The sequence below is a fragment of the Lepidochelys kempii genome, chromosome 2 (genome assembly GCF_965140285.1).
Source record: "Lepidochelys kempii isolate rLepKem1 chromosome 2, rLepKem1.hap1, whole genome shotgun sequence".
In the NCBI taxonomy this organism is placed as follows: Eukaryota; Metazoa; Chordata; order Testudines; family Cheloniidae; genus Lepidochelys; species Lepidochelys kempii.
Window position 1 is genome coordinate 79,575,511 of NC_136381.1, and position 144,179 is coordinate 79,719,689.

At 41.4% G+C, this 144,179-nt stretch overlaps 1 protein-coding gene across 1 annotated transcript; it reads left to right on the forward strand.

Annotated features, from left to right (window-relative positions):
- The first annotated feature begins 4,625 nt into the window (after positions 1 to 4,625).
- On the forward strand, positions 4,626 to 118,567 carry CHST9 (carbohydrate sulfotransferase 9). The gene is made up of 4 exons (XM_073329421.2): positions 4,626 to 4,770; positions 11,562 to 11,776; positions 102,750 to 102,787; positions 117,071 to 118,567. The coding sequence occupies exons 2-4, from the start codon at positions 11,656 to 11,658 to the stop codon at positions 118,166 to 118,168; spliced, it is 1,257 nt and encodes a 418-aa protein (XP_073185522.1). The 5' UTR covers positions 4,626 to 4,770; positions 11,562 to 11,655; the 3' UTR covers positions 118,169 to 118,567.
- Positions 118,568 to 144,179: the final 25,612 nt, after the last annotated feature.

Genomic DNA, 144,179 nt, shown 5'->3' on the forward strand with positions numbered 1-144,179 from the left:
TTCTGCTGCCGTGTTTGCAAAGTCAGATCGGGGGGGTAGTGCCTGGGAACAGGAAAGAGAAAGTGACCACACAGACGCAGGGGAAACTGCTAGCTCCCAACTAGGGGAGCGCCTTCCTAGGGGCTTCCGCGGGTGATTACCTGGCGCGGTGGCCACGTGAGTGAGGAACTGTGTAATGATTTCTAGGCTTTCAGCCACACTAGCTGTAGCTCTGTGGGTTAATTCGCAACGTGTCCCCTGCAGCAGTGGGGTTAGTCGGCCCGTAGGAGTGGAGCACTAGGGGCGGGAAGGCGGCGAGTGCCCCGCACGTGGAGCTGGGGGAAGGCGGGCCGGGGGCGCGGCGCGGGGCGGGGCTGCCCCCTGTCCGGCGAGGGGGCGATGGTTCCGCCTTCCCCCGGCAGCTCTGCGGGTGGCCGGCCAGAGGCGGGCCTGACTCGGCGCGCGGGGGCTCCAGCCTCCGCTGCCCCGGGAGCTCTCGCTGCAGAGGGAGGCTGGGGAGTTTCCGCTGGGACCCGAGCTCCGGCCGGCGGAGAGCCCGTGACCTCCGGGCGGCTCGCCGCTCGCCTTGCGGTAAGGGCCCCCCCGCCGCAGGAGGCGGGTACGGGGGCTGCTGGCTGCGTCTGCCCGGGGAGGGAGCGAGAGACACTTTCGCAGCTCAGGTGACTGTGTCTCTGTGCGGGTATCCATGAAACGCGCTCGGTTCTTCCCCACCGGGCTGCCTAAACCTGGGCTCTGCTCGCAGCCAAATTACCCCGTCTCTGCCTCCTGCCGCTGGCTCGCCATGGGGCCAGCGTGTGCCCGGAGCTCTGGGTCGGCTCGGACGCGGTTCCGATCTCTCTTTCTCCCCCACAGAAAACCTCTCTCGATCTCTCCAGAGCCAGGGTGGTTCTGTCTGTGGTACCAAAGGATGCGGGGCTGAAATGTCAGCGCTCCTATAATGCAAAGTCAGTCCCTTTGCAAGGCTGGAATGAGGGTTTCTTGTCGAGGTTTAAACTAACTTTTTCTTCCTCCTTGTCTTAAAAGTTCATTCACATCCGTTTATTTTAAATCTCTTTGTGGTGTTGGCTTTCACGAGCTGCCCTTGAACTTCTAGGTCCTGATCCAAAGCTCACTTGAGGTCACTGGGGAGAAACTTCCACTGACTTCAGTGGGTTTTTGGATGAGCTGTATAGTAACTTATTTTAGTGTGTTCCTCTTTTATCGGTGAATGAAGGCATGCAGAGAGTACCTCAGAAACGAGACAATTGATCAAAGTCTTGATGTGAACTTACTACTTAATCATTCAAGGAGCCAGAAGGTATTTTCACATAACCGGTGTTGTATAATACTATAGATCACTTGGCCGCTTTTGAGTTCAGTTTTGTTCAGTGTATGCAAATGATGTATATCCTTGTCATTTTAAATGTAACTAATTTTTTATTATGTATTTTAGTGGCACTCAAGTGGCAACTCAGCAATGAAAAACGCTTCAAAAAAATCTTCACAGGAATAAAAGAGGAAACGAGCTCTTTTAGTGAGTTTGAGGTAGGGGAGAGAAGGAGGACAGAAGGAAAACTTGTTGTTTTGGGGGGTTTTTAGGGACATCAATGTGTTATGGACAAATTATGTCATTAAGAAGTTAAAGGAACTCTGTAGCTAGGTTACTTTATTCTGTGACAAGTGAGCTAAGTGAAAAGGTACAAACCTCCTACCTTTCCACTGATGGACTTTTATTTTAGGGGGGGCAATATTGTTGCACAGCAGAAACTTAGAATTCAGGACATGGATTCAAAAATGAAAGGTAGTGTTACCTGTACAGTTTTTTGGGTAGCAGAGTGAGTGAGTGGGGCAAAAAGCAAGTCATCTTGGCATTCTAATACCACTTTGATTCACTGCAATCAATAAACAAGAACCCCTATTTGAATGTAGAGAAATTATGAAAAGATTTTGCTTTTTGTCTGTCTAGTTATAGGCACAAACACCAATCCTGCAAATGTTTGAACATGTTTTTGACTTCATGCATGGTAATCCCATTGCCTAAAATTAAGCATTTGTATAAGTATTTGCAGGATTGGAGCCTCAGGTGTTTTTAAGCAAGCCTGTGTCTTTATTACTGCTCTACCTCCCATGTTCCCTCCCATTGTTTATTACGCTTCCTTGTGTCTTGCCATAAATTTAACTGTAAGATCTTCAAGGCAGAGATTAAGCTGTTTTATAATTATTTACAGCATCTACCCAATTCCCCCAATCATGATTGAAGAAGGAAGTACAGCTTTCTATGCTTATCACTGCCCTTCTTCCTTTACATAGTCCCTGTAGAGGAAAAATAAAAATCTCACGAAATGAGACAAATAATTTTCTCTCCTGAAGTGATTTTTGTTTGTTTACTGCTTAATTAATACGAAGGCCTTCTATATGAAGCATTTAAGGGGTAGGTGCCATAATAAACTGAGACTGCAAAATCATATCCCAAAGACAGGGTAAATAGGAGCACATGGTTTACCTTCTGTATACCATTCATCCTATACAATATATGGTGTGGTTTAAAGTGCATTAATAACAAGGCATAATTGCTATAACAGTATTAAGGTTTACATTGTAATAAGGGGAAGTGAAATAGAAAAATGCTAAATACATGAGCAAGTGGGCTGAGCTGAGCTTGCTCTGGTAATGTTTGTATTTAGAATTTCCTGAGTGTTCTTGAAGCCTTAATATTTTTCAAGCTGTAGGGATTGGAGGGGTTTTGTGTGTGTGTGTGGTTTTTTTGTTTTGTTTTTTAGCTCTACTCTTTGAAGTGACTTGGAATTGAAGATCCATTTTTGTTTCAAATTCCACATCAAATGTGGAACTTTACAACTAAAGATTTTTTTCCCCTTCATCCTGAGCTCGATGAACGTTATGTTGGCTTCCTTACTCACAATATAATATTGCCGGTAATAAGGGTTCTGAAAGCCAAATGATGCCTTCAGTTACATTTGGGTATGGCTGTATTACAACTGGTCTAGCAATTTGAAGAACTGTTGAGATGTCTGCTTTCCTCTCCATCCCCTCATACTTCTCTCTCCACTGGGTTCCCGTGCAATCAAAATGGCTGCCAGGTACCTGTTCTATTTGACTGCCTATTAGTTCAATGCCTCTAATTAGCAGTTGTGGGCCCCCCCTCCCCAAAAAATCCTGATCTTAGAGAGAAATGTATGCCTGCAACTGAATTGATACCTTGGAGCTAAAGAGACTCCACAGAACACAAAAAGGAGAATGAGCATGGAAGGTGAGAAACTTAAGCCTAAATCATCCAATATGTCAAAGAAATCCTCTAAATTCCACACTTTTATATTCCAGGAGAAGTAAGTGATACAAGTCCAATGGCTGAATGTTGAACCAGAAATAAGGTGCAAATTTCGAACAATGAGGGTAATTAACACCAAGTGTCATGGTGGATTCTCTATCATTGGAAACTTTAAAATCAAGATTGGCTCTTTTAGAAAGAAATGCTCTTATTGAACTTGAAGCAGTAACTAATTCAGGGCATTACTTTATGTATTTATACATATTTATGTAATACTTTTATACATGAGGCCAGACTAGATGATGATCTATGAACCCCTTAACATTTGAATCCTTAAGCCGGAACCTTTTTTATTTTTATTTTTTATTTTTTAAAAGCCCAGTCTACAGTAGGGAAACTTTCTAAAACTCTTCCGCCATTGCTAACATTGATTGAAGGCATTGTCAGTTAAACTCTGTCTTGGTGGGACAACTTGGTAAGAATTTTTGGAAAATTTCTCTAGCATACTTAGAGCTGCACAGTTCAGATCGGAAAGTTTTATTTCAAATGTATTCCATTTGTCCTTATACTGAACATTTAGTTCTCAGCCTTCTTTCACCTGAGCCCCCAAACTAGACATGATTTCTTGCTGGAGCCCACCCATCTCACAGTCCTCTGACTGCAAAGGGTTGTAAGTTAGATACAGGCATGAGCATTGATTGGCTGAGTGTGCTGAGGCTGCAGGGAGAATGGTGAATAGGTTGTACTTGGAGTGAGGTGTGGATGGATGTCTTATTTGGTAAGCATAGGTTTGTTTCCCCCCACCCACCCCTTCCAACCAAACAGTCAGCAGTAAGGCTGCACCACTTCAGATGGAAGCTGTGGCATTAGCTCATGTACTAGAGATTTTCAGTCTTGCAACTTGCACAGTGTTTTGGGTTTTTTTTTTTTTAAATCAGGTATCCTGTTTTGCTTACCCACCGCGCACTATGTCCACATGCAGCACTTGCTGCAAACTTTGCAGTGTCTGTGGGCTATTGCATCTATCCCAGAGTGCTCAGCTACGTTCCAGGAGCAGGAAAATGGCGATGGTGAATAGTGCACATGTTCACAATTTTGATTTGTTCCAATGACTGATAAGAATTGCTCTGTCCAGTATGAGGAACCACATGTGTTATGAAGGGCTAGGGCTATGACAGAGTGTCAGCACCTTCCTCCCACCTGTGTTCCTGGAAGTCTGGCGTACGACCTTTTTGAGTTTCCATAGTTGAAAAGGTGAGGAGCTGGATTTTTCTTTGTCCTTTTAATTGCTTCGGTAACTTTTTATGTTTCTTGTTGCTGAACTAATAACTTTTTAACTCCTTGTTTCTAGGATACAGAGAAGGAAATAGGCTGGAAACATCCATCCATGGAGCCCAGAAAGTTCTCTCAGCATGCCACAGCACTACAATGGAGTCACTAAGACACACACTGTTCTTTGGGGAAGGCTAGGGAAAAATGAGCGTGTGCTGGAGGACTGTGGAGAGGTAAGTGGCTTCATCTATGGTATGAGGGGTTGTGATAGCTCTACTATGTATCTTTCAAGTAATGACCCTGTTCTGTTTTCTGTTTATAGGTGTGTGTGAGGAACCACTGAGGTAGTGGGTTGACATCTGTGGCAATGACCAGTAAAATAAATGCACAGGAGGGGATTGTCTCAGTGTCTGTGTCCACCTCTCTAACAGTTAATCTTGGTCCTTTTCTGTCTTTCAGGAGAATACCAAGGAGAAAGGGGATGGGAGGAGACAGTGTTGCCAAACTTCTATAGTTTACTATTTAAGTTTCTTTTACTCTGTGTTGACTTTGATTTTTGGGGTTGTGATGTGGCAGTTATAGGGAGGTGTGAAAGTAGGAGTTACTCAGCTCCTCTGTGCTCTGGCTACCACCAGATTTTCATGTGGACTTGCATGCTAGGAATCAAAAATCAAAAAAGTGATATGAGTGTCAGATATCTCTAGTGCAGACAGAACTGGGAAGTGTCATGTAGCTCCAGGACAAGAGTTTTGCTTGTGGGGAAGGGAAAGGGTGAGGACTGAAAGAAGTGGGATTACTTAGAAGTTGTGGCAGAGGCATCAGGAGCTGCTTTTCCTCATTTCTGCTGGGTCCTGGTGCCCAGAGTATTTTACCAGGTGATGCTTATCTTGCAATGGGATGTACCTCTCTGGATTACACCTAAAATCTGAAGGGAGGAAAAATAAAATGACTGTATGTTAATGGTGTGGGAGGTTTCTTAAATATGACGATGTTACCAAATACTATAGCTCTTAAAAGAACTTGAAATATTAAAAGTTAATGAGTATGGCTCACTAAAATTTCTAAGCTCTCATTTCAAGCTCAGTAACTAAAAACTTGTTGCTGATTAGCCCTGGAGTTGAGTGCTGAAAACTGATATGTGCACTTCTGTTCTTCTAGCTTTCTTTATCACTTATAGATCAGAACAACATGTGGTAATGTATCCCAGGCTTCTAATGTCTAAACCTTTTGGTATGAATCTTATTATGGAATTCCTCTATAACTGCCTGGATTGAAGTCAGTGGGGCAGATTGTGACCCTGTTGATCTGTGCGGGAGGGGTTCACCACCACTGGGCGAGTGCTGCACTTGAGGAGTGGTGGTATGGAAATACCAGAAGGGCCATAACAACCCACTCTGGCTCCCCAAAAGGGTGCTGGGATGGCATCCTGGAGCATTCCGGCAGGATTTGAGCACCATTAGCCAGACTTGGCTCATCCCACCTTTGCGGAAAAGCAGGGCTTGAGGACTCCCATGGTGCTCTCTCACCTATTTCCCCCTCTGCCTTTTTTTTGGATCTTGTGGAGCCCCCACCTTTATATCCAAGGGTTTGTGCTTGGAGAGCCAGACTGGACTGAGGGAAAAGTGGAGTTGGCTGAGGGAGAAAGGGACGCAAGTCTCTCTCAGTTGCATTAACATTACCCTATAGCCCCCACTCCCAAGATTGCCTGGAGTAGTTGAGGTCAGGGGGAGTCCCTGATAGTATAGTTCCACTGGAGCCACACGGTCAAGGAATTATGGATAGAAGATGACCCGGGGTTACAGCTAGAATGGGGACACAGGCAGCTCTACTGAGGTTAGGGCAAGCTTTGTCATAGGGGAGGAGCAACCCTCCAATCCCCTCCACAAGGAGTGGGGACTAATCTCTGAGGTAATCCTTCCAGAGCGTCCCTTTTTGTGGCGGGGGAGAGAGTTGTTCCCCTCCTGCAGTTTTTAATGCCAAAGGGGACAATCTGTCACAATGTTGCTGTGGCTGCTTAAAATGTTCTGCAGTAGATTTGTAGACCCAGAGGCTTTATTTTAACTATCTCTCTGATTTTTCATATATAGATTACAAATCATTGAGTTAACTAAATTGCACTAATTATTCAGGCTAGGCAGTTTTAAAATTGTATAATGAAGCTGTACGGCTCTGTTCAATGTGCACATAATAGTCTGAGCTGTGCTGTCTGAAGTGAAACTTGGCCTAAACATGAACACACACAATTTAAAACAACGCATGTAGTGAGCGCTCAGTAAAGAGATAATTGTGCTGACTTTAATTGATACTGTTCTTGTCAGATGGGTATATTCCTAACACACCGTGACTAATGCTAATTTGTGTAATTTCCCTCCCCGGACCCAGCTTTCTTCCACAAATAAAAAATATATGGGAGTGCATCTTGAGATTTCTCTAAAGAAAACACTGTGGAATTCACAACCTCAAAGCAGAAATTGTGCCAAGAGCAAGCTGTTTGCTTTTTTTGCTAATGGACTACCTTAATCTGGTATCCTCAGAAGTAATACTAGGTATCTTCCTACATGCTTGAACTGTGTCACTGAAAGGGGCTGAACTGGCAGCACAAGACATTGGAGGCACACTTTCACCTAAGGCGCCTAATAAAGTCTCTCTTGTAGACCCCAAATATTGCATTAATTCCCGAGTGGTTTGATTACAGCCACTCCCATATGATCAGAGAAAAAGAGACTGGAAGGAGAAGCAAGAAAACTGCACATGTTTAGTTATGTGTGAGAGAAATTCCCATTCAGTGCATGTATTCAGGTTGTTTATCTTTATTGTAGTAAGACACACAAAGCTATGCATCCTAAATAACTTTTCCAAAAAAGCTCAGGGTTTGGTAACTGCTAGAGAACATTTCTTACCATTATACATTCAGACTTTCTGAGCATCAAACAATGTTACTTGTTTTGTTCTGAGTTCTTATCCAAACTAATATCAGTGTTATGCAAATAACACAGCTTTCTATGGGTGATTGAATTAATTTTCTCCTTATAACCAGAAAGGGATCCAAACTCTTTATGAAGCAGGAATGCTTCTATCTGTTTGTTAGAGCTAATCCTATGGATCTGAATACAGCACATTCGTTTTAGTAACTAAAGTTCAGGTACAGGGAGTGGCAACAATAAGTAGGCTTGTTCTGGGTCTCCCTCCCTCCACCCCAAAGAGCCTGAAGAGTTGAGAACACTAGGAGCACCATGGGGAAAGGGGTTGAATGGAAAGAGCCTCCTAGTTAAAAGAATGGAGGAGTTGGATCCCACCTCCCCCACCATTCTAGAAGCAGTTCACACTAAAAACATGCTGCATATAAAGGAGGGAGCACTGGTTTCTCCTTCCACCAGTTTCAGACTACTAATATCCAGGCAGTGTACCATATCTGTAGCTGGAAGTGGAAATAGCTTCCACAGCGGGAGATGACAGCTCTGCATGTTAGTTAACCAGAAAGGAATACTATGAAATAAAGCTACTTAATTGGCTTCCTACAGAGTTCCATGTCTGAACTAGTTGTTTCATGCCATATACAAAAAAAATCAGCCAGAGTATAAGTTCAAAATGGTGTCTGTCACACTTGTGTCTAGGCATCTACGTTCTTCATAGGTATAATGCATAAAATGGCAAATATGACATTGAGATATAGCTTAAATTTAAGCTAACAGGTTTGGAAGCAGTTTTCATTGTACTTTACGAAGGATTGTATTTTAATTAGGGCTGTCAAGTGATTAAAAATTAATCACGATTAATTCTGCGGTTAATCACACTGTTAATAGAATACCACTTATTTAAATATTTTTGGATGTGTTCTACATTTTCAAATATATTGATTTCAATTAGAACACACTACAAAGTGTCCAGTACTCAGTTTATATTTATTTTTTGATTACAAATATTTGCACTGTAAAAAACAAAAGAAATAGTATATTTCAATTCACCTAATATAAATACTGTAGCACAATCTCTTTATAATGAAAGTTGAACTTACAAATGTAGAATTATGTACAAAAAATTACCGCATTCAAAAATAAAACAATGTAAAACTTTAGAACCTACAAGTCCACTCGGTCCTACTTCAGCCAATCGCTCAGATAAACGAGTTTGGTTACAATTTGCAGGAGATAATGCTGCCCAGGTCTTTTTACAATGTCACCTGAAAGTGAGAACGGGTGTTCGCATTGCACTGTTGTAGCTGGCATCGCAAGATATTTACATGCCAGATGCGCTATAGATTCATATGTCCCTTCATGCTTCAACCACCATTCCAGAATACATGTGTCCATGCTGATGCCAGGTTCTGCTTGATAATGATCCAAAGCAGAGCGGACCAACCCTTGTTCATTTTCATCATCTGAGTCAGATGCCACCAACAGAAGGCTGATTTTCTTTTTTGGTAGTTGGGGGTTCTGTAGTTTCTGCATTGGAGTGTTGCTGTTTTAAGACTTCTGAATGCATTCTCCACACCTCGTCCCTCTCAGATTTTGGAAGGCACTTGAGATTCTTAAACCTTGGTCGAGTGCTGTACCTATCTTTAGAAATCTCACATTAGTACCTTTTTTGTGTTTTGTCAAATATGCTGTGAAAGTGTTCTTAAAATGAACATGTGCTGGGTCATCATGCGAGACTGCTATAACATGAAATATATGCCAGAATGTGGGTAAAACAGAACTGGAGACATACAATTCTCCCCCAAGGAGTTCAGTCACTAATTTAATTAACGCATTATTTTTTAACAAGCAACAGCAGCATGGAAGCATGTCCTCTAGAATGGTGGCCGAAGCATGAAGGGGCACATGAATGTTTAGCATATCTGGCACGTAAATACCTTGCAACGCTGGCTACAAAAGTGTTATGGAAATGCCTGTTCTCACTTTCAGGTGATATTGTAAATAAGAAGCAGTCAGCAGTGTCTTCCGTAAATGTAAACAAACTTGTTTGTCTTAGCAATTGGCTGAACAAGAAATAGGACTGAGTAGACTTGTAGGCGCTAAAGTTTTACATTGTTTTGTTTTTGAGCGCAGTTATGTAACCAAAGAAATCTACATTTGTAAGTTACGCTTTCATGATTATGAGATTGCACTACAGTACTTGTATGGGGTGAATTGAAAAATACTATTTCTTTATCATTTTTACAGTGCAAATATTTGTAATAAAAAATAATTTAAAGTGAGCACTGTACTCTTTGTATTCTGTGTTGTAATAGAAATCAATATATTTGAAAATGTAGAAAACATCCAAAAATATTTAATAAATTTCAGTTGGTATTCTATTGTTTAACAGTGCGGTCAATCATGATTAATTTTTTTAATCGCAGTTAACTCACGCAAATAACTCAAAAATTAACTTTGATTAATTGACAGCCCTAATTTTAATGGCACAGAATTTAAAGGAAAAATATATTTGACATTGTATTTTCAAGTTCTGAACATTACTTTACATTTAGAATTTAACATGAGCTTCCTATAAACAATAGGTATATCCATACTAAAATGTGCCAGGTGAAAGATTAAGCTTTCATACAAAGTAAAGTCAAAGTTTATATGTCTGCAAGCACTGAGTTATTGAAATAGGTTCATATTTTCTCTTTCTTTTTGTGAAACACATGAAGCTCTGGATTTCTCTGGACAGCATATATAATGCTTTTGTCATGCAAGTATAACTTGTTAAATACCTGCTACTTTTTTGTTTCCACAAACATGCACACACTAGGAATAGACTTATTCCTTTAACAGAGTTCTCATTTAAAACACTTCTTCAGTTGGTTACTCGTGTCATCTGAAAGCTTAAGTTTTCATTATAGTTTTGATTTAGTCTGCTAAAAGTGTCTTTTATCAGATATTCATTTACAAGGGCTTCATTGTACTGAATTTCAGAATATTTTTATTTGCGCTGCAATCTAATTTAACATGTACTTCTACATTGTACTCCATTGCTTTCAGAATCCAGCACATCCTAATGCACTTTAAGAAGCTTTACATTTATATTGTACAAAACCTTTTGTACCTTACTTTTATGAACTCTTAACGTCAGCTTTTCAGTGGTAGGTGCTAGTTGCTAAAGGAACAATTTCCTTCTCCTGTGGCTCTGTGCCATACAAGAAATAAGATTTTTTCAGCCAAGCTTTGGGCTTGATTCTGCTACCAGGGAAGTCGGTGGCAAGACTCAGGCTTTTAGCCTCTTTCTCTTCTCCCTCCCCCATATATTCGTAATGATTGCAAAGTGGCCAGATTCAAAATTCCATTAGTTCTCGTCACTTCAGGCTGGGTTATATAATCTGATATAGGTTCTTACTGGTTTAGAGAAGGCTACATTTGACCTCAAATAACTGAATGATGGAGGGTGAAATCCCTGCTGTGATGTGGGGGGCCAGTGAAAGACCTTGTATATCAGTTACTAATAAACTCCAGGTAGGGGCTGCAATGGGGGACTGTGGGCACACCAGCTGTGCAAGGGTGAGTCTATCCCTTACTTGCTGTGGAAAGGGTCCTCACACTTGCTTTATGTAGTCTATAAAAGACTGGAATGGAGCAAGAAGAGGAGCTACAATATTCTCAACTGCATGGATTTAGTAACCCAACATTCTCCACAACTGGTATGGAGGAGCTATGTCCTTTAGTTTTATAGCTAAGAGGATGAAATGACATTGTGGGGAGCTGTGTGTCAGCCTCTGGTCTTGGCTTCAGGTTTTGGGGTTGATTTCCTCCCTCTCCCTTGGCTCTCCATATTGCACATTCACAGAGCATGAACACTCTGGCTTTATGTAATGGATTTTTGCCTTCACTCCAAAAAAAAAAAAAAAAAGATTTGTCTTTGAGATTCATTCGGGAAGTGTGAGTATTATGGAAAAATTGTTAGGACTATGGACATAAACTCAAGTGTTGCCAGTGCCCCTTGCTTAGTAGCTTACATAACCATTATGCTTTATATTTACACAGGTTCTCCTGAAGAAAAGCCACTTAAGAGACATAGTTAGTTCTTATGTGCTTTTTTATTTCAGGTTGCTGTCTCAAAGGAAAGGATGCTAAAGATGATACAGCTAAATTAAGAACCTATTGGAAAGTGAATCATGCACCTTTCTGAAAGGAGCTGAAATGCAGCCCTCTGACAGGGTCATGAACCTGAGACAAGTCTTTGTGACTATATTGATGTTTGGAGTAGCAGGTCTACTCCTCTTCATGTACCTGCAGGCCTGGATTGAAGAACATCATACAGGTAAAATAGCTTTCTTAACTGTATTGCCTCCATAGCTTTAAGTTGCTGCTTTAAGCTAAAAGAATGATTTGTTGAGAGGGTGTGGTGTGGATTTTTTATGGGAAGGGAGGGCAGCGGAATTGGGACCGTAACACTTTATACTACGATGCAGCAATCAGCATACATATCAAGGAATTGCCCCATGCTATGACTTGCATTTATCAAGCATCTTTGCTGCTACCTAAGGCCTTGTCTACACTACGGGGGTAAGTCAACCTACGTTACGCAACTCCGGCTATGTGAATAATGTAGCTGGAGTCAACGTAGCTTAGGTCAATTTACTGCAGTATCTACACCACGCTGCATCAACGGGAGAAACTCTCTCCCATTGATTTACCTTATTCCTCTCATTCTGGTACTGGAATCGACAGGAGAGTGATCTGCAGTCCATTTAGCGAGTATTCACTAGACCCACCAAATCAACACCCGGTGCATTGATCGCCACAGCATCGATCCCAGTAAGTGTGGACATGCCCTAAGTGTTCTGCATGAATAAACACAAATGCAGGCAGTGTTCCACTATGGCAGGAGTGCCACTGTTGTACTAACTCATCATACAGCCGTAAAACAGTTTTTGGTTTTCTCTGAGTTTCATCTGAGTGACACGTTGTCTTGCGAAGAGAAGGTTTTAAGTCCTCCCTTCCCTTCTCTCCCCTCAACCCTGAGCCCTCCCGCCCCCAATTTAAAAAGCAACTCTTTTTATTCCAAACACCTGTATCTCCTTTACAGCACCTCCCTGCTGTTTACTGTCCCTGATTATGATCTCTCTTCTAAAAATTTGGTCACTTAAATGTTGCTACTAAGTAAAACAATTTGAAACATTTGTGAACATACAGTGCAATTTGAGATTACTTTAATATGGATATTGAATTTACTCTTCAACTGGATTTCTTACTTTATTGTCTGTATACCTGTGGCTTTTTGGCAATGAACTAGCTTGGAGTTTTGGGAGGTTCCAAGTTGACAACTATCAAAAAGATTTTGTGTGCTTCTTTAATCATATCAGTAGCAGCGTGCTGCTAGTAAGACAGCTAGAGGTTCTTAGTCTGAAAATGACTGTGTTTTTTTGTTTTGTTTAAAAAAAATGTAAAGCATGCTTTGTGCACACTTTGGAACTGTCACGCTAAGAGCCTTTAGGGACAAATGTTTTTGCTGTAGGCGGAACTGGTTTTAGCCTTTGCAGTGCCCTGCTCAAAATGTACAAGTGTCATGTCTGCATGCAGCTGCTATGTGACTGAAAACTGGCTAGGTTTGAGTTTAGAAGATTATCTGCTCCTACAGCACTGAGCATTCAGTTTCCTGGTATATCTTAATTGAAGCCTGGTACATTGCTGGAGCATCTGCTAAACTTCACATTATTGCTAATATAAATGTTCTACTCCGGTTTCAAAGGCTCTCCTAGCTGTGGTGTTACATGCCTCCTAACCAGACCTGGATTTTTGTAGGGAAGCAGAAAACTACATGTTCATTAGCACTCTGTCCCCTGATAGGTTACAGGTTAGATATTTACTTCCACTCTAATAATTTTTTTTCCTCATTAGAATACACTCTTTGCTATCTCTCCTCTTTCTCCAAGTGCTCATGTATGCTCACACCGGACATAACTCCATGTTCTTCTATGGCTTGATTTCACTCGCTCACCAGCCCCTCACATCTTTCATTTTTCAATAGTGCTACAACTCCCACATTTGCCTTATGAATGTCCTCTTGACTTGGTCTTCCCCAAGCATCTCTGTGTCCACTCTGATTTAGCTTTTCACACTTGTTCTGTCACTCTCACCTCTCAGGAAACCCAGTTTAGAAAGTAACTCACTAATCTCAAATCCTTCCTGAGCCATCTGTTGATTCAGTGATCTCAGCTTCCAACTCTACCATGTACTCTACTCTTCTGTCCTCTGCTCCTCTCTCCCACTGCTCTGTGCACCTGGAATCATCTTTTTGCTCTTTCAGTTCATGCTCCCTGTCCTTGTGTACAGCAAGGAAAGGGGAAGAATAGTAGCTAAAGGGGTCTCAGAAGCAGCTTCTTTCAGGAGCCATCTCCTCTGGTTTGCCAGAAGGGACTGTCTGATGGGACTGAGCAGGTGCATCATACTGTCTTCAGTAAGAGAGGATGAAGGCCTCCCAGAGGGTGAGGGTAAGTATGCCCCCTACACTTATCTTAGATTACTAGAGCACTGTTGCCTGGTGTGCTGGATTGAACTGAGCAGAGAGCTGTATGGGGGAGCACAACACTAGTGTGCTGAGGCATCAGTGCCTGAGGGCTTCCCTGCATGGCTACTGGCCTTACCTGGGCAGAACTTCCATTGAAGCCAACATGTATACAACAGTCTTGAAGTGTGGCCTTTTATGTGATGTCAGTGTGAGTTTTGCCTGAGTAAGGATTACTGGGTTTCGCCCATTCTCCATGCCATCTGATGTACTTCAGAGAAAACATCAAGTATTGTGGCATGAATTGAAATGTAGTAGCTATTTCTTAATGTTGTTCTTTAAATTTAAAGACCCTGTGAATAATAGCTGAGCTGTGTGGCTGAGGGACAGGTGCCCTTATGCCTGGGCCGCTTCCTACCTTGGCTTTTGTTCCTCCGTCAATGCCACTGGTCTGTTTCTGGATTCCTTCTGGAGTTCTCTGTGCTCCGAAAGGTCTTCCTTTATTAGTGGCAGTCCATCGTTCCTGGTCTCCATGGGGTAAAGGACTTATGGCCGCTCAGCAGTGGGGCCTGATCTCTGCCACATAGAGCCCCAGCAGCTTCTCTGCAGGAGCTTGCTGTTCAGGACTTTGTGCACCCAGACTGAGCTGAGCTGCTCCATTTTGAGCCCCACCTCCAATGTGAGCATGCCAAGCGGCTGTGGCTGGGCAGGGCCTTCTGGGCCCAGAGCTATTCTTTAACCCTCAGTTCACCAGGGTGTATGAGCACTATACCATCGCACTCTTGCACATCAGCCCTGCAAAGTTACCACACCAGCATTCCAAAACATACAGTTAGGATCCTTAATTCCAAAATTTCTCCTCTTAGTTGATGTCTGGCTCCTGACATGAATTAATGTGGCTTAGTCAGTAAGTACAGCTGGCTGAAGACTACAAAATAATTCGTGAATAGATGCTGTAAGTTTGGCAGCTTGGTTTCATTGTTTTTTTAATAGGGTTATATTGCTCATTGTTGGCAAGTATTCCAATGGTGGTTGGTGGTCATGAAAACATACATGAATGCTGAATTTCCTTGGACTTCAGAACGAATGATTCATCTGGAAAGTTATGCCATATGCCCACTCCCGGAGCACCACTGGTTCCTGAGGATGGAAAAGTCCACTTATTCATCCCTCCTTGGTGGCTTTGTAGCTCACCTGAGACGAATCTGGGCTCTCTATATGCTTCTCTCCTTCCCTTCTAGAGCATCAGAGAAGCTGTGTCCCCTCCTGCTGCAGTCAGACTCCCTGCAGTTAACTTTCTTCTCCACAACTCCCGCTCTGTCTGGGCTCAGCAATAAAGCTGATCAAAAAAATTCTGCCAAAACATTTTTATAAGAATTTGCCAATTTGTCAAAATCAAAATGTTTCACCAAGATGGTTCAACTTCCACAAAATTCCAGAACCGAGGCAGGGTTCCATCACAAGAGTGCCTGGTTTCCTGCAAGCTCGCTCACCCAGCAGCACACCAAATGGACTGCCTAGGACCTGGGGCTTGATTCCCTTTTATGGAGACTTCTGAAATTTTTGGTTTCTCATTCAAAATCTGAACAAAACCAGATTTCAAAATATTGATTTCCTCTGCAGAATAGAACATCTTTTTCTGCCTAGCTTTACCCATCACTCATGCCTGGGCAGTCTCAATCTTATGCAGGCTACCCAGGGCATGTCAGTCAGGCTCCTTGTTCCTATAGAGTGTTCATGGTTCAGCCACATTAATAGGCAGATCCTTAAGGACTGGAGAAACCTGTTCTCATCTGGAACCTCCAGATAGCAGGGGGATACATACCTAAAGGATTAGATTTAGTATTTCTCATTTGTTAAGCTTTTATTAAAAGACAATCTAATCAGGGAGCAGAAACAGTATCATGTGACTTAGATGACCAATCACACACCATGAACTGCCAAAGCAAATAATTCATGAATAAGCCTGTCATAACCATAAGGGTAGCCTAAAATTCCTCCTTACCTGTAAGGGGTTAAGAAGCTCAAATAACCTGGTTGGCACCAGACCAAAGGAACCAATGGGGACAAAAGATACTTTCAAATCTTGCGGGGGGGAGGGGAGAAAGGCTTTTGTTTGTGCTCTTTGTTTACGTGGTTGTTCTCTCTTGGGACTGAGAGAGCCCAGACAGAAATCCATCTTCTCCAACCCATCCTAATCCAAGTCTCCAATATTGCAATCAGTATAAGTAAGCTAGGCAAGGCGGATTAATTTATCTTTTGTTTTATGTGAATTTTCTCTGTGTTAAGAGGGAGGTTTATTCATGTTTTCTGTAACTTTAAGGTTTTGCCCAGAGAGGGATCCTCTGTGTTTTGAATCTGAATACCCTGTAAAGTATTTTCCATCCTGATTTTACGGAGATGATTTTTATCTTTCTTTTTCCTCAGGAACACCCTCTAAGAACTGCTCCATTTGCATTTAGAAGGGTAATCTTCTGGAGATTTAACACTTGCTCCTGATATCCAGGCACCCCAATGTTTCACAATGTGGTAGGCATGTCAGGTAAATGACACGTCTGGTTTCCACCTTAGGGCTCTGAACTGCCGACGGGAATGCTCGGGTGTTAGCCCCAATCTGACTCTCGCCTGGGTTTTAAAAAGTTCATAACTGTTCATGTGTTCCTTAGGCATTTCAGCCGCCACCTCTGCTAAAGGTCCACTGAGCTGTGGTCTCAACTCTACCATGTATTGGTCTGTAGAGATGCTATACCCAAGGCAGGCCCTTTCGAAGTTTTCTAAGAAGGCCTCAGTATCATTATCTGCCTTGTCGGTGGGGAACTTTCTGGGATTGGAAGCGGTACCTGGAGAAGGATTGCTAGGGTTGGTTGGTATATTCTGCTGAGCCCTTGCCTTCTCCATCTCCAGTGCATGCTTCCTCTCTTTTCCCCTCTCCTCCATTTCTTTTTCTTTTGCCTCCATAGCTCTCTCGTGGGCAGCCTCTTCTGCACTAATTTCTAATTGTCTAAGTTCCATCCGTTTGTTATGGTCGTTTTCTTTCTCTTTTGCTTCCAGTCTAGCCAGCTCTAGTTTAGTAGCTGCTTCACTGGTACTCATATTCCTGCTTTCTTGTGCTTAACTCTAGCTATACTCTAGAGTTAGGGGAAAAAAAAAAAAAACTTGTGAATTTCCCTGCAGGAGGTTAACTACCCTGCCTTTAGGTAGAGAAAACTCCAGCTCAGAAAAGAAAAATCCCTCTGTAAAAACACCTCTTTTTCCAGGTAAAGAGTCAGAAAACCCTCTAGCTGCTCTCAGCTTAAAAAAAACCAAAACCTCTTCAGCCTGTGCTTTTGGTTCAAAATGATCCCACAGCTGCCACCATGTCCAGGTTCCTTCCACACCCTGAACTCTACGGTACAGATGTGGGGACCTGCATGAAAGCCCCCTAAGCTCATTTCTACCAGCTTAGGTTAAAACCTGATACGCTGCCACCACCAAGCGATTTAACAAAGAATCAGGGAAGAGACCACTTGGAGACGTCTTGGAGACAAAATATCCCCCCCAAGCCTTACACACCTCCTTTCCTGGGGAGGCTTGAGACTAATATCCTAACCAATTGGTTACAAAATGATCAAAGACGCTAACCCCTGGGTCTTGGAACAATGGAAAAATCAGTCAGGTTCTTAAAAGAAGGATTTTATTTAAAAAAAAAAAAAAGGTAAAAATCATCTCTGTAAAATCAGGGTGGAAAATACTTTACAGGGTATTCGGATTCAAAACACGGAGGATCCCCCTCTGGGCAAAACCTTAAAGTTACAGAAAACAGGAATAAACTTCCCCCTTAACACAGGGAAAATTCACATAAAACAAAAGATAAACTAATCCGCCTTGCCTGGTTTACCTATACAGATTGCAATATTGGAGACTTGGATTAGGATGGGTTGGAGAAGATGGATTTCTGTCTGGGCTCTCTCAGTCCCAAGAGAGAACAACCATGTAAACAAAGAGCACAAACAAAAGCCTTCCCTCCCTCCCCCCCCTAATCTGAAAGTATCTTTTGTCCCCATTGGTTCCTTTGGTCAGGTGCCAACCAGGTTATTAGAGCTTCTTAATCCCTTACAGGTAAGGAGGAATTTTACGCTACCCTTATGGTTATGACAAAGCCTTTGTGTGAAATTTGTTCAAATATACTAGTCTGTGACTACCTAATATAATTGTAGAAACCAGGATCAGTGTGCAAAAAGGGCCAACTTAGCAATAGACATTTTCAGTGAATAATTTAACCAGATCCTTTTTAGTAAGCTTGAAATACTTCTCTAATAGGAGTCTTGGGTAGCTTATAGGGATCATTTTTTGTCTGTCTATCTTACAAACTCAGCAGTAGCAAAACAGTAATGCAGTAGTCAACCATTCTTTAGTTACTGGTTTGAAATGCTCCATTTCTACTGAGGCTGCCCTTCTGGGAATATTCAGTATTTATCCCTGTTGTCAAAATACCCACTGTGCATAATTTTTATCGAACCAGTAATGGCTTGAGGCAGAAAGAGAGGATTTAAAGGGATCAGTAAATGCTGTTTTGAGGGAGGTTATAGTGCTATTGGAAAATCTCCCAGAGAGAACAGGATATAAGTGGATGAATTTCACTATATAGATCAAAACAGAGTTGGCTTTTTCTCTATTAAATGTATGTATGCTGAAGGGAGGCTGTACAGTACTTTTCTACTCCTGTATTTGGCAAATATCTGTATCAAGGGTAGAGTTTGATACTTTGCATTGTAACAGTCTTAAGAGTAAAGATATAGGAAATGCCATACTGGATCAGACCTAATGAACTTAGAGTCTTATCCTATCTCCAGCAGCAGCCAGGACCAGATATTTCAGAAAAAAAGTGTAAAAATCCCCATAATGAAGCAGAACAACCGTGTCCCTTGTGGGGGAAATTGCGTCTGCACTCCAAGCATCTATTGGGTGGCCACTATCCTGAAACCTTTCTTCTAACTTTGTTTAACCTTATGGTAACTGGGCATGCATTATCTATATAAATATGTAGTCCTCTTAGAGCCTACTATGCTATTTTCCTCATATTGTGGCGGAGTTCCACAGTTTGGTTGTGTTCTAAATGATTGATTTTAATTTCCTTGGATGTCCCCGTGTTCTTGCTGTGTAAGAGAAGGTAATCTGGGTGCCTTGGTGGCTTTCTCAATGCCATTTATACAATATGTGTTTAAATATGACAAGTGAAATGGAAGTGGGGTGTCCTAAGCACCTGTATTATAGCTTCAGTTCTTACTATTCTGGATAGTTATCCATTCATGTGAAGTTGAAAATAGCTAATACATGACAAGAGGTGGGATATAATCTTTAAATATACTGTAGAAGCATCGGGCACATGATTTCATTTGTTCAGAATGAACTGAACAGATGTTTTTGAAATAGGCACCTACAGCTTTACTGCTATAATGGGATGGGATTTAACTGAATTGTTTTTCATAACCTTCTCCCGCCCCCCGGATGATTGTCTGCCAGTTTCATTGTCCTCAACGTAACCTCTTTGCCAGAGTTGAATCTGGAGAATATAGTGTGACATCTTCAAATTAGTGTGACATCTTCAAATCACTTTCCTGTTTTTCATACCCTCGAAGCAAAAAAGTGGATGGGGTCTAGAAATCAAAGCAGTCAAATTTGCTATACTGTTTTGTGTGAAGCTCTTGGTGGGTGATCTAAAAAGGACTATCTATTAATGGACTGCACTGCTGATTGTACAATAGGCCAATATAATGTGTACTGATTAATTTCTTTATAATGCCGAGTCAAAAAGGGAACTTTATTATTGGCAGCCAGTGTAGTATCAATCCCCCGTAATGGCCCAGGTTTGGCTTTTATAACAATTCTTAGTTTAATAGATGTATGATTCCAGGTAATGCTTTTCTTAGAGATTGACAAGTCAGGCGAGGAAACCTGCCTTGTTTCCTGACAGCTTGCCTGCCAGGTGGGCTACTGCAGAGCCTGGAGGCTCTGGAAACCCCAGCTGGAGCCTAAACTCCTAGGGCTGCCAAGAATCCTGCACAAGGTGGGGAACCTAGAAACCTGGAGAGCCTCTGCTCCAGCTGGTATTGCCAGGTGCCTGGCTCTGAGTCTAAGGCAGCCTGCCAGGGGCGTGATGGGTGAGCTTTCAAGAAATCAGGCAGGTTTCCACTGGACAATTGGATGAAACTGACAATTCCAGCAGAACATGTAGATTGTCAAATTGGTATTTTCCAGTTTAAAAAAAAAAGTTGAAAAATTTCCAGGCAGCTCTCTTTTATAACATTACATTAGTCTTATTGCAGACCTAGCATTTCATTTCATTTGGGGAATATTGAAGAGAGTCCATTGTCTGACTTTTGATGATCATTTGGTCACATCGGAATTGAGCTACTTATTATATTGGTATATTAATGGAGGAAGAATGGTCCAGTGCTTTGGGACCCAAGTTCAATTCACAGCTCTGTTTCAGGCTTCCTGTGTGAAAGTAGGCAAGCCACCAGCCTTAACAGGAATAATAGTGCTTCCTTACCTCATAGGGTTGTTGAGGTGTTTTAACATACTATGATGATGGGGTGATTGGGAGGGCATATATACCTAGAATAGATCAATATTGCTATACAAACAGCATATGATTTAGTTGGAACTATTCAGGACCAATTCTTGGGTTGCAAAGTGTTCAAGGAAGAAAACTGTCTCTACGTTGGGTAATTTTTTTTAACTAAAGAAAAGAAGAAACTCTGAAGATGATGTAACAGAAAAAGCAAGACAGGCAATCATTTAGTCTTTATTATAGTACTTAAGCACATGGGGACAAACTATTTTCTACAGTTTTACTGTGTTTATGTGGAAAACTTCCCACAACTTTTAATTGGGGTTCAATGCAACCTATTCATGGTCTTATATTTTAATTTGAGGCTAGCATAGCTGAAAAGTACATTTCACATCAGAAGGTACCTTTTTTTCCTGCTCTGCTACTTCCAGTTTTGACCCCTGGATGTATTTGTGACGTGAATGTTACCAAAATACGGAGTAAACTAGTACCATGTATTAGTGTGGCTTCTGAGTCTTTGAAATCTTCTGCCAGTCAAGTCTGGTTTAGTAGTCGAATCAATATAATACAAAAAAATCTTTCGTCTTTTTGTGAAATCTTCACAATTAATTTATTTAGGGTAGTGATTTTTATGACTTCTGTAGGACAGTGAATTTGAGACACTACTATATGTACACTGTGGAAGAAACTGTACTCTGTTACACTTGTGCAGCCAGTGGAACTAAATAGGGTTGAATGTATGTAATGAAGAGCAGAATTTGACCATTTGGTTTAGGTGATGATTAATGGAAGACGTGGCTAAATCCCTCACTGCTTGGAAAATCTCAACCTGTATGTGTATCCCATACAAGGTATTAGCAGTGTTATGTAGCAGCACTCCTTCCAATCAAATTCCCTACTGCAGGGCTTCTCCTGGAGACCAAATCCGTAAGTATCATTGTCCTCTTACACAATGTGCATCTGTATCTTCTGACAAGTATTGCATAATGAGTGACAAATTTTATAACAAGACTTTGGCCTTGTCTTCACTACAGAGTTTTGTCAACAAAAGGCAGCTTTTATAGACAAAACAGTGAATGCGTACACATTGCAATGTGACTTTCTTTGGCAAAAATGCCGTGTTTCGCTGATAAAATAAAACCACCCTGATGAGAGAGACACAAGACTTTCTGCACAAAATTTTTGTTGAGTGCCAGTGTAGACACCGTGCGTGATTTTATCGCTCTACTTGGCCTCCAGGAAGTGTCTTGTAATGCCCAATCTGACCACTCTAGTCAGCAATTTGAACTCCACTGCCCTACAGCCAGGTAAACAACCATGCTCCCCTCCCCCTTAGAAGCCCTGGGAATTTTTGAAATTCCATTTCCTGTTGGCTCAGCATGGAGAGGTCTCATCACATCTTCCCAGGTGACCGTGGCAGGTTATCACAGCAAACGCTCTCCTGCTTGGACCACTGCGGAGCTGCTGGGTCTGATCAGTATATGGGGAGAGGAGGCTGTGCAGTTCCAACTGTGTTTGAGCTGTAGGAATTTTTATATCTACGGGCAGATCTGTTGAGGTTCATGCGAAAAGGACTATGATCTGGACACGCAGCAGTGCAGAGCAAAGATAAAGGAGCTGAGGCAGGCCTACCATAAGGCGAGGGAGGCAAACCGTCACTCTGGTGCTGCACCTAAGACTTGCTGGTTCTCCAAGGAAGTGGACGCTATCCTTGGTGGTGACACCACCTCCACTGCCAAGAGCCCTCTGGATACTTCAGCGGGCCTGGAGGAGGTGGAAAGAGGACCTAACCCAGAGGACAAAGTCATTGATGAAGAGGTGGAGTTAGACAACAATGATGAGCTCCCGGTGGGGCAGGCAACCAGGAACTGTTCTCCACTCCGGAGGTGTCTAGCCAGTCTCAGCAGTTGCTGTCCAGCGAGCAAGAAGCAGGAAAGGAGATGCCTGGTAAGTGGCTGTGGTTTGTGTAGTGCGGAGGTGGGTTCAGGGTATAGAAATGTACAAGGCTGGCTATTTCTGTATGCTACACATTTGCCCGTGCATCTAATCATTACGGAGGAATAGGGTGTTGATGCATGCTGAGATATTTGGGGAATCCTCCAGAGCAGGGGTGGCCAATCTGAGCCTGAGAAGGAGCCAGAATTTACCAATGTACATTGCCAAAGAGCCAGAGTAATATGTCAGCAGCCCACCATCAGCTCCCGCACCATGCTCCCCGCACCCCCCGCCCACTGGCAGTCCCTTCGATCAGTGCCTCCTGCTCCCTCCCCCACCTCCTTATCAGCTGTTTTGTGGTGTGCAGGAGGCTCTGGAGGAAAAGGAGGAAGAACGAGGGCTCTGCAGGCTCAGGGGAGGGGGCAGGAAGGGGTGGGGTAGAGTGGGGGCAGGGCCTGTGGCAGAGACGGGAGTTGAGCAGCGAGCAGACCCTGGCACATTGGAAAGTTGGCGCCTGTAGCTCCAGCCTTGGAGTCAGTGCCTATACAAGGAGCCTCTTCTAACTTCTGAAGAGCCACAGGTTGGCCACCCCAGTCCAGAGAGATCTCTAGGAAAGTTTCCTGGAGGTACTCAGCAATCCTGTGCCAAAGGTTCCTTGGCAGAGCTGCTTTGTTCCTTTCCCCATTGTCGGAAACTTTCCCACCCCATTCAGCAATCACTTGTGCAGGGACCAAAGCAGCACACAGGTGAGCAGCATAGGGACCAGGGTGGAAGCCATAAGTGTGTAGTAGATGTACCCTCACTTCCCTACTTACCCTCAGCAATGAGATCTGCTATAATGATCCCTGCCTGTGGAAAAGTGTGGGAGAATTTTAGAATTTTTTCCCTAGTCAGCTGCACCACAACCCTTGCAGAGTGCTCTTTTTCCCCATGTAGAGCACCATGCCCAACCAACATTCATCATGCTTTGGGTGTTTGTCAAGATGTGTGCTTTCCAAGGGTCAATGAGAAAGTGATTGTTATGTTGCAAAAGGTGTATTTTACTGAAATGTTTCAGTGCATTGTTCCTTGTGCTTTGGAAGATGTGGCCTTCAGGAACACCCCCCCCACACACACACACTCGCCAAATGTCTCTGCCAGATAAGAAAGCGTCCAAAACGGAGCAAAGAAGATATGTTCCGGGAGGTACTGCATCTCTCCAATGCACAGAAAAGGGAACTCAAGGAGGGAAGCAAAAAGGCAGGACAGAAAAGAAAATCAGAAGTTTGTGAAGGACACCACTGAGCAGATGATTAAAGTAATGGAGGACCAAACACAGATGCTGAAGTCCTTAATAATGCTGCAGACTGAGTAGATGCATGCCCACCCTCCCTGCAGCACATTGAAAACTCTTTTATATGCGCGTCCCCCCGCCCCTCAAAAAAAATTAAAAAAACAAATGAAAACCTTCTGCCTGCCCAGTCCTTTCCGGTTTCCGGGTCTTCTCAGTTTCCCCTTCATTCCCTCTTTTCAGAATGATAGCTGGACATACACACAGCTCTGAAAGTCTGCCCTTCCATGGTACCTCCTTTCCTACCAAGTGCGCCTGTGAGAGTGTGTGTGTGTGTGTGTGGTGTTGCTTTATTAAACAAGAAAATGTTTTGAACAATAACTCATCTTTGTTTCCTACAAATTGAGATAACAGGCACTTTCTAATACATACACAGGCAGTGTAATCATTTGCTTACTGGAATCTAAGGCCCTAAATGTCATCATTGCTTCCTAGGAAAACTACATGTAATGTAACATTACAGCACCAATCACAGAGATATACATTATTGGTTCTCATTTTCAAAGTGTTGCCTCAAAGTCTCCCTGGGCCCCTCTGATAGCCCTGGTATCTGGCTGCTCAAAATCAGCAGCCAAGTGGTCTGCCTCAATATTCCACCCCTGAGCAAACCTTTCACCCTTAGCTTCACAAAGACTATGCAATGTACAACATGTGTCTATGACCATGGGAATATTATTCTCATTGAGGTCTAACGTGCCACAAAGACATCGCCAGTGCACCTTTAATCTGCCAAAGGCATATTCCATGGTTATCTGGCACCTACTCAGCCTGCTAAACCGCTCCTTACTGCTGTCCAGGTTTCCTGTGTAAGGTTTCATAAGCTATGGCTGTAAGGCATACACCCAGGTCTCCCAGGATTACTATGGGTATTTAAACATCCCCCGCAGTAATCTTCTGATCCAGGAAAAAAGTCCCCGCTTGTAGCTTAAGAACATAAGAATGGCTATCCTGGGTCAGACCAAAGGTCTGTCTAGCCCATTGTCCTGTCTTCCGACCATGGCCAATGCCAGGTGTCCCAAAGGGAATGAACAGAACAGGTAATTATCAAGTGATCCATTCCCTGTTGCAAATTCCCAGCTTCTGGCAAACAGGCTAGGGACACCATCCCTGCCCATCCTGGCTAATAGCCATTGATGGACCTGTCCTCCATGAATGTATGTAGTTCTTTTTTGAACCCTGTTATAGACTTGGCCTTCACAACATCCCCTGACAAAGAGTTCCACAGGTTGACTGTGTATTGTGTGAAGAAATACTTCCTTTTGTTTTAAACCTGCTACCTATTAATTTTCATTTGATGACCCCTAGTTCTTGTGTTATGAGAAGGAGTAAATAACACTTCCTTATTTACTTTCTCCACACCACTCATGATTTTATAGACCTCTATCATATCCCCCCTTAGTCATCTCTTTTCCAAGCTGAAAAGTCCCAGTCTTATTAATCTCTCCTCATACGGAAGCCGTTCCATACCCCTAATTTTTGTTGCCCTTTTCTGAACCTTTTCCAATTCCAATATAACTTTTCTGAGATGGGGCGACCATTTCTGCACACAGTATTCAAGATGTGGGCATACCATGGATTTACAGAGAGGCAATATGATATTTTCTGTCTTATTATCTATCCCTTTCTTAATGATTCCCAATATTCTGTTCACTTTTTTGACTGTTGCTGCACATTGAGTGGATGTTTTCAGAGAACTATCCACAATGACTCCAAGATCTCTTTCTTGAGTGGTAACAAGTAATTAGACCCCATCATTTTATATGTATACTTGAGATTATGTTTTCCAATGCGCAATACTTTGCATTTATCAACACTGAATTTCATCTGCCATTTTGTTGCCCAGTCACCCAATTCTGAGAGATCTTTCTGTAGCTCTTTGCAGTCTGCCTCAGACTTAACTATCTTGAGTAGTTTTGTATCATCTGCAAATTTTGCCACCTCACTGCTGACCCCTTTTTTCAGATCATTTATGAATATGTTGAATAGGACTGGTCCCAGTACAGACCTGTGGGGGACACCACTATTTATCTCTCTCCATTCTGAAAACTGAGGTTGGTGTTCCTGAAGATGCATGCATCATGCTCCTTCCCAGACCACCCCGCGTTGATGTCAGTGAAATGCCCACAGTGATCCACAAGTGCCTGCAACACCATGGAAAAGTATCCCTTCTTATTGATATACTCCATCACAAGATGGTCTAGTGCCAAAATTGGAATATGTATGCTATCTATCACCCTTCCACAGTTAGAGAAACCCATTTCCGCAAAGCCGTCCACAATTTCATGCACCTTTCCCAGAGTGTCAATCCTTCGTAGCAGGATGCGATTAATTGCCCTGCAAACTTGCATTAACCCAGTGTTTGACTTCCTGACTTAAAATTGATTTGTGACTGACCGGGAGCAGCCTGAAGTCACCAGCTTTCACACAGCGATTGCCACACACTTCTCTACCGATAGGGCAGGTCTCATTCTGCACAGTTTCTGCATCTGAAAGTTCTGTAGCCACTGCTTGTCATCCCACACCTGCATGACATAGGATCCTACCATTCAGTGCTTGTTTCCTGAGCCCCAAAGCGATGGTCCACCCTCTACAGCTGTAAGCCAAATGCAACCTAAAGTTGCTCCTATCCTAAAGTTGCTCCTATTCATGTCACACAGTATGTCAGGCAACTGGGAGTCTTCTTCAGTTAGGAACTTGGTGATTAACTGCAGGAACTTTGTGATTAACTGCACTGTCATTCGCAATGTCTTCATGACAGTTGTCAAAGCATAGGAGAACAGTGCGGGATCCATCCCTTCTCACAAAGATACCGGGGTGCACAGCAAACAAGGACCATTGAAAAATGCCACAAAAGAAAGCCGGAAGCCCCTGGAATGCTGGGACAGAAAGCAAAGCATCAGGGCACATTTTGAGCCGGGTCCCAAGATGCGCTGCGATCCACTCTGCCTTCCCACAACACCTAGTGCCAGAAGGTGTCGAGCTGGACTGTGGGATAGGTACCCTCAGTGCATTGCTCACGCCGCTGATAGTGCTCCAACTGTGGACACCCTTTGCCAACACAGGGAGCGTGTGAACATGACATATCGATTTTTACCATAGCAATTTTTGAGTGTCTGTCACTTTTGTTGACCAAAACTCTGTAGTGTAGACAAGGCCTTTGTGTTCATAGTGACAATGCAACTTTCTATCTGCACGATCATGCTTGGAATTCACAGTGCACAGCTTTGCAAAAGCTGGCTGTGTAGGCAAAGTCATCCTCCAATTTCCTACTAGCCAGCTTATCACCCTCCATTAAAGACAATAATATGGCAATTATCAGCATACCCGAAGGCTAATAGAGATTTTCCTCTGAGCCTTTGCAGTGTATGTGGGCAGAATAAGTCTACTAAGCAAAGACAACTTACTTCTAGCTATTGCCTTCACATCTTATTATTGTAGTTTAAACTCAAATGTTAGCCTAAGATTCCTTCTAGAATTTTTTGATTAAAAGATAGTCCTTTGACTTGCCATGACTGCAGAATTAGGATGTTACCATTTAAAAAAAATCTAACTGACCCTTGATACATTTACCAATAACCTTCTCCTTGATTTTTCCACCATATGCATTTCTCGGTTCTTGTGTTCTTTTGCTCTTTCACTTCATTGTGATTGGGTTTTTTCCTTGTCTGTGATTTGGAAATATATTTGATTCATATATAACCAAAACACTCAGACCAAAACAGAGGAAGTTTTAATGTACTTATTGACAGCATAGCTCTACTCAGATAGTTTAGCTTAACTTCTTTCATCCCTGCCCCCTTCTCTGGTCATATAGATGGGCTCCTATAGGGTTTTTTTTTGCCTCCCCTCCCTCCCTCAAAGTTTGAGAGGTTGCATGAAGTATTTCACTACAAATAGAGCATATAATGGCACCATTTACCCCCTAATGGTATATCTACACTACAGTACAAGTGCATGCTTGAGACCAGGCTCAAGCCTAGCCCCCCTTGCGTCTATACTGCAATTGTGCTAACCCAGAGTCCCGGGATCTTGCAGGGCTAGAGGGTCTGAGCTTGAGTTAAGCCAGGATCCAGGGTCTGAGTCCTATTGGTTTGCAATGTAGATGCAGCCCTGCTTGATTTGGGTCCTAGGAATCAGTTAGAAGTATCCCACAATTCAATGGGACAACTTCCTTAGTCCTCTCTATTCTACCAATCTGCAATCCACTCTATTGAAAACTGAAGCTATCCCCTCTTTGCAAACAACAGCAACTCAGGTCAGCATTAACCTATTCTCTTCGAATCACCGATCTGCAAGCACACTATCACAGAGCTTTCTGGGTTTGCAATGGAAAGCGAGCCAATGAAGCCTTTTGTAAAGTGAACTACTTCCTGGTAATGTACAGGGTGGGCAGTAAAGTTTTTTACCATAGTCCTAGGGGTGGAGTGGCCACATTTTGGGGAAAGGAGGCGCTAGGGATTCTGGGATATAGTTATTTTGACTTGGGTCACCGCACTGTAGTGTGGGTGCCACAGAGCCCTAACATACGGTTAAAATACAGTGTAGATGCTCAAGCCCAGGGTTTCTTGGCATGGGTCAACTGACTCAAATCCCACTAACTCTGGGCTTACATTGCTGTGTAGACAGAGAGTGTGTGTGTGTGCACACACTGCTTGTCTAAAGTATAGAAAAGTTGTTCTAAGATTAAAAAAATAGAATACACGTTTTAAATTATGGGCTGTGTAGGGTGAGAAGGTAACGTTGAGCTCTGTATCAGTGTATGAAATATCTAACTCTGTGGTCACATAATGTAATTTAGGTTGTATTAGCTGCATAATGAAGAAGCTTCACCCCAGGATCTCTCTTCCTCCTCACTCTCCATTTCTGCAGTATGCAGAATTTAGGAGGAAAGAGGGCAAAGCTGGCTTCAAGCTACCATTTTACATCTCCTGTGTTCTGCTGTGATGGGGTCTACAAATCCCACACAAAACATAGGCATGAAGAGGTTGAGAACCTTCCCTGTATGCAGTCACCAAAACCAACCCCAGACCTGTTCAGGTCTGAGAAATCTCCATTATGGAGAGTGATGACCCCAGAAGCAGAAGCGGCTGGAGCCAAGGCCTAAATACTTCCCAAGTTAAGAAACCCAAGTAACTTATTACAAGCATCCACTTAAAAATAGCTCCCATGTGATCTGCGATCCTCTTAAGCTGTGGATTGTTCCTTGGGTTCACAAATCCCCTTACATGAGTTGTTTGGAGGAGGAGAAAGTTGAAGGGTGTTTTTATGTTAATCCCATGGGGAGAGCATGGTGTGTTGGTTTTAGCTAATTCAGTTAGAAACACTCATTTGTGTTAAATGTGAAAAAATATTCATGTCTGGCACTTCAAAAGTAGAATTTTGGAGGTGCATTGTGAAGTGAGGAAAGCATTTTTAGATGAAAAATGCTAAAATAACTTTCCTCACATAAGTTGTTTTTTTATTTCTTAAAGAATAGGCAGACACTATCAGGTGAGCTGAGGGGAGCAAGCCTATTTGCTATTGCAAATCTCTTATTTGCAAAAATTCTCAGATTTGGACAAAAATAATGCCTTAATGGGGACATAAGTTTTGATAATCCCCATTCTCTTTTGGGAGAATGCAGTGGAGAGGGAAGTTGTATGGTTTAAATGAGAAGGCATTGTTCTTGACCTAGAACAGCCAGTGCTAACTTATTAGCATGGTATTTTATCTGACCTGGTAAACCCTAAATTCTGATAGTGTTTACTTTCTTGGTCTGAGATAGGACAGAAGTAGTAGATAGTCCCGGCATAGAATACTCTAGTACTGCTAGGCATAAGGAGATAGACTTCCCCCAGTTCTCATACTCATTAAACCAGCCATTCAGTGGCTTTGTGACTATGGCTGGCAGATTAAATGAAATGACATGTATGTTATGCAAACTCCATGTGAGGAATGGCACGAGTTCAAACCAGTACTCTTAAAGGACATGCACAGTCAATCCAATACAAAACAGCTATTCTCATTGATGGCGGTTGGGAGAAAAAAGTCACAAACTTTGTGACCTGGTGTCCAGGGCGTTGCCCTTTGTAATACATTATGGAGCTCATAATAGAGTAAGAGGAAACCACAGCCCCTTCATTACAGGATGGCTATGAGAGAGAGAGAACTGAAAACTTACGGGGTTTACACCTTTTTCCTTTGTCCTCCACCTCCTACTCTGTTGCTAACTTTGCTCTTATAGCCTGTGACCCACAAACCTTTCAATGCCAACTGGCAAGGGGCTTACAAGGCTATTCTTATTCTGGTATGTAGATTCTAGTTCACCAAAGAATGTCATGTGAGGTCTTATGAAAGCCAGCGTCACACTGGTGATTAATATCATTGTAAAATGTATGTACGGATACTCATTACGTATATTGAAAATCTGTTCTAACGTCTGTATCACAGGAGAGGTGGAGAAACCAGTTTCCTGTCAGATGTTTGTTTGCCTATCTCTGTTGCCATGTAAATTTAACATTGCAAGCTAACTCAATGGGGGAGAGTTATTTACATACAAAATCAACTGGGGCAGGAAGGGGATGTGAAATCACTAGGCAGCACATCAGAGAATAAGTTACGGGGTTATCCTGACTCTGAGAAGAGACAATGAACTCTTGGGGATATAAGGAGAAGGCAAGGAAGACACCCCTTTATCCTATACCTAGAAAGCAATCAGCTAGTGTGATTATAATCATGAAAAGAGATCACAGCCAGCCTTGTGAAACACAGCAAAGGGCATCTGGGGTGAGAAACTTCGTTAGACAGAAGATGAGCCTGTTAAATTTAATTTCTAGAAATTATGACTTTATTTTATCTGTAATTTGTTTCCATTATCCTTACTCACTAGCTCTTGAATCTTTTGATGATAAACTTGTTTTTCACTATAAATATATCTGTGCTGTGGTATCAAACAAGAAACTGATCCTGAATTGAATCTTGCTAGCTGGTGTGTACACTGTTCTCTGGGGGACAGCAGACCTGTATTTCTGTGAGCTTGCATTGGAGAAGCAGCTGGACATTAAAGGAGAATGCTTTACAGGGGAGTAGGGTACACTTATGATTAACCTGCAAGACAAAGTAAGAACTGGCATAGCCCAGAGGAGAGCGTTTGGGTGGCCTACAGGCTGGTAGTGTCGGAGAGTTGACAGTTAAGCACCAGCAACTCTCCCTCAAGCTGGAGGCAGGCCAGGTAACAAGAACCTGGGTACCAAACTATTGAACAATCCCCACATTATAGGAGGGACTTTAGCTCTCAAAACTTGATTAAAACTAGCTGTAAGGATTGGTGGGTCTGGAACCTGGCTCAACAGAGCCACCAGACATTGGACGCCTCCCTACAGCTGTAGCAGCTGTAATCTGGCAGCTTCTCACAAACCAGTGGATGTATGCTATAGGAAGTCCCACCTGAGAGACTGGCTGGCAATCTTCTTGGAGGCTCTGATTGGCCATATAGAAGCCCACAGGGTGTACCAGGAAGTGTTCAGGCAACCACACGGATTCCTTGCAAGCTGCCATGACAGAGTGTGCTTCTCTGCTCCCTAACTCCTGGCATCAATCTTGGCTCTGACTTGGGTTTTCACTTGGAACCCCAACACAAGTTCAGACCTCTGCTACTGACCTCAGGCAAGAAACCTGACCTCGGACTGCTTGAGCCCCAACCCAGGACCCTGACAGTTTGCATGTACTACCCCTTAGCCCTGGTGAAGGCCAGTCCAATGGGAACATGAAGGCCGTAGGTCATCCCCTACCCAGCATGTCTCAAAGGGCACCACAAATGCCTGTACAAATTGACTGTCTTCAAGAGGAACTCCACATGTTGAGCACAAGTGATTGTGACTCTTGCTGGAGAACCGGACCTTGTGGGTGCAGACGACACAGAAAACATTGCGCTGTGGACTCAACTGGCCTAGTACGCTGCCGAGGACCAGTCCTTGCAGAAGCAGACTCCCTTGCTCCTAAGCAAGAATACTGCACTCCAGACATGCACCACACCCAGCACCCCTGCATACAGGGTCTGACTGTTCCCATTCCTGAATGCTTCAGCAGAGACTGCTGAAAATTCAGGGGTTTCTTAATGTCATTTACAGTTCCAGCTCCACCCCTAATCCTACTCCACTGATCAAGCTAAGGTAGGTTTGGTAATTAGCCTCTCAGTGGGAGAGGGGTTGGATTGGGCCTCACTCCTGCTAGAACAAGGAACTCTAATGCTGATGAACTGGGAAGCCTTCCTTCAGCCATTTCCTGCCACTTTCTTAATGATCCCCAGTGCACTTACTCTGCTGAGGTGGCCCTGTGAAAACTCTTGACAGGGAAGGAATTGTTTGCCTATACTGCCCTCTTCAGGTGACTCATCTTTCACACTGAGTACAACGAGTCATCCCAGCTGTACCAGATTCAGTGGGGATTACACGAGTAGGTTTAAAGATGAACTAGCTTGTGTGGAAATGCTGACCCATTTGGTTGCCTTTTGTCCGTCCATATAGTGAGGTCAACTGATTGCATGAGCAATGCAAAGAAAGGAAGGGGTCAGTGCCACAGTGTAGCCAACAGTCCCTGGTAACATCCCTCAGCCTGGTCCCAGAACCCATACAGCTTGCTGCTGTGTGATTCCAGAGGAAAGATGCCATCACCACCATGGTGTGTGGTTTCTATTGTGGGAAACCTGGCAAGTCTTCAGTTTCCCCCACAATGGGCACTCGGGGCAGCAGACAACTTAATGGATGCTGATGCTGCACAAGCTATGAGCATCCTAGTGCAGGCCTAGGCAGCCCCCAACTTCATAGATACTAGATGGCTCATTCCTGTCTTCAGGCCCAGTGACATAGCAGAGTATGCCTTGGGAAGTGTTATCCACAGTCACCAAGGTACCCTAAGGGTTGGAGTGATCCGCTCACCACACTTCCCCATAATCCTCTGCATCTCATGGTTAGTGACCCCTGACCTGCACGCCCTGTGGCAGAAATGGAAAACCATTTCTCAAGACCTCATGTCTTTGGATCAGCTCAGTAGTAGGAGGAAGCCCCCGCCCAATGAACATCAGATATGGGATGCCTTACTCTATTTTAAGGGTTGCTTGTACATCCCACTGGGATGCTCCCAGCTGGAGGTCCTGGGACTCCACCACAGTTTCTTGCTAGCAGGCCACGTTAGCAGCCTCAAGACCCTTTGCCTGACTGCTCACACCTTCTGGTGGTCCTGGATGTTAACAGTGGTGCATTCCTACATAAATTATTGTGAAGTATGCACTCATGCCAAGAGGACACACATGAGACCCCTCCCCCACTTTGTCACTCCAGTACTTAGAGACCCTGGCTAGACTTTGAGTGGCCACCACCCTGGACTTTATAACCGTGCTCTCTGTGTGATGGATACACTGTCATCCTCACCATGGTTGATGCAATAACCAAAACGGCCCGCTTCACTCCCATTGCACGCCTGCCCATTGTGGAAGAGATGGCTCAGTTCCTGGTGATGCACATTGTCTGTCTCCATAGGCTTCCCAAATAGGTCACATCCAACCAAGCTCTGCAACTTTTGGGTCACCATTATGGCAGAAAACCTTGTAGCTGCTCAGGATCCTCACTTACATGTTCTCTGCCTACCAACCACAGACAGATGACCACTGTGAGAGAATGAATCAGGTTTTAGAACAGTATCTACGGTGCTTTACAAATAATCACCCAAACGATTGGTCGCTCTCCTACCTCGGGCAATATTCACCCACTATAACACCAACCATGTCTGCACCAGGCAGAGTCCATTCTACATGAATTTTCATGTTCTGTTCCCATTTTCAGCTGGCTGTACCTGCCATCTCCATGTCAGCCGCTGTGTGGGTATAGCAGATCCACAATGTCCAGGGGGAGCTTAAGACACATCTTGAAAATGCTAAGAGGAACTCCAAGTGATATACTGAGTGCCAGCTCCAGAATACCCTGATTTTTTTGGCAGTTGGACAAAAGGTCTAGATCTCAGCATACCACCTCCCACATGGACCATCTTTGTTGCAAACTGGATTACCAATAGCTCATCCTGATCAACCCAGGCTCCAGCTGCCCAGATCCTTCAGGGTATCCCTGGTGTTCCATGTATCGCTGCTGAAGCTACGTGTCAGCGATACACTCCTTTGCTTGCTGACAGCGGCCTCCACCCTCTCTAGTACAGGTCCAGGGTCACGATGAATACAAGGTGCATGAGATTTTTGGATTCTAAAATCAAACATGGTTCCTGTTTGGTACCTCACCAATTCAGGAAGATTACAGCCCTGGGGGGAGCAGTCCTGGGAATGGGCCTCCCAGGTCCATGGGCCTGACCTCGTAGCAGCCTCCTATGTAGTCCACATAGACAAACACTATGCTCGGGCAGGAGGAAGGTGTCCCTGGAAAGAGGAGGTTAAGTAGGGACTTAAACCTGGGTCAGCAGAGCCACCAGACAGTCACCTCCACATTGCCACTTGACGTCTATAACCCAGCCACTGCCCGTAAACCATTGCAGAAGTACACTATGGGAAGTCCCATTCAAGAGACCCAATTGATAACCTCCTTAGAGGCTCCTGATTGGCCCCTTGACCCCACAGAAGCTCACACGGCATGCCAGGAAGTGTCTTAGCAAGAACATAGATCCCCAGCGAGCTGCTATGACCAACTGTGCTTCTCTGCTCCCAACATTGACTTTGGCTCTTGGATTCTGACCCTCGCTCTGGACCCAGATCCCCCGTCACAAATTCTGACCTTGACCTGGAAATCTGACCTTGAGCTGCTTGAGCTCTGCCCCAGGAACCTGACACTAGTGCAATAAAATCTTTCTTTATGCTTCACTAATTTGCACAAAAATCTTTGTCAAAGATTAGGAGAGATCATTTAATGACTCAGCACTGTACTGAAAGCAGTTGCTAAGACTTCATTATTTTCACAAAACATATTGCAGTAAATTAAAGTATTGTAAATTATTAAAATTAAACTTGTCAAAATGAGGAAATTACTCTTTGATGTATTCGGCTTACTTTTTTAGTCACTTAGCTGCTAACTCAAAAGGTTCATTAATTCACAGTGGGCCTCTGTCATTACTGAGAATTAACAAGGTACATATGTAAAAGAAATGTATTTGTATGGGAGAAATAATCCATTTCTTCCTCTCACTTGGAGCTCCTGATGATGTCAAACATTTCAACGCTGAAGTACCAAGGAGGAGGAAAAATAAGACTTGCTAAAGTGTTACTACTCCTATATTTTTAATGTTACCTAATCAGAACAAAATATCTATTTAATAGACACAAAGAATAAAATGGACTTGATTATCATGATTGTGATCTACAATTGTTTTGGCCCATTACAGATGGGGAAATAATTTCAGCATTTTTGCCCTCTGTCTCCTTTGTTTTACTGACCTACTTAAATGTTGAAAATGAGCCTCCACATTCTTGACTGCTTGTGTAGGCCAAAATAGTTACTGATGAAAGAGTGAATAGTTCAAAGATTTCATTAGCCCATGAGCAGAACTTCCTTCCTGCAAGAATTCATCTCATATGGCTGAGGTATGTTACTTTTATCTTTTAAGATATGATTGATCACGGAGTATGACAAAACATTGACATCATGCTTGAGACTGATTAACCCAAATCACGCTACTAGATTGTGTGACTGATTTGGCAGGTACGTGCTAGCCTAGGTGGGGGAGCCAAGTTTATGTCTCCAGTTACATAGGCTCACTTAAATATAGTGGAGTTGGGATGATTGTTTGCTAAGAAGAGCACATTTTGAATGGCAGCTGGGAGGCAATTTAAACCAAACAGAGACTGAGCTCTGTGATGACTGCCTAACTACAAATGTATAGGCTACTTTCTCAAGCTACAAGTTAACTTGAACATTTAATATTTTTAAAATGGGAGTATACCTGCTTAAGGTGGATGCCAGTCTGCATTTCAAACAATAGTATTCATTTGGGAGATATTTACTTTTTGTATCTTCTTATGCACTGTCCATTTTTCCCTCTATTCCATGGGGCCCCACCCCTGGAAAAAATATTTCAGTCAAATTGTAGAACTGAATTTTTGCTGTGGTCTGTCTTTCACGTTTAGATGGGCAGGAGGTTCAATTACAATTTCCATTTCCCATTAGAAATGAGGAAAATTGAAACTGCTTGTGAAACTCACTATCCTTTTTTGCCCTATAATTAGATATTGCTTTATGGATCAGTGGAATGACTGCACTTAACTCTAGAAATGATAGCTCACCACTTTCTTCTCCAAGGGCAATGATCAAAGTATTAGCAATAGAAAGTGTGAGCACTTAACCAACTTCTAATGTTGACAGCAAGAGACATATGTAGTGGACTCAATGGGGTTTACTGAAACACAGTTTCATAACAAAAAAAACCCCTGGTAACAGAGTTTGCCATTAGCCCTTTTAATCTTTCCTCATTGGTCAATGTCTGCCTTCCTCTTCCCCCACCCCTTTTTTTCTTTTTCCTGTTCTTTTCTTCTCTTCTTTGACCAGCAATGGAATTGTGCAATAAGTAGATCTAGCGCACAGACAAAATAAAACCTTTTGCCAGATAAAGTAGATTGCTCTGTTCAGCTATCAGGTCTTTTTATATTAAGTAATGCACTTGCAATTTAGTAAAACATCTGACACTGTTTGTCATCTAAAACCTGAACTAGACATTTGATTGTATAGGAATACAATCATGAAGAGTGAAAAATGACTGAAGTTTTAAGGAATAATGAGCATCCATGTATCAAGCTAGGGGTGTCTATTGAAGGCTTGGGGTTAGTTCTGGTGCACCTTAACATCATTCTTAATCTGGCATCTTAATAAAACTCACCACTGATAGAGGAGGTAAAGTAGGAGGAATAACTTCTGCTGACAAAGAAATAATGTCCGGTGACGGAAGAATAATCTGAAATCCAAGTATTTAGTGGAAGGAGGAACCTGAAAAGCACCAATAACCATGCATCCACAGAGGCATCATCTCACAGCCATGTTCTCAGCAGGGTGGTAAGAGTCCCTCTCTGTATTTGTCTGAACTAATCACACTAGATTAGTGTGTTCAAGTCCCCTGGAAACACATTGCCAGAAAGATACTGACAAATTAGAGGCAAATCAAAGAGCAACAAAAATAATATGGTGAGTTTGGCCAATAAGGAAAGATTAAAATGATGAATTATACTTAGACTAGTTTATGATGTGCCCAGATCCTTTATCTAAAATATTTCAATGTAAATGCCAAGGATATGGAGAAGAGACATTTAAGGTGGTGTAATTAAAAGTATTAAAGAGAACTTTCCAGACTGAACACTGGGAGAAACGTCTGGCAGTCAGATAAAAATTAGGCTTTGGAATTCCCCATTGTTTAGAGCTAGATTTGACAAAACACTAGAAAATGAACTGTAGGAAAAAAACCCTTCACTGGCAGATCTTCCAGTCTATTTATTCCCCACCATATTACTCCTTTAATTCTGTGAAAATGTTTTTCATGAGAGGGTGTGTGATCTTTTATCGCTGAAGGCCACAGAATATTTTTCCCATTTTTGTCCCTACAGAGTCAGGAACTTTGTTGTTTTGTAAAAAAGATAGTTAAATAATGTGTGTGTTCTGGATCTACAGAAATGCACCGCTAAAAGTGAGATTTTTCTTGGTGATCAGTACCTTCCACAGATTCCTCTAGCAAGTATTAAATGTAATAGGTTATGGATGGTTACATCACACTAACTACATATGTGCCAAAGACTCTGGTTATATCTACACTTAAAACACTATGGTGGTGCAGCTCGCCACTTCAGTATAGACACTCATTACAGTGATGAGAGGGGTCTCCCATCACTGTAGTTAGTCCACCTCCCTGAGAGGCGGTAGCTAGGTAGATGGAAGAATTCTTCCATCAGCCTAGTGCTGCCTATGCTAGGAGTTAGGTTGGCATAGCTACGTCTCTCAGGAATGTGGATTTTTTCACACCTCTCCAAGTCATAGCTATGCCATTGTAAGTTTCCAGTGTGAACCAGCCCATAATAGTAAAGCTATGACTATGCTATGGACCTTACAGCAGCACAGCTGTACCACTGCAGCTGTGCTGCTGTAAGATCTATCTAGCCGCTCTTTTCTGGCCAGAGAGAGTTCTCCTGCCGTCATAATTAAACCACCACCAACAAGTGGAGTTCGCTATGTCAGCAGGAGAGCGTCTCCCGCCGACATAGCACTGTCCACACCAGCGCTTTTGTTGGTGGAACTTATGTCAGTCCGGGGTGTGTGTTTTTTCACATCCCGACCGACAAAAGTGGTAGTGTAGAAAAAGCCTAAATTGGAGAATGCTGCTCTAATTACTTTAAAGAGGGGAATCTATTAAACTGTAGTCTTGACTCTTCTGGGATTTAAGTTCCACCTTTGAAAGGTCTAATTCTTGATTGCTTCTAAAAGTGAGAGCTTGCTGGCACGAGAGGTCACAGGTCTGCTGGAGTTCTTGGGGTCAGGTTGAGCAGCACTTCCCTCTAAGCAGTACAGCATTTCTCTGCTAATGAGGACAGTAACAGGACTGAAATAGTCATTAGCTTTGTTGAGGTGAATGATTGTTTATGTTCAAAGTCAAGAAACATGCTTCTTCCAGTGCTGAGATTCAAAGAGGAGAAAATAAATGAGGACTCACATTTTATGCAAACTTTCATTAAGGTGGGCAGAATCCCATATTTATTTAACATGAACATGAACAAAATAATGTCGCTTGTAATGATTGGCAAAGGAGTTTGATTTTGTGGGGTAGGAGAGAAGCATTTTACCATGAAGAGATACTATATACATGTTACCTAGGCATTGATATTTTTCTTTTATCGTCTTCTAGGATTAAGTAAATGTTAGTGCAGTCTAACAAAGACAACAGTAAATTTGACCAGATATGAGGAAGTAACTGTCAGCTTTCATGGCTGTTTTCATTTTGTTTTCCTGTCTCTTGTTTATATTCCCATAGATAGAAGCTAGGAAATTAAACTGCAGATATTTTTTCAGTAGTCGTGGAACATTAAGAAACTTCTTAACTCTTTATTACCCATAACGGGATATAAATTCAGTTTATTGTATGCAAAAACCGCCTAAATTCACTCAAATATATTAGAGATCCATTGCAAATAACTGATTAAATGAATTTGTGAGTGAGAAAGAAAATAATAATGCATCACTTTATGTATTTGACAAATGTATTTTAATTAGTTATGATAGTACTTCATAGAATACTTTCAAATATTCTGTAATGGCTTGTAAAAATAATTGATTCCTCTGAGACCTCACTACATCACTCTGCTATTAAACTTTTACTGAGAGGTGAAGAAGCCTCAGAATTTCGTAAGTGAAATTCTGTGTGCGTGGATGCGTGAAGTGTGAATTAGAGAGGTTCTAATACACCTGCTTTTGACTGCACTTGGTTAAATATGGCTGTAGATGAAACCCTCTTGGGGATCCAGTTCTTTCAAGTAAAACCAGCATGACTTTACAATACAGATTGCTGTTTGTTACAGGACTGTCAGCTACCCTAAGGGTTGTTTTCCCTTTTAAGTTGTTTGCAAAAGGAAGAAAGGGAAAGGCAATCTTTATCCATAGATCCAAATAATCCATAACTAGAGCAGGTAAACAAATTGTAAAGCTTTCTGAAAGGTAATTTTAAGCCATTTGGTTTTGTGAGGAGTTCAAGTATTAAGTCTGCCTTTTTTAACCTAGTTGATGCAGAAACCTGATATTTTTTAATAAATTTATTCAGATTAAAATCTTTTTACAGTATCAATAACTATTTTTGGTAATTGTCCAACAACTAACAGGTACAAAAATTATTTTAAAAATTCTTGTGGTTTTCTGCTGACCTAGCTAACGTATTTCTTCTAATAAATCCTCAATCTTTTCTTCAGAGCATTGCAATAAACTAGAGCATGGTAATCACTCTAAGTTCCATTTCTAAATTGATAGGGTTTTATTTTAAAAAAAACCCAGGCTAATCTCATTGCTACCATCCTAAAACAATACTGGGTCCCTGAATATAAAACTGGATTTCTAAAGCTGCATAAGAATATTGCATTGTACATAAAAATGATTCAAAGTTTAGTAGCAGAAAGTGACACAAGCACTTGAACAGACAAAGTGACAAGTAATAGAGGAGACTGTAGGTTTATGTAAGCTTCATATAGCTTTTGCTTGATAGACGTGTCAGTATAAATTGACTTCCTGGCCCCTTAAATTGCAAAACGTCAGTCAATTGCAGATTTTTACAGAAATTAAGTTAGTGTCAACTCACTTCAGTGTTACACTGTTGATGCCTAAAACAAATAAGACTTTCAACCTCACTTGTGGCCAAAGGAGTTTGAGATATTTCTTTAGCTGAACCATAAAATGATGTAACTTGATTTTCTTGTTACATTCACAGATGACACAGCAGTTGCCACGAAACCAGCTGCATTTTCTGTGCCATGGTATCGTAGCATCAGAGAAATACGCGCACACACACACACACACACACACCGGAAGAAATGAGACTACAGTGTATTTAAATTCAATAATCCTTTAATACAGAAACCCATTGTGCTGACCCCCACACCCACTACTACATTCAGTTGTGTAGGATGTATATCTGACATGCAGTCTTCTCACAGTAGAATTAGAATTCTCGATTACCAGTTGCAGTTTGTCACCATTTCTGTTTCATTAGGATCTAAACAACAATGCAGTGTGCCATTAGGTAAATGACCATGCTGACATATGAGTGGGGGCAAAAGTATCAAACTCAAAAAACGTGGGGGGAGCCCCGCTTCAGTCTTATATTTATTGTGCGTGAAGATGTGAAAGTAGACCTAAATGACTACTCATTTCTTGTTTGACTACCACCTGAGCTGGAAAGCAGGAGAAAAGACACATAGGTATAGTACAGTGCGGTAGGGTTTCCAATTGTGCATCCCCACAATACTGGACAATACCGCACATACATTTCCCCCCTCCCACCCCTCCACACCTGCATGACCACAGTCATGCTGCAGGGAGGATGCCATTTTGACGAGCATGCTGTCCTGCCCCCACTGGCATGACCTTGCAAGCCCAGTGCATGTGAGATCGTACTGGTAGAGGCGAGTGGCGCACTCTTCAAAATAGTGTGCCCTGTCCATGATACCGGTCAAAACCATGTCTGATTTTGTCTCCGTATCAGATTAGAGATGAAACCATAGAAAAAGAGGACTATTTGGCTTAAAGTCAGACAAATGGCTTACCGACAGTGATATGTGCTCTTTATAAATACCTGAAAAAGTGCAGAGGGCTTCCATGGAGTTCAGATAGCATCCAGACAAGAATATAAGAAAAGATTCATAATGCTAAGCTACATCTTGTTGCAAAGTTTTGCCAGGTTCCTTCAGGGCCATCCTTTTTTTTTTTTTTTCTTGTTAAGTGAATTGGTGGAACGCTGATCATGGAAGGCTAAATGCTCCTGTGAGGTATAGTGCAGCAAAGCACAAAACTGGTGGAGAGGGCTTGATGATGATGTGGCTCAGTAAGGAGGAGAAATGGGGCTACACAACACACTCCTTTCTTTTCCTTGCAGTAAACCCACAGAAGTTTCTTTGTGGATTTTGAGGGAACATGTCTGCTCTTTGAAGGGCAGGCTCCATATGACATGTTTGGCTGGTAAATTGCCAGATTTCCAAACAAAAGCCTATGTGGGCATGCATGTGCCCTTTACAGCAGGATTTCATCACAAATCCATTTACCCCCTCCTTCTAGGAAGAAAGGATGACATTGCAGACCCTATACTGTGACTGAAGAGACCTGAACTCAGTTTCTGGCTCTGCCACAGAGTTCCTGTGTGACCTCGCACAAGTCACTTAATTGTTCTATGCCTTAGTTCCCCATGTAGAAAATGGAAATACTACTAATTCCTCTACCTCCTGGGTTTTGTTAGATTCTCAGATCCCATAGTGAAAGGACCATTGAAGTACCTAGATACCAGTCTTAACAGGTGCTTTCAGAATGACTTGTAATTCCTGCTGGCAATCACTGGAAACTTTCTTTGTTGGATATTTTTAAATCTCGCAAATAGAATCCATGGAACTTCACATTCTTATTTTCTTTTTAATCTCTCAGAAAACCAAAGGTTGTTACACTTGGAATACCAAGATTTTATCTTGTAGTTCTGTGTTAAAAGTCAAGCTTGGCTTTAATTGTTTATGAAGATGCTGTAATCCATTGATAGTATTTTAATATTAAAATACTATTCACCTAAATATAATCCTTATTCGGAAAAGCAAACACTGTATTTGGAAAGATGAACAACATTTGATCAAACACATCTCCACAACAAGCTAAAGGTCAGATTATACTAGCTGATTGTATGCCTCACATCACTGTATAGAGCAGAGACCTGTCTGATGTCAATGGCTAACAAAAAGGGATTGGAAGCTGCCCATCACAGATTGCTGAGGAAGATACTACATATTCCATGGGAAGACAAAATAACATTCAAAAGTAAGTGAACTGACAGTAGGATATGTTAGAAAATACCATCAAAGGAAGAAGTCTCAGCTGGTTGGGACATGTCTCCCATCTTCCATGTAATGTACATGCTAAGAAAGCATTGAACAGGATACCCAAGGGGGGGAAAGACAAAGTCAAGAAGGTCAAGGAAGAATTGGCAGATGATAGTAACAAAGGATATTGAATATGCTGGAACTGCCCCAAAAGGAGTTCCGCAACTAGCAAGCATGACACAGAGGCCTATTGGTGGCAATCTGCAGTGTTCATTGTTCTTTACAAGCAACTCCTGTCTCAAACCTGACAAACTCACTACGCCTAATATACCACTTTCACGGTACTTCTCAATAAAGAGTAGTATGTGAGGTCTCTACTGAAAGCTTGTACCTTATTAATACTCATAATCATTGGTATGTGTTTATGGGTAATATTTAAGGACTAGTTACATTAAAATTATGTCTTATGGTCTTGGAATAAAAGTTAATGATCAGGGAGTCATATGTCTCAGTAATGCTCCATTCAAGCAAGAGAAAATTGTAATCCTCCCTGGTTCGCCAGTGACATAATGCAGGGCTTAATTGTCTACCCTTGTCCTATCGCCGAACAGTCAGTGGAAAACCATCAAAGACCACTGAAAACATTTGAAACCACATGGAGGTAAAAAAGGGAACATTATAACAGATTACCCAGTCTGTGAATAAGGACAAAAGACTGATGCAGTATATCACAGGGTGGAGAAAGACACTCTGCATCCATTCACTGAGGAGACATCTTGTTGAGCAGAGTGTTTCATGAAAGACTGGATCCTGGTTCCTGTGAAACCAGCCAGCTCTGCAATTGACAGCACTTGGGGTGGAAAATCCTACTTTATTAGACAGGAAAGGTAACTATTAAATGTAGACCCTAGTTTATGTTTTATTATTTTGTTTTGTGTAGTAACTATTTGTTTCCATCAATCTCATTTGTAGTGGAACCTCTATTCTTCTTAAATACTTACCGCTATTGCATTTGGAGATGGGATTTATATTTTTAATACAAATAGTTTATATTTTTCTCCTGCCTGACTAGGTAATAGTGTTCTGGGGTAGTGAGAAAAGGGTTGTTTCTGTAAGTAGCTGAGATATGAATAATTAAAAATTCAACTTTTCCCTTTCATCTCTTTCCCATCCCTCCTCTTCTTCCACCCACCCATCCATCTTTCAGAGCCGTTTAGAGCAGAATTTAGAGCAGTTTCTCTCATCTCGTACATTACTAATTGCAACCTGAACACACAAGCTTTTAGAACTTGCATTAAAAGTATGTGATATCTTTCTTTATTAGCACTTGCTACACAGATAATTCAATGTGGTATAATGCTTATTGCAATTAAAAAAAATCTTGTCTTACCAAGAGCTGTACAGTTTCACTATTTTAACTTTTATCAAATTGTATCTCTCAAGGTACGATAGGAAGGAGGGAATTAGAGTGGCTCTGAGAAGGAAAGGTATGCTTTGTTCCTTCTGGCTAGAAATGTAAGTCTTTCATTAGTTTTTGTATACTGAATTATCTGGAGGGGGTAAAAGTACAAAATGGCACTTTGTTTATTAAATGATTAATCTGCTGGAAGTTTAGTGGTCAGTTGGCTGATGTAAAAGGACAAAACACTTTGCTAGTAGGTGTCACTGAAAGTAATGGCACGTACAGAGTTTCAGTGAATCCAGGTAAAGCAAGTGACCATTACAAAATGTTTATCATCACGTACTGTATTCTTATTGTGATGCTGAACCTCTGCAAACTAACTTTTCACAAAAGTTTGGACATGAAGGTGTCAGAAGCAATAGAATTAAAGTGGAACAGGTAAGCTGCTCACTCCTCCAACCTAACCCACTTTAGATATATTTGTGAATTACTTTGTGATTCTAAATCTTGGGTTTAAAAAAAAAAAAATTTCTGATTAAACTGTCAAAAGTGGCATAGGCTCCTAAATTCCCTTGATTTCCTATAAGACTTAAACACTTGGAGCCTAAATCACTTTTTACCTTTTGTTTTTAATTTCTCAGTGAATTTAAACAAAGATATTTGTGCAAAAATATTTTGCTATAGGAAAATGTAATTGCTAAATCACAAAAATCACCAGGGATGTTGGGGCAGGGGATAATAACTGAACTTGTTTGTTTTTTGCAACTGACTAGATTTTTAAATGTTTCATATAAGTCTGACAATGTCCCTCCATAATATACTGGAGTACAGAGTATTTCCCTCTTACAGGAAAACAGTAATATAATGGAATAGTTTTTTCCTTTAGGAGAGTGAACACCATAGTACTAAAGGGCAGTGTTCTTTGTTTAGGCAGCTTGGTTTTTGTTCACTGGTGCTCATTTGATTAAAATGAGGACTATCTAGATTGGAGACTCATCTGTTACTAACTTATATAAACTGGTTTTTAAAATGTTCATATTGCAGTATTTACCTCACCATCGAAACTGAGTGTTCATCTAGCTGTTTATTTTATGTTCTGTTTTGTATTTATAGATCCGTTGCACTATAGCAATTAAAAGTTTTGGCTCTGAAGAATTTACAAGATTAATGTTTCAGAAGTTTGACAATGGTAATATTGTCTACTGCACAGGGTCCAGCAGTGTTCCTACAGTACCAAGGGCATGCAAAAGCAAGTGTTAAATATGTAAAAATGTGGATACAGGCTGCTGCAGTTCGAATAAAGATACAGTAACTCCTCACTTAACGTCGTAGTTATGTTCCTGAAAAATGCGACTTTAAGTGAAACAATGTTAAGCAAATCCAATTTCCCCATAAGAGTGAATGTAAATGGGGGGGTTAGGTTCCAGGGAAATTTTTTTTCCCATACATATAGTATGGTACAGTACTATAGTTTGGAGGTGCCCCTTGCTTACCCCACACAGGCTCGGCCCACTGGCACTGGAGACAATGAGGCAGGCAAAGAGGCTGAAGGTGCTGTAGGCAGAGAGAAGCATGTTGTACAGCAGCTGCGGCAGCTTCCCCTACTCTGCAAGCACCAGGGGTGGGGGGCTCAACCCTCAGCCTGCCCACTCCACCCCTTCCTCCAAGCCTCCACCCTTAACCCACCTCTTCTTCCCCCCCCTTTACTCCGCGCACCCCGTCCTCGCTCTTCTCCCCCCCCCCGCCCTCCCCTGCCTCCTGCTCACCGGCAATCAGCTGGCTTGCAGCATTCAGGAGGGCGGGGGACAAGGACATGGCGCACAGGCTCCCTCCCCCCCTCCCCTGCCTCCTGAATGCCGCAAGCCAGCAGATTGCCGCAGGCAGGAGGAAGGGAAGCTGTGTGCCGTGTCCTCATTCCTCCCCCCCCCATCCTGCCTGTGGCAATCAGCGGGCTTGCGACGTTCAGGAGGGTGGGGGGAGGAGCAAGGACTCGGCATGCAGCCTCCCCCCCACCTTCCCTGCTTCCTGCCCATGGCAATCAGTTGGTTTACAGCGTTCAGGAGGCACGGGGAGCCTGCACGCCAAGTCCTCTCTCCTCCCTGCTCCCTCGTGAATGCCACAAGCCAGCTGATTGCCGCAGGCAGGAGGTGGGGGGAGGAAGGGGAAGGCGCTGATCTGCAGGGTCTGCCAGCAGGCGGGAGGCACCAGTGGGGGACGCGTAGAGGAGCTGATGGGGGGCTGCCAGCTGTGGACAAAGCAAGCAGCCAAACGATGTTATAGCAAAGCATTGCAAACTTTAAATGGAGCATGTTCTGTAATTGAGCAGGGCCGTAAGATCGAAACATCGTTAAGCTAGAGGATGTTAAGTGGGGAGTTACTGTACACATAATCAGGCTTACTTAGACTCTCAGACTTTAAGGCCAAAAGGGACCATCCTGATTATCTGACCTTCTGCACGTTGCAGGTCACAGAACCTCACCCACTCACTCGTATTATAGACCCCTAACTTCTGACTGAGCCACTAACGTCCTCAAATCATGATTTAAAGACTTCAAGTTATGGAGAAGCCACCATTTACTCTAATTTAAACCTGCAAGTGACCCATGTCCCATGCTGCTGAGGAAGGCGAAAAACCCCCAAGGTCTCTGCCAATCTGATCTGGGGAAAAATTCCTTCCCAACCCAAACTATGGTGGTCAGCTGGACCCTGAACATGCTGGGAAGACTCAACAGCCAGACACCTGGGAAAGAATTCTCAATGGTAACTTAGAACCTTCCCCAAGTAGTGTTCCATTTCCTGCCACTGGGGACACTTGCTTCTTGCAGTCACAGATCCTCTACATGCCATTGTAAGCAGCTGTCATACCAACCCCTCCATAAACTTATCAGACTCAGTATTGAAGCCAGTTAGGTTTTTTGCTCCCACTGCTCCCCTGGAAGGCTGTCCCAGAACTGCACCTCTCTGATAGGTAGACACCTTTGTCTAATTTCAAGCCTAAACTTGTTGATGGCCAGTTTATATTTGTTTGTTCTTCTCTACACACTGGTGCTTAACTTAAATACCCTCCCTGGTATTTATCCCTTTGATGTATTTATTGAGAGCAATCCTATCTCCTCTCAGCCTTCATTTGGTTGGCTAAACAAGCCAAGCTCTTTGAGTCTCCTCTCATAAGGTTGGTTTTCCAGGCCTCTGATCATCCTAGTAGCCCCTTCTCTAGACCTGTTCCAATTTGATGTCATCTTTCTGAAACCGGTGAGAGCAGAATTGCACACAGTATTCCAGATGAGGTCTCACCAGTGCCTTGTATAATGGTACTAACACTTTCTAGTAGAAATAGGGAATACCTCACTTGATGCATCCTAGGATTGCATTAGCTTTTTTCACGGCCCCATCATATTGGTGGCTCATAGTCATCGTGTGATCAACTAATACACTCAGGCCTTTCACCTCCCCTGTCGCTTCCAACTTGCAAACCCCTAGCTTATTCAAAAAATTCTTGTTGTTAGTCCCTAAATGCATGGTCTTGCACTTTGCACCATTAAATTTAATCCCATTTCTGTTACTCTCGTTTTCAAGATTGTCCAGATCATCTTCTATGATATTCTGGTCCTCCTCAGTACTGGCAATACCTCCCAACTTTGTGTCATCTACACATTTTATTAGCACACTCCCACTTTGTGTGCCACAGTCATTAGTAAAAATGATAAATAATATTGGTCCCAAGACCGATCTCTGAGGAACTCCACTAGTAACCTTCCTCCAGCCTGACAGTTCACCTTCCAGTATGACCCATTGTAGTCTTCCCTTTAACCATTTCCTTATCCACCTTTCAATTTTCATATTAATCCCTATCTTCTTCAGTTTAATAACTTCCCATGTGGAATTGTATCAGCTGCTGTACTGAAATCCAGATAGATTAGATCGTCTGCATTTCCTTTGTTTAAAAAATCAGTTATCTTCTCAAAGAAAGAGATCAAGTTGGTCTGACACGATCTACCTTTTTTTAAAACCATGTTGTATTTTATCCCAATTACCATTTACCTCTATGTCCTTAACTACTTTCTCTTTTAAAATATTTTCCAAGACCTTGCATACAATTGAGGTCAAACTAACAGGCCTCCCAGATCAGTTCCCCCCCGCCCACTTCTTAAAAATAGGTACTATATTAGCAGTTCTCCAGTCATAGGGTATGAATCCATAAACTCATAGCCCTGAGTTTATGTATTCATTAAAAATCCTTGCTATTGGGCTTGCAATTTTCATGTGCCAGTTCTTTTAATATTTGTGGATGGAGATTATCTGGTCCCGTTAAGCTGATTGAGTTTGACTTCCACCTTGGATGTGGTAACTTCTACTTCCATATCCTCATTTCCATTAGTCACCCTGGCATTACCCCTAAGCTCCTCGTTACTCTTATTAAAAACTGAGGCAAAGTATTTGTTTAGGTATTGAGCCATGCTGAGATTGGACCACCCCATCGTCAGTGCTTAGTGGTCCCACTTCTTCTTTCCTGTTTTTCTTTTTTTATATGTATATGGCTATAACTTAGTAATTTTGGAGGTGGTTAGAAGTTATTAAATTAAGACATCTTTGAGAAGTTAAATGCATTTGCTCCTTCACTCTTGTCATTATTCTTAATGAATTATGGAATTGCTGTACAGCAATATTGGAAAATATCTGTTGTCTGAAAGGCTACAGAAAGAGAGGGTAGCAGGAGGGTAGCATTGCAGATACGAGTCAGCCAGTGACCTGTACTACTTTGATAAACATTTGGAAGATGTATAGTTCATACAATGATTTTTATGTTTGCAATTAACAATATTTGAAGCCTAGAACTGGGAGTCAAAATGTATCAAGATTTGTATGCTTATGCTCTAGAGATAATCTATTTCCATTTATTATACCATGTGGAAGGCATTTATCTCAGTACTCTACTTAATCATGAGTATATTTGTTGCTCTCTCAATTCTATTTATCCAGTTCAGTCCCAACATTCCTACCCTGTTTTTACATTCCAAATACAGCATCTTGAGGCCAACGTTACTGAGCTGCTGGAACAGAGGGAGGTGGAACTATTCACAAAAATAGCATATAGGGATATTGTAAAGTGGCTCCATATCAGAATTGGCTGCCCTGGTCCTTGAACTGAGAAAACTTGCCTCATGAGGACAGAATATAAGATGGAATGGAAGAACAAACTTAGACAGGGCCCAATTTCCAACAGAGGTCTTTCAAACTTTGGTATCACTTAAAGAAATGGGGATATCATTGAGAGAGACTGGCTGTGGGGAAAGGAGTCACTGATCATTAGAAATGGTTGTGGTAAGTGGTTATTATGAGAACAATTCTATGACTTGCCTACAAGGTACAAAGGTGGTGAATCATGTAGAAAACTGAGGAAGGGCCTTGTGGTCATATATATTGGTAACAAAGGTATAGGAAGGTGGAAGGTGAGTTCTGGAAGCTTAATGTAAGTTATTAGGAGGCAAACTTAAGCTCAGTGCTTCCATGGTAGTTTTCTTTGAGGTGTTTCCAGTTGCATGCACAGAGCCATCTAGATGGGGAGACTTCAGGGTGAAAGTGTGTGGCTGAGATGAAGGAGTCAGGAAGATGGATTAAAACTTACTGGGCACAGGAGAACTTTTGGATAGAGGGAGCGCCTGTACAGTAGTGATGGACTCTTCTTTAACCAACGTGTAGCCATACTGGTGACACACACAACTAACTTTGCTTCAGTTGTTTAACTTAGAAATGTGGTGTAAAGCCAACAGGTACTGAAGAGCACTTCAGTCAGATAAAGACATCTGTTGGTGAGGTCTGTAATAGAAAAGCAGCTGGCTATCCAGTAGAAAGGGCAGGACAGAAATTACATCTGAACTGTAAGAGGGGACGGATTGAGATCAGAGGTGCATTTCAGAAATATAACAGGATGTCAACCACTGGAAGGTACTTGACATACTAGGTATTATTGAAAAATTAATGGAGTATTTGCAGGGAGGGGAGACTAGGTTGTAGAGGTGAAGAAATAGTATTAAACCTGAAAGATTTTAGAGATTCTAAAGAGAGAGAATTTCTAAGTTGAGCGGACCATACTGTATTGTAGTAGTATCTATATAGATACAATTCCTAACTGATAAAAATAAAATAATGGGGTTATATTACTGACAACTGCATTAGGTAAAATATAGGGGGAGGGATATCTTAGTGGTTTGAGCAATGACCTGCTAAACCCTCGGTTGTGAGTTCAATCCTTGAGGGGGCCATTTAGGGATCTGGGGAAAAAATTGGGGATTGGTCCTGCTTTGAGCAGGGGGTTGGACTAGATGACCTCCTGAGGTCCCTTCCAACCCTGATATTCTATGATACTTGTTGCCTCTAAAAGTGACAGCACAAACAACACTGGATCTCAATGAATGGTAATAACTTAGGAAAGGTTTTCATTGTGTCTGGCCATCTTGGTACACACCTACCAACTTCCCCCTCAACATAGTAGCTGGCTGTCCAAACAACTAAGGACAACTCATTGAAAACATCTGTTTAAGGCACAGTAGCAGTCAAAAGCAGAAATATTAGGATAAACAGGTTAGAAAATAATTCTAAAAATTATTGAAATGCCATTGTATAAAGTAATGATAGTCCGTCACCCTGAATGCCAGTATCACAAACTCAGAAAGGGTTTAGAGGTGAGTGGTGAAAAGTAGAGATATGGGAAGATTTCCAAGGGAAAAAAGATGATTCAGAGAAGAGAGAAATCAGGGGTCAAAATGTAAAGCAGTGGTCCCCAAACTGTGGGGCGCGTCTCCTAAGAAGACGCAAAGGACATTCAGCAGGCTGCACGTCGCGGCCGGCCAGCCCCCCTGGGAGGCAGGGAAGGAGCACCCCCCAGCCGCAGCTCTAGCCACAATTCTGTTCCACTCCGCCCCAGCCACAGTTCTGCCCTCAACCCTCTCCGCCCCCATACGCGGCTCCACCACCTCCTCCAACCCACGCTCCTCTGCTGAGGAAGCCTTGGCTGTGCTGTACTGGAGGGGGGACGCAGACAGATCCCATTCCTGGTAAGTGGGGGTGAGACAGGAAAAGTTTGGGCATTCCTGATGGAAAGGTATGTAAAAATAATGAATGACAGAGAGAAAATAATCCAAGTGCTCGTTTCCCTTTTCTCATAATACATGGGCAAAAGGACATCCAGTGAAACTGAGTGACAACAAATATAAATTTGATCAAATACTTCTGCAACACACAGTGAATCTGTGAAACTCACTGCCATAGTTTACCATTGAGACCAAGAGCCTACCAGGATTTTCAAAATGGTTTAGGCATTTATATGGATGAAAACACCTACAGTTACCCTAGACAGGGTAAGAAATATGAGAAATGCAAGCCTTTCTACTTGAGGTCGTAAACCAATCTGAAACTAGGAAGAAGCTTCCCCTATGGGCAAGTTATTCCTTAGCTGTGCGTTAACTGGGGTTCTTGCATCTTCGTTGGAAACATGAGGTATCAGCCACTGTTGGAGGTAGCTTACTGGAACAGATGAACCACCGAGATTGATTTGATTTAGCAATTACTAAATTCCTGCACTATGTTCTCCTGAGCAATGCTATAGTAACTGTATGTTCATCACAAAATCATACTCTGACTGATTCTGCTTGCTTTTCTTACCTCAGGCTCTGACACCCATATGTTTTAAAAAAAACCTTTATTCTAATTCTTGACTGAAGCAACTTTATAAAATTGCATCTTTCCAAATTGTGTGGGCTGCAATCCTGACCAAGCCAAATAAGATTTTTTTTTCCTGAGAATTGTAACCACTAACACTTGTCTGTTATCAGCTTTCATGGCTAAATGTAGATCCAGAATACTACCACCATCTCCAATCACCCTCCTTCCCTTAAATAAATAAATTAAAAGCAGAAAGTGGCAAAATGGTACTTTGGGGACTGTCCCTCTACTGAAACTGACAGTCACAGATTAGGAGTTGAATGTATTTACTGTATCCCGTATGAGGAAAAAAATTTCTTCTATAAGCCTGAAATAGGGCAGAAAAATAAGTCAGGCAACAATATGGATTTACTTGCTATGGAACGTTATTAAAGCAGAACTACCAAACCAGAAAGCATAGCCTTGTAAACGTAAAGCAATGTCATTTTTGATCTAGCTGTTTTGCTTTCAGAAGAAGTGCTTAATCTTCTAAGTGAAACTGAACATTTTTTCCCTGAATGAATTTCAAGAAAATATTAGTGTAGTGTCAGTACAGTTTACTTGCAAGTAGATTTCCACCGGGATGAATCTCCATTGATAAAGTAGCATCATAGAACTCTTATTTTACCATAGAAATCAGTGCCATGTGTGGATAGTTGTAAACGGTGCTTGGCATAGATTTTTAGTAGCACCAGCAAGGGTGAATCTATAAAGATTTGATGAAATTTAATAATGATTCAGGTTGGCAAATTCTGGCTTTATATCCAGGTCTGATTTTTAGATTTGGAAAAAAGGTTAACTAATGGTACCTACTAGGGCTGTCAAGCTATTAAAAAATTACTCGCGATTAATTGTGCTGTTAATTGCACTGTTAAATAATAATAGAATACCTTTTATTTAAATATTTTTGGATGTTTTCTACATTTTTAAATATATTGATTTCAATTACAACACAGAATACAAAGTGTACAGAGCTCACTTTATAGTTTTTTTATTACAAATATTTGCACTGTAAAAAACAAAAGAAATAGCAGTGCCAGCTACAAAAGTGCCATGTTCTCATTTTCTGGTGACATTTTAAATGAGAAGCTGGCAGCATTATCTCCTGCAAATGTAAACAAACTTGTTTGTCTGAGCGATTGGCTGAACCATAGGCGCCGACTCCGTGGGTGCTTCGGGGCTGGAGCACCCACGGGGAAAGAATGGTGGGTGCTCTGCACCCACCGGTAGCTCCCCACCCCAGATCACCTCGGCTCTGCCCTGCCTCCGCCTCCTTCCCTGAGCACGCCACATCGCACTTCTCCCCCCTCCCTCCCAGCGCTTGCCACCGCAAAACAGCTGTTTTGCATGGCAAGCGCTGGGAGGGAGGGAGGGAGGGAGGGAGGAGGAGCAGGAACGTGGTGCACTCAGGGGAGGAGGCGGGGCCGGGGCCAGGATTTGGGGAAGGAGTCCAATAGGGGCAGGGAGGGGGTGGAGTTGGGGTGGGAACTTTGGGGAAGGGAGTGGAATGGGGGTGAGGCAGGGCTGGAGGAGGGGCTTGAGCACCCATCGGCACTGGGAAAAGTTGGCGCATATGGGCTGAACGAGAAGTAGGACTGAGTGGACTTGTAAGCTCTAAAGTTTTGCATTGTTTTGCTTTTGAGTGCAGTATGTAACAAAAAAATCTACAGTTGTAAGTTGCACTTTCATGATAGAGATTGCACTACAGTACTTGTATGTGGTTAATTGAAAAATACTGTTTCTTTTGTTTAACATTTTTACAATGCACATATTCGTAATCCAAAATAATAATATAAAGTGAGCAGTGTACACTTTGTATTCTGTGATGTAGCTGAAATCAATATATTTGAAAAGGTAGAAAAACATCCAAAAATATTTAATATATTTCAATTGGTATTCTATTGTTTAACAGTGCAATTAAAACTGCAATTAATCGCGATTAATTTTTTTATCGTGATTAATTTTTTTCAGTTAACTGCGTGAGCTAACTGTAATTAATTGACAGCCCTAGTTCCTACATATATAGTTTATTTTCTTGTTTGCAAGACCTGTGTATTTAAAGACTCCTGGCTGCATGTTTTATTTAAATATAAATTCAACTGTAAACCAAAAGTAAGATTTGGCCCCATACACCAAGTCTCTGCAGTCCTCCATCCCTGATATTATCTTTGAAGATGCCTGGTACCTCCTTGCCTTTACCAAGCAGAAGGTTTGCAGTCTTGCAGATTTCTTATGTTAAGGGAATGGACGGATCCCATACGTATGCACAGTATTGTGGCCCCTTCATCTTCCTTCAGAACTTATTGGGGTCCATTTTAACTTTCCACTCCAAGCCCTGCTGATGAATAATTGGGCCAGCCTCTCATTCCAGCCACTGTAGGAACTTTACCACTGGAATGGCAAATGATTATTCAGCACCATTGTGCGAGGCACCCTGTCCATTCCTTTCCACAAAATCTTAACATTGGATTCAATATCTTTATGAATAATGTCCAAAATAAAAATGCTGCCATCTTGGTAAACCTCATGCCTCCCATACACAATCTGCTTATTTCTGACAATCTGACCCTTAATGGCCAGGATACGCATCCCAATCTCCCGTTTCTAGATAGTTTGGATGCCCCCCACTGCTAGTAGTGGAGTTATCCTTCATCCTGGTGCCGAGGCATGCAGGCCTTGTGCTTTAAGCAGCAAATCTATGCCTTTGAGTGAACTGCCTCAAGTGCTTAGAGGAAGCTCATAGGAAAGACCACTGCCAAATTTGTAAAGAATTCACGTCCCGGATCCAGAAGGACCGTGCTGCTTGTCTGAAGGTTCTGCTCGTGGAGGCAGCCTTAAGACTGGCCTCAGAGCCACGCTGGGGCTCAGCACCAAGCACCTCAACGAGAGTCCCTCAGCACTGATCATCTTCACCAGTGCCTAAGAAGAAACACTGCAAGTACCAGGAGAAGACCTGATCTCTGGTGCCAAGGGACAAAGGGGACAGACAAAGTGAGACCTATGTCAGGCTGCTTTTCATCCCCAGTGCCGCATTGCCTGATGCTCACAGCCCTGGCTTCACAGCATCATACAATGCCTACTCAAGGCCAGTGTACCCCCAGGTGGCAGGGAGTCTGCACCAGCACCTTGACTGGTACCACGTCATCTGTCCCAGGTGAAACCCGCACTCAAAGCCTCCAAGTCCCCTCGGCGACCTTCTCCAGCACCCAGTGGCATGGCTCTGCTCTGGTCTCCACAGTGCATCTCTTCGCCCGCATCGGACTCAGAGGGGGAATCATATTCCTACCATTGAAGCAGTCAACCACACTGTTCCCCTGGCCACTCCCACTCTGTCACAGCACCTAGCTCGTTGGAAATTCCAGGGGCCTGGCCACAGTATCCAGGGGCCCCGTCTGCTATGCAGTGGCCTTTTTGGAACCAGTGGGGGTTTCCACCATCTCAAGGGACCCCTTCGAGATTATCTTATTCGGTCATCTCAGTGGCTAAAGCACCTCTGGTGCCGCATACCGAACATGATACCAACCCCAAGAGGAAGACTTGCAGGCTCCTGCTGAAATTGAGGCTCCCTATTGAATTGAATTGAGGCTCCCCATCTGGTTCTAGCCTCCTCCTCATCCTCTCCAGATAAGGCCACAGTGGCACCTGGAGTGTCTCCAACTCCAGATGACCATAAGGCATATTAGGACCTACTGAAGCAGGAAGCCTCAAACCTAGGGGTCCAAGAGGAGGTGGTTATTCTGGCTTGTGTTCTTCCCCCTTGTTGTTAATATTAATTGTGTTATGTATCTGATAAACATTTTTTTTTTGGTGAAGACTGAAGCAAATTAGGTATTAAGCACTTCAGCCTTCTTGATGTCATCTGTTTTTAGCTCTCTTTCCCTGTTAAGTAGTGGACGTACATTTTCATTTTTTTCTCTTGCTCCTAATGTATTTAAGAACCTCTTCGTATTGCCTTTTATGTCCCTTGTTAGATGTAACTCATTTTGTTCCTTATCCTTTCTGATTTTGTCCTACATGCTTGTGCTCTTCTTTTGTACTCATCCTAAGCAATTTGTCCGTGCTTCTGCTTTTTGTAGGATTCCTGTTTTAATTTTCAGGTCCTTAAAGAACTCCTAATGCAGCCACATTGACCTCTTAACTAGTCTTCCTATCTTGCCTTTACATTGGGATAGTTTGCTGTTGTGACTTAAATAGTCTGTTTCAGAAACTGTCAGCTCTCCTGAACTCCTTTGTCCCTTCTATGGGGGAACACATGGAAAGTAATATATCTAAAAACAGATGTTTTTTAAACATCTAGGAAATCAATTTTATGCAGTAGATTTTGCCCATTTCATCTGCCTCAATGCCGTCCGTGTGTGTGTGTGCCCTTGACATCTATGCAGATGTGCCAACTCTGTGGGTTTGCCAACCCATCTTCTGGGAAATCTCCTGTGATTAGTTGTTCTTCACCATTATCCTGGGGAAATGCAGCTAATCAGAGATACTGCACAAGCTTAGGGACAACCCAACCCTTAGCCACTGGAGCAGGCGGAAGCCTGACCATGCCAACCATCTATCAGCTGTGAAAACAAAGGGCTGAGGGCTTCAACTGTGCTCAGCCTTTGATTCTGGTCAGTTGGGAAGCAGCTACTCTTCCTGCCCCTAGCCAGGGATGGGCAAACTACAGCCTGGGGGCCACATCCGGCCCTTCAGATGTTTTAATCTGGCCCTCAAGCTTCCGACAGGGAGCAGGGTCCAGGGCTTGCCTGGCTCCGTGCCATGGGTCTGCACGGCTCCTGGAAGCAGCGGCATGTCCCCCATCTGACTCCTACACATCGGGGCAGCCAGGGGGCTCTGCATGCTGCCGCTGCCCCAAGCGCCCCCCCTGCAGCTCCCATTGGCCAGGAACCTCAGCCAATGGGAGCTGCAGGGGCGGCGCCTGTGGACGGGGCAGCTTGCGGAATCCCCTGGCTGCCCCTATGCGTAGGAGCTGGAGGGGGTACATGCCACTGCTTCTGGGAGCTACTTGAGGTAAGTGCCGCCCAGAACCTGCACCCTCTGACCCCCTCCTGCACCCCAACCCCCTGCCCTAGCTTTGATCCCCCTCCTGCCCTCTGAGCCCCTTGGTCCCAGCACAGAGCACCCTCCTGCATCCCCATCCCAGAGCCTGCACCCCCAGCTGGAGCCCTCCCCCTGCACCCCAACCACCTGCCCCAGTCCAGAGCCCCTTTCCACACTCTGAACTCTTCATTTCTGGCCTCACCCCAGAGTCCTCACCCCTTCCACACCCCAACCCCCAATTTCATGAGCATTCATGGCCTGTCATACAATTTCCATACTCAGATGTGGCCCTTGGGCCAAAAAGTTTGCCCACCCCTGCCCTAGCCCCTCCACCCAGGCAATGTGGACTAAGCTCATGCTCTTCCCACTCCTTGAGGTGGGTGCTTCCCACTCTAAGTGCTGCTGTTCCTCACCAACTGTAAGGTGCCATTTGTCTCCTATGTCCCATGTATGGACTGCAAGACCCAGCTTCTGGCTTAATATGGGCATCTTCTGGAGAAGTAAAGTGGTCTCCTCTCCTTCTGACTCAAAGGGATGGCCGAATGCTTCCTACGTGTTCAGGAGACTGCTGTCCATTCAGTCCCATGGAATGCCAGGATCTTCAGGAATGGGCTGCAGCTTCCCCCCAACACAGCAGTGCCCACCTCTCAAACTCAGTGGTGCTGAATTCCACCCTGCTGGCTTTGTTCAACTTCACGCTTATGGGGCGGGGAGTTCCCCTGGGCCAGCAGGGTTGGAACCAGAACTTGACAGCTCAGTCTTCACATCATGGAGGGGGAAGCAGCACCTAACAGGAACATGGGGAGGGAATAGGGTAGGAGCAGCAGCATAGGTGTTGGAACTACGGGTGCTGGAGGTGCTGCTGCACCCCTTGGCTGGAAGTAGTAATAACGGCCCAAAGGCATGGTTTCCACCTTCACCATCCCAACTATAAACATTGTTTCACCACCACCACATAGAAGCAGTAGCTCAGGGGAGTACGGTCAGAAGCTCAGGAGTCATGGGGAAGCACCAGCACTCATCCTAGGAGGGATGGGGGGCAGTAGCACATCTGTTTGGGGGGCTCATGAGGAGTGCACTGTGGGGAAAGAGCCAGCTGCATGGGGCGTGGGGAGATTTGCGGATTTCTTGGCCAGGAAAAGGGGAGACAAGGAGAAGATCACAGAGGCAGGGGGTGTGGTGTGGTGTGTCCACATGCAGGAATGGAACTTCTGAATATTGGGAAACCTTGCTCTTCCCCTAGGCTCTGCCTCTAAGGCCTTTTATTCACAAGGAGAAAAGGGGTGGTGATGACGAGAGTTAGCTAACCTGAGGTAAAATCCTAGTGAGGATAAGGCAGTGTGTAGTTTTCACACAACATAGCAGGTTGCATTAAAAACCATGAGAGATCCTAGGATTTATCTTGACCTGCTAACCTGTGTGAAACCTACCAACTGCCTTGTCTTCACAAGGATTTTACTTCAGGTTAGCTAATGACTTAAATACATACCTTTTTTCCTAGTGAAGGTGCCCCCTAAAAGGTCGATCCTATGTTTGTGCTGTCCCACCCCTTTTGATGTGTAGAGGTTAGGCTGGTGGAGGCAACTGCTGACTGTTCTGGTCCTCTGAGGTGTATGTGCGGAAGGCCTGAGTGGAACGTGTGAGTTTGGAGTAGCGGGATGTATATCGAATGAGTGGCTATATTTATGCAGAATGAATCAGAATCGGTGATAGCACTTTCCATACCTACCCATTCATTTATTTTCTCTGGGGAACCACGTGTGGTTAGAATGAAAGTGGATGTGAAATGACAATGAGTTGGGTATGTAATGGAGTAAATGCAGGGAGTGGCTATGAATGGGAGAAATGGCAGCAATCTTCATGTGAATTTATACAAGTGTATGTATAACTTATACATATCTATGCTAATTAGAATCTACTGGGTTTCTCTTTTTAAGTGTTGGTAGTCTTTCCATTAACTTCAGCGGGTATTGGATTAGGCTCATAGTATACCTTATTTTGTAATAAGGACATCATTCCACTTACACTGCCTTCGTTCCCACAACTTATAAGGCAGTACATTATTCTTTGGTTTTTATACACTATTGCATGTCTGCCAGTTTTCCAAAAACATCCACTTTCCAAATGAAGCTGTGCCATGCAAGCTCAAGATTAAATTTCCCTTGTTTTTAACCTTTTTAAAAAATTCTTCTTTGTAATGCCTGTTCTACTAGCTGATGGTCTTGATTTAAAATGTAGTTATGCAAGGTAGTTTTTGTGTGAAATCTGTGCATTCCTCATGGCACTTTGTTAGAAAGGGAAACATTAAGTTTAAATGAACGTTCTTTGTATCCTAGCAACAGGATATGATTAATAATACCTCTTACATAAGTATTTGTAGATAAATGCCTGAAAGTGAAAGCAGATTCAGAATTGGTTCATGAGAGATTGGTAGGGCAGTCAGAGAGAGAGAGAGAAAATAATGTGATAATTTGTAGTGATCTTATCTATAAAAAGAAAGAAAAGAAAGGATATATTTATTGAGAGAGATCTCTTCAAGTGCCAAATAGGATGCATAGAGACGTTCCCTTCCCCCCACCCATTAACAATTAAATGATGTATGGAGGGTCTTTCTATAAGAAGAGTTATTCCGGAATAGCTATTCCTGAATAATTCCATTGGTGGACACGCTTATTCCAGAACAAAAGTGCCTTATTGGCAAGAGACCAGGACATGACTGGCCATGCCTAGTGGTTGGAGCAGGAGTCAGCTGCCATAGCCTAAGGCAGGAATCAGAGCTAAGGGTCAAAACCTGAGTCAGAGACCAGATGCCAATTCAAAGTCAGAAAATACATTTGAGGGTCAGGACTGGGTAACCTGGAGTGACGTGGGGCAAGGGCAAGGCTGGGTTCAGGCTACGAGCTATTACAGCCATGGGTGAATGCTTTGACCAGGCACTGAATTACTGTTGCAGCTAGTCTTAAAAGCCAGTCTGCTGACTTTTCCAACCAATCAGGTGGGGCCATCCATCAGATGAGCTAGTTGATGTGGCCCAGCTGTGCTCATTAAGCTGTCAGGATTCTGAGCCGGCAGAGCTGCTGGGGATTCCTGACACTTATTCTGACTTAATTTAGTGGATTGACCTAATTCAGAAGAAGGCACTATTATTCTGGAATAAGTGTCCACACAGGGAGTTACTCAGGAATACTTAGGGTTTGAATTTAAAACAGACTATCTTATTCCAGATGAACATTCATGTGTAGACAAGCCCTGAGAGGGAGTATATAAATATCCTTGTTTCCCACTGTTAGTTATCACTAATTTACCATCCATGTTTTCAACTTGTGAAGAAGCTGAAACAATCAACAATAATTACTGTACTATCATAGTTAAAAAGAAATGCAGTACAATTTGATACTTATTTAATCTCTTCATAGGACAATATCAGCTGTCTTCGGTCTAAAACAGCTCTTTTAACTCAATATTGAGCTTCTTAAAATTAAAATAACTCAAACATAGGATATGGTATTTAGTTTATAATTAAACTTTTTTAAATACAGAATTGCAGTTTTTTTGTTACTGACCAATTCTGTATTAAATAACTGTTATTCAGCTATTAAAAATAAATAAATAAAAAGCTTTCGTGCAGCTCTAAATTTAATCGTATACAAAAAAACATTATGTTGAAACATAACTTATTCTGTATAGTCTTGCATTCGAAAGTTAGGAAATGCCAAAATTTAGATTCCTTCTTGTGTGCTCATCCTATGCATTGAAAGAGGCACAGGTCATGTGGAAAGTAACAAGTGATCATGTAACTGAAGACTATCATAATGCATATTCACTGAATTAAGGATGCGTAGGCAACTGTAAATATGGCATTACTTAAGTTTCTACGGTTTGACTATGCAATCCTTTACCTTATTCATTTGTATATAATTTCTAGGGTTTTTAGGAAAAGAAAGGTAAATATAAATTCAGTAATGTATAACTGTAGCGACCTCCCTATTGATATTCCAGGCTTGAACCCTGAACCTTCAGCAATGCAGCACAGATTTCTGTCACTTGAGATACATAATGAATTTTTTCAGATGACAGTAGGAACTGGATGTTCTCTTGTAGGGGCAGAAGAAATGGGTGTATGGGCTCGATGCTGGCCTTACGGGGCTACTTGTCAGGAATTGAACCTGGCTCAATCCCTGCTGTCCCCGCCACCCTCAGATGCTCCAGCAGCTTCTGGGTATTCCCAGCCCAGCATGTGCAGCTACTGCCAATTTGGTGGCAGCACAAATCCAGCCTTAGAATGTGTGTTCCATTTATTAATTTGGCAACTTGCCGGAATTTTCCTGCACAACCCAAACATGATACAGGAAATTACATTTTTTAACAGTTTATATCTCAGCAAAACCTGAATTGCATTTCATGGTACAAAGCAAAGGTTTTTCTCTGGCCCCAGAGATTTTTTTCCCTACCAAATATTAAAGGTCTGCTTCAAACAGCCAAGATATTAGACTCTTTAAAAAAAAAAAAAAGTTGTAAGAATCTTGTATAATGGAAGGTGTTACGCAACCTAAATGTAGAGGTTGCTCCCAGCTCACCCTATAATACTGGGCAAATTAGTGTTTGTTTAAAAAATATGGAACAGCATAGCTCCTCACATGCAGGATATACAGGTTCTAGTTATCCCCAATACAGTCCTTTGGGTTTTACCATACATACTAGCATCTTTATTCTGCCATCTTTTTTGCCAACAGCTTTTACAGAAAGCCTGAATCTTTATAAACCTCCACCTTTGGAGCAGAAATAAGCTATTATGATGCAGAAACACTGTATCTGTACTGAAAACTATAGCTCAAAACCTGAGGAAGTTATTTTTTTTTGAATTTTTTAATTATGCTGATAGTGCACTATCTTCTACATGGAACTAGTAGAGAATTTTTCCAATTTTACAGGACTGCATATAGTTTATTTTTATTTGCTGTTCAATGTCAAAGTGACACTTTCAATTTAGTACTTTTGAGTCACAGAAGCTGTGGAGAAAATCTTTTGCAAGGTTAACTGTTGATAGCATACCTTGTAGCCGGCCTGCTATATTTTCAGTTACTAAACTACAGACCAGCAATCATTCTCCTCCTCACTTTTTTTATTCTATACATGCAAGGCTATTCTGTCATGCATGATTCTATACTTTACTAATAAAATAGATGGGAAATGTTTCCTAACATAATTAGAAAATGTTATTTTGCTTAGTAGGATTACAGTTTGTGCATCATAACATAGTTTTATGTTGTAATTTTGTAATAGAGTAGAGGGTTAGGATTTGCTGTACTAAATCAGGAAATTGATCCAACTCAAATATCTTCCTTTTAGAAAGAGTTGACTTGTTTGTGCAACAATTGACTATTTTGCATCAATTGTAGCACAAGAGCATCGGATCAGCTGGACGTTATTGGGTGAGGGAGGTACTCTTGCCTTATTTCCCTACTAGAGCTGCCCCAAATCTATTCAGCTGCAATGCTCTCTCCCAACATGGTGTGTTATCATGTCTGACAGCTGTCAGAGCTGACAGCTTGCTCAACAAGAGAACCTTTACCAGTTGAGTCTCCCGCACAGAGTCTGCCCAGTTTGGCCATGCCCCTCACATTATGGCCCTCCTCACACTTTCCCTCCTCTGCTCTGGCTCCACAGGTCTTCATCTGGTAATCAGTTTGTGGATCCCTGGCTGAGACTCCATTTCAGCCCTCCCAGACATTCCCTTCCCCAGTATTGTCCTTTTCATGAACTTTCATTCATTTCTAGCAGTGTCTGCAGATCTGATTCCTCAGCCATCAATGGTTGACTGGCTGGAGCCATAACATGAGGAGTGGAGCCTTTGGTTCCTCAGAGTGGGACTTGCAGCTGCCATACCTGTATAGTTAAACCTTCAGATGTTTCTACCTTAGAAAAAGAAAATAAGGTTAACAAATTGTACTTTCTCAGATATGAGATTAGAATCCATAGAGCCAGAGATGTGTAGTAGGCTATTATTAAAGTATAATCTCAGGGACTGGTATTTGGTATAATAAATACACTCCTGAATATTGACGGTTGAAGTATTGACGATACTGTGACAAAGCCATTGGTTTTGTTTAGCCTTTTTAAAAACTCCTAATGCTTCATAGGAATTCCTCTAATATGTCATATCTAGAAAGGATTAGCTAAAATGAATCCTGGGGAGGAAACAAATTAGATATTTTTTCACACCTGGGGACTGATCCTGCTCTGACTAAAGTCACCAGAAATTTTGCCATTAACTTCAATGGGAACAGGATCAGACCTTTATTACTCAGCTGGCTCCATTTTCAATGAAGTCTCTCTAGATCTCTGCCTGTGACCTACACAATCCATCTACTACAGGTTAGACCTTCAGAGCAAATTCTGTCATGAGATACATTTCCCTACCAGCGTTAATGGATTCCCTTTAAAAATACAAAAAGGACAAAAACCTATAACCAGTTTCTTTTTGGATTATGGTTTCAGTGCAGCATTTGTTGTGCTGGCCAATCGTATTTTTCACCCACAAAAGAGAGACTCTGGCAGGGCCCTCAGTTAAAATAAGATGAGAAATTATTTTGAAATGTTACTTTCCAACCAGTCAAGTTCTAAGATAGAGTACAAGTAACAAAACAGCTGTGCTCTGCTGTTATGGAAATGCATAAGATTTTATTGTTTAACATAGTATTGAAATACAGTGTGTTTATGCAAGCAAAACAAATCTGAAATGATAAATGGCTAATGCAGGAAAAACTGACGTTGCCTCATACTGACAAAACACAGATATGAAAATATTTCCATACGAAATAGGTGGATGCCACAGTATTAGATGAAATCCGTTACAAGTAGAGAAGTCTGTTTCCATTGACTAATAACTAAGAAAGGAGTAATTGCAGGATATGTTTATTGCGGTGTACATAGCCTAAATTTTCAGAAGTCACTTGTGATTTTGGGGTAATTTTCAAGTGCCTAATTTGAGATTTCTTGAAGGCGCTTGTGTTTCAGAAAGTGCTGAGCATCCATCTGCCCTAGGTCAGGGAGTAGGGGGACAAGGGAGAGAGGTAAAGGACTGTGGAGTTTGATGCCAGTTTTCTCTCTGACTCTGTCTTTTACTGTAACGTGTGCCAAGGTGGTTGGTTTTTTTTTCTGAAAGGAGAAAAGCGGCTGGAGAGGTAGAAGGAAAGGAGTGATTTGGCGGAGGAGAGGGAGGAGAGAGCATTGTTTCTGGCTCCCCATTTAGTTAGTAAAACTCTTGCACCCATCTTCCTGATGCTGAATAAAATGGTCCCCCTGTGCCCCCCTGTTTCGCTTTGTGAATTCGATCACTGCATCTGTAAGTACCCTCAATATCACAGCATTTTGCTATATTGATGAGGAACAACTACATAAGCTGAGAAAAACCTTTGCTAAAATATTTGTCTCTGGTCAGTGTGGCCAAAAATTTTTTGGGGGGTGTGGTGGGGTGGGCAGGATTGGGGCAGTGGGACCCTCTCCAAAAGAAGATTCCAGGAGCAGTTTGAGAACACTATTTTGAGCTCATACCAAAGAGCAGTTAGACTTCATGTTTTCGTTCTTTTGGAGGTCTATGGCAGGCAAAGGTGCGCTAGTGAGTATATTATGTTTGCTGAATCCTGTTCAGCAGACACAGAGTGATGTTCATATGGACTCGCCCAGTTTTCTCTTTCACACATGCCTACTATGTACAATGTTACCATTGTTCCTCATTGTGGAATGAAGAGAGATATGAGATCCTTTTTTTTCTTTTAAAAAAAAGCAAACTGTCAAGTCAGACTAATCATTTCTGCTTTCAAATGGCTTCTGGAATCTTGTCCTCTAGTAAATAGGTAAATATGCTGACCCAGTTGACATCCTTTTTAAATGTAACTTAAAATGGCTTTGAGGCTGTTTGTTATTTTTATTCATACCTCTGCTTTCAAGTGTTTGGGGTTTTTTTCTTCTTCAACCTGATATGTTTGGCTTTTTCGTTATATTCTATTCTCCCAGCTATTACCAGCAGGACAGTGGGGTGGGAGGAGGTATTTTTTCATATTCTCTGTGTATAAATAAAGTCTGCTGCAGTTTCCACGGCATGCATCCGATGAAGTGAGCTGTAGCTCACGAAAGCTCCTGCTCAAATAAATTGGTTAGTCTCTAAGGTGCCACAAGTACTCCTTTTCTTTTTGCGAATACAGACTAACACGGCTGTTACTCTGAAATCTCCCAGTCTGTTCAACATTTAACTTGGTTTTCTGCAGTTCAGTCTTTTTTCTCTCTACTTGTGTGTATTTTCCTCTATATCTGCCTTTTGTTTCATGAATATTTTAGAAATGTCTATTTTTCGTATTCAGGGGGGAAACTGTGCAAGGGTAACCTCTCTATTTCTTTACCCATCTGTGTACACTTGTGCTATTCAAGCCTGAGCACTTCCCATCAGTTTTGCCTGGCTATGATAACCCAGCTCCTGATCTGAGTGGCATAACTGGACGATACAACATCACCCTTCCACTGCTGCTCTTAACAGAAACGCTCTTCAGCTATAATGCTGCTTTGATCTGGAACTGGATTGCCTTGCACATCTGTTTAAGTATTCAGTTGTAACATTCTGATCTTAATCTTTGTTTTCCCCTGACTAGCTGAGAAGCAGTGTCACATTGCTTGGCTATGAATTCATATTGTCCCAGACTCTTGGGGAATAACATTTTTCCAGTCTGCTGATCTATCTTTATTGCTTATATGAAAAAAAAAATCCACCAAAAAAATGTAACACATACTCAAACTGCACTCAATAAGCCTTAGCTAGTTCAGTGAAAGTCCAGGTGGACTTGTGGGACACAGTGGTTGAAATGGTCTATTTTTATACTTACATTATCTGAGTGTGGAAAATATAGACCTATTAGCTCTCTGGATAAAGCTGAAAGGCTATCTTAAAACAAATCTCAAATTCTCCTGCTTGTGAACTCTTTTGTTCTAGTAAAATTTTACCTGTTGTTGACCTTCAGTACAGGACAGTTTTTCACACCCGTTGTGCTTGTATTTGCACATGCACACAGGTATATGTGCATGCACACTGAGTAACAAAGAGCTGGCATTTTAAAAAAAACAGAAAAAAAAAAAAGGAAAGGAAAACGAAAATGAAAACAAAGAGAGCCTAAAAATGAAATGGCAAAAACAAAGCCACAATAATACAGTAAGAAAAGGTTTGCAGGGAACTAACAGTTTATTTTTAAAAATGTGTTAATGCTAGCTATGAGCCAAAAGGGAAACAAGGGGAAACTTATAAAGATAGGCCCTGATCCTGCACTTGACTTTGTACAGAGCCCCATTGTAGTCAGTGGTGTATCTCGTGGGCATGGGCAGTCACCTACACTTACACTTTTATTCTCACTTTCTCCATCTGTAAAATGTGGGCTGACACTGATCTGCTAAATAGGATTTGTAAAAGTACTCACTGAGTTAGACCCTGCAAGGTACAAAGAACTGGAGCATGTAAGCACATGCGTAACTTTCAGCACGAGTTCCCCTGTTGATGTCAGTGCGACTTCTAATATGCGCTGAAGTGCTTTGATAGGTGATCCGCACCTTGCAAGATCAATTTGATATCGCACTTTAAAAGCCTTCTTTAGTAGATCACTGTAATAATGATCTTACTATTTTGCATTTAAGGTGAGTCAACGGCAGAGATGAACAGAACTCAGCATCTCCTGGCTCCCATTCCAGTGCTTAGTCCATCTGATCGTTTCATTTCTGTGTGGGCATTGCTCTAACTTTTCAGCAGCTTTTTCAATATCCATTGACTTTTCAGCTTATCGCACACAGTCAAATTCAGTGAAGCTATGAGTACTCAGTGAAACTAGAGAAAATTTCAGACGTTTTACAAACTGTGAAAACAGCCAAAGTTTGTTAGGGGGGAGGATTGGGAGTTATGCTTATTTTGCCTGGCTGTAGTAATGCAACAATAAGCAGTATAGGCTTATAAAGGATAAATCCATCCAGATTGTTTTCTTTCCTGATAGGATTACAAAATTAACTGTTGAAGGGGAAAGCGGTAGGTATACAGTATGCTCCCAATTATCTGAATAGCATGGGGAACACGGATTTTATTTGGATAACTGGGAGTTCAAATAATAGAGAGGGCAGGAGCCATTCAGCAGCATGGTGGGCTGCCCCCTGGCAAGTGGCTCATCCTCCTCGCAGTCCTGGCCAGGGTCTTCTGCTCTGCCCTGCCGGGACCACAGCCTTTCCTGCACCTTGCATCTGCAGGTGTCACTGGCCCTATGGCAGTGTTGAATGCCTTCTGCAGCTCTGCTATCACAGCCCCACTCCTTTGATGGTGGGTCTGCACAGTGGCCTCCCCCTGGGGCTTGGAACTTGTCCTCCTTTTTGCAGCACTGGTCTGGGGGCTCGTCTCTATTATCTGAACCTCTGCATTATCCAAACCGCTTCCTTTCCCCCCAGCATAGATTCATGCTTCAGAGGGTATGTATCTCATGCTGGGGGACAAAGAAGGGATTCAGATAATAGGTTTCAGATAAACAGGAGTATGCGGTAGTATCTGCTTGGATTTCAGTAAAGCGTGTGATACTGTCTTATGAAAGCTTACCTGAAAAACTAATTCAGATTGGCTGGGATAGGAACACTGACATGTGAACTTTAGATTAGTTGAAGGACTGTAAATAAAGAGCAGTGATAAATAGCGAAGTATTGAGGGGGTGGGGAGAAAGTGGACCAAGGGGTGCTGTAGGCATTCAAATTAATCCCAATTTTTATTATTTAACATCTTCATTAATACAGCTCCTGAATATACAGTTTACTCCCTTTTTCATTGCAAGCACTGGTAGATAAATAATACAAAGGCAACTAATGAGATTAGACATGGCAGAAAACAACAAAATAAGATTCATCTTGAAAACATTCAGATTAATAAATCTAGTGAATAATCCAGAAATACTTACCTGAAAGCAGGAAGAAACAAATTAGTAATTCTGAGAGAGAGATAAGGGTTGTAGTGGGTAGCAGTTTTGAGAGATCACTTTGTAACTCTTCACAGTGTGCTTTGGACTTAAATATCTTGAGTAATTTTGTATCATCTGCAAACTTTTCATCTGCCTCATGTTTTACCTCTCTTTCCAGATCATTTATGAGTATGTTGAACAGCACTGGTCCCAGTACAGAACCCTAGGGAACCCTGCTATTTACCTCTCTCCACTGTGAAAACTGACCATTTATTCCTAACCTTTGTTTCCTCTCTTTTTACCAGTTACTGATCCATGAAAGAACCTCCCTCTTATCCCTTGACTGCTTACTTTGCTTAAGAGCCTTTGTTGAGGGACCTTGTCAAAGGCTTTCTGAAAGTCCAAGAACACTATATCCACTGGGTCACCCTTATTCACATATTTATTGACCCTCCGAAAGGAATTCTAATAGATTGGTGAGACGAGATTTCCCTTTACAAAAGCTGCGTTGGCTCTTCCCCAGTGGATTGTGTTCATGTATGTCTGATAATTCTGTTCTTTACTATAGTTTCAACCGGTTTGCCTGGTCCTGAAGTTAGGTTTGCCAGCCTATAATTGCCAGGATCGCTTCTGGAGCCTTTTTTAAAAATTGGCATTGCATTAGCCATCTTCCAGGCAACTGGTACAGAGGCTGATTTAAGCAGTAGGTTACATAACACAGTATTCCTGCAATTTCACATTTGAGTTCCTTAGGAACTCTTGAGTGAATACCATCTGGTCCTGGGTGACTTATTACTGTTAAATGTATCAATTTGTTCTAACACCTCTTCTATTGACACCTCAGGCTGGGACCAATTCCTCAGATTTGTCACCTAAAAAGAATGGCTCAGGTGTGGGAATCTCCCTCACATCCTCTGCAGCAAAGACTGATGCAAAGAATTCATTTAGCTTCTCCGCAACAGCTTTGTCTTCCTTGAGCGCTCTTTTAGCACCTCGATCACCAGCGCCCCCACCGATTGTTTGGCAGGCTTCCTACTTCTCATATGCTTAAAAAAAATTATTGTTGTTAGTTTTTGAGTCTTTTGCTAGTTGCTCTTCAAATTCTTTTTTGGTCTGCCAATCATGATTATACCTGACAGAGGAGACTGGAAGGCTGCATATGACAGGAGTAGCTTTACTTGGGGGTTCTTTAGCCATTTTTTCACTAGTTCAAGATGACTGACTCTGCTAGAGGAGCCAGATGAGGTACGGGGAGAGGGAATGACCCTGCCCATCTGAACACACATGGTCTCCCAAGGACTCCAAACAGGGCCAGCCCTAGGTACTTTGCCACCCAGGGCGAAAACCCCAATACCCCTACACCCCAATACCCCTCAAGCAAACTGGCAGCTGAGTGATGTGACACACTCAGAAGTCGACACTCAGGGCACTCTCACTGATTGTCCACGCCCAAGGCTGGCCCTGACTCCCAAGGAAAGGATGAGCTAGAGTGAGTAGCATTGTGTTTAGCATGTTTGTTGTTATCTATGTGATTTGTACCATCTGTGTGTTTCTCATGCTTGAGAGCAATGCTGTGTTAGAATCCTGTGCAAAGTGTGTGTGGTATGCTACACTTGTCAAATGGCCCTTTGAAGAGAGGAAACTAGAAGGCTCACATGTTTGGGTGAAGTTCTGGAGGAGGGTGTCTTTAAGCTATGGGGGAGCCTATGGAGCCAGCACTTGAGCCCAGGGGCTAGGCAGCTGTGTTGTGTGGTCCCAGCTCTCTGGAAGGGATCCTAGATAGAGGATCTGTACCCTGAGACTGCGTCTAGGGATCCTAAGACACGGGCAGTGACTGGACTCTGTTCATACTCTGAAGGGTTTAAAACACCAAGGGAAACTAGTGGTTGTCTCCCTTCACAGCAATCTGGTGAGCTGTCAGCAGGGGAAGCCCAGCCAGATCTTTGACAGGGCCTTATCCCGACATTGTCTGAAGCGGAATGCAAGCACAGCTGTGGTAGAAACAGGCTCCATGTTTACTGAGTGTCAATCCCCTCTGTAGCTTCTACAGAGCTGCTACATGGCCACCAGGCTTCACCCCTTTCCCTAGAGTCTGAAATGTGGCTGCTAAGTCCACTTCCAAGCAAGTGTGTCATGAAAGGGGGAAACGCCAATGGACCCGGAATTACACTCTAACAGGTTAGAATTTTATACAGGTTTCCTAAGGTGTTCAGCCACATGTGGAAAATAACTGGAAAACCTTATGCTGAATAATCAACACTGAAGTGCCACTGCTTAAGGATTTTAACAATATCAGAGCAGAATACCCACAGCGTGATCTCACAATCAACGCCACCAAAACAGGCAAGAATAGATGTCCGTTTCAAAAGGGGTCACAAAGCACCTCTGATGTGGAATGGAAAATAACACCATGGTCAGTGATACCAGTGATGATCAAGTAGAGAGTTGCAGCAAGTGATTCACCAGACACTTGAACTCTGGAGAACAAATCCTTATAGACCATGTGAAAAAGCTATGTAACTTGCTAAGTTCCCTCTACCACTCCTTGTAATTAATACTGCATTGATGCTGCAAATCTTTGTGAATCTTAGCTAGCACAGTAAAACCAAAGCAGTGGTCTTCAATCAAGTCTTCTACAGGTTGACTTGAAGGACTTTTAACACTCAGGGAGCTGAAAATAATAAGAATATAAATTGAGCACAGTATAGCTTAATGATTTTTGTGTTTTGGAAAGAGGAGGAAAATACTGTTATAAAAGCAAAAGAATATGTACCACAAATACATTTGTGTGTCATTGTAGTGGTTTATGGGAGGCTAATCTCCAAATTAGTTTGACATTTTGTCAAACAATTAAGATAACTATTTTGTATTCTGCAGCATGTTAGACAGTACCATAGATTTTTGCAAGTTCACTTGTGAAATGTCACTTATTTAGTGGTAATTATGTTTGTACCATTTAAAGTAATTGTTCAGTAACACACAGTACCTTGAACAATGTAATGCTGGTCCTAATAATTTCAGACCAAAATTTTGCTTTAATTTTCACTGGTATTTAATCCACTGTATCTCCACTGATGCAACTGAAAGTATAATAGAACCTAGAGAGTTCTATCCTGCATATGCTGTAAGCCCTCAACTCATATTGACTTCAGTGGAAATTGAGCATTCGACACTTGACAGGATTGATCCCATACTTTGTAATTTATTAACTGAAGAAGCACCTTGACCTTCCAGATTCTCAGAAAGATGTAAGAGAAGAAGTATAAATAGAGAATATTCTCCAAATAAATTAGTTCACAGATGGATTGTTTAATAGTGAGCTAAATAAAAGTGGCTTCTGAATAAGAGACCATTGCCAAGAATTGGAGTGATCAACTAGAAGTTAGTCTGCCATACCACAACAACTGCCAGTAGAAAATATTTTTGTTTTCTTGAAAACATTTTGCAACAAATGAATCCTAGTTCAAGCATGAACTAAAAGAATATGTCTGTATCCCTCTTAGTTTGGAGTTATTAAATGAGAAATCAGAATTCTCAATAGGAGAATGATCCTTTTACTTAATCTGTAAACTACTTGGGGCAAAGACAGTCATATCTGTTTTGGCCAGAGTCTAGCATACTAGACTTCTGATCCTGATTAGTGCTCCACACCACAACTGTAATGTTTAAAAATTATACTATGAATTTGTTTGTCAGGAAGCCACTAGGCATATTGACTTACTCTAATTCATGCTGAGCTACATAATGGGAACAAGAAGTAAAGCAGGCATGGGAAGATTAAGAATGTTAAAGAATGTAATGATATGTAAATAAATAATTACACATAGCAACATGATGCTTGAGCAACCATCAAAGATATTGAAAGATTATTGGCGATGTTACACTGTTTTATAAGTTCATCAGCAACAATGAATAGTACATTAGTAATGTTAAAATTGTACAAACTGATCACCAATGGTGTGATCCGGTTTCTATTACATTCAGTGGTGGTCTTTCCATTGACTTTTCTAAGATGAGTTGGTCCAGGTAATTACAGAACAAAGAGATTTGAGCAAAACAAGATGCTGTTTCACAGATTGTGGAACCAGGCCCTGCGTGGTAACTGCAAAATCCCCAGTAGTTGAAATACATGTAAACAGACAAGCATCTGGTAAGCAGACTGCTGATAACATCACATCTTCTAAATAAGTTGAAGACTATAGCTATGAGACCTGAACTTTCTGCTCAACAAGTTATAGGCCGAAATAAGCTTCTACTATTTCAAAGCAGAATGGGAATGAAGGGGAGAAGATGAGACATGCACATGTAAACCCCAGAGCTAGAAAGCTGGGAGAAATGGAATTCTCTGCTTCTCACTATGGGTAAAAGAGGGAAAGCCAGCTCTGGGTCAGTTAATTTACATATTTGTCCCATCGTATATCTGTCCAATATGTATGTATTGGTTTGAGTTTCTGTTCTGTATTTGGAACTTATGTTAAATGATTCATTTAATTGTATTTATGAAAGAGAAGAGAGCTTGTGAGAGGTATAACCTGTGACAGTTGGGTCACCCTGAGCTAAAAGGTAGTGAACTCTGGGTGCAACTCCCAAAACTCAGGGCATGCAAAAGGACTGTCTGAGGGACCTGGGGCTCTGTGTAGAGTGCCTTTGTCTGCAGTCCTGCTGTGCCCTAGGTTTCCCATCCAAATCCCAGAATCTGTCAGACTGGACTGATGACAGCAGCAAGGACTTGGGGTTTGCTAACATTATTCTCTATAAGTATGTACGGCTTGTGTTTTCCAAATTAAAGGGGTTGGTGGTGTCTTGTTACAGAGGATTCTGAGAAACACCTGGAAAGGTGACTAGAGAGGTTAAATTGTAGTTTCTGAAGTGGGAGTATGGCTCTGGATGGCAGACAGAGACATATATTTTGTTTATTTAGAAAGGGTCCCCTGGGCTTATTGAATTCCTGGCCCTTTCTGTTACCATCTATACCTGGCAAAAAGATTACAATTTGGGGAGGCTCACTCAAGATTTCTGTTGTAGTAATCTTTCCTAGCAAAGTCTTGGACACTCCACTGATCAGAGATAAAAGAAATGTTGGTGTATTTGGGGAGATTTATGTTGGATTTTCATTATGGTTTTGAATATGTTAGAAAATTGGTGCAAAGGTGCATACTGAACCCAAGAAAATCATTATAGTAATATAGGTAGCATTTAATAAGGGCACCACCGAGACAGTGGAAACAAAATGGGAAGGACATTTTTGATGACGATAAGGACTCCTCACAGATGATCAGAGAGATGAGTCTAAAAGATGTACTCAGGCTGAACTCTTAGAAAGTGACAAGTTTGCTTTCTTCAGTGATCTGGAAAAGACATGATGAGGATTTCATTCCTTAAAATTGGATAGAAAGCCCAGGATGGGTGTAACAATTAACTTCCCTTGCTGAAATCACATAGCTTCTCACAAACTGAAAACACCTGCATGTGAGTCTGAGTGCTGGATCTATAGGAGAAGCCAGTGGTGGCCAAAGACTTATTAGAGATAAAAACCTTATTACCAGCTCTCTGTCTCTTTCAAGCTCCTAAGGGAAGACCACAGCAACCCAAAAATTCAACCAATTTGATGAGAAACATGTTTTGGGTGATTCATTAATTAATTTTTTTTAATCCGTGTGGTGTAGGGGTGTGTGTGTGAGAGAGAGAGAGAGAGAGAGGTACTGTAAATATCCTTCCATTCTTGCACATGCTGCTACAGAGAAAATCATATTCTTTCCTTTGGCATGACAGAGAAAATAAAATCAATGGAGTATCCTAAATGTTATAGTAATAGGGAGAGGGAGTAGGGAGAGGAGCAGAAAACATTTTTTATTTTTTCATTGTGTATGCTGGTAAAATTTACAGAGAGAGAGAGAGGAGAGACTTAATGCAGTAACCGTAGACTTTTGAAAAAAATATGAAAATAGGTATATATGTTACAAGTAGTAGTACCTATTTCAGGAGTTCAAATACTCTTAATAGCTGCTACCATCTTGTTGATACTTAAAGGCAAGTCTGAAAATGGACCTTTAAAGCTACCTTCCCACTTACCAATCTAAATACATTAAAGAATACTTAACATGGACGCCCTTCTATGGAAGCTGCTTTAATACTAAAGCAATTTATGCACTCTGCTTCACTGAAAAGAAAACTAATAGAATTTTGATCATTTTAATTAGAGTATCCACTTAGAATGAAGTGTATGAGGTCAAATGTTACATGTGTTATAGTAATATTACATTTCCTACATTATCTGCAAAGCCCGTGAGCATTTGTGCTAGTGATGAGATGGACTCTTAGATGAAATTTTTTATTCCTTCCGAGTACTTTCTTTTGGAAAAGACATTTTATTTCTCGTTTATTGTTATTCAGTTAAATTTCTGATGGTCTTTCAAATATTAACCCCAGAATAATACTCATAATAGCAGGCAAGATCAGTTGGGCTCTTTGGGCTAATATAACCAATATTTAAGCATAGACAGGCTGTCAAGGCTGATTCCCCACTCTGGCACTTTGCGTGCAGAAGATGGGTGCCTGCAAGCATTCTAAAAATTAATACTGGCCACTCCAGGCTTGTATTAAACTCCCAAGGTTACAGCTTTTCTCAGACCTTGGATTGATAGATGCTGCCACCACCCAAGTGCAGAACCCCTTTGAGAGCCCAAGAAGGAGCACTTGGGAATTCCTTCCTGTGGGATGCCCTCTATCCCTTACACACACACACACATACACACACACACACCCCTGGGGGGGGAAGGGAAGGAAATCCACTGTTGCCACCAGCTAATTAAACAACGTGCATAAACCTCTTAAGACACACAAATCCAATTCTGTTCTTAAAAAATGTAAATTTTATTTTTAAAAAAGGAAGAAAATACAGCTGGGAACTCAGGCTATTGCTAGACTTTAAAAGAGCAACTACAAGGATTAAGCACCAAGAATAGCTTCCTTGAGGTTCAGCTTAAAGGTTACAAGCAAAACAAAAGCACTTGGTGTTGGGACAGAGGAATCCACAAGCCACAAAGAAATAAAAGGGAGAAACCTAATCGCACCTTTTTACGCATTTCCTGATCTACTTACATATCTGGGTTTTCAAATGAGTAGTTTCTAGGTATGATACTGATGATTTTTTCATACTTGGCCCAAGCTTCTTACAGCATAGCTCTGCCCTGTGCCTTCTCCCTGGGAGAATAACAGACAGACAAAAGGGGAGTCATTTTTCAATTTTAAAAGTTCTAGCCTTCCCATTGGCTCTTTTGGCCAGGTGCCCACTCACTTCCTTTTACCTATGCATAGCAGTGAGACTTTTTAACCCTTTACAGATAGAGCAGTTAGAGAACAGCTACTAAGAGGGATTTTATAGCTACTGGTTGGCTGGGTGTCCATAAAAGGGAGCTCCCCCCACCCCCCGTTCATTTATCACACAGGCTGAGGCAGGTTGTTACAGTGGAGGGCTCTTGAGTCTGAAATTTTGTTTCTTCCACTCATCCAACAGAATAGGAGTCTGGTGTTCTTTAGGACATTGTGCCAGCACTATCTTTTCATGTTGGCTCTTTTGCAGGCAGAATGATTAGATTGGTTGGTGTATAGCTTGGTTTGGGATGGGTGAGAGGAAGGAAAGAAAATGGGGGTGAAGTCTTGGTGGTTGTTTTGGTGGGAAGGAAAAGTTATTTTTGTTCTTTACTTCTCTGATTCCCATAGAGTAGTGGTCTATGATGTGTGCTAATGGACCTAACTGGGTTCCATGGCCCTTCTTCACTCATCTAGAACCAAGTTCCCTGGCCCAGCAGTTGTTGAGAACAGATTCCACTTTGGACTCATGATCTTTTTACTTAGCCAGTCCCAGTCATCCAGAAACTTGCAGAAATGTTACCATTAACCAACCGCTAGAGCCAGGCTTAGAGTGATCAACACGCATTCTCTTCCCAACTCAAGAGTATGTATTAGCACAAAGTTCTTGGCGCTCCCTGATGTGAAGGTGTCTAATCTCCCATCAAGTGTACAGGTTCCAGGGACAATGCTCCTGCTTCTCAGGAGGAGAATGTACACCCCTTTGTTTTTAGCTTTAAAAACTCAGATATAACCTGTGATTATACAGTGTTTTTCTTTGGCTGGAGCACATGGAGATTTAAGTCTATTGTCTCTGACGCTTAACTCAGGCAGTAGATGCTTATCATTTTAGATCTATAGGTCCCAGGTTTCAGTCCTGCTGATAATAACGCACCCAGGTGTTTAATGACATCTCATCAAACAAATATAGGGTTTGTCTACACGGGGACACTCAGCAAAATTAATCTGAATTAACAAAAGGTGTGAATTTAAAGTGGATTAGTTAAACTGTATTAAACTTCTGTGTGGACATTCTCATTCAGAGGAGACAGGAAACTGAACCCCAGGGGATAAATTTGACCTTGAAAACCAAGACAGACTTTAAGATATAAGGACACACAGAAAGACTTGAAGTTCTCTTTCATGGGAGGAGACAAGGAAAACCAGCACCTTGGACTCTGGAGGGATCCTGGCTAAGAGTTAGCCAGCTAATGCTGGGCAAGGAAGATTAGTGAGGAAACTATCTTGAACAAAGGCTGTAGCTTGTTAAGTTAGGTCTTAGCCATTAGAAAGTGCTTTTTAGCTGTTGCTTATTTTAACCATATAATTTAACCTATATACTTTTGTTAATTTTTTTATTTTTACTATAAACCAACTCAGTGCTGTGTTTGAAGGGAAGGGTGTGTTTACCCCACTTAAGTTAATAAGCTGTAATGTACTTTTTGAAGAAGCAGCAAACTTAATATCTTTTGTGAATGTACAGTGATAAGTGTTGTGCATTGCAGAGAAACATCTCAGAGGAACTCAGGGTCTGGAGTTCACTGATGGTTACCTGCTAGCAAAGGTTAAGAGTGGTAGAGTATTGAGGAGTTTGCTGGTTGGGAAGATGACTGGTATGGCAGAGAGCAGACACACAGCCTAATCTCCAACACAGTTCACCTTTGCTGAGGCAGAGAGGTGTAACAGTGGCTCACAGCTGTGGGTATCCCCAGCAGCATGTTACACCCTCAAACCAGAAATCCTAAGTTTTGACCAGCGCTAATAGCAATTACAAATGATTACACAGGGTTCCTCACTAGGGTATCCTTGCACTGAATATTAATGAATTTGTAGATAGCCACATATATAGACTGAAGTAATAATTTTAATATAGCAGTGAAACATTTCTTGGGGGAAGGCTTATGTTTTTATAAAAAAGCTGTAGTGCTGTGTGATGTTAAAGGATATAATTTGTGACTACTAGGTGCTATATTCAATGCATTCAGTGCACTTACACAGCCTGAAGCTTTTCTTCTCTTGAGAGCATCTCTTCTACTTCCCTCCCCAGACCTGAGGCCTGTATGTCCCTAATGCTGGTATAGTTGGGTTGAAGTTGGGAAGTGTCATTGCCCAAGGGCAATGTTGTATATGTGGCTGTGGGTTAGGCCAGATGCTGACAAAATAATAGACTTCATGCCTCCCTCTCATGTGACAGTACACGTGCATTCCATGCTCCACCACACCTCCTCCACTTATGCAAAAAAAAAAAAAAAAGTTCTATGGTATTATAGGAGGCCAAGCTGCTGAAAAGACTATTAGCTGGTAATTGTCAAGGACCATCTTCTAAGAAAGTGCCTACTTATCTGCCCTTAACCAGAAAATCTGAATGCAAAAATCCCATTCCCTGTTTTCAAAAGTCATACCCTCTGCTATCCTTAGTAGTTGTCGGTATTCAAACAGGCTTATGAATTTCACACACAGCCTACTTATCGGCAGCACCTGTTCCAGATATTTATTTACTTAGGAAACTACAAAGTTTACCTCCCTTCAGTGGAGATTTGACTGTTGCTGTTTAAAGGAAAAATAGAGAAGAATGACCAAGGTTTTTATTTCATTTTCTAAGTACCATAGGGTTTCTAGTGGCATGATTTGATGAGCTGGTCCGAGAGAGAGAGAGAGAGAGAGAGAGTGTGTGTGTTTCACCTTTCATTCAGGAACAAAGTAATCTTTAAAGGCTCGACATTTCTAATTCCTCCCATTAAAATAACTGTTCTTTCTATTATGTACACAACCCAGCATCGATATTTTTATGTTTCTATGTTTCTGTATAATTTATTCTTGCCGAAGATAGAAACTTCTCAAAGTGTAACTACTCCCCTTGCTGGTCTGTTCCAGTAATGACATTTACCTTTTACTTTTTAACAATTTCCTCCCAATCTAGGACAACGAATCATCACTGTTTAAAGTTAGAAAATGTGAAACTAAACAAAGTAAACCTTGTAATAAGAATCAAAATGCTGGTTTGTTGATATACTAAATATAAGAATAAAGGGTTTTTTCTGTAACTCAATGTTTATTTGTGGCTCACCTCTTCTGCAACAAGACAATTTATTAAACTAATACATTACCATTTATTGTCACTCTAGGATGCAGATCTTTCAGGAGAGTTTCAGATTCTTATTACAATAATTATTTAAACATTGACATGATTATATTTGGCTATTTTTGTTTTATGCAATGACTCATCCTCTAGAATGTAGATAGTGGTAATCAAAACTTTTTTCGTTCAAGATTTGGTGAAGAATTAATTATAAACACTCGAGAGTTTAATGTATTTTTATTTACATTTTCAAAAATCAGTAATTGAAACCCTTTTCAGTGATTGTCAGTGTTGTTTTACTAGCTACTTATGACAAAAACAGCATAAGCACTAAATTATTTCTGACTCACTCTTAGGCAAAGTGCTTTCTTTAAGGAGCAGATGGAAAAGTCACCTCCAGCCTCTGTGCCTGGCTATGCAATCCACCAAATGTTAAGGGATAGAGGAAAAACAACATAGAAGCAACATCAGATTTTTACTGAATTTGGAGCCTTCGTGAGGAACTTGCTGTGGTACATATCTCTGATACGTTTATTAGTCTTAGATCAGAAGATGATCCACATGATCCACAGCTATGTTTAAAAAATACACTAATTGCAACCCATTATAACAGTGTTTGGTGTTATGAAGTTGTAGCCTGAGACTAATCTAGGGTGCAAAGTGCACTAGTGACAGGTAACAGGTTCTTTAATCTTGAGGCTGTGTAAGATATTATTAATTATGAGACTCGTGAAACACGTAGGGACATGAAGATTTGATTTAGTATTTAGGTACAAAAATTATAGAAAAGCAAGATAAGTACAGGAAGATATAAGTATAGTAAAGCACCCCTTAGCTCCCAGCATTGCGTTGTCCATACTCATAACCTGATGGAAGCCAGTGCAGACGAAGATGGAAACAAAGTCAGAGGAGAGCATCCTAAAATGAGGTGATAGTCCAGGGTTCCACCTTCTTATCACCCCAATGTCCCAACAAGGGATGGGTTAACCCTTTTATACCCCTTTTTCCAGGCCACCCACATACATCTGGGACTGTATCTAATCACGTCTCAACCCCTATTCATAGTTGGTATTCCAGTAGACCAATTTTAGGATTCTGGTTATCCATATATGGCATTTTGGTTGACTGTTCTTACATTTCCAACAGTGAAGCCAACCATTCACATCAGTCCCTTTCCCAATATTTTTGATACATCAGTGTAGTTAGCTCTATTAAAATGCTACCATCTGTCTGTTTGTGGATTACATGTTTATCATGCATTGCCAAACAGTAACAAGATACAGATTGCTAAATTTTATAGCCTTAGATCAAGTATGTATCATTTCATAACCTTTGGTCAAGCACATAATACTCATACTAACTTATGCCAGAAGCCAACTTCTGCTAAACCTCACTCTAAGCCTTTAACACTTAATATTTAAGACCTATAGCCAAGCCTATTTATAATACATATATTTTGATTCTTCTGCTTGATGTTACAACTTCAGTAATTTCTATAAGCATGCTTATGAGAGAGGTTGTATTTTACCCAAAATTATAGACCCTCCAAGATCAAGTTAGGGGTCAGTGATCAACATGGAATAGATTTCCTCTGAGGAGACCTCAAGGGACTCAACATTAGCAGAATGTGACATGTCTGTCTATCATTGTCCTGTGAAACAATAGAAGAGTATGTGATTTAAATTAATATTTTGTCCTTTAATGAGATCACCAAACTCTTTACAAAGGTGGATATGTCTTAGCCTAGTTTTGTAGATGAGGAAATGGAGGTACGAATTCCTTAAGGGTGAAGTTCACCCTGTTGTAGAGGACCCACACAAGGTCCTTGCAACAGTGTAAGGCTCTATGCAAAGATGGAGCTATTCAGAGAGCTTTTGGTTGGAGCATGGATGCAATGGCACCGCTGCATAGGAGAGACTGCAACCTCTATTCCATCATTTGCCAGGCTCCCCACCATACCCCGCACAAACATTGATTACTTGTGCCTTCTGCACTGTATTGGACTGAATAAGGGCCTGATCCAAAGCCCGTTGAAGTGGTGTGGGGGGAGGGTGGCCATTAACTTCAAAGGGCTAAGATCAGACCATAAACTTCAGTACACCTACCATCTGGAAATAGAAAATAGAATTATCAAATTGAATATTCAGAATATAAATGACATTATTGAAACATTATTGCTACATTTCTGTATGAGGTTAGTATGATGCAGTGATGGAAGTAAGTATTGAAGAGGTCTGTGCCTTTAAAAGGTTTTCTATTCGAGTGGGCTAAATTGCCTATTTTTTTTATTAAACCCCTGGAGGCTAAATATGGCTAGTTGAAGGCACTGTGGGATTGTAATCCAGAAACACAGAACTAATTTCCTTGTTTTACTTTTAAATTAGTTTTCTCTCTTCTGTTAACTAAAATTGAAATGTTTCAATTATGAATAATGCCAGGAAGAACTAGTACACTTCAGTGGATTTAATGAATCACATGTGTTCTTGCAGCTTTGTGAATGACTGCATGGAAGCGGAGTTTCTGAGAGCTATCATTTAATATATGCTGCAATGCATGTTTTATTTATGATGTATTAATTTTAACCATCTTAGCTTTTTTGTTTTATGAACATGGTTTCTGTAAAATCTTGAGTTCATTTTAATATGTGCCAACGAAACTTCCATGAACACTGAATTGAGTAGGTTTCATACCTCTGGAATACAGTTAAAGTAGCATGCTTCTTGGCCACATTTATTAGCCTTAAGAAACCACTGGATCAATCTGTAATGATTTAGAAAGTATCAAATGCCAATTTATTCAGAGTATTATTGTATGCACAATCTAATTGTCTTGGTCAGCTTAGCTGCATTTTGAAAATCAACAGAGTGTGATGTAAGTACTATCTTAAAATCAGAGAATAGAGCTGTATTGATGCTAGGATTTTGCCTTATTTTAAAGTAACTTAAAAGACTAAACTTGAGTTCAGAGCATGTAGTGATGATTTCTATTGGTCTAAAGAGACAAAACATTCTTAGGAAGTTTGAACATACATCTGTGTGTGTTTATACAGTGTGTGTATGTGAAAACAGTTACATCTTTGGACACATTTTCTTCAGCTTTATTTGTTTTAATCCGGTATGAACTGTCTTCTGGATTCCATATCCTGGGTGATTTATTGTTGAAGAGCTGTTTTAAGTACTTAATGTGATATTCCAGAGCAATGTATGAGCTCTTCCTGCTGGATCTAACAACCAAGCATGCGGGAGGGCTGTACATGTTCCTGCGGACACTCTTGATTATGGTAGTGCAGACAATGAAGCAAACGAAACAAACGTAGTATAGTTACTTCATTAGAAAAGCAGGAACATAAAATTCATGTTTATCAAGTAAGGGGGAAAGTCACTGTTTATACAAAAGAAATCATATTCTCAAGCTTCCAGGCGAGCATTACAGTGGAGAATAACATTATTTATTTAAAGGAATTGACTGTGGCCTTTTTAAAGATGACCCAGAATTATCTTGGAAGCTCAATTGTAATTAACACTGTAGTGTTCTCTAGACTGCATAATGGAAGAACACTTGAACAATGGCAAAATTTCAATTTTCTTCAACAGGAGCAGAATTAAGCCTATGACAAGCACTTTTGAAATTCACACACAAACTTGATAGAGGATTTAGGAAAAAAAGGCGGGGATGGTCTTAGTGGACAAAGAGTTTTCCTCAACATCATAAATTAAATATAAAACTGATCAGCTACTTTCTGCTCTCACCTGTAGCGAGCAGCAGTACAAAACAAGGCCATCTGTAACCCCTTCTGAGATTGTTTCCAACTACATTAATAGGAGAAGAGGGAAAGTTCTCTTTTAAATCTGATTCATTTGCAGCCCCAGCAGTCCCTGAATATTGCCCCTTTAATCCTACATATTACCTGTAAATACTACAGATTACACATCTTTGCTTTAGCAGGTGATGCTTTTTGTAGGAATGTCCTAAGGGCTTCAGTGTTAGCATAGAATGGTGATTTCCCCTTTACACTTTTTTTCATAGCTGTCAGTCAATGAGAAGCATAAATGAAAACAAAGATGTAATTGTTATATTGTATACTTACATTTATTTTACCAAGGGTCTGATCATAAAAATCCCTTACATGAATATTTCTATTGATCTCAGTGTGCGGAAAGACTGAGTGAAGAGTTTGCAAAGTTATGCTCCAAATTAATAAGTCTCTTATTAGGCTAGCACTTTGATTTCACAGAGATGTATTTTTCTCAAAATTACATCTGTGATTTTTGTATACTAACGTAAATGTAATGACCGTATTTTTGTGGAAGTTGGGGAGAATTATCTATATGGCTTGTAAATGACTGTGAAAGTAATCCAGAGTTGGACATTGTCACTAGGGGGCACTTAACCACGCAAAATCAGCTTTAGTTTCTTTGAAAAACCTTTCTTTTTGAAAACAGATGACTTTTTGAAATAAATATGTTGATCTTTATGTGGGATCAAATGTATGAGCATATAGATATGGGAACACTCCTATATATAAAAAAGAACAGCAAGAGTGCAGATCTATAGTATCTACATAGCACAAGATATACCGATTCATATGTAAGCTGCAAATATGGCAATGGAATTTATTGTTTCAGTAGCATGTACTGTGCTTGTATTTAGTCTATGGAGAAGTTATCAGGTGATAAGAAGTAAAATGTGGGTAAAGATATCATTGATATGGGCACTGGAAAACCTACATGATTTTAAAAAACAAAACTCAATTTAGGACTATAAAAATACTTCCATTAAAATTTCAGCTTCAGAAAATTACATGCAAAAACTGCCCTGTGCATAAGTAAATACCCCACTAAGGCTCTGATCCTAAAAAGACTTTCATATGTGTTTGTTTTTTAAGTGAGTAATCCTGTTGTCAATGTGAGTACTTACGTGAGTAGAGCTACATGTGTGCTAAGGGCCTATTGAAATTTAAATATAATCTGGACTCATTGTTTTTAGGTTGTTTGTTTCGCCAGAGCTCCACCTTACCACAATGCACCTCTGATTAAATGCAAAAGATGTCTTTATAATGGATATTTGGCTCTTACTGGCATGACTTAAAAGGTGTATTTGTGTATATAAAAGTACATATTACTCGTCAGTTATATGCATGGGAGGAGTTTGCCAAATAACCACTTCTGCCCATACCCCTGTGTTGTTGGCCAACTATCCACAATATGGAGAAAAGTAAATTGAGAGTTCTGCTGATGGGTTTTTCTGTGCTTCTCCTATCTGCTACTGCCAGTCATGGAGAGTAAAAAAAGATATTCTGGAGTTATGCACTGCCAGGCCATTTTAATGCTGAAGCATACAAAATACAAGTATTAGTTTACAAATACTTTAATCGTGGCATGCATCAGCATCTCTATATTTATGTGTCTGTTTAACATTTCTATACTATGCTCCATTTATCAAATGGCCCTGCTGAGCTTCTCACTGAAACTTCCCATAGAAGATCTCAGCCTGACGGTAGAATTGTTTACTTTTGACCAGTTTGATTTGTTGGTTTGTACATTGAAGAGAGGCCATCAACTTGAAGTCTAGTTGATTTTAAAAACTGAGTTAAAAGTAGATAAATATTTAATGTGGCCATTTAAAATCCTCCAATCCACTCCCCTTTTCATGGGGGGACCACTAAAAGGTAGGCATAACATGTAAGGATTGGAGCTGGGGAAATGAAGATGTGATATATGAGGAATATTGCAGTTTCCTGAGTTTTCCCTGAAGAATCACCACAGATGGTGCATGGTCATGCCTGCCACACATACCGTAGGACCTATGTATGCACAGTTACGTAGTTTTAAGTCTGTCTCTCAACATGCCTTTCTTTATGTTAATACTTCACAATTTTGAATGCATTTTTACATTATAAAGTGTGTTCGATAACATAGCATGAGTCATCATTCTACTACAAAAGGTTAGTGAAAACCTGTATTTCTGTACAAAATCAACTCATTTTCCCATAGCTTTCAGATACTTGTCTGCTAGTATAAAGCAAAATATTCTGTATCCATCTTATCTAAACCTCTTATTAATTCTGGTAGGTTGCAAGAATGAAAGCAAATAAAATCAGTTCCATGAAATGTAGCTGTGACGTTGCATTCCATATGTTTTATGGAAATATGCTTATGAGTGTGAATATGGTGTAACTGGAATATGCTTTATGCAAAAGGTCTCTTGTAAGGTATCATAACAAGGTTATAAATACTGAATATATTCCTCCTATTTGTATGCATGTATCATTCTTGTATCTGAAGCTAGAAATATATATGAGTATAACTCTGAGATCCTATTGAAATTATGCAAAGTGTGGGCCATTAATGGTGGTTTAGAATCTTGATCTCTGCCATTGACTAGGCCAATCACTTAGGCCTTAGTTACTTGAAAGCCTTCCTGAGTGGGCCAGCCCATGGGGAATGGAGAATAGGGGTTTTACAGTGACATGTGACCATGTCACCTGATGATGAAATCCATCTTAAATCTGGTACATTTCCATTTAGAAAGAGAGGTGGGGACCCAGAGAGACAAAAGATTCCTGCATTGTGCCAAAGCTATAAAAGGGGGTGGAGCAGGACAAAGGTGGCTGCCAGTCATGAGAAAATCCCTGCTTACCACCTAAGATGTCTGCTGGAACTAACAAGGACTGTACTGGGGAAAGGATTGGGCCCAGACTAGGAAGGAGTCTAGTCTGTGAAAGAAGCTTATTGGAACATCTTTGAGGGTGAGATATTATCTGTAATCAGTTTCTTAATGTATTAAACTTAGGCTTGCGTGTTTTGTTTTTGTTTGCTTTGTGACTTACTTTGTTCTGTCTGTTATTACTTGAAACCACTTAAATCCTACTTTTTATACTTCTTAATAAACAGAAGTGATTTTATTAATCCCAGAGTAAGTGATTAATACCTGGGGGAGCAAACAGCTGTGCATATTTCTCTGTCAGTGATATAGAGGGTGAACAATTTACGAATTTACCCTGTATAAGCTTTATACAGAGTAAAACGGATTTATTTGGATCCCATTGGGAGCTGGGTGTCTGGGTGCTGGAGACAGGTGCTGAGCTGTTTGTAGTTAGTCTGCAGCTTTGGGGATGTGGCCCAGACCCTGAGTCTGTGTTGCAGCAGGCTAGCGTGTCTGGCTCAACAAGGCAGGGTTCTGGAGTCCCAAGCTGGCAGAGAAAACGGGCTCAGAGGTAATTTCAGCACATCAGGTGACAGTCCCCAGGGGACCTCTGTGACCGAACCTGTCACAGTAGTAATATAGCCAAAGTTCAGCTACAACAGAATGAAGAATTTTGATGTTGGAACTTGCATTACTTTACATTGTCCCTTTTCTGGTAAGCAGCCTGCTGTTAATTTTAATAAATTATTGCAATCAGAAATGACCAAATCCATAAACATAATTTCATCATATGACGAGAGGTGCAACTAGCCATTTCACCTACTGACCCAGTGTAAGGTGTTTTGTCAACTCTCCTATGGGTGAGCGGAGTTGGAGTTGAAAGTGCAGGTCACACCTGGTAAATCTTGGTTACTGGGAACATTGCTTAGGCTGGCTGGCTGGTAAGGCTGTTAAGCCAAAAGATCAGTTTGTCTAGTTTTCCATGCATTATATTGATAATGCTGCAGTTCATTCATATATATAATGTTTTTCCCTGTAGGTCTTTTAGTGACTTTGGCCACAATGGTGCAGTCTGATCCATGCAGACATGAAGGTCTGCCCACATGCTTCAGGTGCTCATATGGCGCTCATCACAGTCCTATCTAAGTATTTGGATGGATGGATCAGGGTCTACATGCTGAAATGCTTTTTCCTCTGTCTGCTGTGTAAACAGGGTGACCAGGTGTCCAGTTTTCAACCGGAACACCCGGTCAGAAAGGGACTCTGGCAGCTCTGGTCAGCACCACTGACCGGGTCATTAAAAGTCCGGAACTCAGGCAAGCTAGTCCCTACCTGTCCTGGCACCACAGACCACGCTGCGCCCTGGAAGTGACCATCAGGTCCAGCTCCTAGGTGGGAGGTTCCACGAGGCTCTGCGCGCTGCTCCCACCCCAAGCACTGGCTCTGCATCCCATTGGCCAGGAACTGCAGCCAATGAGAGCTGCGGGGGTGGGGCCTGCGGGCGAGAGCAGTGTGCGCAGGGCCGCCTGCTGCGTCTCCGACTAGGAGCCAGACCTGGTGGCCACTTCCAGGACACAGTGTGGTCCGTGGAGCCAGGACAGGCAGGGAGCCTGCCTTAGCCCCCCCCATACCCCCCACTGTGCTGCTGATTGGGAGCCACTGGAGGTAAGCCCACGCTCCAACTCCGAGTCCCTGCCCCACCCCAGAGTCCCCACAAACCCAGAGCACCCCAGACCCTTAATCCCCGGCCCCACCCCAGAGCCCACACCCCCAGACAGAGTCCTCACCCCCCTCCTGCTGCCCAACTGCCTTCCCCAGCCCAGAGCCCCCTCCCACACCCTGAATCCCTCTGACCCACCCCCCAGCCTGGAGCCCCCTCCTACACACCAAATCTCTCATCCCTGGCCCCACCCCAGAGCCTGCACTCCCTGACGGATCCCTCACACCCCTGAACCCCAACCCCTGCCTCAACCTGCAGTCCCCTCCCGCACCCTGAACCCCTCATCCCCAGCCCCACCCCAGAGCCTGCATCCTCAGGTGGAGCCCTGACCCCCTCCGGCATCCCAACCCCTTGCCACAGCCTGGAGCCCCCTTCCGCACCCTGAACCCCTCATTTCTGGCCCCACCCCAGAGCCCACACTCCCAGTTAGAGGCCTCACACACTCCCACATCCCAACCCTCTGCCCCAGCCCAGTGAAAGTGAGGGTGGGGGAGAGTGAGCCACCAAGGGAGGGGGAATGTAGTGAGTGGGGGGGCAGGGCCTCAGGGAAATGGCGGGGAAAGGAGCGTGGCCTGGGGGAAGGGGCGGAGCTAGGGTGTTTGGTTTTCTGGGATTGGAAAGTTGACAATCCTATGTGTGAAGTGTCTCCACAGTGCAATCCACCATGCTACCTAGCAAGATGGGACACTAATTTGCTTTCTGTTGCTTTTAAAAGGGGCTTTGTTCAGTCAAATTTGGCTTAAAAATAATTTTTTTAAAAAACAAGATTTTTGAATATTTGTAGGAGGGACCTTCACAACAAACATTCCCCTGTATTATTTGCAACCCAGAACAGAATAACATGGTGCTAGCTTATGAAAACAAGAAAATAAAATGGTCTAGAAACTGGCCATAAACAAAATAAAATGAGACTGGTCAATTTTTTTTCCTCAAGGCTGAAAGAAATGCAAAATTAAACAGCCCTGTAAGAGAAAATAAACTAGCATGTAAAAATGTCAGTGAGGCATGGTAGTCCAGTGGATAATGCACTAGGCTGGCATTCAGGGTACCTGGATCCCTTTCTGGACTTGGCCTGCCCAGTTGCTGAGGGACCTCAGGCAAGTTTCTTTTCTTCTGTTTCCTCATCTGTAAAATGTGACTAATAATACCACTGTAAAGTGATTTTAGATCTATAGTTGCAAAACGCTACATAATAGATAGGTCGTAGTATTATTTATTAAGGTGTTACTAGCAGGATAAATAAGAGGTGCGTGTGTGTTTGTGTATAAATTTTAAAACTGACAATGTCTCTAATGGGTATGCCTGTTAAATATTTATTTGTGTTTTACCTGGCTAATTTTTCCATTTTTAAAAATCAGTGGTCTTATTGACCATAAAAATGATTCACTGGAAGGAAGAAAGAGGGGTTTTTTTAATGTACAAAGTTTAATTAAATCAAATGCAATGGTATTAAATCTACCAATGTACTGTAATTAGAACACAGCGTTTGCTATAATGACAGTTGGGTTTTTTTAAATGAATGTCCGCTTTTATGAACCAATCCTACCTAATTTTACTTTTTTAGAAGTTCAATATTAGAGACTTTGGGATGTATCCTGGCCCTCACTAGGGCTGCTTTGCCCAGCTCCACTGATGCGAAGCTACTAGAAGGCCAGAAGATCAGCTCCTCGGGGATCCTGCATGGGGGTAGAGTGTATTCTCAGGTGGCACAGTGACAGAACTGCTGTAGTGGCTCCTACATCGCCCCTCATTCCCAGTGCTTGGCAGAGAAGAAGGATGGTCTATGGTTGTGGGGGGCAGAGGGTCTGGGACATGGTAGACCAGGATTCCATTCCCTGCTCCATCAGAGATTTTCTGTGTGACCTTGGGCAAATCACTTAGTTTCTTTGCCTCGGTTCCTCATCTGTAAAATGGGGATGATAACACTTCCCTACCTCACAGGTGTGTTGTGAGAATAACTACTATGGTGCTGAGGGCTATATAAGTACCTCAGGCAGTTAGATATCTGAGAGAAAGGGATTGTGGCCTGGTGCCTTTATGTCACAGAGACTCATGATTACTGGCCCTTTGGGGTTAAGAGCAGCTAGGCTACTGTTGCAAATAAAGGGTCCTCATGTCAGTCCCTGGTCAGCTGCAAAGGGTTTTGTGACAGTTATTTTAAAGCAATTTTGATGTGCCATGCGTGCGTGCATGTGCATACATACACGCAAGAACACACACAGAAGAACAATAACATATAAAAAACACCACCACCACTCTCCTTTCTCTAGCTTGGTCAGCAGTTCAGTGTGTCGTTAAGACATTAAGGGCATGCAGCTATCAAGGTGTCCTGAACAGACTCTGCAATAGTTTAAACTGTGGGTTTCTTTTTAGCTTCCCTTGCTGTTACAAGATATGGAATCGCTGTTCTTCAGAGAATGTAAGCACTAGATAAGTTTATTTTATTTATCTGTGGCAAAAGAGATTAAATCTTGGGATCATGGAGTGCATACATTACATATGAACAAACAGGTAATGCTTCTGAGGAGAAGTGTGTAGGACTGTATGCTGTCCAAAGCAGTGGTTTAACCAAAGATACTTTCCATGCTGAAAGACCAGGAAGTTATAATGCACTGGTAATTGCCCAGAGATCTGCAAATTCCCACTGTCATTACAGAGAAATGCGCCAATTGTTTTTGATACGGCCAGCACGGTGAAATGAGGAGAGACGTGGATGGATTTTAAGCGGCACGCTGTAAAGTTTATTAAATGTAAACACAAGGGAGAGGCACTACCTGCCCACCACCCATACTCTCCTAACCCAGGTAGTTAATTGGCTCCAATGCGGGAGTTCCATGGCTTCTTCCATGTAACCCATAACTCGGGATAGGCTCTGTTCAGCCTACCCCCCAGTACTCAGCTCACTCTGGCCCCTACCACCATCATCACCACCCCACAAAGAGGAGAGAGGGTGCGGACCTCAGCCTCTGAGGGCCACAAGGTCTCGCGCTATCCCATGAGCCGAAGACCCATCATCAGCATCCCAGGTTTCTACCTCTGGTAACCATGCATTTTATCCACACTGGAAACTGGCCCAAAGTTGCAACAAATTAACTCAGCCAAGTACCCCCACCAAGCACATTCCTACTTAACCTACTGTGGCTTGAAGGTGCTGCAAGGAAGGCAAAAACTCCCCAATCGTCTGCCAGTTGGCCCATGGGAGAAAACATTCTTTCCTGGACCCCAAACAGCCAATTGGCTAGACCTGCAGAAGCTGTCAGGCCAGATTCCCATTCCTAGTTCAGGGAGGGTAAGTTGGGGCTTCTGGAAGAGAGCCAAAAGAGGCTCCACATGGCCCCTGCCCCAGGTTAAACCCTGGGATCTGCGGAATGCTGCCCAATCAGCATACCCCTACCCCCCAGCTGGCCAATGGGTGCCAGAGACTCCAAGGGGAGGGAGGAATTACTTTGTGTCTCTCAGTGAGCTTCTCCCTCCCTTGCTGCTGGGAGGAGATCTCCCCTTTCACAGTCAGCTCCCTTAGATCCCCCACCTATTGAGATGTGATTTCAGTCCATGTGGCATTATTGGAATCACTTTTGCTTTAAAAAAGATAAGTAATATACTGTAAGTTCCAGTTTGAAATATTTCTTCATCATATGAAATTTCCTGTGTTTCTTTCTCTTGTCTCTCATAAGTCTATGTTCCATTTTTTTAGCCGTAGTGTGACTATACTTATATTTCATGTAACCATGGCTCTGTGCCATGATTAACAGAGATGTTTGTCTTTCCTCTGTGGTCTTGGGAGCTAGTTATCTGTAATCCAAAGGGAAAGAAGGTATTGTGGAAAGCAAACACCTCAGTGATACACTTTTCGTTAACGACAGATGAAATCGCAAACTTTAGGTTGATTGCAGTTCTCCACTTTTGGAGTGTATAGTTAAACATCTGATTCTCTGCCCTTTTGAAAAATGCTGTCCACTCCCCTTGGCTTGGAGCCATAAATATTAACATGCAAAATGTATTTTCTGAAGATCTGTTTCTTTGAGGTTTGCAGTATCTGGAGTCTACTTTTATATTTAAACAATCCAAAATTGAGAGAGCTCTCTATTAATAGCAATAGGCCAATATGTTCCTGGTGGTTAAGATCTAGAAGTATTGTTCTTCGAAGTCCAGTCTTGTGAAGTCATCTTTTTTCCCTTAGTTTCTTATTTAAATAATGTAAATAGTAATAGGTGTGGCTTTAGTTTTAATCCAAATTACTCTTTAATCAACAGATAGCTTTTCAGTTTCCTTTGTTGTTTCTTCCCACATTTCTTTAATTTAGGTTTGTAGATTAAGAATTATATTCCATTATAAATAAACAGCAGTAATGGGTTAACTGGAAATGATTTTTCTTTATCAGCAAAAATTATTGAATTCTTGTCCAGGAAGAATAATAAGTGTGACATTATCAAGTTTTATTGATAATCAGAATCAATATCTTCTATGATTCTATTATTCTAAGAGCAAAGAGGAATGTCCAGTCCCAAATGCTCAATTCAGTAGAAATTAGTAATTTACATGATGAGCATAATGACAAGATAGTCTGAATGTCACTTAGTACTTGCTGAGGCTAATTTGGTCAGTAATTCACATGTTAATTCACACCAAGCATGCATGATTATTTTTTAATGTGATGGAAGAGAATATAGCTCACCAGGGAAGAATAAGCATCATGTTCTTTTTAGTCATAATACAAATATTTTAACTTAGTCATTTGGTCCTAATGACTTTTTCAGAATTCTCTTTTCACCCTTGTGAAATAAGCATTTAAATTGTCCTCCATGGATGCATTATCTCATGCATGTTACTTGCTAGAAATACTCAACATGCAATCAGTAGTAACTAGATTTCCATTGATAAATCATCCTTTTATTCATTAAAATGGTTTCGACTTCAGTTGCAAAATTCTAGATCTGCTTCTTGTGCATGACATGGTTTCTGCCTCATGGTGGTGAGTATAAACATTACAACATTGTTTTCTAAACATTTATACATAAATAGTTGTTGACATGCAGTATGGCTACATTTTTCTAGCAGGTGTCTATTAAATTGCACCTGCATGTTTTATGTATACAAATTGTGCCCAAGTGCTGGGTTTTGTGTGTGTGCTTTGCACGAAGCAGTATTAATGGGGGGGAAGAGGGGGGACACATGTTTGCATATGCGGAATTTGTGGGTGTGGTTTTAAAGGCCCATTTGACTCCACAACATTAAAAGTGCACATGAAACATCTATTTATAAATTTCAGTGTCATCATTTGGCACAAAATGCATCATTTTCTTTTTTGCCACTGGAGTACTTTATAAAGGTCTGCACAACTCTTACTGCTGTTGTTTTCACTCTCTGTTTAATTAAAAGGAAATATTTAGCATGTTTTCAGTGAAATGTGTAAGGTCTTGAAATGATTTCTCTAGATGAACTTGCTTCATCTCCCCTGTCGTTTCCCACTGTGTCCGCAGCACGGCCAATACCTAAGTTGGCATAGGAATGATGGCACTCAAAAGTGAGATGCAATTGAGATTTTTAAAGTAAACACAAGATCCCTGCCAAAGCAGAAACCAAATATGTAACAGTATTTGTAAAGCATGAAGTGTCAGGATCCAGGATGTTTCACCTGTAGCAAAGCCTGGAATAAAGGAGGAGATCATTACAGTTAGCAAATGAAATTTTAAACAATACATATTAATTTAAAATATCTTTATTACTCTGTATTTTTCAGCCATATGCTCTAATAGCAAAAGTTAACAGTAGTCTAGTTGTAATTGTCAGTTTCAGGATAACTGCATCTGTATTTCCCCCTCCACAGTCCCTTGAGGGCACCCACCGATAGACCCCTGTGTGTATCCACATCCGAGCAGCGAGACACAAAAATTGTCTCCGGATATCCATGGATTTGCAGGGCTCTACTTTCCGTGGCTGGGCTGAGGCTCTGAGGCACCCCAGTCACCACTGGAGCCCAGTCAGGGAGAGCTGTGTGGGCAGCTGTGGCGCCCACTCGGAGTCGCAGACCTTCCAGCCAGGTGGGGAGCCTGGGGGGTGGGGACATGGCCGGAGGCTGCTTTCAGCCTCCCCGACCCTGCACCGTGGGCAGGTGGACGGTCTGCCGCAGCTCCCCACAGCTCCCCAGCTGGGCTCCATACTGGCCTGGATGCGGGGGAGACCTGTGGAACTGCCCGGGGAGATGCTTCTTAAACTATCACCCAGCATGCAAAAAAAAATTTCAGAATCAAAAAGGATATGGGTGTTTGAGAGAGGAAGGTATACTTTTATATTAATTTTTATATAAATATACCTTTTTTTAAACCTAACACTCCTACTTTTGTAACAGCTATGAAAAAACTGAGCTTTAATAGTATTTTTCTAGGGTAGGACAGGAGGAAGAGGTGATGGGTTTTAAAATATTTTATTAAAAGGAAATTGATTCAATCTAAAGTAAGCAAACAAGAAACCTCTTACCTGAAAATGCAGTATCTCTCTCTCGCTTTCTCATATGTATATATTACTGATAAATATTAGTATTATTTATATTCTATTAAAGGTTGGGTGCTGAAAAATATCAAATTGTAATTGATCTGCTGTTCCTATATTATTCAAATCAATTTCAAAACCAAAGATGATTGTCATGATTGTGATTTCCTCCCCCTCCCCCCCCCAAAGTTCTTGAGACTCACATGAGGCAAAAAGCATAAACCTGATCCCCTGCACTTTTCAAGCTCATATTATATTCTTGTCCATGAATGACCTTTTACAAATGACTACCAATAACTGCAGCTGAATGCAAGCACCGGTCTTGGTAGCAAAAGGTCATACTCCAGTGTTATAAAAATGTGGATAAATTTGTACTCCCCGCAGCAACGGATTGTTCTAGGTTTTTATATTGTATTTGACCATTAAGGAAGCTTACACTCTGCTTTTGTTTAGTTCTGCTTTTCCTCCTCTAGCCACCTTTCACTACAAATTAGACCTGTTAGAGAAAATTTATTTCTTTATAAGTTTTTAACATCCTAGTTCAAAGGACTGTAACCGGCTACCTTCCCCTTATTTTTTGCATCCTGTGCTCAAGGATTAAGGGCCAGATGCTATCACTCTTACTCCTTATATTAAGTAGTACCTTACTCTCTGAATAGTCTCTATCTAACAGCCAGAATCCTCCATCCTTATGCACTCTGGGTAATACTTACTTCATGAGAAGCTCCATTCATTTCAATGTGTGATGTTTTGGGAGTACTTAGGGCTGTGAGGTACCCCAATACCACCTGCCCTTAGTGCAAGCAAGCCTTGTGTATGTCTGCTATGGGTCAGTGCCCTAAGTCCACCAGCCTCTGGCAACACAAGCACTGCCTTCCAGGTCTCTGCAGGCCAGTGGGAGCCGCAATTGGCCGAACCTGTGGACACGGCAGGTAAACAAACCGGTCTGGCCTGCCAGGGCTTTCCCTGAACAAGCGGAAGACCGGCTTTGAGAACCACTGGGTCTAGAGCCTACTCTTACCTAATAAGGCACGGCCATTTCAAATCAAGTTTAGCTCACCTCAAAGTCTTTCCAGTGTGTTTCAGCCAGACTTGGCTGTGATCCTTTTTTTTTTTTAATGAAGCAAACACATCGTCAGTTTGCTTCCTAGGTGAAGGAGTCAAAGAGCATATTTGTCTCTTACAGTTGAAGTCCAAAAATCCATTGTCTTCACTTGCAAACAGGACTCCCTCCTGGTGGTTTATCTTTCTTTAAATTCCCTCTCTGGAAGATTTCACAATTCATTCATTAGCATCCAGCTCAGACTGTAAATGGGCATCCATTGTAAACCATACAATACTCAGTTTACATGTAGCCAGGCAGATAGATAAATATCTTCTGCCGGAAAGGAACTTGTTTGATCACCTTCTGGTGACAAGCCACAATTCGCAGTACATGCATTTTTGAATGATTATGGCAACCACATGAGACAGGCTTTCAGTAGAGCTCTTATATGACTCCCTTTTGCGAGGTAGTATATAGATATCAAACCCAGGGAACCCCTGTAAGCCTTAGGCACCCCTATGCCCTCTGCCAGTTGGCACCAAGAGCCCCTCAGTCACACAGGGGTGCTTGTAGCTAAAGTACTACCCAGCATGAGTTAGGGTGGCCCCAAATAAAGGAACACACCAGTATTAAGTCAGTAGAGAAACCTTATGTAGTCATGGTAAATTGAAAGAGCTTTTGGCCTCCTGTTTCATTGGCAATTAAACACATTTTATTTTGACGTGTATTAGCTATAGACTAGGCTTCCCATGGAGACTCTGCTTTGGGACTATACTTTGTAATTGCTGCCAAGAAGCTGGATTTCCCCCATCTGTAGCTGGACTTGCTGTGCACACATCAGGTATGCTTCTGCTTCAGAGATTCAAATGAGAAAACCCTTGTGGCCTGGTGTGTACTCTGCAGTTGTTCTAACAGATGACTCAAAAGGAAGCCTCCCTGGGCTTTCCTTAGTTGCAAGTTATAGTGCCATGTTGTGACACTTTCTTGGGGAGCCCAGAACTGAGTGTCACTTGTTCCCCCCTTGCCTCAGTGATCATAGGTTTCTTTGTCTTAGAAATGGTCTAATCTAATTGAGATTATTTGGGGTTTGCATGTTTTAGAGCTGGATTTCAGTTCTTTTTCCTAGAAGTGTAAGAACAGTGGTTTACCTACCCCAGAAGATGTCAGATTGCAGACCATGGGCTGCATATGGCTCCCCCAGTGTTTCTAATGTCACTGCAGCTGCTCCACTTTGGTTGGTGAAGCCATGTGTGTTCAATGTGGGCAGAAGTTGGGCAGGAATCAAAACCAAAGCAGAAATGGTGGTGTGGTGACAAGTCTACACAGCCCACAGCAGTCAGCCTCCCCCACACTAAAAATAGCTGGGTAGCCATTGCAACTCAGGCTCTGAGGCCTAGGAAGGGGGGTGGTTTTCAGAGCCCAAGCTGCAACTTCAGAGCACTGTCCACGCAACTATTTTTAGAGTACTAGCCCGAGCCCCGCCAGCCCAAGTCTGATAAACCAGGCTAGGAAGCTCATTGCTATGGGTTGTGTAGATGGACCCTAAGTGGCCTAAGGTAGCAGCACAATGCGTTGATGAGATAACTGCGCATGTTCATGGATTTATTTCTGTGTGGGATGAGTAAGTACTGTGCTTTTAGTTTATCTATTTAGTTAGAGATGAAGAGATCAGTATTGAAATTAAACTCAGATCATAGTCTGGAGGACATTTTTACATAATATGTAATTTCCATGTAATCAACCGTTGTTGTTGCCATACGGATGTTGTGTAATCAGAAATGGGAGACGAGATGGTCTGTGTCATCTCAAATGGGAGGAGAGGTAGCCCTTGTTAGTTTGAATGTGAAGTTTCATGTCTGTAAGACAGTCATTGCATTATGATGAGGTCCACACTGTGAAAATGTTTGTGAAAATGCATCCATATGTTAAGCCATGATCCTTGCGTACTTAACTGCAGATTACTAGGAACCCAGGAAAAGTACCATGACTTGCCCCATTAGACCTTTCAAAGGGCAGAGAAATTTGGAAAAGTCATGGGGTATCCAGAAAAAGCAAAAGTAGATTTTCTATGGTGATTTGGACATAAACAGAATTAAGCAAACTACTCTTGTGATCTGTTGGATGCAGACCTACAACGTAATAAACATGGGAAGTGCACACAGAATTCTGCTGGAAAATGTCACATTAATATTGCAGTGATGTTAAAACTGTTGTATGTAGTATTCTGATGTCTGAATGTGTAGTTATTAAAGGAACTATGATGATGAAACAAAGAAATACAGATGTAACTTTCCAATAAAAAATGAACACCCTATACTACAAATGGAAATAGTAGAAATACTTGTTCATAGAAAATTATACATCTCTTGTAAACATTTGATACTGCTGCAGGCAGTGGTAAAGGCCAAATTCTGCACTGCCTTATATCCTGTGTATTTTCCTTGGTTTTAATGGAATTGCACAGAGTATGAGTCCATTCAAAATTTCACCCAGATCCAGATTCCATTTTTTTTTAGAATGGAATCTTCAGTTTTCCTCTTCTAATGCTCAAAAGAATTCATGAACAAGGCACTAAAAAAATCCTATTAATACTAGAGCGTCTTTGTGAAACCCAGAAAAACAACTTATTTTGCTCCTTTTTGTTTTATTTGTAATTACTTCATTAGATGAAAACTAAATGTGCACGTGGATCAGCCGAAGACATTTGGCTACTTGAGCTTTCGTAAATGTTTAGGTTCCCAGGGTCCTTTGAACCTCCCGGGGAACAGTTCTGCATCCTTATTAGAGGCTGACAATTAAAGGTCTGTTTTCATATAAAAAATAATCACCAAAAATTAGCCAGGCAGACCTTGGAATGCTGTGAGAATTCAAACACTTTGAGATGGCCAACTTTCCTTCATTTGGTTCAATCAATATCAACTTGGGGTCCTTTTTATGTTTAACATTGCCAGGGTAACTTGTGAGTTGGCCTCGTGACAGCTGAGAAGGATTATGCAATACCGTAAAGATGTAATTTAATGCATTGTGGGCCCTGGCAATCATAGTCAGTTGCATAATTAGACAGAGGTTCAGAAATATGTTAAAGGACATTTTTAAAGCAATGTTGTAAATAAGCAGTTTGTAATGTTTAAAACTGATGGAACAACAAGGAGAGAAATGTCATTGCAACTGAAAGACGTTTGATAAGAGCTATTGATACATAGACAGCAATATGATGAATTTTTAGGGGAGCATTCAGCTTTATCCTAGAATATTTTAGATTGCTTTTTTTGTGCCAGGTCATGAGAGAAAGCAATATACTGAACCCTCAGTAATGAACTCTCTTCCTCATTTGCCAACCCCCTTTCATGAAAGGACAAACCCAGAGCTGCAACCCCTGAACACTATGTCACAATGCCACTCCCTCAAGTTTAGCCCCGTGGCTCTCCCATCATGATGGAGGCCTGGTGGGATCAAACCTGTGCTGGCAGGGGGTGAACAGCAGGTGGCTGACCCCTGAATTATGGGGTCCCCTGTTCAACAGCCCTTCTCAGGGTTGGGGAGTGGCGCTGCACCTGGGCATTCCAGGCTGGACGTTGGGGCTGAGCATGGCACAGACTCGGTAGGTGAGGCTCTAGGACCAGTGGCTGCAGCGGGGATCTCTCCATAGAGATTCATGGAGCATACCATATCAGAAATTTCACGGGATGGGGAGTGCCTGATTAAATAAAGTAGTGGTCTTTTGCTCTTTGGAATGAAATATTTCACTGTTCCGAATGCGAAGGGAGGAAAAAGGCTGTCAGAAGTCATAATGTACCTGGCTGTTTGAACACAAGAAACAGCAGCAAGCTATTTTGAGTACTCGTCACCAGAAGAAATATTTCCTTACTGAAACTTCTGTAGCCAGTGATCTTAATCATATGTGCGCCAGAGGTAGTTAAAAATCTGAAGGAATTATGCCAGATTAATCTGCAAACCTCCACAAATATCGCTTTCTCTTGTATGGAGGAGGGGTGATGTAGTGTAAATACTTACGTGCTGTTCTCTGCATATGTTGTATATGTAAAGATGTTTGAAGAATAAATGTTACAGTACATCATGAGAGCAACAACTACTGCATGGCCTTGTATCCAATATCTGTCACATTGTAATACATTTCAGTCTTTATATCCTTCATTCAAGTAAATGTCAATTTTTATTTTATTGATAAATAAACTACCTTGGAAACACTAACATGTGACTGAAAACACTGAGAACTCTGAAAAGCATGGGCTCTGCATATGTTGTTTTAGGTTAAGTAACCTGAGGCTCATATAGGAAGGCTGCTTGTCACAGACTCTTCTAAAACAGCTGGAAATATTGTCTTACCTTTTTTGTGGCAGAAGAAAAATGGCTTTAAAATTATTTAAAAGACAATCCAGTGAATATAAGGACAGAATAGATGCAGTTCTCCAATTCAGTGATCCTAAGGATTTTTAGGGGTTGTCTACACAAACAAGTAGTTTGTGGCAAGATGGGGTGAGAATCTACCACACACTAGTCTGCCACAGACTAACTACCCATGTGCGTTCTGATGACCTGCATTAACAGTTTGATAGAGCATTTTGAGCTAGTCCCAATTCAAAGAGGACTGGATCAAAGTGCTCTAATGAGCTGCTAATGCACGTCAGCTGGGTGCACAGAAACAGTTAATCTGTGACAGGCTAATGGGGGGTGGATTTGCACCCTCGCTTGCCTAGAACTAAATGTCTGTGCAATTAAGTGTCAGCAGGTTGGCAAGAATCCTGGTCTTGGTTCAGACTGGTAAATGTAAGTTGTGATTCAATAAAGTCTCGATCATACATATTTGATCAGTGATGAGGCCTTCTGATTAGTCTGTATTACCAAAAGATGGTTGGATGACACTGCCAGAGCAGTTCAGGAGCAGATAAGTGGATGTCTGGTACAAAATCAATTTGTGGGAGAATCAGCACGGAGATGGGACACCTAACCTGAAATGTAGGAGGTTCCCCTCTTAACTGTAATGAATACATGTATCCAACTTCCAAGTGGAATTAGGATGGGATTAATCTGATGTGTCAGTCATCCTGCTGCTTCTTGTGGAAGTTTGTATCTCATCTCAATGGTATTGGAGAAACCAAGGCTTATAGAACTTGGTGACTTTAATATACATATATGACGGATAAGACTTCTGAATCAACTTAGGATTTCATGGACACCATGACAAACACAGGACTATCACAGGTGGTGGTTGGCTCTACTGTATTCTTGAATTAGCTGCAGGACTGGAATTAAAGGTTGGGTATTGGAAATTTTGATCATCCATTGCCTCCGGTGCTTTGAGTTTGGAGCTCATGTCTCATATCTTCCATTTTTTAAATTGCTGAGCTGGGCAAAATGGTTACCAAAGTCAGCCATGAGAACAGCTGCCATGACATAGCATCAAAACACCAGCGTCTTCAAATGGGCCATAGAATTAAAACATTCATTCCTACTGTTAGTGTCCACAAAAAGACTACACTGTGTGGAGTTAAGGGTGGATGGATGGATGTCTGTATGTGTTTTAGGAGCATGGAAATCAAGGGCCAAATTCTGGTCTCGATAAAGAGAACTCTGATTGTGCTCTTTCGGACTGGGATTCAGTCATAAAATTAGTGTTGTAAGCATAAAAAGTTAGAAATCTCTCTTTTTTTCCAACTCAGAAAGTTCTTATTGTTTATAATGCTTGTTAAAGTGAAAGGAGGTTAGCATTGATTGGAACCAAATATAATACATGGAAGCACTTTGCAAGCTGCTTGATATGGCTGTGCCAGTGTGCTTTAATCCTAATTCACAACATCTCTGCTAATACTGATCTTTGCCTCTTCTGAGATGGCTGCTGATGCCAAATTTATTTGGTAGGTTTCTAATGAGGTCCAATATCAACTAGTGAATAAACAGAGAATGCAATATTCAGTTTGCTTGTGACCTTGAGTTTGACCCCTTTTCTCCCAAAGTGGACAGTCAATGTTTGCCCTGTTTAGCCCACATCATCTTTGCTGGCAGTTCATAAGGATGCTTAAGTGACTGCCATTGTAGTGATAAAAAGAAAAGGAGTACTTGTGACATTTTAGAGACTAACCAATTTATTTGAGCATAAGCTTTCGTGAGCTACAGCTCACTTCATCGGATGCTCATGAAAGCTTATGCTCAAATAAATTGGTTAGTCTCTAAGGTGCCACAAGTACTCCTTTTCTTTTTGCGAATACAGACTAACACGGCTGCTACTCTGAAACCTCTGAAACCTATCATTGTAGTGATAGCATTGTGTTTAAACCACTAAAGAAAAGATGGTACCCAGTTTCTGCTTTTAATTTTCCTTAACTGTGTCTATTAAATTGTCACAGATGTATTTTCAAACTTTCACTTCATCTTTAGGCTTGTTTGAGGTAGATACCATAGGTTTTGATTGACAATGCAATTTGCATCTTGAAGCATCACTTTAAGTACAATGAAATGAAAGGTTACTTGCACAAAACTCACTTTTCCCTCTGGGCTGACTTTAGAAACTCATTGATGTCACTTCCTTCCTCAGTCAGCAAGTGAATTTTTGTTAATTCTCAAGACCAGCTGTCCATGCTGTCAACAGAAAGCTATTAAAATTCCTTTAAAGTGAATCAAAATAGCCTAAAAACAAATATACTAGAAAACAGGAAAGCATCAGTATTCAAAGTCCACAAACCTCAGAGCAAAATAGTGTTGATCCAACCAGAGATTTCAAACGTATTTTCCTAGCAACTTGTATATCATTAAGGAATGTTAAAACACATACTCCTTAATCCTCTATTACCAAAAACCTTACTAGGTTAAAAAAATTAGCCCCAAGATTTAATTCCATTTCTCACAAAGATGATCTCAATAAACCTGGGAATGACTTACCGTAAGTCTCCCCTAAATGATGTTTCCTTTTTTCCTCTCAGAGCTAAAAAATACCATTTACATCTACCAAACAAAAATACTATACCAACATGCAGGAAATAATTATCATAAGATTCATTCTATGGTACGGCCTAAAGTAGTATGTTGTTTTCAGTTTTTCTCCTTAGGATGAGGCTCAATAGAGAAGATCATTTTTCTTATTAATAATACCTTGTGTTACATTTAAAAATTCATAATACTGTTACCCAGTCTTAAAAAATCTATATTTTGTACACTCTATATGTCAGTACAAAGAAATTCTTATGAAAAGGGACACTATTTACGTAACTATTCCTGGAGGAGGGAGTGCTTAATGTCACTCAACAGAAATCCCCTGGGCCAATTAAAGAGTGATACTGACAAGCTGCAAAGGGAGTTCCATCATTATTGGTCTAGAAAACCATGGCTAATATATGTAGAGCTAGATGTAGATGAGGGTGAAATTCTTGGTCATCCACAAAGGATGTGGAGTACCTCCTAGCAGAGAGAGTGTAATTAATCGAGCCACACTTTTGACTGTTACTGTATGGTAGCACTTTGCAAGATAAATTTACTGTCTCTTACCTGAAGGTTGAGACTAGGTTTGATTCTACAAAGATATGTGATTTTTGATAGAAGCATAGAAACTGCCACAATGAAATAAAGAAACCTCTATCCAGGCTGGTATCTTGTCTCCAAAAATACACTATAGGGAAGGTTCAGAGGAAGGTCAAAATAAGTAAATAAAACCATAATTCAACTAACCAATTTGTGTCAAGTTATTATGAGATGGAATTTCTTCATGGCTGTGGCTGGGGAGTAACTTTTGCTGTGTGTGTGTCTCTCTTTCTCACACACACACACACACACACTGAATGTTAATTTTGCTAGTGTAACTGTAGATGTCAGTCTTATTCATGTATGTGGCTAAACTTTATCTAAATATTACTGATCTCTGCGCCATAGTATCCTGCAGCAGTGAATCCCACCAGTTAATTAAGATGATTCATAAAGTATATTTGCTGTTTAACCATTTAAATTTGTCTTCATTTTAAATGTCTAATTTTTTTGTAATGTCTTAATGTAATTAATAGTGTAGAATGACTGGCTTTCTGTCTATACCATTCATTTTATGACATCTTCACTACATCTTTTCTTCTTCTCCTTTCCAAATGAAATAACAATTGTCTTTTTAACTTGTATGGAAGCACCTTCTTGTCCCATTCACCCACACAATGGATGTCTTCCTTTACAATAAAACATCTACCTTTGAAATCAGATCACCAAAATTCAGTGTGGTTGCTAAGATGAGAATGTATCATTGATTTAACTGGGGCTTTCCAGATTTTTAAGGGGAAAAAAATACTCTTCCAAGCAAGGCTTATCTGAGTTTGCTGAACTGGAACCAAGCTTTTTTCTTTTTGCCAAATTGCCTGTAAGTCTTTCTTACAAAGATGGGTACAAAAGTGGCCATCTCCCATTCCTCTTATGCTTTTAAGGTTAAATTGAATATTATTATTAACAGGTTAGCTACCTAATTTTTTTTACTTCCCACCAAATTCTGATAACTATGATCCTGGTATATTACTGCAATCTAGGTTCCATAGTTTCATCACCACATTTAAATAATTTTTTGATACTCGGAGTGACTAACAAAGCCAGTCACCTTGATTGACTTCAGATGTTAGTTTAGAATAGGTGTTTTCCCCATCTTCCTGTGTGGTGAAGATCAATTAAACTGAATTACTTAGCTGCTCTGCAATTTCCTTCTTTCTTTATTTGCCTCATTATGTCTTGGTGGTCTAATGATTCTGATCTCTTTATGCTTTGTTTCATATTATTAGTCTTGATGGTTTTGGTTGGCTTTCCATCAAATTCCCCCTTAGTGCTCTCAATCTCTAGTTTAAATGTTACAGACATTTGCTCCATTCTATTAGTGTTATCACTTTGGCTGGATTTCTTTTTTAAAGATCCTTTTTTAGCCTTGTGTACACCATTCGTTATCATATTGTGTGTTCTGTTTTCCTTGACTGCCTCATTTTTATTGTTACATATGAGATCATTTTATTCACTAAAATATATTACAGCTAATTATTTCTGTTTCTTTTTCTTTCAGTGTCTGGAGAAAAATTACAACAGCAGATAATTAATCAGGTATTTTGCCATTTTTACACACTTTTTTGTTACTCTACATTTTTTTATGTATTCTTGGAGAATTTTAGCAACTTTGAAAGTGAGAAACTCATAGGAGAGGCTAAAGTTAGGCATAAGGCAGGCTGATGGTATGAGGTCCCCCTATCCCGCCCTGCAGATCTGCCTATGCACTTGAGTTTAGTATTGAAACACTTCCTTCTGTCTGAGGCCATGGCCTGTATCTTAAGCAATTATGTGTGCCAGTTTGTCATCATGCTCTGTGACATGGATAAAGCCAGCAGGCAATTTGTCTACTAGGACCAGGTTTGAGAATGCCCAACTGTTGACTTTGTATAAATGATAATTGCACCTATTTGACAGCACAACTTTCTAAAAGTTGGTATGAAACATTTATGCTGTTGAATTACTGCACCATGTGCAAATGATAAACAGTGCATTGCAATGTGAAGTTTTGGGTTGTTTTTTTTAATTACAACTGTAAATTTTGACAACTGCTTTGCGAAACTGTGACATTGCTTGTGACATTGTCATACTCGGAGTCCAGTGGCTGAGCTATAAAGTAAACTAGGTTTAGATTCTACTTTTTATTACTGCATCAATTAGGGGAAAATACTGTTTGCAAAGATAACATTTTAATATTATATTTACTATTTCTGTGTCAGAAGGAATGGGTACATAAATGAAGGTCATTAATAGCAATTCAGAGTATGGCAACTTGCATGTGTTTGAAAATTATACTGAAGTGGAATTGTTTCAGCCAATGAAAGGCCAGGAAAGCTGTAGTTACTTGTTTAGAGCTGGTTGGGAATTTTTCAACAAATCATTTTCCTTCAAAAAAAGCTGATTCATCTAAACTGAAACTGTTCGCAAAACAGGCTTAGGTTTGATGAATTTCCCAGCTCCTTTCCTCCCCTCCCCTCTCCCCCCAATATGTGAAGAAAATAGTTTTGAAATTATCAAAAAAAGTTTGCACATTTTTTAAATGAAAAATTATTTTTTCTGGTTCAAATTGTCTCTTTGGGTTTTTTTTAAATTTAAGCCAATTAGACTAGTTTTTAAAAGGTTGAAATCAAAACAGCATTTTTCAAAATTATTCAAACAAAATGTTTTGGTTGACCTGAGATGAAAAAAAAATCAGTTGTTTTGGTGCAAAATTTTTTTAAGATTTTGAAATTTTGTGCCAATTCAAGACAGGGGAAAAATTTCAAACTTTTGAAAATATTTACAGGATGGAGAAACCATTTCTTGCCCAGCTGTATACATATGCTAAGCAGTACATTTTTTCTGGATGATGAAAGGGTTTATTTTGCTTAATTATATTGTTTTTCCTAAATAACCGCAAAGTATGTAAATCCCTGTACTCTGACTTATTGACTGAAAGGTATAGCCAGTAGTTTGACTGCACTCACGGTTCATTCTTAAAAATGTTCAAAAGATCAAATAACTGAACTTAAGCAGACATATTGTCTAAATAAAAAACAGTACAGTACAAAAAGGAGACATACATATCCACCCTTCTTCAGGAAAGCAATTCTTATCCCATAGCATGTTCACTTCACACAGATGGTGTGCTTTGAAAATATGCATTTAAATAGTTACAGAACTCTCAATATGTCACTAAAATTGAACCCACCAGTTCATAACAGTTCCTTACTTGTTGTTTTGTTCTGTACTTTTCTTATCTCTCTTTTGGATGCTACATTCGAAACCTGTAGTAGGATATAGAATGAATATATCTTGCCTTTGACAAGTTCTCTATTAGCTAATGCCAAAGCTGACTTCAGCTTTGCAAGTGTGAACAGAAATGTGGGAAGAGCATAATATATTCAGTTGGCATAACTTGGCCAACACTTATGTATACAATGTATATTACATTAGTAATGTGTGCATAATACACATTAATGTGGTGTAAACTATGTCTAACATATATGTAGTGGCTAATAAACTGAATATAGAAAAACATTTGCATAATCATTGCACTTTTTAAAAAATGTTATAAAGTAATCATTCAAATCTGTGTACTCTGGCTGCAGTCCTAAAATTAACCATGGATACCTCAATTCTACCTACACTCCATGCCCAGACACCCAGTGTAACCCCAGATATTAATTTTAAAAGGGATTCTGCTAAGTATGACTCAGCTTTTTATGGGGTCCATTAAGAGGATATTACTGAATAGAAAATGGATCAGCAGCTGTGGTGGCCACATTTGATGGAGGTATAGGGAAGGAAAAACCTGACAGCAACAGTCAGTTGGAGCAAAGGAGTGTGTAGCAGCCAATCAGCATGCCAGGGTATGAAGTGCCCTTTTTGGTATGACATTAATTTGAGTATGCTCCCTGTTAACTCATTAATAGCTGTTTCCTGTGGATGATAAACTTAGACTGTGTCCTCAGAATTTATGTAGCTATCAAGAACCTTCCAATTTTCTAGATAACCATAAAAGTATTCATCAGAAACTTCCAGAACTCTACGTTGAGCAAGAATGACGCAGTTTTATTTTAAAACATAATTTATTACATTGACAGAGGGCTGCATTAGATGGCTGACTAGAGACCTAACTCTTGATATATTTTCAGTGGTGTATGGTTTTAAAAAATTAACCTAAACTAAACCCCAATCAAGAAAGGGGTAAACTCTGTTTGACTAGGCTACTGTATGTTCCATATTACAAAGTAGGTTCAGTGTAGGATGTTTCCTTTTACTTATAAGTGTAATGTAGTGATATAACTCATATTTGCTATAATGATCAAGGATGCTTTAGGTGCCTTAGCTGTTGCACCTATGCCTGCTCCTTGTTTGCCATTGCATGCATGATACAATGTAATAACATAGTACTGTCTCCCCTAACTGGAATTGTTTAACTGCCCTATCTGTCTCCAATTGACTTTGGAACATTTACTATTACAGTAGAAATGCATTGCCTTCATATGTATAGTTCATATTGAAATAATGTTGTGGTTTTGAGCTAAAGCTGTATTTCCATTTTAAATACAATCATAGAACCATAGAGTTAGAAGGGTCATCTAGGCTATCCTCCTGGCCAAGGTGTAGGATTTGGTGTGTCTAAACCATGCAAGACAGATGGCGATCCAGACTCTTTTTGAAAACCTCCATGTGAAGGAGTTTCTACCTCTTCCCTAGGCGGTTTGTTCCATTATCCTACTGTTCTTACAGTTAGGAAGTTTTTTTTCCTGAGATTTAATCTAAATCTGCTATGCTGTAGTTTGAACCCATTGCCTCTTGTCTTGCCTTCTGTGGAAAGAGAGAGCAACTTTTCTGCATCTTTTTTATGGCACCCTTTCAAGTATATGAAGACCGCTATCATGTCCACCCTTAGTCTCCTCTTTTCCAAACTAAACACACCTAGTTCCTTCAGCCTTTGCTCACATGGCTTGCATTCAATTTCCTTGATCATCTTTGTTGCTCACCATTGGATCCTTTCCAGTTTCTCTACATCCCTTCTACGCATTGGTGATTAAAACTGGACACTACTCCAGCTGAGGCCTAACCAGTGCTGAGAAGAGCGGTATTGTCACCTCCCATGACTTGCATGCTGTGCCTCTGTTAGTGCAACCCAAAATTGCATTTGCCTTTTTTTTTTTTTTTTGCAACAGCATCGCAATGCTGACTCATGTTGAGGTTGTGAGCCACAAGTCCCAGATCCTTCTCAGCATTGCTGCTGCCAAGCCAGCTAACTACCCCATTCTGTATTTGTGCAATTGGTTTTTCTTCCCTAAATGTTGCACCTTCCATTTGTCTTTGTTTAATTTCATTTTGTAGTCTATAGCCCAGTTCTCTAATTTATCAAGATCCCTTTGAATTTTAGCTCTATCCTCCAAAGTGTTCGAAGTAGCTGTGTGTTATCTGCACATTTGATCAATATGCTCCCTATTCCTACATCCAGGTCATTAATAAAGCTGTTAAATAACAATGAACCCAGAACAGATCCCTGTGGAACCCCACTTGAGACCTCCTTCCAGTCTGACATCATTCCGTTAATAGTTACTCTTTGTTTGTGGTTTTCTAACCAAGTATGTGTCCACTTAATGGTAGTTCCGCCACTAATGGAACTGCTGGTGCCCTGGTCTATATTAATTCCCTTGGAAGATTTCCAAGAATAAACTGGAGAAGATTCATTTTTAATTTACAATCTTATTTTTAAACCTCTTTGAAAAAGTGTAGAAAGCATGAATGTGGTTTGATTCGAAGAAGTGTCACTTTGATTTAAAAAAGGTTAAAATAGGATGGATTCTGATGGCATGACACTTGCAGAAAGATTCTGTTTGTTTTCAGTACAATGTAAAAGATTTCACATGCATGGCCAGATCGTCAGCTTACGTAAATTGGTGCAGTTCTCTTTAAGTCAATGCAGCAGTAGTAATTTAAACTGGCTGAGGATCTGGCCCAGAACTTTTAGTGAGGAAGAACTGGTTCTGTGGAATGTTAATGTGTGACTAAATTAAATTAGAATCCAGGAGGACAAGTGCATGAAATGGGGCGGTGGGCGGGGTTTCCATAACAGGGGAAGGATGATTGAAGAGCAGACAAGAATGGGGAATAGGGTCAAAAAGCTACAAAGCTGCTTCCTCCTTCAGTGAGCCCCTGCTTGGTTAAATTCTGACTTAACAAAGACAAATTTTGGACAGCTAGGTCCAAATGCTAACCACTCTTAGGCCCTGAGAAGTCCATTGCAATCAACCCACTCATGGATTTCTATATTTTCTACAAGGTCATTAGCGCTCTCTAGTTTTTAAGCAAATTTTGGTGAAATATGTATAAATGTAAAATCAAGGCTCCATCCTCCTCCGGACAAAATATTTATTTACAGTTTGCCACCTTCACTGACTCTTCTTCCACTTGATCTTCAGCCAACTGCTGGCTTTCTCAGCCACCTCTTTTTGTCCATATTTGTTTTATTTTTTTAGCATTGCCACTTCCAAGATCCTTCCACAGCAGTGAGTCACCCATAAATATTTTGCTTTCTGCTTTTGTGTACCCTACTCTATACTACCTTGGCAACCTAACTTATATCCTGGTGTCTGTGTACAGCCCAAGAAGCCAAGATGTGTGTTAAGTACCACTGTGGAAAAGGAAAGGAGACAGAATATGCCTTGCACTTAAGACCTACTTTTAGTAGCAGTAATAACAACCCTGTGCAAGAAATATTTTACAGCCTGCCTGTTGAAATTTGTGTTCAAGTCAGTCCTTGGGCATCTAGTCCTGCATGTCCCATCCTTCACTCTCAGAGTGTTTGCAGAGTTAGACTATCACGGTAAATATGAAGTTTTTCTATGAACTATTATAAGTTCATTACATACAATATTTTGTGGGATTGACCCTTTCCAATTTAGTCCAGATTTCTTGCATCTCCAAACTCACTGCTCTGATCTTCCTCAGTTCTTTTCTTTTTCTCTACCTTTGTTTGAAACCCATTTAGAAAAAAATGAATCCATATCCTCCCATATGGAAATGAAGCTACTGTGATTTTGGTACTGCACTATTATTTCTGTGGTTATGTAGCTGACATCCCAGCTTTGAGTCCCCATTGTTCATTGCTACTTACTTAATTCCCCAAAAAGTAGGGGCTTGAGGATATGCCTGAGACAGAACTCAGCACTACATCAGAGCCAGTACTGTTAGTCCTCTAAATCAAAGTAACCATTCTTTTGTTTCCTTGTATACCATTTTCTCCACTGGACTTGAATGTACACAATACCTGGCAAGGTAGGCTAGTTCTGCCCTGGAAAGAGACCAAACCTGTAGATGGAATTCTAATACCCCGGCATGTATCATCCTCTTGCTTCCAGACTGGTCAAAGCGGCAAGTGATATGACTTGGCTGTATAACTATCCTATCCATTCTGAGTTTAGAACAGTCCCTCATTGAAGAAAACAATGTGTAATATGGATATGGTATTCTCTTCATTGTGCAATGAAAATGGCCTAGTCCTGTGGCTTAATCATAACTAACCATTCTATCTAATAAGAAAAGGAGTACTTGTGGCACCTTAGAGACTAACCAATTTATTTGAGCATAAGCTTTCGTGAGCATCCGATGAAGTGAGCTGTAGCTCACGAAAGCTTATGCTCAAATAAATTGGTTAGTCTCTAAGGTGCCACAAGTACTCCTTTCTTTTTGCGAATATGGACTAACACGGCTGTTACTCTGAATTCTATCTAATAATATTTCTGCCTCAAAGAGGGGTTGTGATTTATCTAGCTCATGTTTGTACAGCACGTTAAAGATGTGTAGCATTGTGTATGGGTAAATATTAAGTGTTAGTATGAATTTCTTGGTGTAAGACTGCATATAGCCAGAGATGTGTTTAGGCTCCTCGCCAGCCTGGGTTCCTATACAATCTTATTTATCTTTTTTTACATTTTTTTATTTAAAGATAAAGTCATCTAACTTTACTGAAACACAAAGTGTGATTGAGAGAAAATGTATATGCATTGAGACCTCTAGAGAATTTACTCTCTCTTTCAAGGCAATTTGGGGGAAGTGGAATTTGTCATTGCTGAATTTATATCAGTATTCTTCATTTGAACCTAGTTTTCATTTGATCCTCTTAGTGCTATTTCTAAAAGAACAGAATGTCTTGTTTCTGCAGATGGATAAGTGGGTTTACCTGCAGATAAGAATGGAATGGTCTCTTTACCAACAAAAGTTCCCTGTGAAACCTACCACATCCTCAACTAATGTGGAAAATATCACTGTATTCATAGAGCTGCTGCATTGCATTATGTGCCTCTCTTCTCAAAAGAGCTTCTCCCCTCCCCCCATTTTGTATACTTTTGCTTTTTTGTGGCCTTAATGTTCACAGTCAAAAATATGCTCTTAGAAAGACTGATGAAGATGATTTAGGTCTTGATTCAAATCCCACATGGCTACAATTAGGCTGTTTCACCATACTTTATACATTATGGGCCCAGTTTTTAAACACTGGTGCCCTAATAGGACATCCAAATGCCATGTGTGGATATTCAGAACATCACTTAGGTGCATTTATTGTCAATTTAGACAGAGAAGAGCTTATCTGAGTGCCCAAATCTGGGGTTTGGATGTATTGTTAAAATGTTAATATTTGGAAATTAGGCTCTGTTTTTAAATGTATTCGATATTGATACAGTTATTAAATGTTATGTACTGAATTATTATCCAGGTTTTTTTGTTAAATACTAGATGGGTTAAAGTGTGTCTGTGAAAAATAGTTAGTTGCTTGTAAAGTAAAATGTGATCAAAAATACCTGCCTGCTTTGAGTTATGAACATGCAAGAAAAAGAGATAGCATTTATTTTTGTTTTGAGGTTTGTTTGTTTTTATTTTTCCTAATATGACCAGTATTTTAAAGGTTATTTCTTAACCTAAGTACAGTGAGTAAATGACTTCCAGAAATACATTTATCAACAAATGGGAGTCATCCATAGCTTAAAGCACAGAGGGAAGTAAAATGATCTAAACAGAAAAAAGAGAGATTACATATTAATCTCATCTGTTTAGCTTAAATAAAAGATTAACGTGTAACATACTAAACTTCCTGACTCAAGATTACCTAAAAACTTATTCTTTCCTAAGATCTAAGGTCTTTATATACATATAATTGGGGTGTGCGCTGTATGCCAACTACCGCATTGTAGACATACAAATATTTTTGCTTGCCTAGAGCACTACAGTCATCTCTATAGTATTTTCCATAATGAAACTCAAATCATCCTCTTATCTGGTGTCAAAATTTCATTTGATGTTGCTTAGGCGACTTTTCTCTGCTTATGGATTTTAGCCTTGTATAGAGAAAAGAATGCAAGTTTGATAAACAACACTGGTCAAATATATTGACCTACTAGTGAGTCTGAAATGAAAATGCAACAAGCTAAAATCATACACAGAACTGATGGGTCTCTTTTGCACTGATTCAGATGTGGTTTACTGGATAGCGATATATGCTGGTGACGTGAAAATCACAATGATAATTTGACATATAGTGATCATATGCAAAAGCTGGTGGTTGTATTGGATTAATGGATCAGGTTTTCTGTGAGCTAGTATCTGTATTTCCTATAATGAGCATAGAGAAATACAAGGGAGAATACTGCAGATACTGAAATAGCTGTGTTTTTTTTGTAAAATTGTGACGATTCTCAGAAATACCACTTCCTATTAGTTGGCAGCATCCTGATATCAGAAAATTCTGGCCGAGTAATGTTACAGAAATGTTACAGAAATAGTGTTGAACCACTTGTAACAGACTTAGTTACATTGTATTTTGAAAATATATATTATTACACACACATAATCTATGTTAAAAAGAAATTAAGGATGCAAAGTCAAGCACTCATTTAGGAAATGCCAGAGTTAAGGTTGCTCCGGCAACCTTAATTTGGCCTGCTTTTGCAAATGCATTATGGTAAAGCCTTTAATTACATGGTCACATGCTATTGTTTCCATAGTATCCCTACCTCATTCAAAGCACAGAATGGATGGTGCTCACTTAATGAGCAGCTATTCATTATTTTGTTTTCTACTCATTGTTTAAGGTGTGCTCCAATACCTTATTTACTGCACTCTGTTCAAACCCTGCTCTGAAGACAGAGTTATTAATTTCCTCATGGGGGGTTTTTTATGGTGCTTGTCACTATGGAAAGTGAGTGCTTCACAAACATTAATTAATTTATCTTCACCTCTGTAAAATGGGGAACTGAAGTACAGAGAAATTGAGGTCCAAATTATCCACTGATTCTGGGTGCCCAATTTGTGATGCCTGGGATCTAAGTTTTCAGAGTGCTTATCATCATATAGCATTTTATGCATTCAAAGTGCAGCTCCCATTGACTTCAGTCGCAGCTGTGAGTGCCCAGCACTTCTGCAAATCAGACCCCAGGGTCTGAAGTTGGGCACCAAGAAAATGAAAACAAAGTTAGTGACCACCTGCTCAGCCCCAGGCAGGTGCATGCCACAGTGGATGGAATCTTTGTGGAATTTAGCTGTTAAACTCTAGCAAGTTTCAGTTGAGCATATGCGAACTGCAGTTTTTCAGAGGCTTATAATTTGGTCAAATTTGGGTGGATTTTCACAAAGAGAACAAAATGCGCATCCCTGACCCAAAGAGCACCTCCTTGCCAAATTTCAAGTCCCTGCTCCAAAGCATGGCAGTGCTAGAGCTTTTCAAACACAAGATTGCCAGAATTGTTTAACATGGACAAAACAGTGTATTTTAGCCTTGTTCTCAGAAGTGTCTGAACATTTTTGGTTGAAATTATTCAACATTCACTCTGAGGCACACACCTAGCATGGAAAATATCAGCCCAAATGGTTAGTCTGGTGAAGTTATAAGCAACTGCAAGCAGGATCTTATCATGGAAAGTATCGGGCAACCTTATCAGTGTTTTAAATAAATATATCAAACACTATCTACTCTTCATACCCATGCCCATTTCATTGCTGCTCTGCTTTGTTTTTCTCATGAACCTGAAACAAATACCAGTGGGGGTTCCAGCATCTGAATTACCATGCTAAAGTTATAGAAAATTCAAACTACCTTCCCTTGTATCTGTGCAAAGGTGTCTCCACCCCCCACCCCCAAATCTTTTTGAATGTGAATTTGGTGTTACTTAATATTCATTTAAGTCCTCTTACATTTACAGAATAGGAACAGTCCAAGCAACAAGAGAACAAATTTACTTAGACTAGATGCCTCAGCTCTGATCGAGAGGAGAGTTCACATGTTGATTCATTGATGTTGGTGCTTCTGCCGAGGAGTGCCAACAAAGATACCAATTAATATATATTATAATGGAGGATTCTGTGATATGGCTACCCAGTTCCTATATTCTTATCTCCTTACTGCCACTGTTATAGCTGAGTGCTGTACTAATTAATATAACACTGCTGCAAAGTAGATGGTATCATCCCCATTTTATAGCTGCGGCAAAGGTGTGAATTAAACCCAGATCTCTTGAGTCCCAGGCTTAACCACAAACTATCTTTCCTCCCTCTTGATTGAAACCACTAGCTCATTTTATACAGACCCGTGGAAGCTTTTGAATGGTAACAACATTTCCACAACACATCCCCTGTGCCAGGTTAGAACAAGTGACCTAGACAAGAAAAGCGCAGCATCCTATTTCAAGTCCCTTCCACTTGGTGTCTGTCCACAGAAATGTGAAACAAAAATGTTCCTCTGTAAAACACAGTTTGGTACACTGGTGGCTGTTCCCCTTTGAATTTGTAAGCAGAGTTTTTGGAAAAATTAGAATTCCAGGGAAGACTGGCAGAAAGACAGCTTCACTGACAAGTGACTGAGAGGTATAACCAGAGGGGATGAGAAGAGAGTAGAGAACAGAAGGGAAGTACTGACTGGGGACATGACGAGGGAAGGTGTCAGGACATGTGTAGGCCTGGTGAGGCTTGAGAAAAGAGTACCACCAATTCTCCTTCCCTTCAGTGCAGCCCTTGATTTATATATAGCTTGCATAAGCCAGTGGTTTTCATCCTGTGCTTTTTTAGAATGAGTATTGTCAGAGACTTACCCTTAATAAACTGTAAGTAAGTGAAGTTAATAAGATACCAAAGAGTAGCAATCTTTTACCTTACGTCTGTGACGAACTCTTGGTCAGTCAGTCTCTTTCAAGAGCTATTATAGGGATTTGTTTAGGCTCATTAACACTAGACTGCAGAATTTCTATGTGAGAAATGTGTATATTTTTTTATTGGGTTTGTTGTAATAATTGTTTTCTGACCATTGCCAATTATTCTTGGCAAATATTGTCCTAGTACAAAAAGACTGTGAATAGCCACTACTCTTAGCAGGCTTATAGAATTTGTTTCTATGTGTATATAATAGCAGTGGCTTCAGTCTGATATGTTGGAGGCAGGTGCTATGCAAGCCCTCCACATACCGCTGCTAACGCATCTTAATTCTGACCCCTGCTATCACAATCCTGGGCCTTTACTGAGGAGAGAGTTCTAATTATGAAATGACCACATAATTTAGCACAATTTAAATAAATGAAGACTGGGAAAAAACTACCAAACTAATTTTTACCTGTGACCTACATCAGGTTTAGAACCCAGGTAAAGAAGAATGTACAATACCTCAGTGACCTAACCAGTCCCCTCCCTGCCCCCCCATTGGAAGCATTCTGGAGAGTCTTTGTATATACATTTTTTCAGCCCTTACTAAGCTTTCATAGCGCTTGAGAATATCTTGGACTGAAACTCTTAATTGGAAACAATAAGTTTATGACCCACTATGGAACACAACAGGAAAAGGAAATCAAATTAACGAAGCAACAAAAAGAAGCTTACATATTTACACAATACTTTTCTTGTTCTCGGAACTTCCCATGTCATCATTTTCCCCCAAGTCTTTGTTCACCACCATATCTGTTTGGAGCCTTTTTCTTCTTCTCAGCTTGCTAAGAGGGGACCACTTTCAAGTGACTCTTGCTGCATGTAAGTTGTTCTTGTGAAGTGTTACCTGAGGCTCCTCTGAATCGCTCAGCCCATCCTGCTCCAATGGAGTATTCACTCCTGTCACAAACGCTTCAGCATTGGTCCCTACATTTTTGTTCTCAGTTTCTGAGGTAACCAGGTTGAAATCCTGTCATCTTCTTGTAGCTCCTTTGAGTGTCCTAAGGGATAACTTTGATCTTGGTTTTGAGTCCCAAATGGACCATTTCTTGACTCAGAACTGAATAAAGTCCATAGCAAGGTTATAGTCACCTCAGGAAGTCTATCCTTTCTCTTGATTTGATGGAAACAAGCCAGCTCTCCAGTTGTAAAAAGTTCCCCCATATGATCGTCCATCATACTACTTAAAACTCTTATACTTTATCTAAGGGTATTCAAATGTGCTCTGTCAAACATATTTTTGTATTGTGTATATATAGTCCAAATTATCCAAATTCCTTTGTTCCTCTTCCAAAGCGTTAGGGACCTCAGCTGCTGATCAAATACAAGGAGTCATGAGGTACCATTATACCTCTTGATTTCTCTTTTTATTGAGTTTTGAGAAACACTGAAATCATCGGGTACCATTAGTCAGACTCTATCTTAGGCAAAAGCGTGAGCAAGAACGTCAGTAACCATGCTCCCCATTGGAGATACCCGCACCCCCAAGATGTTAGTCCCCTCACTGCCTTAGTGGGGACGCTCCTTTTACCAAAAGCACCATATTTTTATGTTGTTTCTGTGTTTTATCAAATAAAATTCTCTCAGAGGTTGGTTAAGGGTTTTGTAACCCCACAGTGTCCAGTTATTTTAGTATCATTGCATAACTTTAATACTAGTTATATAGATTCATCTACCTGCAGCCAGTGCCTGGTGTGTTTCCTATTGCCTATACAAAATTGCATCTTCTAAATTCCAGACTTTTCCACTGTGACCAAAAGCATTTACTTTCCTCTGTATTCTGAAAGAACACTACTATATTCCACAATGGTTGTGGTTCTCTTCTATTGCGAAATTCCGTTGTTTCACCACCATTCACTGTGGTATCTGAATGCCACGTGAATTTACAATCTTTCACTGGTGCAATATTCCCTGCTTCGGGACTCTTTCACTCTTAGATTGCAGCACTCTCGTGAATCCTCCCCATTCTTGGGCAAAAACTTGGTCTCAGTCTCTAAATATATGCATCTGTCTAATATGAAAGGGTAATTTTTTTTTTTAAATCATGGATGAGACCAAAGTGGAGGGCAATCAAGTGCCTTTTTGTAATTCTTTAAATACTAAATTGCACTCTGCCAACCACTAAAAAGGCTGTCCTTTTCACTGAATTCTATACAATAGTTTTACAACTGACAAATGGAGAAATAAGAGCAGAGCCTTTTAAGACTCTTTCCATCTGTGAGAGTTTGAGGCAATATAGAGCTGGCTGATTCCCCAATGACCTTTTTGGAACCTCCTTCCTCACTGATCATATGGCAGGGTAGGCTACTTCTTCTTGAAACTACTTGCATATCTGTAGGCTCAGTTTCAAAATGGTATTCACAAGCTTTATACCATCCAGTACTCTCTCTGTAAATAATTACAAATTCATGGGTGTAGTGCATAATCTAAAGAGGCAGCAGTACTTTATATTTGAAATAGCCCCAAAACTGCCAATTTTCAAAACCCCGAGTTGAGAGACATTGTGGAAAATGAAAACAACTACCTTGTGTATCATCAAGTTGTGGCAAAGGTTAGAAATCCTTTAACAGTGACTTCATTGTTTTCCTATAGACCTCACAAACTCCAGTGCTCTTAGGAGAGATTTTTAAAACACGGGCCTCCTTTTTTTGCACCTGCTGCAACACCTCCACACACACACTAATCCACTGATTCCCAAACTAGGGGTTGAAACCCCAAGTGGGGTTGCACCATCAGCCGAGAGGGTCACGGTGATCCCAACTGTGCGGAGGAGGCCATTTTGCTCACATGTACGGTGTGGGCAAGATCACGCTGCAAAATGGCCTCCTCCGCACAGCATGACCTTGCACGTACAGGGCATGCAACGTCACACTGTGTGGAAAATGCCATTTTGTATTGACATACTTCCTGCTGTCTGGGATCGTGGGAAGCAATAAAGCTGAAAATGCAGTCAAAATGTTTGGAAACCGCTGCACTAATCCTTTCAGAGTAGCTGCCTAAACTGTCACTGAGTCCCTGCTCACAGCCACTTAAATCCTGTCTGCGCGAGGAAGTGTTCTAAACATTTCTCACCATTGCTACACAGAGTTCAATTCCAACAATGTTCGGAACTTCGGGAGCCCTAGTGTGGTCAGCCCACCACCTGCTAATACCGTTTTAAGCACTGTGCTGGCAAGTCTTGCTCTGGGCAGCTCTAATAAACCCAGTGTTTAAATTGGCTTCAGTAGCTGTCAGCTTGTCTACACGAGGGCTCTCAACATTGCTAACGCCAGAAAAGGGCCTAAGGGTTAAAGCCAGCAGGGTTGGGCAGGTGCATCAACCTCCCTACGTACAGCTGTTCTGAATCTCAAAAAGATACTCATTTCGACTGACTTACTGGAGCCCTTGTGGTTAAGAGGAGCTGCTGTTAACTAGCTCAGTTTAAAAGCATATATTGCTCTCATCAGTTAACCCAACTCATAAATACATTAGATGTCTAAGAGTGACTGTAAACCTGTTCTGTGAGTTTCCTTCCCCATCTCAAATAGAGCTGCTAGCACAAAACGTATTTTTCATACCTCTACTGCTTTTGCCACAGTAATAATGCTTTAAGTGAATGGGGTCAGCCATGCCGAAATATGCTTTAAATTTTCATTCTTTTAACGTTTACAGGATTCCAAGCTCCCACACCCAGAGGAGCTTGCCACGGCACCAAAAAATCAGAGTGTTGCTGCTAACCTTAACAAGCGACAGACAACTGTAATCATGGGCAGACACTCACAGGAGAAAGCCACTCCTTTTGGTGAGATAGCCAGCTCTTTGGTGAGCCGATTATCTGAACCGCAGAAGATGACTAAAGCCCTTCTAAAACAGCTTAAACAAGTGAATTTACCAACAGTGATGCGCCCTTTAAATAAGAGTTTAATCAAAGATGACAGATGGAAAAACATAGATGAAGCTCAAGAGAAACGCAGATATTTTCTTTATGACTTCTGTAAAAAATACAGTAGTGAGAACCGGCTTAGAACCCATCTAGTGCGTATGGTGTCCAGAATATACGTGGAGGATAGACACAAAATCTTATACTGTGAAGTGCCTAAAGCAGGCTGTTCCAACTGGAAAAGGGTTCTGATGGTGCTTAATGGACTTGCCTCTTCAACATTCAGTATTAGCCATGATGCCGTGCACTATGGAAAGCATCTAAAGAAATTGGACAGTTATGACTTAAAAGGGATACAGACACGTTTAAATACCTACACCAAGACCATATTTGTACGTGACCCCATGGAAAGATTGGTGTCTGCATTCAGGGATAAATTTGAACATCCAAACAGCTACTACCACCCAGTGTTTGGAAAGGCAATCATTAAGAAATATAGACTTAATGCACGTGAAGAGGCCCTGAAAACCGGATCAGGCGTGAAGTTTGAAGAATTCGTCCGATATTTGTTAGATTCCCATCGCCCAGTAGGGATGGACATACACTGGGAGCAGATTAGTAAACTCTGCCATCCCTGCCTCATCAACTATGATTTCATAGGGAAATTCGAAACGCTAGAAGAAGATGCCAATTACTTCTTGCAACTGATAGGTGCTCCAGCAGATCTGAAGTTTCCTAATTTCAAAGACAGACATTCCTCCGATGAAAGAACAAATATGGAAGTAGTGAGACAATACTTAAAGGAGCTGTCAGGTTCAGAGAGACAGTTGACCTATGATTTTTATTACTTGGATTATTTAATGTTTAATTATACAATGCCAATTGTATAGCTCTGAATGATTTCAAAATTCCATCAGACATTTAATGATTTTGGCCTCAGACCAGCAACTGTAATATTACCATACAGTTCTGAGTGGAAGAAATGTAACTACTAAGTGTAATTGTCTTGACTTAGTGGAGATTTTATAAATGAAAGTGACACCAATTGAGACAAAATTGTTGGAGCAATGCACAAAAGAGACCTATAAACTATCTAATTTGCAATAAAAGGTCTGAAAAAAGCTGCTTTTGAATATGGATTATATTGTGGAAGCAGTAATCCAGCCAGCTGTTTCATTAGCTCAGCTAATGTTCTTGTAATGGTTGAAAAACATTCAAAATAGCATGGCCTTGTGTGTGTCTATATAGGAATAATGTGTCGAGTGTTTTGAATGTATATTTTTTGCTGTCTGTGGCATATTAATAAAAATCATTGGCTAATTCTGTAAGACATATATAGTGTTATCAGTGGCAGTGATGTACCCATTTATCACCTACTCACCTCTTGGCATTTTAATTTTTAAATAGAAATCCATCATGTGATGTAAACTATGATCCAAATCCTGAACCTAGTGGCCATCCTCGGTGTCTGGGCAGAATCATAGAGTGGAGGCTGTGGAACATCTGCAGAGGTTTTCTGTGGAGGTAACATCAGTTCAATGGCTATTATCCACCTCCACCGACAGTGGCAAATCCTCCAGCCATGCCCCCTGCTAACTGTTGCCCGTGGGGTATGCACTCATTATTTCAGGACCATTGGTAACCATCAGTAGGAATTGCTCTATTGCAACAGATGCTTCCATCAGAATGCCTGCCACTGGTAGTGCTCTGTGTTCTGTTACCTTTTCTCTCCTTTGCTGAGCTTGGGCCATCAAGCAGCAAACCTCAGAAAGATGGAGGATGGAGCATTCTGAAATGACAGGAAGGGAAATGGCCACTGTAATCCCTGAGGCAGAATTATGGAATTTGAGTACAAAATCCTATCATCCTGGTTATAAAGGAGTGGAACCTGGGGGCAAGAGGGTGGAATACCCTGTCTGTGGCAGATAGAATGAAGCCAGGTATATCTTGAGACTATTGTATTTAACTTTATAACTTTTATCTATATCTCTGTGAGCCAGGGATTGTACAATGGCTGGTTGGGGAGGGTTGTCAAGCTCCTCGAGGAACTAAAATCACTTGGAGGTCATTAATGCAAAATCCCAAGGCTGGTTATGGAGATACCCAGCCCTTTAAGGCTTGGGCTTTCTGAAGAAAAGGGGAAATGACTGGTTTTAGGAGGCTGAGTAAAAGCTTTTTGGGGGTGTAACAGACTCAGGGGTTGCCTTTTTGATTCAGTAAATGGACATGGCCTTTTGTTCAAGAGAGCACCCAACCCTGCTGAAGGGTTGGAAAGACTGTGACCTGCCAGGGTCTCCATAGGACAGATGGGGATTTAGTTCCTGGTTTGGTTTTGTATGTTTTCATTTTTATCCATGAATAAACCAGCTCTGCTTTGGAAGAGCTACATGGTCATTGGTAAAAACACTCTAATTATTCTGAAAGAGAAACTAAAGAGCAGGAGTTGGACATTTGTCAGACCTGCTTGGGATAATCACAGTGAAGTGCCAGCGGGACTGCAGGCTAAAACCTCAGGTTGGAAGGGAGTGGGACATGCATCTCTGCCCAGAGAGAGGGAAAGGCCTGGGACCTGAGCAGATCATGGAGGTGGGGTTAAAGGTGCAGTTATTCTGAAACTGTGACACCATCATCCCTGATGCAGACAGTTTCTTCTGACGCATTATGGAATAGATGCTTGGAATGTCCCAGAATGGGGGAAACCCTCTGCAAAAACTAAGGGAAAGTCCCCATAAAATCTCTACTAAACCTATGAGAACCAAAACCCTACATTTTTTTTATAGTTTTGAACAGTTGCTTCCAGTCTCAGAATATGAGGAATTTTAGAATGAGGAGACCATTCTACAGGAAACTGTCATAAGTAAGTGACTCCCCCTTCTTCACTATCAGAATTACTGCTTCCCGGATTCGTTGTGCCAAATGACTGTATGGCCCTGATCTTGCCAAAGGCAGTCGCTGGGATGGGGAGATAGGAGAGCTATTTAGCCACCATATATACGCTCTGAGGAATAGGGGGACCCCAGTGCCTTTTTCTACTCTCAACTTTCAGCCTGTGGCAAAGGAGAAGAGAGGGGAGGCCAGTTCCAACCCCAAAAATGCTGCTGCACGCAGCCGGTTCCCTCGCCAGTGGAACTGTTGAACTGCTGATGAGCACAGGTAAGAGCACCACTCAGAGCTGAAGGCAGAGAAGTTCCACACTGAGCCATTAGAGGGGAGACCCTACGTTCCTCGCTGCTAACTGTGCTTGTAGTAAGGGGAAGGAAGAGTCCACTCCCCACATGACTGGAGCATGTGGAAGGAGGAAGAGGACACCTTTCAGCTCTCCTCCCAGTGAGGAGGAGGAAAGTACAGCTAGGAAGGGAACAGGCAGCCTGTATTGAGGAGACTGTATACAAAGGTTGGGTGGAGAGAGAAGAATGTGGAGAGAGGACACTGGGGAGGGGGAACATTTAGCTCTAGGTGGACGCAGAAGTACACAATGTTCTAGGCATGTGTGCACAGGGAAACGTGGCAGCATTGGGTGCACACACCTAGATGTATACACAGTATGGACATATACTTTATTGTACAAATGTAGGACATTGTGGGTCTTTTGGAGGAGAGTACTTGGTACATCTTTGGAGCCAAGTATGAGCAAAAATCACTCCACTGATTTTTTTTTCCCCTCTTCTTTCCCCACCCCCTCCAAATGTTTTTGTTGGTTGTTACTATGAATCCAGTAAGCCAATGGAACTGTACCTGTGAGTAAAATCATGTATGTACTTCAGTATTTCGGGGATCAGGGATTGTGTGTTGAATTCTTTTCCCCCAGATGTAATTGCTGGCCTTCTTCAAGGGCTTCTGAGTATTCCTCCTTGTAGGATTTGGCCCCCTGGCCATAGAACTGTGGAACTCCCTCAAAAGGCTGTGTCCATTGGGGGCATACAAGTGTGCTCATCTGAGGATGACCTCCGTGTACTACTCTCTATAAGGGAGTGCAGCCCCAACCACCTCAGTTCCTGGACCTCTACCAAAGAGAGCTAGCAGAACTCACCCAACTCATGCCTTTAGTGAATAGAACCTTCTCAGCCCCTTTTTTTGTACTTACTTAGTTTAGTGCAAGTATTTAACTAATCCTGAAATTCCCCCCTCTTTTCATAAGAACATAAGACTGGCTATACTGGGTCAGACCAATGCTCCATCTAGTCCCTTGTCCTGTCTTCTCACAGTGGCCAATGCCCGATGCTTCAGAGGGAATCAACAGAACAGGGCAATTATCAAGTGATCCATCCCCTGTCATCCACTCCCAGCTTCTAGCAGTCCCTTGCCCTGGAACTTTCTAGTTCCTTCACCAGGGCTACGCCCCACCCCAAGACCCATAAGCATTTCAAGAGGTGCGTCTCTTGTTCTGCTATTATACTGCAGTCTGATGCCCATATCCAGAGCCTATTTTGCCTGGGTGAATTGCCACAGACTGCACATCATTACCTAGTGTGCAGTCTGCAGTGCCTTTAATCCCTGGACCAGAAAGCAAAGAGACACATGAGGCTCCAGGCTCAGATGTTTAGAGCCCAGTGCTCTGGCAGGTCCATTGCTGGTGTGGAGACCAGCATCAGTGCCGACATCCTCACCAATCGAACCACAGAATCCCCTCCCAACTCCAGGCTCAGTGCTGCCTTCCACTAAGGGCTCCAGACGAGGATCGCACTTATCCTGGGCAGGGGGCTACTATCTCAGCCAGTGTTGCTCTGGCTGAGAGAATTTCTCCCTGCAGACGGTAACCCTCCTGAGGACCCATATTAGTCATTGTTGAGGGAGAACAAACTGGGGCATCATCCATCTCCCTGCCTGGTGAGCATGGGCAGCCCAAGGAACTCTTGAGGAGAATGGCCGTACATAAGTGATCCACTTTGACATTTTCTAGGTTCAAACTACAGAAAAACTGGCTCTGTCCCTCAGAAGTGGCTGTCTTAATTCAGCCAAGAACACCTGGCTTTCACCTGTCTCATTCCCTCCTGTAGCCAGAGAAGGATATTTAGCAAGGGCCATCAGTTTTTATTCCAACAGCCACTGGCCAATTTTCCGGTGGTATCAGCAGCACAGAGAAGTCTAGGGAGCTGCAACCTCTCAATCACCCCCCTCAGACAGAAAGAGGCATAAACTTTCTATTAGAAAGTCTCGACTTGCGGGACACCTGTTTTCATGTGGTGATCAAAAGAATTCGCACCAAATACCTCAGGTTCTGTGTGGGGTCAAAGCACTATCTCTTCAAAGTCCTGCAATTAGATCCATCCACCATGCCTCAGGTATTCACCAACTGTCTTGCTGTAGCAGATGGTCACCTCAGATACCCAGATGTCTTTGTTTGCCTGTACTTTGATGACTGGCTGCTAATAGCCAAGTCTCAGAACTTGACATGGGCAGTTCAATACATGTGCAGTCTCTTCTAATCACTGGGTCTCCTAATTAACAGGGCAAAAGCTTTTCTTCATACCACACATAGGATCTCTTTTTTTCAGGGCACATCTCCACTTGACCAAAGCCAGGGCTCTTCTCACAGAAGAGACATACCTCAGGATGCAACAAACTCTGACTACACTCAGGGAGCAACCAGAACAGACATTCAATTTTACGTAAGACTCTTGGGCCTGATGGTCTCCTTCCATATGTCATTCCTTATACTCATCAGTCCATGAGACCATTGCAACATTGGCTTGTAGTACATAGCACACTTTGGTGTAAGGTATATGGCTTGGTCATTGCCCACACAAACAAAGGCCACATTCACTGCTCAGAAACCAAGGGGGGCGGGGAATAGTATGTGATCAGAACAAACACAACAAAATGCAGATCGGGGGATTGCATGATGAACCCAAAGGATAAGAACACTATACCAGGCTGGAGCACTTACAGTAATGATATACAAGTTGAAAAGATATTTGTGGGAAATCATTGGTCTATGTGAAATTAGATGGGAAGGCAAATAAGAATGCTACCACAATGAACACAGGATATCGATACTGGGAAGAAAAGATGGTGGATACCAGGATGGAGTTGCATTGGTGCTAAAGCTGAAGGCAAGCCAGGTTCTAATGTTATTTAACCTAATATCTCCTCATATATTTGAAGGTCAGATTTAGAATCAAATCTGAATCTCATAAAAATACATGCACCGAACACAGTAGTGCCCAAGGAAAAAACTGATGAATTTTATAGCAAGCTACAGAAAGCAATATAAGATGCTTCAAGATAAGACATGTTATTGGTGATGGGAGATTTTAATGCAAAAGTAGGACAGGACTAGAATTTCTGTGCTGGAGCCATAGGCAAATTCAGACCTGCTGAAGAAAATGCAAGAGGAGAAAGGCTGCTAAATTTCTACGTAAGTAACAAGTGGGTGATACTGAACACGCTATTTCAACAAAGAAAGCTGTGAGCAAGTGTAGTTGGATGTCACCTGATGGGCAAGTGAAGAACATGATAGACTTTGTACTTGTGAATTGCAGATGGAAATCAAACGTGTGGTTGTACAAATCATTTGTGGCCGATATTGAATTGGATCATCAATTAGGGCTGGCACTAATGAAGTTGAGGCTACCAGCAACTGAAAATGTACCAAGAAATAAAATTTATGACAGGGACAAATTGAAAGTGCCAGATATCCGGAAGGAACACAAAGAAGTCATGCAGAGAAACATCACATCTCTGGTGAAAGAAGAAATGATTGTTGAAGAGACATGGAACAATGTAAAAAATGGGATTATGAGAGAGACTGGGCTACAAAGCCAAAATGAAGAACCCAAAGTGGATACTGATGGAGTGCTGTAATTGAGTGACAAGCACAGGAAGCTGAAGGAAATAAAAAGGAAGACAAAAATCTAAGAGCTAGGTTCAACAGGTTGACTAGAAAGAGAAAATAGAGAGAGACAGAAACAATTGGTTATGTGAACTATGTAACGAAGCAAAAGAATACACAAAGACAAATATGGCACGGGTCGTATCACATGATAAGAAAACTGACTGGGACATATGCGTTGAAGATGTCAGTGGTGAGATACCAGCATGGGCAAATAATTGAGGACAAACAAGAAATGAAGTGATGAAAGAATATTTTGAAGAGCTGTACAACATACAGAAGATGGTCAATGAAACGGTCCTGGAGAAGCTTGCCAGTACAAACAAGGGAGAGCAGATGCTGGAATTCTTAGAAGAAGTAAAGATCTCAATGGAAAGTCTGAAAAAGAAAAAGGTGCCAGCAAGTGACAACATAACCATGCAGCTTTACAAACAACAGCAAGTGCTGAGCGAATGGGGGAAAGTGATAATAGTACCAATCTATAAAAAAGAAGATAAGAGGAATTATCTTATTGAGCATGCCAGGAAAAGCATTCACCAAGACATTGCACAGGAGAATGAAGAAGTATGTGGAAGCAGCACTTGCAGAGGAACAGGCCGGAGTCAGACAAAGTACAGTAGATCAGCTATTTGTGATAAGACAGATATTGGAGAAGTACATAGAACACAACTGAACCTGTTACAACAACTGTGTAGACTTTGAACAGGCATTTGATATCATGTGGCAGAAAGGGTTATGGCAAGTCTTGAGAATGTACAGCATCCCTGAGAAATGATCAAGCTGGTGTTGCAAGTGAATGAGTGCAATGAGAGTAGACAAGAAACTGACGGAATGGTTCAGCATGACCATAGCAGGGGACAAGGATGCAGATTTGTTATCATCAGATTTGTGCACCTTTGTTTTGGAATCAGTAATGGCTGTAGCACTGAGATGAAACAAGAGGAGTGCTATTATGTGGGAGGAGTGTGCATCACCTTAGACCTACAGACAGTGTTGACCTCATAGTATTGACCCAGGAGGATTTACAGAAAATAACTGAAAAGGTAAATTGGAAAAGCAGAAAATTTGGACTGAAGATCAGCACAGAGAAGACAAAATTATGGCAATTGGAAGATGAGAGGAAGAGGTAAAGATCAAACTTGGAGACAAAGAACTGGAACAAATGGAACAAATTGTGTACTTTGGAGGTCTAGTATTGAAGGTGACACAAAAAGAGGAATCAGAATAGCCACTATTGAATTCAGAACACTCTGTAAGAGCTGGAAGGCTAAAGACATTGCGATAAAAACAAAAATCAGTATGTGTGAGACCGTTATCGTGCTGATACTGCCGTATGGACCGGAATGTTTGAAGTATGAGGAAAGCCAACAAATAAAAGATTTTGACTGTGAAAATGAACTAGCTGAGAGGACTACTGAGTGTTTGAAGACTTTAAAAAGTAAGAATTGAAGTGATGAGAAAATGGTTAGGGAAAGAAACAACATTGTTATAGGAGATCCAAGAAAGACAACTGAGTTGTGTCTTGGAGATGGGTCAAGAATGGACCCAGAAAGGATACCATATGTGGTAGTATATAGCACAAGGAACTAGAAAGAGAGGAAGACCAAGGATGCATTGGATATCTGTGGTGAAGAATAACACACAAGAAAAAGGTTTAAAGATAAATAAAAATGTGAAGTTGGTATAAGACAGAAAATGGTGCAAAGGCTTCATTTGGCCCCCATTTGTCACTGCTGAGCTGATGGATGGGAATCAAAGAGAAAGACAGAGAGAAGACATTACGCCCAAATTCGTACAGTCTGCAGAGGAGGCTGTCTTTCACTCTTTGTATGATTCTATAGCTATGTTTCTGGGAGAACAGAGACAGTATCTTTCCAGGGGGGCCCTTCATTCTTGCCTCCCTTGCTCTCTTAATCACACCAATGCTTCCACTCTGGGATGGGGTGTGCTCTATGAAGACCTTTGGAATGCCTGGGATTCCAAGCTCTACCTCAGCTTGTGTTAGAGCTCACAACAGTGCTGTGGGCTCTCGTGACCTTTCATCAGACACCACAACAGAAAGCAGTACAGGTAGTCATTTGCAACGCGGCCATGTACTACATCAGCCAGCGGGGAAGAGCACGTTCCCTTTCCCTCTTCTCAGAGACAAGAAAGTTGTGGCTGTGGTGCACAGAAATCAGGTTCACCTGAAAGCCACACATCTGGCAGGGCAGAAGAATGTGCAGGGGGATGTGTTGAACAGAAAAACATGGGACGAGCACACAAAGTCTCTAAAAAATAAGTGACGACAGCTCTGTTTCACAGAGATAGACCTCTTTGTTTCAAGGCACAACACTAAGTGCAATTTATACTGCACCAGAAAAAAAAGAGACAAAAATTCCCTTTGAGGCAAGTTCCTGCTGAACTGAAGTCAACATCACCTGTACACCTTCCCTCCCTGGCCCCCAGGGCCCATAAGAAAAATCAAGGCAGACACAGCTAGTGTGGTACCTAGACCTCCCTGCACCTGTCTGGAGAACCAACCTACCCTCCACCTCTCTCTCCAGGCCTCCTGTCTAAGCAGCAAGGGAGGAGTCTACATTCTAATCCTGAGACAGTGTGGGGGATAATCTGTTAATTGCAGACTCTTTCTGCTCACAGGGAATCCAGATCATCCCATTGCAATCTAGGAAAAGCTCCGCTCTCAAGTGCTACAAGTAAAAATGGATTTGGTTCTCCATCTGGGCCAGTTCAAACAAAACAAAACAAAAACAAAGCCTAACCCTATCTCAAGCCAGGGTCCCTGCAACCCAGGGCTACTACTTATACCTGAAATCACAAGGACTAGCCTTAGCTTCCCTCCAAGGTGTGTTTAGCTGCCATTTGAGTCCTCCAGAGGCATATTAAAGACGGGCCTATATGCTCTGCTTTTAGGTTCCTGAAAACCATTCTTTCTACAAAGGAGCCTCCTCTGTCCTTGGATTGAAACTTGTACCGACCAAACTCATAGGCTCTCTCTTTGAGCCTCTTAGGGGACGGTGTTTTAGAGCATTTCCCTATGAAGGCAGCCTTTCTTATAGCCGTCAATTCCACAAGAAGGACTAGTGAACTCCACCCATTCGTGGCCACACCACACTGCACCATGGCTCATAGGGACAAGGTGACCCTGAGGCCACACCCTAATTTTATGCCCAAGTGATGTCAAACTTCACCTTATCCAATACATCTCCATTCTGGAGTTCTCTCTACACCCCCTGCGGCCACTCCCAGGGAACACCTCTGCACACTCTAGATGTTAAAATGACACTGCTTTTACCTGAAGAAAATCAAACCCTTTAAAAAATCCAACAACAGACTATTCATAGCCTATGGGGAAAGATACCAGGGAGAACCTATTTCCAAGCAGAGATTGTCACATTGAATAAAAAGACAAATCTTAGGTAACCCTGTAGAGACTGTGGTCCTACAGATGTATTCCACCAGAGCCACTGCTGCACCTGAGCATGTCTGAGCACATTCCTATTATGCAGATATGCAAAGTAGTAACATGAAGTTCAATGCATATTTTTACCAAGTACTGTTCCTTAGACTTGGCATTCTACTCTGACGCCCAATTTGAGAGAGCGCTGCTACAGTTCAAGACCACTTCACCCCCCTTCTATCCAAGGGGCACTGCTTGCTAGTTTCCTCTGAGTGGGTATGCACACCGGCCTTCAAAAAAGAATGGAAGTTTGCTCACAAGGAACTTTTGATCTTCAAGTATTGCCCCTATGCAGATGTACTGGCTAAGTCATGTGACAACTATTAACTGCCTAGGCTTCGTTAGGATTTTACCTCTTTAGTTAACTCAAATACACTTTTTTTCCCTAGTGAAGACAAGACCTCTGCATCCTATTCTGTTGTTTCTTTGTCCTAATGCGTATTCACCCGCAGTTTAAATCATCTGTGAATTCCTTTGAGGTGCTGTTTAGACCTCTTCCAGATTGTTAAAGATTTTAAATAACAGATGACCCAACACTGACTCCTCTGACACCCTTAACTTTTCTTTTGCTTTGTGAGGTTTTCTGCATGCATATCTACTGCAATTTTAACTCTCGTACAACATAATGTTTTTGTGTACTAATGAGTCTCAAAGATTTTGTATGTTTCCACCATGCATGAAAGAGAGAAGGGTTTTGATCCCACTAATAAGGTATACAGGCCAACGGTGTGTTTGAGTTTTGTAGGAAATATTTATTTCAGCAGTATAGATAGAATGATAAACTACAAAGTCACTGAATGAGAACCAAACCTTAAACTTGTCCCCACTAAATGAATGATAAAACTTCCATTATCCTCAGTGGTGCAGGATTGGGGCCTGAAAGGGATTTTGGAAAATACGTATTTATATTTTTGTTGGACAAGCGGCACGGTCTCACTTCATGAAAAATATGATTTCACCAATTAATTCTTATTAGTTAAAAACAGTGTTTAAATCAAGAGGGGAGAGATGGTGTTAAAAAGTGTTGAACTTGTGCTAATGAGAGCAAAAATGAACAAAGAGCACTGATTAATGGTCATTTGCAGACACACATCACCTCCTTGGATTTTGCAAGTCTAATAAATTTTGCATATACGCTTTGAGGTGGGAGGGTACAAGCTAAGTGTGTATGCACAAAACCATAATTGTTTTAGTTGCACTGTTATTCAATCACACTTGTGAAAGTAATTTAACTTCAGTGTGTGCTCGTCAGGTGTCATAGCCCCTAACTGCACTTAAAATTCATTTTTTTGAAAATCTAACTCTGACTGTTGTAAGGAAAAGGCTCTCCCCGGTCCTCTTCAGCAACCTGAGGGATTAGGATGATCTCAGTAGCAGACTCTAGATTGTACTTTGCCTCATTAACCACATTTTGAAACTCACCATCCTGCTTTGCCAGGAATTAAGTTACATGATTTAAAATTAGCATAAGAGTTTAGTATAATTGAATTGGGACTGTGATATTTGACTTCTGAGATTACAATAGATAAAGGACTAATTTGCAGATAACCTCTATTTTTAAAAGTAAATTTTAAAAGGTCACAGGGAGTCTGGGTTGTAAATCAGCTGATGTTTAGAAAGATCAGTAAGCGAAATCATAAATTGAAGGTCGTCCAATATAATCTATATAAAAATCCACCAAGGTTTGTTGTACTCAAAATTATATGATGTGTTTTTGGCTGAGGTACAAAAATGCACATTGCAGTATAGTAGGCAATAGTATCTTTAGGCCTACTAAAAGGATCAACTGCAATAAGCAATGCCTGTCTTAGGGAGTTACGTTAAGGTATCCACATGTCTTCCAGTTTAATTTTTGTTTGACCTTTTAAGCTTACTTTGCTATGTAACTAATATTTGGTCACTTGATACAGGTTTTGCTGTAATAATACGTAGTAGTTTTATACGTCCTGTGTTCTGAGGATCTCAAAATGCTTTTCACACATAAGTCAGTTAAGTGTCACAGCCACTTAGGCACAGAGAAGTTGAATAGCTTGGGAAAAGCGTTACAATGAGTCAGTGGAAGTGCTGGAATGGAACCTACGTGTTCCAATGTTCATTCTGTTCTAATCACTAAACTGCACTGCCTCCCTCCTGGAACAAACAGCTAACAGTTATTTATTTTAGGCAAAATGAGAAAAGTAAAAATTTCCTATGCTTCCCCTTTTTAAGGCATCAAAATTAATTCTTCAAATCAAATTAAAATACACTGGTTTGTGTGTCCATGAGAACTATAGGCCAATTTAAAATATATAGATATAGATATTTACACCAAAGCACTCACTGGGAGAACTTCCCTAAAAGACCAAACTTACTGGAGCTATTCGGGCCCCATATATTAGTGTCAGGTGGCTGCTTTTAACTTGGAGATCACCAATTTAATTTTAAATGGAGTGCAAATTACAAAATTACACGTTTACAAAATTGGAGAGGAAATTATCTTAATAGAACTCCAGGAAACTCAGTGTGTGTGTGTATGTGTGTGGGCATGTGTGTGTCACACTTATATATAGGTTTGGGAGGATTAAATTTTTATTGGTAAATGTCAGTAAACACCGATTTCACTGTACACACATAAATTAATGAACAAATATTTCCACTGACAACAATCTAAATACACAGATAGAGGAAGTAAGAAAAATGCTGCTTGAGAATTTAGAGTAAAAATCCAGTGGTTTCAACTTTCGGATTCGGCTTGTTACAAATGAACTAGCGAATGACAAGTAAAAACAGATACAATTTGTTGATTTAAGGATATTTACTTTGTATATTTTGACATGGGCTGTTGACAATTTGTGTGCATGGTTTATAAAGCTTTAACTTTTTGAATCTGTGTCTACTGTCATTAAATAATTAACTGTGTCCCCCCTGCATAATTTCCCACAACTGTGAGTTTCATGATTTATTTTGCATTATGTAAAAAAGTACATCAGACTTCTATTTATTGCCTTTGAACTTCATTGGGCTTTCGTACTCAGAGTGTGCAACCTTGCTTTATATCTTCTTCTGAAGGTGTCAGAGAAAATTGAGGACTTTTCAGCTATGTTCAAATAATACACTGAAATGCTTCAGCTCCATTTTGTGCAGTTGGCAGTCTCAAGAATCAGAGCTTCTGGTTCAGCTCTGTGTCAAAACACCGAGAATTATTAAGGTTTCACCAAGCACTGACCTGACCTAAAACTACAGCCAAGTTGTCTAACCCGGAGGAACGGCCCCATTACACTGTTTCAGCCCTTTAATCCAGCATAAAGCAGCTGGAATAGAAGAGACAATCTTGTCCTAAGTTTTATTATGATCATTAGACTAATTCATTTCATTTCAATATAATATCCCAAAATAAAATGATACTCAGTTGTTCTGTTCTACAGACCTAAGGGCAGGTTTGAGTGCACTGAAGCCCACCCATGTAGCTGCACTCATTGGGGACTACTAGAAAACTGCAGAACATATTGAAATATAATCCTGGGTACTTTTCATCCTTAGAAAGTGATTAGGATAATGATTAGAAACAGCAGAAAGAGTCACCTACGTTTCAAAAATAAAGAGAAAATCCCACTTCAGCTACCACAACTTTTCTTCTGTAATAGCCCTCGGTCACTACCTTTTTATCTTTGCATTTTCATCATCTTGCTTTCTCATATCCCTTACATTTACAAATGTCTCCCATGCCAATTTGTCTTTCAATTTCCTCCTCAAACACATACTTCTTCCACAAAGCCTTGCTTTCAGCACTGCTCACACCCCAAGATCTGCTGTGCTGCACATTGGAAACATCATCCAGTAGAGAGTTTGTATCTGAACAGAGTGTGTGTCAGAACAAGGGCTCAGATTTACAAAGGTATGTAGGCACATAAAGGTAGGATTCACAAAAGTGCCTGGCTGAGATTTACTAAAGCTCCATAAGAGAGTAGGCACCTAATGCCCATTGAGCACAGGAGCAGGGCTCAGCTCCTCAAAGGTTTTTAGGCACATAACCTACTCACATACTTTTACAACGCACCTATCAGCATTTTTCAGCACCTAAATAACTATGTCAGTATGGTGTAAGGGTCCCCATTCTATAGTGTTTCCAGTACAGGGTGCAGTACACTCACACAGAGTTATGGGCAGCCCTGGGGCTTTCGACTGTAAGCTGCTAGCGAGAGGGACCGTGAGTTCTTCCATGTTTTCACAGTGCCAAGCACACTGAAGGACTCAATCTACATATTTTTTTAAAACTCATGTTTTCCTGCCACTCAAATTGTTCTTCACTGCTATAAAGTCACAAATAACTGACTGGCCTTTCCCTGAATGAATGAGAACTATTCTTAAAAAGATGCAAATGTCGATATCTGTAACTGCAGCCAAATAACACGGACCTGACCAATTAGTATTGGTGATCTGAGTATGTGTGACAAAAGTATTTAAGATTGTCTTGATGCTGAGATGCATACCAGCATATATAAATCAGGAGGAGGATCCCTGGATGCCTCTAAAGTTTCTTGTACCCCACACAAGCCTTTTGAAGACACCAATGGCATATCAAGGTATGAGTCTGGTACATATGTTGTTAATATTCATTCATGTTCATCCGAAAGACTTGACCGAATGGTCAATGGAAGTGAGCTGACTTTAGGAAATTCATGAAAGTACGTTCATTTGGGAGCTCACAAAATATTAAAGCCAGTTCTGCAAGTCTCTCTCTTCTGGAAAGGCCACTTTGCATCTTGTTTCCTAAGCAGTTCCTTCTTCTCAGCATTTTTCTGCTGCTACCATTTTTCCTTCTTCCCCACCCAGCTTCCTACTAGTCTTAGATCCTTATCCAAAATGGCTTGCAGATCAGAACTTTCAGATGTCCATTTGAAGAAGGTGCTGCAGCAAACGAGAGAAATACATTAGGCAGTCCCATCTCTAGCCACAGATGATAAAACCAGTCACTGGGTGACATTTGAAAACTGTTTTAAAATGGACAGCGCATTGAGACATTACTGTTAAAAATATCCTCATAGGAAATACATTCTTTTTCTCAAGCTAATTACTTAGCTACAAAAGATTGGATCCAGATAGATTAGGATTCAACCTGTGAAACAATTTCTCTTTATAGAAAAATAAACATTACACATTGTCAATTTTTTTTTAAAGAGTAGGAGGGAAAACAAAATTCTAACCCATTTAGAAAACCAATTTCTGCTCATACATCTGAACTCACCCGTCTTGCCAATTCACTCATTCTCATGTGTGTCTCTGTGTGTATAGATTTTATATATACACACACTCCACATATATGATTAAGATTTGCAATATGGGCTTGGGCATTTAGCCTCATGTATCCATTCCATGGGTGTTGTGTGCTAAATTCTGTAGATGGCTTTGAAAATCTCTATTATATATATTTTAGGCACCGTTTTATTTTAATGTGTATGTTTATCTATATGCTCTTTGCACTTACAGAGATTAGAATAATTAGATATAATGAAGAGAGAGTGGTATATACATGTTGTATGTGTGTAACATATATTGTGTGTTTTATCAGCATGAGTCTCATGTGTTTTGAAGCCACCTGTGAGTTATTCCGGTCATCCCAAATGAATCTGGGTTGTAGTACAGGAATTGCAAGTTTGCATCATTAGTGGCCTTCTTTTTTGGTTGTCCAGGTTGAGTGATACAGGGGAAGTGCTGGGGCCAATTCTAAGGATGTGTGAAGTGTGCAGTCATAACTAATGCTCTGGTCACTCTGGCCATCTTCTGTCTACAGATGGCAGCTGTCCCCTTTTCCATTGACTTTTTGCCATTTTTCTAAAAAGATGGAGGTAGGAGTAGAGAGGGTAGCAGATAGCCCCTAGTGAGAGGCAGGGAGGCTCAACTGCAGCTGGAGGAGATGACAAATTCTAGGGAACCGGTGCCTCTCCAATCAACAGGTCATAGGATTGTCTCTGGGAAGCGCTCTCAGCTCCCAGGGAGGGTGAGGGTAATGACTCTTACAAGCTCCCTGGTATGGGAGGTAGGGCAAAACAGCAATGTTTATAAAATCTGTTAGCCAAAATTAGTCCCTCTCCCACCCAGTCACAAGTCTTCTCAGCTGCTGTCTTCAGACTATTCGCTATAATGGGAACAGATCTTTTTGTACACACAAGCTCCCCTGACTTAATTGGAGTTTTTGGTTGGGCAAAGGAAGGCAGGATCAGGCCACCATTTTGTTTCCCATCTTGTCTTCATTAAAAAGTTATGAGAATAAAGCCCAAATTTCCAAATTTGGGTGTCTAAGATTAGGGTTCTAAATCAGCACCTAAAAGAAGCGGCCCGTTTTCACAGGTGCTGAAAATTCCCTGCTGCTGCCATTGAAATAGGAAGTGCTCAGCACCTTTGAAAATCAGCCCACTTCTACTGGATTTTGGAGCATGAATTTAGGCATCCAGCTTCAAAAATGTTGGCAAAGTTCTTTTAAAAAACCAAATGCAACCACTATTCCTCATTTTTCTTTTATGACGGGATGGAGAAACATTCTTCAAGGCAATGTTTAAGGCTATCGTGCCCAAGCCACTTCCTTTATTAACAAGCTGATTAAAAAAGGGGGAGAGAAACTTTCATGACACCCCAAGGCTTCTCTTTATCATTTTCAGGACATCTCTTCTTTATGAGCATAGATGGATTCCTCTAGTTTATTCTAATCTGCCAAAGGAAAACAAGCTGTCCCAGTGACAGCTTTTTTTAGGCTAGAAACTGCTCTTATTCCCTCTAAGCTGCACTGGTTGCAGAGCTGTGCACTTGCTGAATGAGAGAAGCAGGGTATTTGTCATGTAAAATCTACAGTTTCTGGACTTTCTATTATTATTATGCTTTACCCCTTGTTTTGGCTCAGCAGCAAAACCACAGCGATTGGACAATTATAGGATGGGGGGGGGAGGGGAAGCTTGTCACAGACCCTTGCAATTGTCTGTGTTCCCAAAACCTCTAAAATGCTCCAGGCCTTTCAACATCACCCACATACAAGGGAAGCAATGTAGAAAAGGGCTCTGTTCTTTTAACCAAAACACTTCAGTGCCAACAGGACACTTTTCATTGAAATGCGTAAAAAGTCTCCAATACCTCTTGTAATTCTAAGAAATCTCTGGAGTGTCCCCAAGGGCTTAGATTCCCTTCACTTTTGCAAAAAGAAAAGGAGGACTTGTGGCACCATAGAGACTAACATATTTATTTGAGCATAAGCTTGCTGTAGCTCACGAAAGCTTTAACACATTTATTTGAGCATAAGCTTTCATGAGCTACAGCAAGCTTATGCTCAAATAAATTGGTTAGTCTCTAAGGTGCCACAAGTCCTCCTTTTCTTTTTGCGAATACAGACTAACATGGCTGCTACTCTGAAACCTTCACATTTGGTATGTGGCTTACATTCTTCACTTTCCAAGCAAATTGCACTTGTCTGAAAGTCAAGTGTTTTGTTTTTCCCCTGTTTTTGCAGCCTTCTCACTTGAATGATGAATAAAATTTAACTTGTTTTCCACCAAATTGGGTCTCATAAACTTCCATAATCTCTCCCCTGTGAACCCTCCCAGAAAATGCACACTGTAAAGTAAAGGGGACAGGACTCTGTTCAGTGCCAGAAAAGAAGAGTTACTTACCCTACAGTAACACTGGTTCTACAAGCTGGTGTAATCAGTGTGGATCCCATTGTAGGTTAGCAATTGTAGGTTAGCAGAGGAGACCGAAGGTTATTTGACTAGCAGTGTCTATTAGGGCCACACAAGTGCCCTGTTCCGTCTCATGCTCCCATACGAGCACATAAAGAGATCCACACTGATACCTACTTGAATAATAGGAAAATCAGAGCTACGTGAGATTACCAGATAACTCATTTCACTAAGTGCGGCTTATGCCCTGACTCCTCCCAATGGACCTGATTCTCCAGTGAACGCAGCATCTGCTGAGTGCAGTACATGAGGGTGCTGTCAGGGAGCCGGTTATGGCTATCTGATTTTCTGCCTTGCCCTGGCACAAGGCACAGGTTAGAACAGCCTAGGGGCTGAACCCACTGGCCACAGTCCCCGAGGAACCGCCAACCAGCTGAAAATAGCTACAACTCATCACAGTACAGCTACTCCCCCTCCCCGCTCCACCCCTCCTCACCCATGAAATGCTCTTTGTGCCAGAGATTGTGGGGAGAGGAAGGCATATGAGTCAGCTCTGTTGGGCTTCACGCTGTGGGTATCCTTGATTCGTAAGCCTCACCTACTCATTGATCTACCTGTTACAAACGAAACCAAGCTGTCAAATGATTCATCTCAAATTAGAAGGTTTTCTTTTTATCATTCTATTCTTGTGTGTTAGTATATTTATTTCCTCACGATTATTTTGTCCTAAAACCTTCTAAGATCCCAGATAAATCTAAGCTGAGATTCACCATTAATGTCTGAAGAACTTAATGGGCTGCTTGAGACTGACTCCACAGTTAGGTACAAAATTTGCTAAGCTCCTGAAGAATCATTGTAAGAGAGAAAATCTTTTGTTCAAAGAGACAGAACTATCAGGACCCCAATTAAAGCTCAGTCACAGTCAGAAAAGTGACTGCAAAAATAACATTGTGCGGTTGCATATTTAATCCCTCTCAATGACTTCCACATCAAATGTGTTGATTTTACAAGTCAAAAAGAGCTGACTACCAACTCGGCAAACTCCCTCCTGGATCTGAAAAACAGGATGTGTATTTTTCTGCCTCTTCTTACACTTCCAGGAATAAAGATTCCACAATCAGAGCCTCACTGATAATCGTGTTGATGATGCGTGTAGCTGAAAAGAATCTAGCTCATTCTTCCATAGATGTGCTGGTTTTGCATTACTAACAGTAGTAAAAACTTGTTTTTGTCTGTCAAGTAAGCTGACATATGGTTTAAACTGGAAGGCATTGGGTACAGCAGGCATTTAGTTTATAAAAGTGTGGAAAACCCACGTTCTAGGGGAAAATCCCCGGGAAGTTTTCATCCCTGTGGATCAATTTATTCAGGAATCAAGCTCTTCTAGAATATGGCCTGGAGGTAAGGGTAGGATTAGCGATATCTGAATCCTTTCTTACCTCTAAGGCACTACCTGCCTTCACCAAGGAAACTCACTTTGAACAGGACTCTGGACACACCTATCCAAAAATGGGAGTTAAGGGAAAAAGAAACTTGCTGATTCTAAAGCTACACGCTATGGAAAACTGCTGCAAAATTGGTCTATGACACATTAAACACGACTTGTCTAATTTGCAAACAAGTATATGAAAAATTACTCCCAAAGATCTCCAGAATAGCGCTGACTTAAGGCATTTTGGAGAGAACTTTTTTTAATTATTTCGTATCTGTTCATTCACCACAAAAAAATTTAAATCAGCTTTATAGAACAACAGCCTGTGTGTGCTACTGTGTCCAAGCAAGAAGTCAGTAGCAAAAACAAACCAACCTATGAGACATGAATAAAACATGATACGATCCTTGACATGTCTGGTTTCTCACTCTACTGCCTCTCTCTCCCCTACTGTCCAACAATGGGGAGTTCCAGGACATGCATTGGTAATGGACTAAGAGAGAGGTCTTTAACGCTAGCAGACAAAGGCATAACGAGATCCAGTGGCTGGAAGTTGGAATTAACAATGACCAAGTAGGAAATAAGATTCAACTTTTTAACAGTGTACCTTTGGAACAGTTTATCAACAGCTGTGGCAAATTCTCCATCAGCTGGAATCTTTAAATCAAGACTGTATGTCTTGATAAAATATACACTGTATCTCTTTTCAATCATAAATTGTTGGGCTAGAGACAGGAATCACTGCATGAAATTCTATGCCCTGTGTTATGATGGAGACGAGACTGATCATAATGGTCTCTTCTCACCCTAAAAATCTATCAAATCTATTAAATATACTAGCTTGATGTAACTGCAGCATCTATGCCACAATCTATTAGGATCACATGATGAAAAAATTAAATATGGTCAGAAATGAAAACATTGTTCCCCAAAGTATTTGAAGAAAAACATGCAGTCAGTTTTTCTTTATAACCCTGCACAGCAAAATAGCTTGTCTTGTAAACAAACATTTGTCATCAGATTCTACTTTTCAGTTAGTTCGGTGGAAACTGGACCTTATTATAAAAATGAGCAATAAAAACTTTAAAGGCATTGGGTGAAGTTTTTAGAAGGTCTTAGCATTGAGGGAGAAAATATAAAATACATAATTAGTCCCAATTATTAAAACGTCAGTTACTATTTTATAAACCACAAGGACAGTCTAAAATATCTGAAGCAGAACTGGCTTTGCCAAGTATAGACAGCATAAACTTTGCCTGAGGTAAGTTTTTAGTGCAGCTAAGTAAAACTTATTTTTATGATAATTTTTTATGTTTTATTTAATCAAAAAAGATTATTTTGTGATTACAACAGAGAGCTGAGTCAGGAGAATCTGGGTGCCAGGTAAGATTTGTGACATATTTTCTACACGGATTTGGACAGCTCAAAAGTAGATATTCCTAATACTGTATGGAAATCGATTCTTGTGGGCACAGAGTGAGGAACAGTTTTCAGAAAGGGAAGTCCAAGGTTCATGTTCTTCTTGGTACCAATAGAGCCTGTCAAACAAACCTGATTTCATTCTTTGAGATTACAAATTTGGTGCCGCATAGAAATAAGAAACTTTTGGAACGCACTTGATTTAGCACTGCATGACATTCTGATTAGCACCATACAATATCAATAGAACATATAGATTACGAACTGGCTGGCAGATCTCAAAAAGTAATTGTCATTGGGGAATCAACATTGAATGAGGGTGTTCTAGAGAGGTTCCACAAGAATCACTACTCATCCTGATGCTAGGCAACATTTTCATTAATATCTTGAAGTCAACATAAAATCATTGCTCATAACATTTCAGGTAACAGAAAGATTGGTAGAGCCCTGCGCGGACACAAAATTTGTATCCGTATCCGATCCGCAATCCGCAGAAATTATCTGCGGCTATCCACAGATTTGCAGGGTTCTAAAGATTGGTGGAGTAGTAAAAAAACAATGAGGCCAGGGCAGTCCTACAGAGTGACATGGACCATTCAATCAAAATATGTTTTAATACAGCCAAATGCAAGGTTATAAGTTTAGGAACAAAGCACGCAGGCCATGACTCCACAATGGAGGACTGTATCCTGAAAAGCAGTGATTCTGAAAAGGATTTCGGGGTCGTAATGGACAAGCAACTGAACATGAGTTCCTACCGTGATGCTGGGGTAACAATGGCTAATGCGATCCTTGGATTTATAATCAGGTGAGTAGGAGTAGGGAGATGATTTGACCTCTGTATATGGCTTAGGTGAGGCTGATAGTGGAATACTGAGCCCAGTTCTAGCATTTGCATTTTTAAAGGGATACTGAAAAATTGGAGGGGGTGCAGAAAAGGGCCACAAAAATGATTGATTTGAAACAATTGGGAAAATGCCTTACAGTGAGAGACTTAGAGAGCTCACTCTATTTTGTTTATCAAAAAGAAGATTGAGAGCTGACTAGATTACAATGGATAAGTACCTTCCTGGAGAGAAAATATCAGATACTAGAGGAGCCCTTTAATCCGAAGGAGAAAGGCATAACAGGAACCAATGACTGGAAGATGAAGCCAGACAAATTCAGATTAGAAATAAGGCACACATTTTTAACAGTGAAAGTAATTAACCAATGGAACAATCTACCACGGGAAGTGATGGATTCTTCATCTTTTGATGTCTTCAGATGAAGACTAGATGCTTTTATGGAACATGCTCTTTCACCAAATACAGTTATGCCTTAGTTAAAAACAATGTATTAGGCTCAGTACAGGGGTAAATGGGTGAAATTTATGGGCCTGTGATATACAGGAGCTCAGACTAGATGATCTAATGATGATTCCTACAGCCTTAAACCAGGGGTGGGCAAACTTTTTGGCCTGAAGGCCACATCGGGGTTCCGAAACTGGAAGAAGGGCAGGGTAGGGAAGGCTGTGCCTCCCCAAACAGCCTGGTCCCCGCCCCCTATCTGCCCCCTCCCACTTCCCACTCCCTGACTGCCCCCCTCAGAAGCCCCGATCCATCCAACCCTCCCTGCTCCTCGTCCTCTGACCGCCCCTTCCCGGGACCCCCTGCCACTAACTGCCCCCCGGGACCCCACCCCTATCCAACCCCCCCACCCCACTCCCTGTCCCCTGACTGCCTTGACCCCTATCCACATCCCGCCCTGACAGGCCCCCCCAGGACTCCCATGCCTATCCAACCACCCCCTGTCCCCTGACTGCCCCCCGGGACCCTCTGCCCCTTATCCAACCCCCGTGCTCCCCGCCCCCTTACCATGCCGCTCAGAGCACCAGGACTGGCAACCCCGCTGCCCAGCCGGAGCCAACCACGCTGCTGCGCTGTCCGGCAAGAGCTCGCAGCCCCGCTGCCCAGAGAGCTGGCGTCATGGTGAGCTGAGGCTGCGGGGGAGGAGCTGGGGGCTAGCCTCCCTCGCCGGGAGCTAAAGGGCCGGGCAGGACGGTCCCATGGGCCGGATGTGGCCCGTGGGCCGTAGTTTGCCCACCTCTACCTAAAACACTATGACGATCGTGTCAACAACTGTTCACCCAGTTACTGAAAGAACCAGTGAAAATTAAACAAATGCAGGAACAAATGGGTAGTGAAGGAGCTAAATCACCTTTTGCTTGAGCAACCATCTGCTTTGTGCATGCAACTGGAACATTTGCACTTTAAATCTAAGCTCAGAATTGCACGTGCCTTGTTTACACATGAGCCTTAGGCTTCCTTGTTTTGAAAATTGGCTCCTAAGTGTCATAAAAAAATCAGGACTTTTCCCACAGTTTATACTCTCTTTTTTGCAAACAAAGGCAGCCATCCTTATAGAGAAATAAAGCACATTAAGTGCAACCCTAACAGTCATTTTTAAGCAGCTAATTACTGAGGAAACTGTTGGTGAACCTTGCAGAATGGGAAAAGGTGGTAGTGTTTAGGAAGTGAGAAACTAATTTGCATATGTCTGATAAAATTTGTGATTGCAGAAATGAATTTCACTCCTATCACAAGGCTGATACACCACCAAAATCCCACATGACCCCTCTCCCCCACACCAATTTGCAGCAGTTACTGCAGCAGCTTTTGGTGTGCAATGAAGTTTCTCTTGTGTTCCCACTGCATAACCAATGTTGCTGTAGTTACCGTTGCATAATCACAGCAGTTTCTAGCCGTACATTGTGTTTATTTGGCACTTCTGTTTTTCAGATAATGTTTACCAGAGGAACATGGCAGTCCAAACCCCACATCCCTCAAACTGTTTCCCAGTCTACCGTGTTTTCAATTTTGTTTGTTTCTACTGTGTTTTGCTCTTACTGAGTTGGAAAAACAAACCATTTCCAAGCTATCACATTAGATAAGTAATAGTTAAGGACTAAAGAAGCTAGCCAGTCATCCATTCACATTACTGATTTCTTCTAAAGCCTCTAACAAAATTTTGAATGAATCACTGTAATGAATAATCATTCTGTCCCTTTCTCTCACTTCTCTTTACCTAGCATAGGACTCTGTGGACATTTACTGTAGGTACAGAGTCCACAGAAAATGGAGAAGGAGAGTAAAACTAAACCCTCTGGAGGATAGCCAGCAGCAATGTCAAAATCTCTTGACTGATTTCCCAGGGAATTCTTGATCTAAATGTCAGGAGTGCGCATCCCTGCAGCCAAATCAGAACCAGGCTGATACCAAGGCATGACAAACTGAGCTACCTATGTGAAAAGATTACACTTTTGTGTAACTATAGGAATTTAAACTTTACAAATGTGCAAAGATTAGATTTACATGAAGGGTAGAATGGTTTTAAGATCTTTTTAGTTGGCAAAGCTGAAGTCTAAGCATATTTGCGATCTTAAGACATTTCCTTGGGGTGTGATTGAGATCCTTCAATTTACTCAATCGACAGTTGTAATCAGATGCATCTGTCTCTACCATAATAAACAACTGTAGCAAACTGTGCATATGTTAAGCAGGACAAGCTTAATTTGGATATAGATATTTTAACTGTTAATTGAGCTACTGCTGTTATTGGGATGTTGTCAACCTGAGTATTGTACAATTGCTAATTTTAAAAAATTCTAGTAGAGCACTCTTTAAATGATCTGCTTTTACTTAATTCCTTTTAAAAAATAGAGGTTTTCTCCTCTTGTTGAAATTTAGAAGCATCTTTTGGGTGCACCCCAGATGAGCACCACATACGCCCCTCAGGACGACTTCTCCCCCAGCATCCCTCTCGCTCTGCTCACACATGCCTGCTGCCTCTTTGGTTTCCGTTTCAGCTTTGCTGCTGCTACCATTGGTAAACACCCTTGTGGCCAGATTAGGTGATCTTCACCCAGAGCGCTGCATATGGGGGTATCCAGCGACCACGTGAGCCCTGCTGTGCTTAACACTTGTGCTAGCCTGGTAGTACTGCTGAAAAGGATCTGGGAGTTGTGGTGGATCACAAGTTGAATATGAGTCAACAATGTGATGCAATTGCAAAAAAAGGCTAATATTCTGGGATGTATTAACAGGACTATCATATGTAAGATGCAGGAGGTCCCACTATACCTGGTACTAGTGAGGCCTCAGCTGCAGTATTGTGTCCAGATTTGGGTGCTACACTTTAAGAAAGATGTGAATAAATTGGAAAGTGTCCAGAGGAGAGCAACAAAAATGATAAAAGATTTAGAAATTCTGACCTGTGAGGGAAGGTTAAAACAAACGGGGCATGTTTAGCCTTGAAGAAAGAAGACTCAGGGGGTCTGGCAACATTGTTCAAATATGTTAAGGGCTGTTACAGAGAGAACAGTGATCAATCCTTCTCCATGTCCACTGAAGGTAGGACAAGAAGCTATGGGGTTAAGCTAGAGCAAGGGAAATTTAAATTAGATATTAGGAAAAACTTTCTAACTAAGGATAGTTAAGCTCTGGAATAAGCTTCCAAGGGAGGTTGTGGAACCCCCATCACTGGAGGTTTATAAGAACAGGTTGGACAAATACCTGTTAGGGATGGTCTAGGTTTACTTGGTCCTGCCTCCGCACTGTGGGCCAGATTTGATGACTTCTCAAAGTCCCCTCCAGCCCTACGTTTCTACGAATCTATGAGACTGGAAGTACAACTGACCATCAACAAAACAGTGAAATTGATTGTTATAAACAAACAAAGTGCTATCATATACTCAAAGTTAAACAAACTGGAAAAACTAATAGAGAATTTTTATAATATTTATGTAACAACAACTAAATACAGATATATACATGACAGATCATGAGGTGCTGAGAGACTCTGGTAATGGAACTCATGCAAGTACTTAAGATTGGTAGAACGGTTGATACTTTATAAGGGAACACGGTCTTCAATCTGATTTTAAAAGGACACAGAGTTTCTGCAAGTGAATTGTGTTTCTAAAAGAACAATCGATAATCAGAAGTGGTTATATCCCAGTTTAAAAAAAAACTTGGACTTAAGAGCCTGAGTCTCATTGAACGTCAATGGGGATTTATGCTCTTACTTTTCAAAAAGGGACTTAAGCTCCTACATCACTTAGGCGCTTTTAAAAAAAATTATCCAAATTGTACTCAAAACAGTGACTCTTTAGCTACTCCCTGAAAAGTGCTCAAGAAGTGGAGAAAGCTGTGGTTAAAACAAGCTTCCATTTTTGTTGTGATGTGTAAAAAAATTATAAATTCTAAAAGAATTGTGTGAGAACTAGGGTATCTGGGGAGCTTAAAGTCAGCTCCCTTCCCCTTGGACCTCGGAGCAAGTGTACACATTCTTGATGTACAGCGTAACACCTCCTCCTTTCTTCCCATACCTATCCCTTTGGAACAAGCTATACCCCTAAGTGCTAGTACTACGATAATGGGAGTTGTCCCACCAAGTATCTGTAATGCCAATTCAGGAAATCATAATTTTCTTCATAAGCTCTCCTTATCAGATTAGCTAGACATTGACCAAAGATGCTCTTCTCCGTACTTGATAGATGGAGCCAATTCCAGCACAGTAGTCCTCTTTCCTGGAACATCAGCTCGTTGTCAAAGAAGCCAAAGGCCTCTCACCGAAACCACCTGTGTAACCACGCATTTACTTCCTGATTCAATAGTCCCTAGACAGGCCTTTTCCTTCAACAGGGAGGATGGACGAGAATACCATTTGCTCCCCAAACTCTTTTACTCTTCTTCCCAGAGCCACATAGTCTGCAGTGATCCACTCAAGGTCATTCTTGGAAGAATCGCTGGTTCCCACGTGGATAAGTAAGAAGGGGTAGTGGTCCAAGGGCTTAATGAGTTTTAGCAGACTCTCAGTAACATCCTGAATTCCAGTTCTAGGCAAGCAACACACTTCTTGGGATTCCTGGGCTGGAGGGCAGATGGATGACTCTGTCCCCCTTAGGAAGGAGTTCCTGACCACCACCACCCTTCCCCTCCTCTTCGGAGTGGTGGTCATGGAACCCTCATCCCTAGGACAACGCATCCCATGCCTTCCGGTCGACAGGGTCTCCTGATCCCTTCCCTCAGATGACTCTTCCAAGGCATTCTCAGCAGTAGTATCTGTGCAGAGA

What these genes read in the sequence shown, in the direction of transcription:
- CHST9 (XM_073329421.2), top strand. Translation starts at nt 11,656, where the DNA reads ATGCAGCCCTCTGACAGGGTCATGAACCTGAGACAAGTCTTTGTGACT. An exon ending in GATTGAAGAACATCATACAG is followed by an intron (nt 11,777 to 102,749) that starts GTAAAATAGCTT and finishes TTTTTCTTTCAG; the next exon opens with TGTCTGGAGAAAAATTACAA. An exon ending in AACAGCAGATAATTAATCAG is followed by an intron (nt 102,788 to 117,070) that starts GTATTTTGCCAT and finishes TAACGTTTACAG; the next exon opens with GATTCCAAGCTCCCACACCC.